Source organism: Tinamus guttatus, unplaced genomic scaffold (assembly GCF_059628265.1).
Source record: "Tinamus guttatus ecotype Peru unplaced genomic scaffold, ASM5962826v1 Tinamus_guttatus_pri_ptg000472l, whole genome shotgun sequence".
NCBI lineage: Eukaryota > Metazoa > Chordata > Aves > Tinamiformes > Tinamidae > Tinamus > Tinamus guttatus.
The window spans coordinates 7,121,360-7,229,445 of NW_028289006.1; the positions used below are offsets into that span (position 1 = coordinate 7,121,360).

The window sequence follows — 108,086 nt, forward strand, 5'->3', positions numbered from 1 at the left end:
CCACAACAGACAGAGTTTATCTCAACTGCAGAAACAAACTTGGGAAATAACTCCAAAATCCTCCAGAATAACACATTAGGAGCTCAGAAAGGCAAAAATTAAAGGGAGCAGCCCCAGTCTGTATCCCTTACTAAAAGGACATTTTAAGATCTATTCAAAGCTAAGAAAGAAAGAAAAAAAAATAGAACAACATGAACTAAGATTAGTATTAAGAATCACATAAAGCACCACAATTAAGTGTATTGTCACCTAGATGCATTAGGATAAGGAATATTTTCTCTAGCGGCAAAAGCAAAGGACTAAATATGGGACTCTTGATTCAGTATTCATCATTAATTTATCTTACTAATTAAGCATCTTGATTATTAATTAGACTTGTGTAGACCACTTACGGCCCTAAAAAGCCCACTCATCAGAGGAGATGAGGGCATTTATCATTATAAAATAAAATAAATAGCAAAGCCCACGTTCCTAGGAACTCCTAAGGCTTTGGTTTCTTGCTACGTTACTGAGTAACACACTGAATGTCACATTACTGAATAACCCAGCATTAATGCATGAAAGGCGACTGAAGTATGAGAAGAAAATAAGTAATGAAGATTTTTGGACCTACTCAAAATTAATGAGTGCTATTGGCAGTTTGAGCAAGTCCTAAGTGAAATCAACAATACTAAAAGGGGCAGGAGGTGACAGAAGGAAGCCAACAGTCCCTGAAATGATGTATCTATTCTAGTAACATCACCACTTGCCTTCTGCTATTATTGGCTGTTCATTGCCTCAACATGGTTTAGATGGTTTTTAACTTTTTGTAGCTGTCAATACGATACTTTTTCACAGGCATTAAGAAGAAAACAGGAATCTAGGTAATTTCAGGGCTAACCACTACTTCATTGTGCCACAGCCTATGTCCTCATCATGTAAGCTGGACTGAGTCGCATCTGCTCTTGGCCATGTTTTTTAAAGGTGAAGAAAAGAAGTAATGCCTAGAATACCCAGATTAGTGTATTACCCAAGTATATTTGTGACAGTGCTGCCAACCTCAAACATGTAAAATTTATGAAGCAGTTCTCTCTCCAAAAATCATGAAGCTTTATTTTTTTTAATTATACATTTGCATGCTTTTATCTCTCACTTTTTGAGTCTCCAGAGTAAAACAATGTCTTGTTTATAACTTTCTCTTTGAAATAAGAAGGCTAGATTTTTTTTTCTGTTCTAAGAAAAGTTAAAAACCCCAAACATTGGTTTTCAAGAATTAAAATGTTAAGAAAAAACATTCAATGTCACTTAGACCCAGGATGAAATTTTACACTTGCCTTTGCTTTTATAGTAAAAGCACTTAGTGTCTGATGCCTTCTCACATATTCTTTACTTTCATTAGCCCTGACGTACAGCTTGGAAAAGGATTAACTCTCTGTCCTCATGTTTCTCCTGTGGTATAGTCAGAAGGTGAAGACTAGCAATACCAGCTCAGTCAGCTAACTATAATGATTGATATTTCTGACCTCCAGTAGCCTACAGGACACTTCCCAGTTGTTCCTGCCTGAACTGCAGCAAGCCTCCTGGAAAAAAGAAAAAAAAATCTGTGTTAGATTTAAGCATTTCTGATGAAGAATCCACCTTGATAAATTACTTTTATATTTAATAACTTTTGTTGGGAAAAAAAAAAACTCGCTTAATTCATGACTGAACTTTTTCTACTTAAAAGGGAGACAATGTATCTTGTTATATATTTGTCTGCAGGACTGAAGAGTTCTTTGCTCTTACATTTCTCTTACTCCCAATATCTCTTCCTTTCACCCATTTTTAGTTTTCAGTAATCTACTCAAGTTCTGGACACATGAAATGAACACAATATTCCAGGTGAGGTTGCTTCCGTAAATGCAGAGGTGATAGAATGTTTTCAGAGGTAAGAGATACATTTGCTTTGTAGCTCCATTGTCACACTGGGAGCTCATTTTCAGTTCCATTTACACAAAGACTCCTAAGGAGATGAAAAAAGTCTCCAGAGTCATTGCAACATTTTTCCTAATTTCAGTGATCTTAAAGATAATATGATTCTATTACAAATTATCTTTTATTTAATTTGAACTTCAAGGAAAGGTTTGAGTAACAAAAATAAGACAACAATAGATGTCTTGTGAAAAAGGACACACACACAAAAAGCCTTTTAAATCGCAAGCATTATTTTGTCCAAACAGTAGTTTGCCTAAGCAACTAATATAATCAACCAGTTTGCATGTGAAATAGTAGCCCTGAACTTAAATTAGCAATGAAAACACATTTCAATGTTCTTTTGCAAGGAATTGCATAATGGTTTTATGTACTTTTAAGACAGAAGCCACAATAAATTGCCAGAAGTGTTTTAATGATAGGGCTATCACAGATGAGATTATATAGGGGACTAATAAGAGGAGTTAGTCCTTCTCTAAAAGAGAATATGGTTTGATCAGCAGGGAATATTTCAGTTTCAGTCTACCTATATATTTCAGAATGAATGTTTTTTCAGTTAAAACAACAGATTCAGTTACAGCTTTTTGAGGGGTGCTTTGAACACTAAGGTTATATTAAAGAACGAGAGAATTCACAATGTGTCAGTACAATCAGCATCCTGAGTCCAGTGCAATATCCTCATAGCTAAATTCAAGATAGACTAGGGACCTGAATTAACTCATTCTACCATAGATTCACTGAGCACTAAATGTCACTGTACCTTCCTCATTGGTGCAAACAGCCCATAAATACAGATGTCTGATCAGACACAATTTTCCTTAGATAAAAGAACTATAGGGACTGTATAAAATGACAAACCCAGACTTTTTTTCTGAGAAAGTGAATGTATACAGAATGCTTCTACACTTTAAAAATACTCCTTTGCCTGAGCGTTCTCAGTGCCTGAGTTACATGTTTCCTTTGCCAAAGACCTGTCAAAGGTCTTTGATTCAAGTGGTCACAGCTTCTACCAAAATGGTTCTTCATTAACTCTGGAATCCAGGAGCCATGAAGGAGGTGTACGAACCTCATTTACCATCTTCATTTCACCTTCAGGTTCTGCACAGTTCAGTCAGACTTCAGAGATTCTGGCATGTCAAAATTCTGGAGAGTGAAGAAGTGTTCATTATTATAAGTTAGATAACATTCTAAATGTTATTACACTAAACACTTCCAGTGATGTGTTTTGATCAGGAGACTGTTCTGTCACCTTTACTTCAATAACTGTTATGAATTATAGCACAGTTAAACACATTACTGCTCTCCTCAAATCATTGGGTAAATTATGTGCAGTACTGGAGCTTGTGTTTGTCCTTGGAAAATGCTAGTCTCCATCACCCTGTCATTTTAGAGTGCAAAAAGGCGTTTGTGATAGAACCAGGTCTTCTCTCATCTGGTTCAATTCATTTACTATGTTAAGAAAAACAATTATTATATATCTGCTTGTTTAGAAGGATCTGATATAAATGATATTCAAATCAGTTCTTCCCTTTGCCATAGGAGAGAGATTTTACTCTGAGCAAATGAAAATGAAGCAAAATTGAACGTCTGTGTATTTCTCCATTCCAAAATAGCACTTTTCACTGCATCTAGTTTTATCCCAAAATTACATGTACTCATGGGCCTAATTCTTCTGTTATGAAAATAGAATTCCAGGGCAACTCCAGTGGAAAAAAAAATTAAAAAAAGTTTCATGTCTGATAAAGAAAGCAGTAACTTTTTTTTGTCTCCATTATATGATCATTATTTTTAAAGTATGCTATTGTTTATTGATGCTATTTTACAATACAAGGAACCAGCCAGTAGGTTGAGGGAAGTGATCTTTCCCCTCTCCTCTGCACTGGTGAGACCTATATCTGGAGTGCTGGGTCTGCTTTCAGGTTTCGCTGTACAAGATAGAGAATGGAAATACTGGAGCAAGTCCCACAAAGGCCTGCTAGCATGACTAGGGGATTGGAGCATCTCTCACATTAGAAAAGGCCAAGAGAGCCTCTTCAGCTTGGAGAAGAGAGGACTCTGGAGGGATCTCATCAATGAATTCTGATAACTGAAGGAAGGCTGTTAAGAAGATGGACCAGACTATTTTCAGGGCTGCCCAACAATAATGCAAGAGGCAACAAGCACAAACTGAAACACAGGAAGCCCCACCTGAATTTAAGGAAGACCATTTCTACTGTTAGGGTGACCAGACACTGGAACAGGTTGCCCAGAGAGGTTGTAGAGTCTCCATCTTTACAGATATTCAATAACTGTCTGAACAGGGCCCTGGACAACACGCTGTAGGTGACCCTGATTGAGCAGCGAGGTTGACTAGGTGATTTCCCGAGATCCCTCTGAACCTCAACCAGTCTCAACAAGTTCATAAAATTAAAGGATCTGAGACCTGAACATCATCAAATACACCTGGAGTGAGGCAAAACATGGCATGTGACCACCTTCTCATTCCCCGGGGCCAAAAATATTAGACAAGGCAAAGCCATTTTGTAGGGTTGCAACATTTAGCTCTCATATTATATGGCTCCCAAGCATCAGCAAATGTCAGGAAGATTAATTCATCACATGTAAAGCTGTAAATTCATCACATGTAAATGCCAGGTAAAGCTCTCTGTGCATATATATGTAATAAATCCGGTCTTCACATACATGCAGTCATGTCATGTTTACAGTATTGAAAGGCTCCTGAAAATGTAAGATTAATCTGAAGAAATTCATATCGAGATTACAAGGAAAAGGTTTTAAGGCAGAGATATCCATCTTTCTGAAGTGATTAAAATAAACATTGATTGGATTAAATCAATATCCATCTACACCTCTGTAGTTTACAGCTACAGATGGAGGGTGACTTTGTTGACTTTCATTTTTGACCTTTTAATGTATGATCGTTCTCTCTTAACTCAGTCAGTAGTAACCTATCATAGATTATTTTTGTTATTCTGGATTCGTATTTTAAATACAAGTAGTCAGATTCCTTTTTGGCATAATTCCAATGAAATCAGCTATTAATTAGGCTTAAGAAATTTCTGCTCATGCGTATTAGGAAGGGTAGTAGACATTTCTGAACAGCTCAAGATTATAAAAGTTGCTGAAAAAAAAGTAATAATTTTAAATGAAACTGTAGTGATCATGCCTATAGTCTATACACAATGTTATTGATTTTAATAGAAAAAAAATAAACAAGGAAATGAAGATGAGAACAAGAGGAAGAGAATGATGGGTAAGAATGAGACAAGTATTCAAGCACTGTGTTTATACACAGGCCATATGGTGTGGCCATAAACACTGTGAGCTTACTTTACTAGCATTACGCAGTTTGTAACCTTCCTTCCAGAAAACTCCTGCCTGCCAAATGTTTTTCCTGTCTCTAATACTGCAGATTCCCCTGACATGAAGCCTGAATGCTTATATATACCAAAGTGAGATTCAGTAGACAGACTTTTCACAGCTACATCCAGCTTCTATTAGCAGGATCAGGAATAGCTAAACTGTATTAAAAATCTCTTCTGCTATGTTTTTTTGTTAAATATACAATCTATACATTTACAGAACTCTAATGTGCACTGCATACTATTATTTTTAGGAAAAAATGATAATATGAATACACAATAACATTGCCAGACCTGTTGTTTGTGGTGGAATACAATGGCAGGGACACATTAAGAATTTTGTATAGTAGTATAATACTTACAGGTTTGAAGACTTATACCCAGCTATGTTGCTAATTTGTTTTAATGGCTTCCTAAGACTCAGGGACTGCAGGTACATACTTTCATGAGCAAATTACATGTCATCTCACTGGCAATGCTGATAAATATATAGATAATGAAATATCAAATACTATTAATATAGCGAGGATTTGGCTTTAATTCCATCATGTATTATATCATTTTGTCATTAATCTATCTTTTACAACTTTTAGTAGTATGCATTTGATACTTTTCTTAAAATTAATATAATAATCTCAAAATGCCAATTTATCTTCTGACATGCTTGCATTTTTTTCCAAGAAGAGTTTTAAGAGCATTAAGACTTTTACAAATTTTTCCCTTTTAAATAACCACTCTCATAGAAGTCCACCTAACTCCATTTTAATCTACGAGTGCTATGCTGGTTTGCACTAGATAAGGGCCTATTGCAAAAATGCGCTTTTTAGACTGCCAGAGGTCTTATGCTCCATTTACTGTGCTCATCCCTATTGAGAATGAGAGGATAGTTCTAGAGGAGTGCCATATTATTGCTGTTCCTCTACAGAGAGGCTGAGTAGGTGTCTTCATCCCAGGCATGCCGTTGAAGACTTCATGACAACTGTGTAATAAGTCAGCAGCATTCTGTGCTAAAAAGCAAATTTAGAGGCTCTACCAAGGCTGTGGGCAGCCCAAATCTGCACAAATCAAACCCAGTACAGAAAGAAACTTCTGCTGAACAGGCTCAGTACATACATGTCCAGATCATTTCTATTCAGGCTTCTGAGAACAGCCAGCAAACATATTAGGGACTTCAACAGGAGTCAGAACAATCTGTGAATACTATTAGGATGTCCACAATAGCATCTGTACCGTTTTGTCCTGTCCCCTTCTTTCCATTCCATCTCTTTTCCTCCCCTGCTTTTTTTCTTTTTTTTTTTCCTCAATGAACAGCACATTGTCTGAAGGACTATTTTATCAACTGTTTCCAGGAAATTTTCTGAATTTTACATAACTTTTTACTGTTATAATACAAAAAGTAGAGACCTGAAGCCTGACTAATCCCTTCCTCCTCGCATCCTAAATGACTACACTGACTGAAAGGGAATTATTCAGGTCTATTTCCATTTCTACTTCTATTTCTATTTATTATATTATTTTTTAATTTTTAAGATTGTACTCCTTAATATAGAAATGTAAGTCTAAATTGCATTTCAAAAGCCAAATTTTTATTTCAAATAGCCCTTCATGTCCACTAGTGCAAAGGTATGCTTTATTTTCAAGTTATGATTTTTTTTTGTAAGTGGAAACAGCTGTATTATCCTTACTGCATGCTAAGCACACGCACATCAGGTTAGCCTAAAATGCTGGTATGATCTAAAGACATAGTAATTCCTCTGAGTAAAAATGCCCCATATTTACAATATTCAGGGGCAATTCTGCACAATTTCTGCTCCACAGTTACTGTAAGGCACCTTTCATCCTCTCTTCCTCAAAAAATGTAGAGCCAAATCCCATTTATCCTCCAATGAAATTACAGGAAGATATAAAGTTGTCCTCATTTCTAGCACAATGAACTTTACTCGTTATAATTTCAATAGTTCTTTCCCTTTTTTGACCACACTCAGCAGTTGTTCATTAAAACACTAATTGTTGTTTAAGTCTCTGCTGATCTGCACTACAGTTCCTGGGACTCAGTGCAGAAATAACTCACAAAACATCTGGACTTGGCAACAATATAAATCTATTTGTCCTAACAGATATTCTGACAACCTGTAACCATGCAACAGGATAAACTGCGTCAGTTTCTAACCACAAGTCCTCATATATATTTATAGGTTTTTTTTTAGAAGACAGGAAAGGTGTGGTCAAAACTGATCAAACAGCATTTTGCAGAAAAGAATTCACGCATCTGCAAAATTAATTCTTAGTCAATGTGTGTTTTCTCTATTTTTTTCAGCATCGGTTCTCAGTACTGAAGAAACCATTAAGACTCTTGCATTCTTAGTATCTTGATTTTTTTGCTTATCGACATCCTGTGTGGTCTAGTATTCATCTTGCTCCCTGCGCATATACACAAGAGTTCTCTTTCCCCTCTGTTGTCCTTGGAGAGGGCCATAGCTCATATAAGTTATGTCTGATATTCTAGATTACAGATCACAGAAAAATAATAAAAAAGTGATACTAGGCTGAATATGACTCATTGCATTTTGCATTGCATTGCATAGCCAAAGCTATACAGAATGGAACTACTTAAAACCATAATTCTCTCTTTCTGATGTTGTAGCAACTTTTATTTATTATGACAGTTTATTCCAGAAAAGAGGAATTTGCTGCCCAGGATAGATCAATTAGAAAGAGTTAATGCTAGACACATGTACCTGCTATAAAGATGTTTTTCGTAATCTCTTGACTCTAACAATTCTTTTTGATCACTATTTCCTCTCAAGTCTCAACAAAACTGAGAGAAATAGAGAGAATTGTTAAACAATGGGCTCAATAATCAAAACTCCCGTTGTCATTACAATACATAGCTTAGGAGGCATTTCTGAGAGCAGGGAAACATGAAAATAATTAATAAGACAGTAAATCCCCAGGACTATGACAGGAGAATATGTCCTGGCTACAACTTCTTAAAGATTCCTAGATTTATTTGTTTTTGCCAGAGTTATCTTTATTTTATTTGGCAATACAGAGCAATGTAAACCCAGCTTAATCAACCTGCTTTGTATGTATTGTTGAAGCATTCTGGTCAAACTGGCTTTCTTCGTTAATTTCCATATCACACTGTTGCGAAGGTGGCACAATTCAGCCTGCACACACAGAAAAATGCTTTAACTGATTTTTGTTTTGCTTGCATTCTACTCAGCTGAAAAGAAACTAAAGTTGCATTAATATTGAAACACTATTTTGAGATTGATTACTGCCCTGTCATTGCATGGGTATGAATGCTGCAGACTGACATTTCAGGAAAGCATGAGAGAAGAGAAGCTGAGCTGCTGAATCTGCATGTTACGCAGAGCCCAAGAGGCAGCAGCTCGCCTCAGAGCTATTCGACCTGAGAAAACAACGCGAGGTATCTCCCAGAAGTGTTAGACAAAATGGAAAAAAAAAGAAAAAAAAAAAAAGATATGCAAGTTTAACCAGCAAATAAACCAAGCACAAAAGGGTGAATAGACCAAACAAATATATTTGCCCAGTGTAGAAACCCCCCGGTTCTCACGCTGCCTTTCCCTTGCCCTCTCTCACCCCCCGAGAAGGGGAAGTCAGGGTAGTGTTCTTCAGAGCATTGACTGTATCGGTTACTTAGCCCAGTGGCAATAGTAACCAAACAATCAATTCCCTCCTTGTTTGGATACCTGGACTGTTATGCCTTTAGTTTGGGTTATTTCATTTGTTGCCCATTTTTCCTGACACGGAAGGTCTAGGCTTCATTAATACCGTCCTCTGCCTTTCACTTCATTTTCCCATTTTCCCATTTTTACTGACATTATTGGCATTCAAATGCCAGACTCCTTTTAGCAGTGACGAAAGGATTTGGTCCTGGTGATGGAACCTAAAACACAATCGCTACTGCAAAGACGTGGGGAACCTTTTGCTACCCTGGAGGACCTGTTCACCCTAGCATAAATTCAGTGCAGGAAAGGGCAGTAACAGCACAGCTTCACACAACGCAGTCACACCCCTTTACTTTGAACCTGAACTTGGCAGCAGCATGTGCTGTAAGAAGCCATTTTACAGCTCCTCATTACACCTTTGATTTTTATGTATGGGCATAAAAGATATAATGGAAAAAACTTACTCATGGAAAATTATGAAATAATTGCCTCATGCCATAGCCTGTCATTATTGTGATTAAAAAAAAATGAGCTGGAGATAGTAACTCACCTTTACTCTTTGTTGGAGACATTGATATTCCATATGTATTTCTTTCTTTGGAAAACATTATTTATGATTGCTTCTAAATCACTGCCAACCTCTGCCTGTTTACATCTGAATAGCTATACTGACTTCAAGGCTGTATTTCCAGCTTGCCTCCATGCAAGCTCAGATTCATTTTCCTTAAATTATGTTAATGCTTACACTGTTCTTTGCAACTAGATATAAGCAGATTATTGCATGGACTTTGCTTGCAAAATAAATATATTCACAATGACAATCTAGGCCATCAACTTTAATCCAACTAATTTCTGCGTGAAGTTCATAACTTCTACTTGAACTCTCTCTGTGAATATCAGTTTTTATTTTAAAAGTTGAATAGAGAATCCATTGTATTCTGCGATAAACTATCCCAATAGTTCATCATGCTTACTTTATATATATATATATATATATATCTCCAAGTTAGATCTCTCTATCTAAACACACTTAGGTTTCTGCCCTTTTGAGCTAGTTTATTTTACATGTGTTCTGAGGATCATCAGCAGCAGTATAAGATGAAAGAACAGAGAATCCAGTCCAGGAGAATATATATGACAGAGTGCCCTAGCAATGAGAGTGCCCTCTGCAAAGATGCGTGGTAGAAAGACTGTGCTTACTCAGAACGTTCCTGCATAGCTCGGCCTGTCTCAAATTCAACCAGTTTCCTTTTAGCAAATGCGTAATAACTGTCAAGACCTTTGATAGATAAGAGATATGGCAGAAATGTAGAATAGGTGTCCTTGATGCTGCAAATGGTACTTTGATAAGACAAAATCAGTGTAAGCAAGAACTGGAAGCAAGAAAAGCTCTGAACAGGTGGGGATTAGAAGATATAAGACAGAGTTACTCTATGCCTTCTAGCATACTGCTTTGGTATCATCTTACAGTACTCCATCCTCTCGCTCCTGTGTGTTAGTTAGGATGACTTAAACCTAGGCCAATGCAGCAAAGCACAAATGTTGCCATTGTATCACATCTACAGCCTCTTGAATCGCTGACTTTGCAGATATTCTGAACTTCCCATTCCCATGAACTTGCAGGGTACTTCCAGGGTACTGATATGAAGAAGGGAAAATGCTGATTTAATTTTCTCTCTTGTAGTTTTATTAGAAGAAACATGGGGAAGTAGGACATATTTAGCCCTGCCTCTTTCCCCTGTAGGTCAAATGAGATCTGCTTCTAGTCATCTTAGAAGTGACTGTTGGTTGTGCCACTGTGCAATGCCTGTTCTTCAATCCACAGTGCAGCAACAGCCAACAGCAGTCTTTATTTTACTTGCAGTGCTGTAATGACCACAAGGAAGGACCAAGAATTTGGAACGAAACACACGAGCAAAGCTTTTCTTATTTTCACAGTTAATTCATAATCTTACTTCTAAACAGCTTTTGGTTGTTTCTTCTTAGCATTCACTCTGTCTCTTCCTAAACTTTGAAAGAAATAGAGTTTAAAATAACTAATTTGTTTAAAATAGTAAAATCAAAACAAAAGGACTATACACAAGAGCATTATTTTTTTCATTTAAATCACTGGAAAACTGAGACAACATAAACAAACAGAAAAAAAGGTGGAATCAATTTCAAATGTTGATGTCCCTAAAGTTTACTATTCACATCCTACTTTCAAAATCACAGTTAACATAATCTATATGCAGATTATTTATTAGACTATGACTGATTCAATTGAAAGCATCCTCTAAGACAAATGGACTCAGAAATCTGGTATCACAAAAACTCTGGCTTCTAAGCATCATTTACAATACCTATATATACCCAAATTGTTCAAATACACACCAAAAAACATTTATCATACATCAGAAATGAAGTTGTTATGAACTTCTGACTTCAACCCTATGTGCAAAAAAACACCTTGTTTAAAACTGAGAGGAAGCTGCATGCAGTGTAAACAAAGATGATGTTTAAGTATCAATATTTAATGAAAATGTAAAACCTGCCAAGCCAAGTCTCAGATCAATGTATTTTCTTCCAGCTAAAAAGGGGTTGCTATTCAGGTGCTGAGTAGCAAGCCTCAGATCTCAATCTATCTTGTTCATTTTGGCTTCATGAACAGAGGGAAATAAGCACACTGAAATTCTCTTCCACTACCAGAGTAGGTAAAAGAGAGAGTAAAATCAGTACTGCCCAGTGACTTTAAATACAAATATTAGGAAATTAATGTTTATTAATTCTAAAGGAAAGAAAAGTACAGATAAGTTAGATATCTGAAGAGATGGGGATTCCAAAAAAAAAAAAAAAAAAAAGGAAAAAAAAGGCCAGTGAAGTGGAAAACTTCAAGTGACTCTTTCTGTCTTTACCCTCAGCTTTGACTGAGTGTTCTCTTTAATACTGCTTCCTATGTTTGGAAGCCTCCCACTCATTGTCAGCCAAGCATCTTTCTTTGCTTTCAAGCCCATATATAAAACCTACTACCTCACTGCAGCTTTACTAACCTATCCATTTTTTTTCATGCCTTCTCCTCCTGAACCCTTTTCATGTTCTATGTTGTGTGCAGCTGACCTCTGGAAGGTCCTCATGATAGGAACCAGATTTAGTTTCTTTTTTTACAAAGCATTTAAGAGTAAACTGATTATTGTGGCTTCAATCTTCTAAGGTGCTTGAGGGTTTCTTCTAGGAGCATTCTGCTATGCAGAGTATCTTCCTGAAATATCTACATCCATAATGGAAAAAGAGAAGGAAGTTGGTGAAAATTTTGGCAAGTACAACATTCATTCATCCAGACCAACTGGCCAGCTCTTCCCCACTCCCCCCACTCTGCTTAGATCCCTAGGATCGAGTATTCTGTTTTCCAGCAAGTCTATCCCAAGATGGACAGGCAAACTGCCAGCAGCTACCCTGTGGTCTTACCAAAGCATTTGCACAGGCTGTAAAAGGGATGCTATTTGCTCTTTCCACACTCTGGTCTGTCTTCTACAACCATGTAAGGGAGAGCAAGATTTTCCTCCTTCTCTTCTTCCTACCCATATGAAGTATTTTTACAAAACAACCTACAATATGTTGCCAGAAATCAATTACAGCTTTAGTAACCTACAAAGCATGCTTAGAACTTGTCTGTTTTCAATGAGCAAACTAAATCTAGTCAGACCACAAAAATACATAGAATAAAAGAATCAGTGACACAATGTTCAGTAGTTTAGGGATTTAGCAACAAATAAAATTTAGAAAGGAGAAAAAAGACAAAATCTACAGTACTTCGAACATGGCAGAGTAATAATCTAAAATGTCAGTGACAATTTCTGCAAAGATCAAATCTTCACGTTTTAGGAATGCCACCCTAAAATCTGGAAGTAAAATATCTGCCAAAATGAACGGAGTGTTTTCCCAAGAATCTCAGTTAATAACCAGGAATGAAGTCCAATCAAAAACTCTAAAGGCTACACTCTGATAATTCCATGTCAAAATATAGTTGTAAACATACCAAAACAGGATATTCAGAAAAGGTAAGACAAACCCAAAGCAAACAATGTAAAATGGACAGTCAAGGTGCCACCAAAATACCCTAGAGCCTTCATTAAGCTTTCTGTCCCTACAGTCCTATATTTAGCTATATTTTTATGTCATGTATGTCATGTAATACCAAACACTACAAAGTTTTCCAGCTATGCTTTACATCTTTTTTTTTTTATATATCTCTGAACTTTAGAAAGATGTTTGCACTTTGCAGTACATTGTTTATCAAAAAAATGTGTGTAATTTATAGTGGAAAGCACCATATGTAAACATTCACAAGATCAAATTCTGATTTAGGTCACAGAAACTAAAAATGGGACCCACTGAATACAATTAAAAGGTTATAATACATCTACAGTTTAATATTTTTAAAGTGCATTTTGACTCAACTTAAGTCCAAGGATGGATGACAGAATCTGGCTAGGTATCTAGCTTAAAAATTAAGAAGAAAAACTTATTTGTCCATTTTTTAACTAGAGAAGAAATTCTTATATCTGCAATTTTTGTTTTGTTGCCATTAAGAGAAGATTTGTGCATTGCATGCATATCACAGATAGCAATTCTTCTCAAATAGTCTCCTTCCTGGATCAAGATCACAAGTTTTTTCCGCAGCCCATTGCACGACACTTCCTGCATTCCTGCAGAATATCTTGAATTTCTTACCATTTTGTCAGTCTGTTATGCAGTGACTAAAATATTACTACATTTTCAGGCTGTAAAGGCAGCTTCTAAATGTGGCTTGTCCAGTGGCATTGGAGTGGACACCACCCTCTGGGAGCAGATTTCTGTGAAAAAAAAAAAAAAGATTTATAAATCCCTAGGCTATGGCAATACCTAAAATCTTACACAGAAGGCCTGTAGCCCAGACAGCCTCTAGCATTTTAAGTACCGTTGATTAGGCCTGTTCTAAATAGATAACACTGTTTAAAATGTTGGCAGCTTTGTTTACCCTAAGGCTCTGAATGCTGCCAGTACCTGAAGAGCTAACCAACTGTTGAGTGGCACAGGGACAACTTTCAATATTTTTCTATGTTGATGAGACTTAGATCTCTAAGTCTCACTCAAGCAACATCTGTTGTCAAAGGAGAAGGTTTAACAGAGCTTGCAGTCCTTTTCTTTAGATTAGTCTAAACCCTTTGTCAATTTTCTTTTGTTTTTAATGAAACAACTGAAAACTTATAAACAGCGCAGAAACAAATAACCTATCCCAAATTCGTTGGCTATATACTTAAATACTTCAAAGAGAGGAATTTCTCTCTTCTCTTGAAAAGAACAGAATCTAGTTTCGCTCCTGGTAAATACAGCATAAGGAAAGCCTCACATCCTTTGTGAAAAGAGCTGATGAGCCAAAGAACTGGAATAGCCTAAGCAGAAGGAGCCCTCCTTATCAGAGTCACAGTGTGTATCCAGGTATTCACTGAAGCCAATAAGATCCTGGATGTCACCTTACTTATGTGAACACTGTTTTCTCACAGTTACTTTTCTCTATCTTTCATCAAGAGAGGCTGCAAAAACCCAGCTCAATATCCTATAGTTTGATCTTCAGATTTTCACCAGGAAGATGCAGGCTGAAATCCCCTTAGACACATCACATAGACGGGTGACACTTAATCACCTAGCTTTTGTTAAAAGGCGGCTCTTCCAGCATGACAGTCTGAGTTTGGGGTAGGTTTTCCCTCAGGGTGCTCTCTGAGAACATGCACTGGGTTAGCTGAGTCTCCACAATCTGCAAGTCGGTGCCTCACACCTCAGAGACACTTCCAGCCCTTGGGAGCTGGTCAGTGCTGCTGAGCATCCTCACCCAACTCAACCCAACCCAATAAAAACCTGGTCTGTATGTTAAGACCTGTATATTACAACTAGTTTTAAAAATAGTTTGCTATGTCAGAAAAGACTGCTAATACACTAGAAGCATTTTCCATAAAGTGGATGGTTTACGCCCACTCATTTTGTCAGCCACAAAACTCTGCAGATTGGCAAAGAAGGCTTCATGCTCTCCTTACTTCACCTAGAAATTCCCTTTAAGCCAGGTTTCATCTTCTTTGTACGTCTGGACTGGCCACATTAAGGGATCTCAGCTACTGTGTTCATTCTACCTCAAAGTTATAAATAAGGAGCGTGTCCTGTCCCTCCAATCTGTTCTTTCAGTCAAACTTCTCAGAGAAGACATGTGTGAGGAGATTCAGTCACAGATTCGCATGTTAAGTCCTTCAAAATCTTAACAGAATTTAAGCACTACTTTTCAATATGAGGATTTCTCAAAATCCTGGCAGAATACAGACCAGAATCCTGCTATGACTGTTTTGGGTCCACTTCCAACTACCATCATAATTTTGGACATTCTCTATGACCATTTTAAACATACAGTTGCATTTACTTGAAAAGCGAAACACAGATAATCAAAGGTTATTTTTAAAGCAATAAATAAACATTAATAATAGGACTTCTGTTAAATAAATAACAGGACTTCTAAACTTGTTCATCTTGGAAGACCCCCAAGGTCTTGCAGCAATCAGCAAAAGGAAGGGAATATTTCATCTTCTTTCAAAATTCTCATGTAGATAATTTGCTCAATTAGACCGCCAAAAAATGGAAAAGTAAACGTATTTACCTTAGCTCCTCCCCTTTCAAAACTTCTGGTCTGTCTGTCAGACAAGCCCAAACAGATGATCACAAAACCATGCTGGAGCTTATCTTCTTATGATATATCGGTCTGTATGGTCCTACTTCAAAGAAGATAACTCTTCCACCAACAGCTAGGATATTTCAGTTAGCTGAACAGCTTTATATAGACAATTTAATCAATTTTTTTTTTGAAAAGTGAAAATCTGTTGGAAAACAAAGCATGGTCTTGCAGACATAAGAGCTGCAGTCCACAGACAACTCACTTGCACACGCACCTTATAACTTCAACCAGTATCCACCAGCTATTAGCTATCCAGACAGCTATCCAGACATCATATTTCTACTTGAAAAAATAAGTTCATTAAAAAAGGAAAAAAAAAGAAAAAGGCACATATGACTATTGTAGATAACAGAAAACTGAGCTACCAAAGGCAGTTTCATAAGCTCAGTGACAAAGTAACAAGCATATCCCATATGGCGATAGTTCTTGCAAAGGAGCACTGCTTATCCAATTTAACCATTCGAGTGTACCTTGCACACGAACTGCCAATCAGTTTTGCTTTCTTGTAAAATTGCAGGCAAGGCAAGAGAAGACAGAGCTTTCTTGCTATAGCAGAGAATATGGACATTGGAGCTGCTTGCTCTTTTCACATACAACTGATATTTGTATGCTAGGAAAGAGCATTGATGTTAGAATTTGGAAAGTGGAAGCAACCAGGCAGACAGTGTAGCCCCCTTGCTTTGTAATCTCTATATCCAGTTCAATAAGAATACATTCCTTCAGAAGATGTTTTAAAAAGCAGGCTGGGAAATGTAAAGGAATCCTGCTCAGGAATTAGGAACACAGGATGAAACGTATTATGCTCTAGATGGTGTATAAAATGTTTTTGCCTGCCACGCTATCAATAAAAAAAGTCCAATTCTGTAATTTCTGAAGTTATTTTTAGTGAATTGTGCTGAGAAATATTTTTCATTGTCACTGAACTATTGTTTCCATGGAAATTTCTCCACTGAACTCCTGTTTTGTTGCCCTTACACAGAAGGACAATTCTTTTAATATCTAGTTATGTGGTTACAGTGAATTCAGAAATCTCCCTGAAATTCCTAGTGGTTCTGTGAAAGGGAAAAATGAAGGGAGGAAGAGAAAGGGAAGGTGGGAGGAAGAAAGGGAGAAGGGTCACCCTTTGAGTACTTCTGATTAAGTTCCAAATCCCTTTTCCAATCTCCTTGAAAGAGCAAACTCGGGCTGCAGACAGTCCATCCTCTTTCAGAAATGCCACAAGTGCCATGAGAAAGCAATAGAGCCCTGTGAACCCTCGTAGGTGCCTTAAAGAGGTGTGCAGGCCCAGCAACAACGGTGAGGAGCAGAGGGAAGCTATTTCCATTTACTAAGGATCCATTTGCAGAGAGAGTTTCAGCATTTTGGAAGAGGTTTTGTAGGTCTTTACATCATTTTGAGAGAGGAAGAGAAATGACAGTTAAGAAAAGCACAGGTGTGACTGCATCATTTTTCTCTCTGAAAGCAATGCATAGGGAATAACCCAGCTGGAATTAAGAAGCAGGCAGAAAACACCCACACCTTACTTTGTTTGTCAAGTAAACAAAGAGACTGAGATATTAAACAGTCCTTTACATAAGGGCTAGTTATTATCCCTTCCTCTTTAATCTGGATTTCTTTGCAGACACTGAAAATGACCTAAGACTATGTTTTTTTCAAGTACCTTCTACGCCTTGAAGTGCTGAAGAGCAAAGAATGATGGTGCTGGCATAGTTCAACAGCCCCAGTAAGGAGCTAGATCAAAATGAAGTTAAGGGTTCAATTATCTCACTCCTTCCAAGAGGTGGGAGAGAAAAGCTTTTTATCTCTGACTGAATTATATGGGAAACATCCTAGAACTTGGTGTGTATCAGGATGAAAGAGGGGACAGCTGTGCATGTCCATGCCCTTATGGTCAAGCCTCATGCCCTGTAAATACTGAGCAGTCAGACAGCCTTTTGCACTTGAAATGCTGGGCTGAGAGGTGATGGCTTTGGCTGGAAATATTTTTAATTCCTGACAACACAGGGGTGTTAAACAGAGCAAAAAACTGTATCAGACTAGGGATATATTGGCTATGTCGTATACATTTCCATATCTCGCTAGCTGCAAGCGGTTAACATTTTGCATTTTAAAGTGCTTCCATGGTTCAGATATACTTTCTTTCTTTCTTTCTTTTTTTTAATGTGAGGCCACCCACCAGACAACACTTAATTTAAAAAGTGACCTAGAAGGGTTTCAATAAGACATATTAAAACCTTGGCAATTTAGTAAAAACACTGAAGAAGAATTGACTTTTCCAAATTAGCAAGGAAGTGAAACAATAAATGAAATGAACCAGAGACAATACATCACAAAACAAATAACTTGAGAAGTGCTATTTTAATTGGAAGTAGAACTTCGTAAGTAAATAGTAACTGTTCTATATTTAATATAAATAATGAAGTCTCATGAACGGGATTTTTTTTCCTCTGTCTTTCTTAAATATTTGATGAAAATCAAGGGGACCATTGTTTGTATGGAAATTATGAGGTGTGCTGATTAGTTAGGCATATAATAATGAGGTTATGAATTCCCAATATGCTGACAGAGAGTTGTATGTCAGAAAAAAAAAATGTTGCAGCGATGTAGTTACGAGTTGCCCCTTCAGCTTTTTCTTTATTTTTTCCTATGATAACTGAACATATGGAGATTAATTTAAGTGTGGGAGTGACAGTGTGTATGTCTAATTAATTGCCCTAGAAAATAAAAAATGTTTCTGCCTTACTCATAGAGGCCATTTGGCTGAAGCGCTGTCTTACAAAGTTGGATGAAATATGGAGTATGCTGAGCAAAAAATGAACAAAAGGTAGAAAAGCTTAATTAAGAACATGCATTAGCCATTATCCAGGATTTTAAGCCAGAGTAGGCAAGGTGAGCTTTTGTGTGTATGTTCATTGCCTGTCAGCTACAGAAGAACAAAGAATATCGATAGATACAGATAAAGAGTGAAGAATTTATAAATAAACCAACTGTTATGTTCAGACAGACATAGAGAAAAGTTTTCCTTCTGACCTTTAGCAGAGGAAGCTTTCAGTAGAGATAAGGCTCTAGCAGAACACGGTTTGTTCCTCTCACATTCCTAAAACACATACTGGACACATATTTCTAAGATTTAGAGCATTATGATTTAAGTCTGGCCTTACCACCAATTTCCCCATAGCATTAAAAAAAAAAAAATCTGCCAGATAATATTTAGGAGAGCCTTCCCTGCAAGCATTTCAACTTCATATTTCCTACAGTTCAGGAGATTTATTTTAAGAGATGCTGATCAATGCTATCATTATCATTTTATGTGAGTTCCCTCTTCTAAGGGAAATACTCTCAAAAATACTCAAGAATATTCACTTGAGAGAAGGGTGTTTTATGTACAAGGCAGTGCCAACAACAATAAAACAGGAGAGTTTCTCTGAAAAACACATTTTAAATATACAGAAGTCTTTCTGTGCCAGGTAGATTGTAAAGTGACTTCACAACTCAGTTGCCCCACCACTTCAGACTGTTACACAAGTGGTGCAGCACTGTGGATTTGATGTATTGACACTGCATTACAGAAAGGATTCTTGAAAAGCAGTGTGAGGTAACAGACCATACAATGTATTTTATAAGTTGGGTATGACAAAAAAAAGATAACCATACACATTGTTCAGGAAATTAACTTAAATTCCTCTTCTTTTAAATCTTTCATAGTTATCCTTCAGAGGCATTACCATCAGAGATTTACACTGGCTATGAAGGGCAATTTATTTCCTATTCAGGTCTTTAAAGGCAACACTATTTTTTTTTCCTTCTGATGTTCTTCTTTTCCAAAGGTCATCACACTACAAATCAAAATGTCTTGAAGCCTGTCGGACTGATATCAAACATCTAGGGTTCAGGAAAACACAGAAATGTGCTTAAAATAAAAGGATAAAAGAGTGATAAAGATGTAAATATTTTTACCTGAGAAATGACAGCAATTCAGTGGACAAAAAGAAAAGGATATAACATTTGTATGGGTAAAGCAAATTGTTTAACTGCAAGGTATTACTATCATTAAATAGGGAGTAGCAATTATATTATATCAAAGCATAAAGATGTATCCCTGTTATTATCTCGTAAAATTCAATGACTGAATAATATATGAAACTTGGAGTGTACTAAAGTAAAACTAATATCTGTTCATAGATTAAATTTTATCTTTAAAAATAGGAATTATAAGTTTTTGCTAAGAAAACTAGAATTTTAAAAAATAGAGCACAAACTCATATACTGTTGATCCATGTTTTCTTCATTTTTTCATCTATTTCTAAAAGTGAATAAATCCTATTGTTAGTAGAAATATTAACTATGGAGCAAAGCAAGCACCAGAGAAGACAAGAATAGCTTTCCCTAAGCTCTTCTTTAGACTATCAGAAGCTTGACCCTGTCATGCTTATTCTGGGCAAACAGTGCTTCATTTCTACACCTACTAAACTAGAAACAACCTGGCATTTAGTGAATGATACAAATCGTATGGATAATCCACTAGAAGAGTGTCCTCTTTTTCACTACAGTAAAAAGTTATCACATTTTCTTATCAATGAGTGTACACGAACATTATTTTAGCTTGACTTGTGAACCTCAATATGTCAATATGTTCAGTTTAAACAAATATCTACTTTAACTCTTTATTGTGTTTGTGTTTGGAAACACGACACTTCCCCTTCATCAGGAAAACTTGAATATATATTCTAAATGTATGTGGGGGTTTTGAGATAAATCATTATTAATTTATTGTATGGATAATATCATAGGAGCATTATAGAAGAACAAGACATTTAGTATATAGCAAAACACAGTAACTATGCTGAAATAGTTGTATTAATTAAGCAGATAATTCAGTCACCAGCTAAATATCTGTTATCTAGAGACACCAATGCAAAAGCAAGCCAAAAATAGAGAACAAATAAGCCTTTTCAGGAAGGAAGAAGAGTATTGTATAAGAAGTATACAGAAATCTCATGAGTCGGCACTTAAAAAACAAAACAAAACAAAAAATAACTCATGACCAAAGCCAAGAAGAAACAAACCATTTCATCAATGTTTATACAGACTATAGTGTAAAAATTAAATAACCAATTTAATCATAAAAAAACTCTAAAACATAATTTAAATAAATTTTGGTTTATTATACCCAATTGAATGAATTTATGCATTTCGTTGATGGTTCAAAATAGAGAAATTAAAGGGACTGGAATACAAATAGCATACATTTTATATGATAACTTATTTGTATGTATGTTTGTGCACAATTATTTTTTAGTTCCTGTAGACTGATGCAGTAACTCTAAAGACAGATCTATAAAAAAACAGGAGATGCTATATTGCACCTTTCCATATTTAAATAGCTTAGATACTATGTAACTCACAGGCCCATATTTAAGACCCATTCTCTATCTTTTCTTTACTTTGAAGTATTAACAAATGTATTTCTTCTTGGATAGGCCAATGTATACCCACTAGTAGCTAAGCAGGGGTGTGTGGGACCAGGACTTATTAACTCACTTTCTGTTTCCCTCCCTCCATCCTACTCCTTAAAAGAGTAGAACACTAAAGGAACTTAGTTCTTTTCCTCACAACAGGTAGAAGTGGGGAAGCCTAAGCAAGGAATAAAATGGACCTGTGCAGTGATTTCTGTTTGAAATATTTGCTGATCCTTTAACTCAGCTGAAAACAACATGCACTGTGATTCTTCAGATCAGATAGGTCTTTGATGTATTTCAGGAGTGCAATAGAGATTAAATATATTAAGTAAAAGACATTCCTTTATCTCACAGCAACGAAAAACAAGCGCATGTTTAAATTTCAAGGGAACAGAATGGAGTTCTGGCAAATGCTTTTTAATACTGAAAGTGGAAAACAATGAATATGCTGAGATGCATGTTGATACAATGCAAGCAATATATTTCCATTTCACGAGTTCTTTTAGGAAATATATGTCCTAACCCTCCAAAGGCATGCACGAGTTTAATTTAATCCAAGCTTGTGTTTCTATTTTGAGCTTGTGAAAGAGTAATAAAAAACCCATCCAATGTAGGTACCAGATATTCATTACATTCACTGCTTCCCCTCACACCATTTTATTTGCTTTTGTGGACTCAACATAAGGACAAAAATAAGAATACGTGAAACACAGAGGAGAAAATAGGAATATTATAGTAAGCTATTAAAAAACAAACAAACAAAACCCTGTGCCCTCAACACAAAATTTTGAAGGAAGGATAAAACTTATCTTGGTTCTTACCTACCTCAGTATTACCAGTATCTCACCAACGAACAACCCTGAATACCAAAAGTGCTGCAGGATGGGACAGATCAATATTGTAGCTCTATTTCCTGGAATTCTGTGTTTAAGGGAGGGTTTTTATCTTAGTTTTGCTTGTCTGCAAACCAAATGCTTCACGTAGTTTTCTGTCTAATTTAGAAAAAAGGAAAGGACAAAAAAAAACTTCTCTTTACAATGCTGCCTATTTTCTGGTTTCAGAGGGCTTAATCAACTCTTTCTGGTTTCATTTCTTACGGTTTTCCACTGGGCTTTTTAAATTTTTTTCCATGGATCCCAAATAAAACGATTGGATAGTGTTAACTTTTTTTTAATGGCTTCTTTTAATGGCTTTTACTAGTCCTAGAAAATTAAAGTTGATGGGGCTATGCATAAGGGAAGGAGCAGTAGTAAGGAAAGGACCATTTTATTTTGAAGAACAGGCTAGATTTTCTAATATCCACAGAATTTATAGACACTTTACTGTTAGCGCATTATTTCAAAAGTTTTATTATTTTGTGTAATACTGACTTGGAGTTTTAGCTGTACATATTTTTATTACAGTTTAATTTTAAAGCAAATTCTATTTTTAAGAAAGTATACCTATGCATTTTTTACACAAACTTACATTGTATTTTTGAAGGGGATTCTCAGGACACTTTTCTGAGAGCTAATATTTCACTGTACTTAGGCAGAGCATTTCAGAGCTAACTAGAACAATAAGGTCAGAGGCAAGAAAACATATAGTGATTAGAATGACCTGAGCTTAGTTTTCTGTGTCACTGACTCCTATATTCTTAAATTTTATAAATGTGAAAGTCTTTTCACATTTTCTTAAATTTTATAAGTATGAAAGTCTTTTCACTATCCACAAAACAGGCTATGGAAGTGCTGGCAGTTCCACATAGAACCACAAATCTTACTCTTAACTTAATGAGTTTAGTTTAAACGGAGTCAACCAGGACCACTAACTACAAAGCCAATGGAATTAAAGCCAAGAATCAGAACCCCTCATGTTCCAAATGTGACCCTTTCCTTACCTTCAACTGGAATCTGACATACCTCATTTGTGTTGCTATTTTTGATCATGTGGTTCAAGGACTATTCAGTTCAGTTTCTGTGATTTAATTACCAAAAGTTGTTAGTAGAAATTAGGGTGTGAATTAGAAAAACACTTGCACTAATTAAAAATCTCAAGCAGTGGACTGCTTTAAAAGTTGGTCCTCTTAAGACAGTGTTTTCTTATTTTTAGGTTCTTGGCATATAATGTCTGGTTCGGTGGCCACTTGAAATAAAGGCACGAAGATGAAGACGGTCCGGAAAAATATGTGGTCTGAAAGAGAAGTCCACCTCAATTATCTATTTTTAACTTACAAAGAGTGAGACATTTATATCTACACTACTCACCCTTGTTTCCCTTCATAATTAATGGAGAAAAACAGACAACTGCAGAATCATCCCAGACATTAATCTTAGGATGATATATTGCCTTCTGGAGGTGCCAGTTGCTCACTATTGACTATAAAAGGAGCCTGGAGTTACTAGCATAGATTTAGATGTGCTCATTTTAGATGCCTATATTAGGGCAAATCAATCTCACCCTACTGACAGGCCCATCGGGGTGCAGAGGAGGAAAACCACACACCAACAGCACAAACAGTGCAAGTTAATCATCTGATGCATTAGTTCCATGGGATGTTCCTGGGTTCTGTTTTGTTTGGCAAGAATTGTGGGAAAGGTGTTACTGAGGAAGAAAAAATAAGCTAAAGCTTTCGCAAAGTGAAGGACTGAGCGCATAAAAGGAGAAGAGGCAAAAGAAGTTATGCATAGGAACAAAGGAGGGTAGAAGAATGTGTGTGGTTCAGCCCTCTGCACGAGGATGGGAAAGTCCTATGAGAAGATCTCTAAAGGATCCAAAACCCCCTGCTTTGATCGTGCCTGAAACTGCAGTATCTGACTCAGTCCTCAACTAAGGCCCCTCTGCACATTTCTCTACGTACAGAAGAGAAGGACAAACCTCGAGGGTCCTAGTACCACCTGCCTTATGAAACAAAGGCTTCTCCTGTATTATCCTTAGTCCAGAGCAGGGGACAGAGAGAGGTGATTCCAGCTGAGCTTTATTTGAGTCTCCCCCACATGACGGCACACATATGCTGGGACAGGGCTTCTCAGATGGTTCAGACCACTGGATCATCACCAATCCTTAAAGATTTTACAGACCATTAAATATGCTGTAAAGGAAACCATGCGTTAGGAGTTTAGTAGCACATACTACTGAATTCAGTCCTGAATTCAGTCCTACAGATCAGCTCTGGCCCTTTTAGTCTATCCTGGTAGACTATTTGTAACCTTTCATAACAGCCTCCAGTTTGAAAGCCACTGCTAAGTCTTGAGGCCTTGAAATTGAAAGACTCTGTAAACTGTAACAACAAAACAGACATGGCTTTCTTATCACAAAGCTGCGAAAAAAATATTAAGATATTTAAGATTTAAATCTATATCTAAAGCTGAGTAGACCTATAAGTCCTTTACAAAGATTAATTTTGAGATGCTTTTAAATAATACACGATATTTTTAGAAACATAGCTGTTAGTAACTACTAAGCATGTGGAACTTTCACTGAAGTCAGTCAGAAACAAAGATTATAAAATTGTCAGTGTTTCAGCTGCTATTACTTACAAGATTTTTATATACCTTTTAATCCAGTTCTCTCCTCAACTAAATTGCCTTTACTGATACAAAACATGCAGCAGCCCTATTACTAGGAATGCCCACAACATGATATATTTAAACTCTGCTGGTTCAATACATGGCTGACATGTCATCTAATTGACAAGAGAGGACTTAGGCACAGGAAAATCCTATTGATCCCTCCCGCATAATAGGAATATAGTCAATGCCACAAGAAGTATTTTAATTTCCCTTATTTTTATTAGCTGATAACTGTATAGAAATATTCTAAAATATATTAAAAAGATTGCTCACACTAATCTGAGTATATATAGTTGTAGTATTACATGATAACAGAGACAATTCCCCAGTTGACACTTCCTTACTCTGACCATAATCCACACTTAAGTACTCTAAACATGCTTGAATTTATATATACACATATATAAGCACTTTATGAAATACCTTTTCTGTATTTTATACCACTCTATACAATGATTTAAGGTTTTAATACTATATATTGCATATCGACACATTTCCAAAGATAAACAAATTTAGATCTTGACACATCTAATCTTCAGATCTGTGATTCCTAATCAAGAAACAATTATTCCTGAATAAGGCTTGCACAGCTGAGCCCAGAGTTTCAAACTCTGTGTATGCATAATAGGTTGTTATTAATATTCAAAAATGGTACTTTAGGTATCTTTAATATCTTAAAAGCAGCCAAGATGATTAGGAACTGCATCTGATCAACAAAGACCAATAATTTATTCAAGTATGTTACTATTATTGTTTATGACTTGAATGATTAATTCTTGATTAAGGACGCAGGAATAAGGTAGTGCCTTTTTCTTCTGATACTTTTCCTTGAAGGAAATTCAGAATGGGAGCTATTAGCTCTAATGACTCTTAAATGTTTCAAAACCATCTTGAACAATTGCCAAGGGGCAGAAATGCTAATGTTTGCTGAAGGAATCCAAGGCTTAACTGAATTATCTATTTTCTTATCCAAAGGACTTTGAAGTAGCATGGATAAGAGAAAATTTATTGTCCTGCTCAAGACAATTAGCCAGCACTGACGAGAGAGGGGAGGGGGCTATATTTAGTCCTGCTAGTACTGATTTCTGTGAGTCAGTAGCATGATTCAGGCTGGTCAGTGATGTTGATGTTAGCCTCAGAGAGATTGCTTATTTGTATTTTTTTTATCTCTTGAAAGGGGAGGGGGGAAGGAAAAGTAAACAAAATATTTGTAATTTGATCACTGAGCAGCGTATCTCAAAATAAAATTTTACAAACCACATTTTCAGTCAGCACAAACTGGCACAGGCCCATGCAATCACTGAAATCAATACAGCTTCATGAATTAACATTAGCTGACTATATACTCCTAAAGGCAAGACCACCATCTTCTTCATAAAAGTACAGCATTACGAAGCCTCAAAAAGCAACACAATTGAAGTCATCCACAGTAGTGTAGTCCAAACTAACTAACCTTTTGCATTTCAGTACCAAATTCTACATACCATGAGCTCCCCAAAAGCACTATTGGACTTCGGAATGTATAGTAGATATTCCCATGTTTTAAATCTTGGGATGATAGCCGTGCTGCCTGGGCAATACGTATCTACACCAGAGACAGACGGGAATGTGTGACGGCTAACGGCAGTTCTTGGGAGATGGGTAACAGCAGTGTTATTTTTAACAACTCTTGCAGTGTGCTGGACCTAATTGTCTCCAGGACAGCCTTGCTTGGGACTATTGCCATCCTTTTGGAATTCAAGCAGTAAGTAACAAGGCTAAACATCCATGGGGGGCGAGGGAAGTAAAAGAGGAACGCTTCAAAAACAGGGAAGTGCCACACTGAAAAACTCACAGAAATGGGAGTAGCTGGGTGCTCACAGTATGTCATTTGGGGCAGCACACTGTTTGCAGAGTAACAGCACACATTCATTCACCAGACATTTCTCACTTTTTAAGAGGTAGCCATAGCACTACTGTCTCACTGCACTGGCGCTTGCTTTTATTTTATATATTTCTCCTGAAAAGCCTCCCAAACATGTTATTTCCTGCTCAGTGTAAAGTATGGTTATCCCACCCTGCTCTCTTTTTCTTGTCTCTCTCATGCCTAATCCAAGTCCTTTACAGGGTCAGCGTCTCTGTCAATTCCAGGATTTTATGCTTTGCTGTTTTTTCTTTGAATGTAGACTTTGCGCCGTTGTTCACTAAGTATCTTTGTACTCTTTTATCTGGACTGGCTGTAATAACACTGTGCAGTGGCAGTGCCTGAAAAGAATGTGAAAAGAAGAAAGAGTGAGCATATGAAGTCCAGTTTTGGTGTATTTTGACTCACGTGAAAAAAAAGTGATTTGTGTAACAACCATTCCTTTCTCTTGTTCTTTTATTTTACTTCTTTCTCATTTCTCACCCTCCTGACTGTGCATTATCACAGTGACAGAATATAAAACTAAAAGAAAGAATAGTTATAAAAAAAATCTTTTGTGACAGAAATGAAAGCGAGCACTAAACTTAAAATATTTTAGATTATCATATATATTCACTGATGTAAACATACTATGCACAAATCCTGAGTTCCTGAACAGTCAAGAGAAGAATTTTGAGCTGCTCAGTTTATGGATGTTTGTGGATAAGATTCTTTCCTAAGGGTGGGGTAAATTTGATTTCAGGATAAATTGGGTGAGTTTGCTTTGTTTCACAAGGGCGTTGTTAAACTGAATGTGTGGATGATAGAGCAATCCGGTTATCATGACACCTACAAGACAAAAAGAGAGGTCAATTGTTTTCAGAGACAGATTGTTTGGTCATTTAGTCAACATATTGACCAATCTGTTATGATACAGGATATTGCCACATAAGACACGGCCTTAATGGAAGGCATTGCAGCAAATTGCTGCAGAGCTCCAGCCAGGAGCACAGGAGGAGCAGGACTCTTGACTGGAATGGCCTGTGTGTGAGTGGGTGTGAAGCGCAGTACTGGACTGAGAAAGTTGACTGAAAGATATGTAGCTAGACTGGTAAAAGTTTTTCTAGGCAAAAATGGTAGAATATGTGGCCATTTGTTGCACCATGTTTGAATGCAAACATTCTCCTAATTTTTTACAATTTCGGCATGCTGTGCCGTTATATGAAGTCTAAAAAGGCCTTGATTACACCTATTGCTATATTGGCACCGTTTGAACAGGGATAGCGCTCACAGCATAGTCAGGAAAAACAGCTTCAAAATCTAACAAATTTTGATCCATGCACAAACTGGAAAAAAAAAAAAAGTGTTCTCTCTTTTCTCTTCTTGGGTCAAGCTCATCATGCAAGTTTGCCAAGAGGTTCCCAGCTTGAACAGAATGGTGAGGTGGTCACTCAGGTCTTGACCACTTTACTCACTGTTGACCACATTGCAATGATCCAAATGCTCAAACTCATGCTCTTTATACTAAAAGCCTGCCGGTAAATATATCAGATTCAGCCAAGCCACTTAAATTCTCTGTGACACATTTTCTGTCTCTGTAAAAAAATGTATGATACTTCTGTCATTACCATGTTGGTCACAGAATGAGCTAGAGCAATGTCATTGATTTGTCAAATCTGGCCTTTCCAAATTGCCTCCAAACCGCACTGAATTTTCCTGAAATAGTAATGTTTCCTCAAAAGTTAAATGAACTATCTCCACAAATATTCCTTTGTGTATTTTATTTTTGGTGGCTTTGTATGATCGATGACCTAAATTACATGGAATGTTTTCTGTTACTCAATTAGATGTCCTAACCTTTAGAAATAGGAGGAGTGCCTACATTCTCACAAAAATTGTGAAGAATATTTTAGCTAGAGGACTCATGTGAAAAACATTTTGAATTCACAGAATATTCTCTAGAGCTACAAGGAATTTTTCCTTCTTACTTTCACTCAATTCATGTCACATGTTTTTATGCTATCCTGGTAAATTAGCCAAAGAGGAATATTAAATGATAAGTATTTTGTGCCTTTCCATAAAAAGCACATCCACCTACCGAACTCTACTATACCAAACTCTACTATCTCAGAAGAATGTTTTGGTATGTACCCCTTTTACTCCTGCTTCATTCCTGCAAACAAAATAGAAACAAATTATCCCATTTCATAGATGAAGAACTGAAGTGCAGACTAACTACCTTCCCCCAAGACAGAATGAAGCAGGTACAGGCATGCACCCAGATTGCAATGCCTTGAACATATCATCTTAGCTTAACCAAAGCTAATTTTGTCTGCCTGAGAGCTAGGAGATATGACAGAACTGTGCAGGACATGTCTGCCAGTCTTACAGGGCTGGAAATGCAATTTTCAAGTGCCTAGGAAAGCCTACAGCCATCAGTGCAGATGAGGATGCTGAATTGCAGGTAGAATGTAAGAGAATTTCTTGTTTTATGCATATTCAGACAGCTTTATATTCCCCTTCTGGGAAGGAATGCAAAAAAGAATCTCAATAGTTTGCAGGATTTGTCTACCTCAGTATTTTGATTTTTCAGTTGACCTCCAGATATGCAGAGGTAACGTAATATTTTTAGCAACTTCCAAAACAGGGCAGGAGCCAATTACTGCTCACAGCCTCTTTTGATTGCTTTGGTTGAACAAAGAGAAAAGTGTAACAGGGATACAGGTAAGAAAGAGAGAGACAATGAAGCTCAAGCAAGCCACGATAATAATGTACTTAGGATGATTTATTTATTTGCCAGTCCTTGTGGGCTGTTTTGTGCTGACTTCATTCTGCTGCCTTAACTCCCTACTCTCAGTAACATCCCAGATCTGTAACAACAGTGACACACGAGCTTCTCTGTTTCATTTCTTTTACAGCACTGGCTCTAATAGCAGTGGGATTTGAGCACTGACTACGGAGAAAGAGGGTATTTATGGTGGGTTAAAGACCTTGACAGCCTGCAGCATTGCTGGCCATTCGTTCTAGCGAAATGGCCAAGGGGGGAGCCAACAGCATGTCAGGGAAAAACACTAAACAAAACAGAGAAAATATAGAATTGTATGTGTTTTACGTATGAAGGTTTTTCCTTGATGAGGGTGACCTACTGCACTGGGAAAAGCCTCGGAGGGTGTTTTTTTCTGAAGCCAATTTCATTCCCAGGCTTGTTATTAGCTTCCATTGCACCCTGACCGCTCGGTCGGGCGGTTATTTCTCCGTTGCTGGCCCTAGCAGCAGGCAGGCCTGGCACACACGGGTGCAGGACATGCACAGCTCCGCTACGCACCCCTCTCCTCCGCAGGAGCTGCTGGCGCTGCCGCAGTGCCAGGTCTGCCACGGCTAAACCTGAGCGGGTTCTCATTTTTATTATTAATAAGCTATGCATAAACGGGTAGGGGGGAAGGCATTGGGGTGTGTGTGTCCCGCCCTCCCCAAGCAACGCTGTCTCCACAGTCCCCCATGTGGGGCTGAAGGGCGGCGCATCGCCCACCCCTGAGGGTCGTGAGCGCCGACCCGCACCTACCCCGCCACGGGGGCGCCGGACGCTGCCGCCGCGCGCCCGCTCCGCGGCGGCGGGGCACAGCGCCCCAACGGCCGCCAACGGCCGCCGCCAACGGCCCCTGCGGCGGGGGCGGAGCGCGCGGGCGGGCGGGCCCTGCGGGGCGCTGCGGAGGCGGCGCCGCCGCCGCGCGGGTCCCGCCGCCTCCCGCCCGCCGCGCAGGGGCGGCCGCGCGCGGCGCCGGCAGCGACCCCCGGAGCCCGCCGGGCTCCGTCAAACGCGCCCGCCCCGCCCGCCGACGTCATGGAAACAAGCGCGTCACGCGCCCGCCCGCCACTGGCGGCGGGGGGCGGGCAGAGCCGAGGCCACGCCCCCTCCCCCCCGCCGCGCGACCGCGCCCCTCGGCGGCACCTCCCCCGCCCCCATTGAAGCGGCCGCGCGGCGGGACCCCCCCCGCTCCGCTCCGCTCCGCTCCCCGGCAGGGCCGTCACGTGGCCGGGGCGCCGCAGGCGGTGAGGGGGGCGCGGGCGGCGGCGGTTGCGGCGCGGCGCGAGGAGGGGGCGGCGCGGCGGGCAGCGCACAAGTGAGTGAGCGAGCGCGGCGGCGGCTCCGGCGGCGGCTCCTCGGGCTCGCTCCGCCCTGCGGCGCCCGTAGCGGTTACTCGGCGGCGCTGCCCGCCCGGGTAGGGGGCAGCGGCCGTGAGGCGGCGGCGCGAGCCGCGCTCCTGCCCGGTGAGGCGGCGGCGGGGGCGGGGCGGGCGGCGCGTCCCCCCACCCCCCCTTCCTCCTCCTGCTCCTCCTGCTCGGCTCTCCCCGCGCCGCGGCCCCCTCCCCAGCCCGCTCCCCGCTTCCCTCCCTCCCTCCCTGCGCGGGCAGCGCCGGGACCTTGCGGGCAGCGGCGGCGGCTCCCCGGGCGCCTCGTCCCGGCTGCCGAGGTAAGAGGCGGCCGCGGCGCCCCCAGGGCCGGGCAGGTGCCGCGCGGCGGGGCCGGTGGCGGGGGCGCCGCGGCGAGGTGAGCGCGGCGCGCACCTGCCCCGCGCCGTGACCTTGAGGGTAGCGGCGGGCGCCGGCGGGGGGCGGCTGTTGTTGTTTCGGTGCCGCTGCGGGCGGGGATGCTGCGGCCGCCGGCGCGCGTGGGAGGCGGGAGCCCGCGGGGCTGCGTGTCCCCCGGGCCCCCCTCCTCCCGCGCCCCGGGGCGGCGTCGCCCTCCGCCAAATGGTGCCTCTAACCTTTGGATGCGGCACCACGTGAGCGGGCCCGGGCACCGGCGGCCGCCGCGCAGCGCTCGGTGCCTCCGCGGCGGCGGCTGCCGCACGGAGCTGCCTCCCCGCTTCCTCCTGCTCCCGCAGCGCGGAGCGGGGCGCGCGGCTGCTGCTGCCGCCCCCGCCCGGGACTGCCGAACCGCTCGGGGATTGCGGCGAAAAAAACGGGGAAAACGACCAAAAAAAAAAAAAAAAAAAAAAAAAAGGAAATGCTACGTTTGCTCGCGTAGATCGGAGCGGTGGTGCGGGGTGCAGAGGAGGCTCTCGCGAAGCGGGGCTCGGCGGAGCCTGGTGAGTGATTAATCCGCGTAGCTGCAGGGGAGCCCGGAGCGGGGCCCGCCGCGAGCAGCGCCGCGGAGCTGCGAGCGCCCCGCGTTTGCTGCACCGCGTTTGTATTTCTTCCTGGCACGAGGATTGCGGAGAAAGAAGCACAGGAACAATATATATTGTTTTTTTTTCAATTTTTTTTCTTCTCCTTTTGCTTGCTGCTCTAACCTGTCCATCGCAGAAGCCTTAAATGCCTGTTCCATACGGAATCCCTAATTCCGTGGGGCTTCCTTCTTGTGTATTGCCTCAGAGTGGCTGGTAAGGCTCGTGCTCTGCCTCGCGCTGCTGCTCTGGCTGGCTGTGTGCGCTGCTGTGTGGCTTGGCCGTGGCCGAGCGCAGGGGCAGTCGGCCGGGTCGATATCCCAGTCATGCCCCCCCCCCCTCCTTAACGTGTCCTTGCTGGAAAGGGGATTCCCAAGCCAAATGTACCTGTAAATGCATCCTGCATCATGGGTATCTTACAGTCTTGGCTTATACGTGGAAAGGAGAAGGAATGTGGTGCATCTTTGGAAACTACAGCCTGGCTATAAGGTGCAGCATCTTTAATGTGTGCGTCGGCGCTACCAAATTTGAGTTGAAATCGCTTTTTTAGGTGATGAATATTTTTACTAGATGGCTTGCCAGCTCCTTGATTCCTCTTGCAATGTATTAATGCATGGCTGTAGCTATAGCTATGGTCTGTGAGATTCTCTTTCTGCTTGTTTGTCGGGGATTTTTTGAGGATTTGCTCCAAACATCACAATAGCAAATTCCAACAGGAGTAAACTTGTGTATCTTCAAGACATTGACTCTTCTGGCAGGAGCAGCTTCCAATGTACTTATGGCATAATGAATGGAAACTCTCTTAGTGTCAGTGGAAAAAGTGGTCACTGAATTTGGTCTGAAAAATACTGATACACTTTTTTTTTTTTTTTTTTTAAAAAAAAAAGGTGAAATTACTGGTCTGGAACAGTGTTGTTGGGTTGTTTGGGGTATTGCTGCTCCTTCTAGTCTTTGCAGTTGTTGAAAGCTTTCACCTAGACTGGGTTTTCTGGACTCAGAAGGAGGGATCCTATGTTATTTACAAACACTCTCAGGCTTTCCCAATAAATATTGCTGTCTCGGGGCTGAACTGCAGCATTACTTCATTCAAAAAAATGCTTATGATGCGGGTAATGAAAATTAGCTTTGACTTATACCATTTTAAAGTGAATCGTGGCTGCACTGTATGTGTGCACAAACACAGTGACTCACTTGCATGTTAAGTAGACACTTGTGTTTGGGAGCTTAAAGCAGGAAACAGCTAGTGTCTTTTTAGCATTCAGTGGTGCATTTTAATATTTTATGAAGTTGTATTACATCCAGTGATATAAGCAAAGGATCCCTATTCCTCTAATATTGAACCTGTTAGTGACTCTAGTAATTCAAATGCTCTTGTTGTTTAATGCTTAAAATTTCAATTACAAAACGATTCTTTCACTGGACCAGAGCATAGAGAACTTCTGTCAGCTATTAGAACTGAGAACCTCTAAGTCACATTGTGGAAGCCTAACAGGAAGCAGAGATAAATGTGTGATAGCTCACAGTCAGGAAGATCTAGCAGTTAGCTTGAAAAAAAATCTGAAAAAATGAGAAATATGAAAAACTGCACGTTATAAGATGGAGGTATTAACAACTAATAAATATAGATTGGATCTGCTAAAGACTCATCAAAATGTGCAGTGTTTTGGAAGACTTAAATTTGCCAGCATTGAAGATCCCAGGAAGCGCTGGGAGCTGTATGAGCCGACCAATTCAAAATGGACTCGGCGAAGCCGCCAGTAAGTGCCGTAGCGAGCAAGCCTCCCGTGCAAGTCTCCGTGAGGGTGGACAAGATGACCTAAAGTATCTTCTAACTCAAATTTCTTCCATTGAGGTAGACTAAATATTAATGGCACTTGAGCATTCTTTACCATTGAAATGTGACCTCAGTGATGTCTTTCAGTGTTGTGAACTGTTCATTTTAATATAAAACTTTTCTGCCCCTTTTAATGGGAAAATAACAGTAGTGCGACAAGGATGTATGTTTTACTTGGAATTGTAAGTCAGCTTTCAGCTACTAAAGATTAATCAAATGCAGAATAATGGTCAGCATTGATTAGCTCAGGGCACATAAATGTAAATGTCTTTTGACAAATAAGGGAGTGTACTTGAATATGGCAGGTTTTTAATATACCTTCCTCCAAAAAGATTAATGAAAATTGAATGATTCTTCAACTTGAGCTCTTCAGTATTCTTGTCTTGTCTTAAAATGAATAATATTAAAACCTGTTAAAAATGCTATTGTGGGAGAAGATGCTGATCTTTGTATTTTAATTAAAAATAGATAAAACCTTGGAGTTGCAGTACTGTATCTAAAAAGTTAAGATTAGCTGCTCCTACTAGCTGCTGTAATGGGGTGCAACGGTCTCGGTAGTTTTCTGAACTCAAACATGTTGAATTTGCTTCTGAAAGGATCACCTGTTTCTTTTTAAGTTAACTGGTTGAGAAGCAAGGAGAGGAGCAGATGTGAAATGATGTTTGAGGTTTTTGTTTGGTTTGGTTTCCTAAGGAGAGGAGCTCCTGCTATGATTTATGTAGAGGATTGGTATTTGCCATAGGTGTTAATAACTAATTCATGACTGAAAATGGCTTGTATTTGCACTTGGTCATTTTCACTCTTAGATGACTGTCACCATTTCTTTTTTCTTTTTTCCTTACTCTGCCTTCAAATATTGAGAAATATCATATTCACTAATTAGTGAAATGATAAATAATAATGAAGGAGCCGAGTTTATGGAAGCCAACCCAAGTATCTACATTCATATGTGTAGAGCAAAAATGGTCTCCGTATCTCTGAAACAGAGCAGGTGCATACAGGAGGTGGTAGCAATATTATTAACCAGTATGGATGGAGGATGGATTGGAGGAATTTCAGAGAGGTGCCAGGTACAATGAAGTTATCAGGCAAAACTCCTCCTGGAACAGCTATTCCTTTTCACACCAAATAGTCTCAATACAAATACGATGGAATGATCCAGCTTGTATCTTATAAACTGTATCTGAAAGCCTGATCACATACAAATAAAAACGAGTTTTCTAGTTTTCATGATAGGTTTCACTTGATACGAACAGTGAATTGGTATCTGCTTGCTCAAGCTGTTCGTATTTCTGTAAACATTACGAAAGTGATTTCTGCTGCCGTTTATAAATCTTATTCTAAATGACAGATGCCAGCAGGAGGTGTTATTAGCTTAATTTTGGTGAATTGCAAAGTAGGCATGAGGCTCTCTGTTGGTCCTTAGAAGCTCTGATGGGAGAAGAAATGTAAAGAAAATGTAGGAGGTGTGGGGTTTTTTTTTTCCCCCTCTTCTAAAGTTGAAAATCATTTTGAAAATCCAAATTCCTTGGTTCAGTAAAATAAGATTTGTCTTGTAGCATGTAATTGCATTGCCTTCAAGCCCTGTCTTTGGAGAATATGTAGGTATAAGAAGGTCAACCCTCTGGCTAGGGGTGATGGTGACCCATGCAGTTACAGAGTCTAATTTTGAAGATGGCAGGATGTTTTTGACAGGATTTGGTGCTGGCCACTAAGTTTGGCTCATTTTGCCACTGAAAATAACTGATGTCATGCACCAGTGGTGGTGACTTATTGCTGGCTGCTGTGAGGTACTGGCTTGGAGAGGGAGATGTGGCCAGGGAGGCCTTCATGGCCTTCCACATGTGGCTAACCATGAGACAGGAACAAGAGGGTCTCCTGTCTATGTATCTTAATTTTTCAATGTTGTTTAAAAGTGGGTTGCAGCCTTAATTCTCAGTACACTCAGAAAACATCACGTTCTTAAAACACACTTGTGTAGAGCCTATCACTTGTAATCTACCCTTGCTTGTGCCCTTATATTCAGTGGAAGATAAGGTGGCAGAAGGGAACACAACACTATTAGGTTCTGACCACTTGGTATACAGTGTCTGGTCTATGAAGAAGAGGCCTTAGATGTACCATACTCTGAATAGTTGACAGTGAAAACTGTATTTAAAGATGATGGTGAAAATTCCTCCTCTCAAGGCAAAAAAGTGACTCAGCCACTCTTAAGCAATTGTTTAACCTCTTTGATCTTACCCAGTGTAAGAGTCAGTGGTATATTCTCTTCCAGACTGTTTTATGTCTTCATTGAAAACCTAATTTTGATAGTCATTTTAAGGTTTTATTTGAAGCCAAGGTGATCTTAGTCATGATTCTGTGAAATACTTAAGTCACTGCGTGCCTTTTACCCTTGGGTGTTAAAGACATGCTCCTGCAGAGAGATCCCTTCACACTGGCTATGGGGGAAAGAGAGAAGAGGCTTTAGTTGTAGGTGATTTCCACCCCTTCCTCCCTGCCCCTAATAGAGTGCTATAGCACTACGCTTTTAGTTGATTGAAGAAATTTGCAGTGAGGAAATGAAATTTTGTAGCTACTGCAAACTCTTTTTGCAAGGGGGAAAAGATTTATGGAATATTCTATATTGATAGGTCAGTGACCCCTGTAAGTCTTTAAGTAAAGTCTGGAAAGTCTTTATTTTAATATAGCAGGTTTCTACAAAATGGAAATCTTGAGTGTTAAACAGAAGATTGACTAGTTGTTTCTCTTAACTTCTGAATAATTAAACAGTTGAGCATTTTACATTAATATTATGGCACACTTCTGTAATGGCTTTCCAAAGCTGGTGCGCTAGATCAGCACAATCCAGGAGCGTCAGGACAACTTTTGTACTTTACTCTGTCTGCTGGTTTGCCAGTGTGAGGGGAAAGTTTCGTGGGGTACCTGAGGTCGCCTCATAGTTGCTTTCGTTTCCACCCTGTTCTCAGCTGCTCGTACTCCTTCGCCTGTGAGATACTGTGCTTCTGAGTCACTAGAGCAGCAGATCATTTGCACAAGGCTGGTGCACTGAACACACTCTCCAAAGGATGAGATGAGAGGCAAGGCTTGTGCAAGGGGAACAGCATAAGTGCTCAGGTAGGTGCTGTGGGAATAGTCCTCCTTGTGCAGTTGTGGCATGAGGCTCTTCTCTAGAAAGTACTAACCTTTTTATAGATAAGTCCTTCTGACAGGAGATGAGAAGATGGTTCAAGTGCCAGCCTTGAACTAATGGCTTTCCAGAGGGGGGAAAAAAAGATTTGGATCTATCCTTTAATATTTTATCTAGTGCAAAGATCTTTAAGAGTATTACAACAGTTTGCTGTGTGCCTTGGTGGTTTCTGACACTGCAGTAGGGGAAATGGAAAAACTGCTTGTCATACTGTGTGTGCAGACTTGCTTTCTGATGCTTTGCTTAGGAGATAAGCAAAGGGGTAAGAGGAGATGGTAGCAGGAAGTGCATACAAAAGATGGCTGGTATGGTCAGTTCTTGAGTTATCAGGGTGCTATTTCTGAATTTCTGATTGCTGTTTAAACATAGCAGAGACAAAAGCAAAATATTAATATGCATGTTGAACAGGAACTTGTTGCTATCATTGAGTCACATTGCGCTTAGATTGTTTCACTTTGATCTGCTATTTTTTTCTTCACTTGAGAATGAACCTTGTGCAATACTCTATTTTTGTAGCATATTTCACAGCATGTTTCATACTTAAATTTGAGCAGAGTCTAGCAACCTTAGTCCAGTGAGGTATTGTAAAACATAAAGTGTTTTGAACTGTTTGGCAATATCTGTGCCATGCAGCTTTGGAGTATACCTGGTTGTTCAAGAAGCTGGAGAGTCTGACAGCCAGGGTAGGGGCTCTCTTGCTATTAACATTTGCTGTGATTCCACCTGTGTTTTTCTGCTTTATTAAGAGCACAAATCACCTGAGTTGCTGTTCACCTACTTCTTGAACTCTTAAACTGATGTAGTTAACAGCTGCACTCTTTCCTTTTTCTATAATAAGCTTATTAGCTGTAAATCATGTAGCTTATGCCAGTATTTACAGTTTGATGTCAATAATGTGTCTTGGTAATAGGTGGTTTCAGCGGTGCTGCCTGCAAATCCAGCTTTCTAGTCAGCTATGATTTCTAAACCAGTTGCAGCTGCTTGTCTGTAAGGCAGTTTCTGACAGACGTATGGCTGTGTTCTGGTTTCGCCAATCTTGCTGCTTCTAAAGTGGGTTGAAAATGGTTCAGCAATAAAGCCCTAAATTATTTGTCTAGGATGTGGGAGAAACTTGGTCTTGTGGATTTTTTGACTGTTTTTGTTAATGGGCGCACTCTATCCTTAAGTCTGAGACAGCTGGTCACAGTGCATGCCAGTTTACAGGAATCTGTATTTGAAAAAGCCTTTTGAAACAGTCTTAATACAACCATGCATTTCAGAAAATGAAATACCAGCATATTATCATAAGGATAATATCTGCTTGTGAGTGACCAATTCCCACATGGCCCTTTTTTGTTCTTGTGGAACTGGCCTTGCTAAATGCTTGACAGAACAGCCTTATAAAATTGCATAGAAAAGGCTGTCCTATTATGCCGAGTTTGACATTCTGAAACCGCAGTACTAACTTCAGCTACTTCAAAGCAAGTTTACCAAATGGAAAATACACTAGGTGAATGTTTGAAGGGACTACTAGAAGTTTTGTGAAAAGATTGTGGTGGCATTTTAATACGTAGGCTGGTCAGTCCAAAACTGAAATGCTGAACATCTACATGGACTTCAAGCTTCACATTCCTTTACTGCCAGATTTAAAGCTAAAAGAAATGGATATGGAGAAAAAGTGTTTTACTGATCTTGGGCAAAATGCTGTGACAGGGTAGCAAAGTGAGTAGTTTAAGATAGTGGTAATGGAAGAGGCTAGTTTGTAAGCATCTAGGTGCTACCAAAGCACCCTCCAGAGCAATATTGAGCTACCTGAGAAAAAACCTTCAGTAGTGACTTTAGTTTCTTAGCTGCTGCTGTTCAGAATAGTTGGGAGCAAGCTCTGATTTGCAATGACAAATGATCACAAGTTCAAACCAATGCATGAAATACCTTATTTTAAGAGCAGCAGTTGAGTTCATTGGCCTGTATCTTGAAAAATAGTGACATGTGGCTAGTTCTGGATTGTGGTAGTAGAGCTGCTAGGTAATCTGAATCCCTGGGCTGCAGGTGAAAATATCTGTGGAAGTTGAGGCTCTCTTGGCACTTGATTGTGCCCAGTGCTTTTCTAACTGTGGAGCAGTGGGGTGTCAAGGGAGTAGGCAGCCTCCTGCAACGAGAAGTGTGCAGTCTTGCACCCTGAGTACAAATTCCTTCTGTCATCGTACAGATCAGGGCTGGCAGCTTAGGGATGAGGTCTGTGGAAAAGGCCTCTGATTCCCTTGGCCAAGTCGAATGAGGGTTGGTGGAGAGCTCTTCTTCCCCATGAAGACTGAGCAGTGCTGGGTTGCATTAATAGAACACAGGCAGCAGGTGAAGGGAAGTGAGTATCCCCTTCAGTGCTCGGAAGGCTGCATCTGAAATAACTGTCCAGTTCTTGCTGCATACCCTCACCTTGTTACACATGCACAGTGCAAAAAAAAAAAAAAAAAAAAAAAAAACCTTGATGAAAGACAGAGTCTGGCAGAGGGTCATATCAATAAGAGACTTGGAGTCTGGTAGGTGAGGGGAGCCTGAGAGAGTTGCATTTAGGTAGAAGAGTAGAGAAAGGAGCCTTAGCAGTATTTAGTGCACAGAGCAGAGAAGGTGGAGCCAGACTTTCAGCAGTCAACAGCAGAAGAGGCAAAGATCACAAGCTGTAGCAAGGGAACTGCCATTGTGGTAAGGGGGATTTTCTTCAGGGGTAGTTAAGCTCTGGAACCAGGTTGCCCAGAGAGATGGACGAATCTCCATCATTGGGGACTTTCAGATTTTAACTGGTCAAGGCCCAGAACAGTTGCTTTAACTTTGAAGTTGACCTCCTCTGAGCAGCAGGTTGGACTAGCTGACCCTTTCAATCCAAATTAGTCTGTGATATCACATGAACTAGACAAATAGCAAAAACTGCAGCTAAGGTATATTGTCTAAGACAATTGTAAAATATTAAACTGGAATGTCATCAGCAGTTATGCAAAACCGCCCTCCCAAGTTATGTCCTAGCAGACGTTCAGAGCTTGATTACTGCCTTTCACCTAGGGGCTGCCTTTCCTTGGCTGGTTTGAGCTGATTAAGTGTGCAGCACAGGGCAGTCCCAGTCACCCGCTGACCTTCAGAAGGAGCCACATGTGTCGCTTGTCACCCCTTCTCAACTCTTCCCAACCTTGTGGTCAGATAAGCATTGGGGCTGCTATGCAACAGGGCACAGGACTGTAAGTTCTGGCAATAATGTAAGTTCAGATCATTCTAAACTAACTGTGAAAGCATGTTTTTATTCTTGCTTGTGCCTGCTCTTACATGGTAATATATCTACTTGAAATATTAATTCAGCTGAGCTCACTGTTAACTTTAGTAGTGCAGTCCTTGCCACTTAGATAACCAGTTTAAAAACTGAAGCTAATCACTTGAGGCCTCCTTCGTTACTGAAGAAATGTCAGCCCATGTAGGATGAGATTGGTGTGACTTATGGATCATGACCATGGTACCTTAACTGAATCTTAAGGTAAAAATTCCAATTTATCTGTTAAAGCACACTATTTTAAAAGAAAAGGAAAAAAACCTAAGTACTTCGCTTAAGTGGGTGTTATCATTTGGTTAGATTAATTTATCTGTAGAGGTAAAGAAGTAAACATTTGAACTATAAAATTAAAACATTGAATCGCGTCTCCGACTGGCAAAGGGAGAATGGGATGAAGTATGGAACTTCAGTAATGATTTCTGAAAAGTAAAACCTGTCTACCTACAAGCTTTCTATTACTAATTATTTGGGTACTAATTTTCATGGAGTAATAACACAAATCTGTAATTGTTCAGCCGTGTACCAAATGTAGGATCTTACATTCTTGTTTAAAACAGCAACAGCTCCATAGGTTTTCGAATTTTAAGGTATGAAATTCTGTAAACTTTGCTTTAGAAATTCTTCTAGAATTAAGTATTCAAAAGACACTAACGTTTCAAGGGATTTTTAAATGCATTTTTCCCCCTAGTTCAGTAAATGTATCATCATGCCTTTACTTCTTCATCAGAAGCTAGCCTGTTCCCTCACATATGAAGAAGGATGCAATATATTAAAATATAATGATTTTTTATTAATAAAACAGAGGTATGAGGTAAACTAAATTCGTCTGTCAGTGAGATAGCTCTTGTGTTTGCCCCAAGTCCTCCCTTTTTCCAGCTTGCAATAAAATTGATAAACCAAATCTGGGAGCTTAATGAGACTCCAGTTACAGAATACATTAGAGTATTGGTATCATAGTAATGGTTGAGTTAACAGTGTGGGTTCATAGCGTGTGCTTCACTTACTCCACCTGGCTAGGACTTCGCAGTCAGATTCACTAATGTCCTTCAGAAAAGAAAGGCACTTTCCCGGAGTGTGTTTCATGGGCGATTGACTCGAGTAAGTTCTGTACAGCCTGACTGTCCTTCTGAGCCGGCAATGGTGTTGGTGCATCTGTGCGGTGAGTCAGGGCAGAAAACTCATCTGACTGAAAATACTTTTTTTTTTTTTTTTTTTTCTTCTGGCTGGATCGGCTTCCTGTTTTGACTCCTTACAGATATGCACAACTGCTACAGTTGTCTTAAGAGATGCTATTGATTTGGGGAAGCACAGTAACTGGAATGCATCCCAATATTTGGATCTGACCCTTTTTGATGGAAGAGGCAGGACTTTTTTCGCTTCCCAGCTTCCATTAAGCTTGCAATGCAATCCGACTGGAGCCCTGGGAGCAAGAAGAGCAAGCCAGGGAAAAGTTAGAGAGCACAGGCCTGAGGAAGGACATGACATGAGCGTTTCACAGAAAAGGCAGTGGTGCTGCGATCTGGAGTTTGGAAAGCGAAGCTAAGAGGCAATGTCCCATGCTCAGGGACAAACGCAAGTCCACTGTGTGGTATTTACCTGTGAAATGGGAAGTACTTTGGCCTTTTCTGACTTGTTCAATGAATCTAGAGTGGGGGAAATGAGGATGCAAAGTGAACACTGATGCTTTCCTTCTTCCAACAGGAAAGCAAAGAAGCGGAAGCAAGTAAACGTTGTATTTCAGAGCTATAAATGCATGCTTCTTGTCTAGATAGTAACCAATCAAATGGCTAAGCCTTTATGGATCAAAAAAGATCCTCTTGCTTATTAAGTTCAAAAAAAAAAAAAAAAAAAAAAAAAAACCTCCCACCCTTTAAATGTATCTTTTTGTGGGGGTGGGGAGTGCTTTGCTTCTTTTGAGGAAGTTTTGACACTGCGCTTCTGGACACTGTGCCTTTAACAGAAAATGGCTTGTCACTTTTGCCTGAGCTTTTTATGTATGGACTTTTAAATAGTGGAATTTAGCAATAACTCATACAACCCATTAAATAATTTGATAAAAGCTTAAGATTAGCAAGAGCATTTTCTTATTTTAGCCTTTTAACAACAAGCTAGAAAATACTTTCTTTTAGAACTGTTGCATTGCAGTAACTTGTTAAAATTTTGCAGTGTATTCTGTAAACAAGCAAGGAATGTTTGCTTGCCAGACATTTTCCTCGGAAGGTATTTTGTCTAATTTTGGCAAAGAGCTGGGTATTTACCTCCTTGAGATGGCAAAAAGCTATCAATCTGTCTGCTTAAAGCCTGCTCTTCTGTCTAAGCTGTTTTCACGGCAGCCAATGTCAACACTGTTGGTCCTAATTGCCAGCTCCAAAGCAGACAGATCAATGGAAATCCCAAATAAAGCAGCCGAGCTCTTGCTTCAGAGGTTGTGTGAAACTGGGTTTCCTGCTAGGTACTGGTGCTTTGGTGCACTCCAGCAGAAGGGTTAGCTTTGCAGTATTTGCTTTCTGATCTGAAGTGATGCTGTTCATTCTGGCTCTACTTGTAGGTTTTCTGGGGCTGGACTGTTAGCTTCTTGACTTTCTGAAATGCAGATGAGCAGCTCTTTTTAAAAAATGAATTGGCAGAAGGCTTTAGCTTTTCTGAAATCAGGGACAGCAGACTTGTAGGAATGAAAACTGCTGGCTAACTTGAACTGCTGCTTCACTTGTCAAAAAAAATACCATGTAGCTATCAAGTTTATGGTACTCGTTAGTAGTGCTAGAGTTGATCCTGCTGTTATTGTCAGTATGCAGGACTGTGCAGTTTGGTGGTTGGTTGGGGGATTAGGAACAAAACACCAGCCTCTGCTCGTCATGCACATACGTGTGCAGGAGAGCCTCAGAAGTTCTTCAGCTTGGGTCTAAACTGTAACTGCGTTATGTTTGCAGACTCTGCTCTTTTAGTGCTTTCTTGCAAGGTATCTTTTCCACAGCTGGTAAGTTAAACGATGCCTGTACTCCCTCTGCTGGCTCTGCAAAAATAGCTGTCATGAGATAATGTACTTCCCTGTCACCTTTTGCAAATATAGCAATGTGGAATTCTGCCTTCAAGGCTTCAGGGATGGAAGGGGGTTTTCCTGGAAAATGGGTCAACAAATGGTTGCTGAAAGCTAATCAGGGGCCTCAGATGCTATCTGCTGCTCTAATGGTAAACACTGGTGTTGTATATACCTCTGTAATTGTAGTCTGCTCTGTCATTTGTGTGTCCCTGGTTGGATGGTGCTACCCAAACTGAGATACTAAATACTTGTACATCTAGTCATACATCTCAGAGCCCTATTTATAGGGGTCACACGCTATATGTACACAAACAGGGTATCTGGAAGCATCTCAGCAAGGAAGAGACAGCTTATGTCCTTCTGGGAAGTATTGTGCCCTGTACGGTTGTTTGTTTGTTCAAAGACTATTCCTTGTGAAGAGATTTTTTTAAAATATAAATTCTCATCTGGAATAGAAGAAGTTCAGGCCTTGAACAAAGTCTTACTGTGGGTGTTTTAGCCATAATCAAAATAGATACTTGTCGATTTTCAATATTATCTTCACACATGAGTGTCAGTCTTTTTTGATGTAATTATTATATTTTTCTATTAATTTTTACTTTCAGCAACTGACAAATGATCCTAACAGTTTCTTAGGACTGAGAAAATAGACTTTCCTGCTGGTGATTACTTGCTCTGAAGCTGGATAAGGGGGAATAACAAACCAAGCTTTCTTATTTAGCATTTTAATTCAAGATCTCTCTGAACAGGTTCAGAGAGCTCATGATGTGAAGAGATTGGCGCCCTGTTGTAAAATGTGAAATTATTTTTCTGGGTTTTCATGCCCACAGGCCCTTCCTGGAGAGCTCTCATTTTTTCTCTCTTTTTTTTTTTTTTTTTTTTTTTTTGGCTAGGTGTTTGGTTGTGTAATTTATGACTGTCAAAATATTTCAAAACTATGAGCACCCTGCAAATTTGATGTAAAGAACTCTATGCAATCAAGCACTCAGTGGTTCTTCCTGTTAAGAGATTTCTCTTTTCATATATCTTCAGATATAGGAAGATATTGTCAGATATTTTCAGTTTTAGGCACTTTATACCTAAAACTAACTCCTTGGGTGTATCAAAAGGAGCAGTTGCCTAAGCTTCCAGAGAGGTTAAAATAGCAGAGGAGTTAATCTCTTAATCACAGAGAAGTTAGAAATTGTTCTCTTCAGTGTGTGTGTTCACTCTACCAAATATCCCGTTCATCCAGTTTTTCCTATTAGGTGTACTGTGGTGGATTAAAGCCCTAAAGTTTACCCTATAACTCGGATATCCTTCATGTATGATCAGAATTCACCATATGAGTGAAGTGCTGAATCATTTTGGTTTTAATGTACAAAGCTGTAATTTAATAGCGTTCATGTTAATCAAGAAAACCAAAATGTCCTGACCTGCATATATAGGCCATAAATTTTAGCTTAATAATAAAGTTTGCCTTGGACCCTACTCCTCTGGCCAGGCAAGAGCAGCTGAGAATTCTCAGCATATAGGGAAATGGCTCTGTTTTCTTTCCATATTCTTTGCATACCTCTGTTCAGAAGTCAAAAAGGTATCTGATGCTTCTCATAGTATTTAAAAAGCAACAGTATACTTTGCTTTGGGTGTTCTGTGAGAAATTTTACTGAGGCAGTTGCTAAATACTTGGAAGCACTTGCTCAATTAAATGGCGCTGGTGACTTGTTTTAATAATGAAATTACTGAATAAAAAGGTAACATTTGAGTAAGTTTCTAATTTTGGAATTTTAAGGAAGAACTATGTTAAAAGCTGATCAATCTTAATTGTATGCATAGGCAAGGTATATCAAATAGATTCTAGTTTTGACACAGATGTATAACTAAAATTACGGTATGTTCATTTACATTCTGATTCTGTATGCTGAACGTATACTACTGTTTTGTTATATTGCCAAGTCCTTTTGCTTGGAGATTGCTCTAAACTGTTCAAATACTGAAAACTGAAAAAACAAGATTTCCCACCCTTCCCTCTCAGTCATGTGGTTTTGTTTAAAGTAGTAGTTCCCAGTAGGAACAGATGAACCTGCTACAGTCGGCCACCTGTAGCCATCGTCTGTAGCATCCTGAGAATAATCTTGCTGTTAGTAGTCTAGAAAAATACAATGTTTGATAGTAGCTGCTGTTATAAAGGTTACAGGTGCAAAATACAAACCTTATACATAAATGTTCAGAAGATGTAACAGAAACATTATAAACTATGTTGCTGTTCCTATAAACATGTTAAACATATGAAATATGTTCCTGATCTCAGTATAAATCATATTTTCAAAAAAAACTTTTCCCTTCTCCCAAAAAGTAATACTTCCAAATGTTGGAACTAAAGTCAAACTAAACAGGCTTATTCATATGGTTTTCTTGATGACTTCATGAAAAAGTTGCTGTCAGGGAGACTGAAATAATCAGCTGCTTGGAGAAAAATCGTAGAGGCTGAGAAGCAGCCACACTGTTTTCTGTCCGCTCCGCCAGGAATGGAGCGAGACAGACCTGTGTCCTGCAAGCAAAAGAATCCCTCGGAAGCGCCGAGAAGCCAGCGGTGCCCTGGAAGGAAGAACCGACCTAGGGGCCTTAATGGAGTCCCAAGAAGCAGTGAGGAGCTTCCAATATATTGTCCAAAACTGAGCTCTGGAGAGACAGAGACACCAGCTACATGGATTACCAGGAACTCCTTTTGTTTCATGATACTGCCACTCTGGATTCATGATACTGTTCTTCTCATTCCCTTTATTCCAAGGGGAAACGGTCATATCCCTGAGTTTCACTAACCTCAGAATAGAGGAAACTCTAGGCTTCTCTATTTTGCTTTACCCGTATGCTGCCTTGACTTAAGGAAAACTTGCAACACATCAGGGATAGATTAAAATGCAATTTAGCTTCATAATTTCTGGACTGGTCTCCGAGTTTCTGCTTGAAGTGCTTCGCATGAATGGAGGCTCCTGTCCTTCTCCATTCCTTTCTTTAGAGGTACTGTATGCAATTAAAAAGGAAAGAAAAAGGGAATATGTTCCACTGTAAAATAAATACTCATGGGAAGTAATTCAGATCTGGCTTAGTTGAGTTGGTGCTGATCTGTAGTCTACATGGGTAGATTAGACCTATGGCTGTTAGAGGAAGTTTCAGCTGAACTAATCACAACAGGCTCCCAAGTCAGATGCCTCTTGGTAAGAGGAATATTGCCCTTACTAAACTTGTCACTAGGAATCTTTGCTAGGGATTCACAGGCTGCCTTAATGTGAAACTAATACTTCACTATGGCAATGGTACTTATGCGCTTGGTGTACGAGTGCTTGCTGTTCTGTGGCATTTTTGACAGCCCTATGCTTCATCTGGACAAGTGAGCAAGGAAAACAGATTACCCAGTTGTCAGCACCACTTGACTGGTGGCGAAGAAGCTTTTCAAGGCAAAGTGGTCTTCCTAAATGGACACCCAGTTCATGTTCTCCCCTGGATTCTTGCTGCTTATGGTGGAAACACAACTAAAGGATTGTGTTAGTTTTAGTCACCATTGATGAGGATAAACAGTTTAGATATTGTTTTTTACAGGAAAATGGGGCAGGTATCTCTGTTACTGAGTAAATCTCTAAATATTATCATAGGAGGCTGCTCTGCTTACAGTCTCTTTCCAGTCACCTTTTTTCAAGCAAAATAGTTGAGCATGAAGTTGATTTCAGAAAAATTACTGCATATACAGATTTATACACTTGGAGACTTTAGAAATAAAGCTGAAATAAAGCTGAAATTGTTAGTAAATATAAGTTTTGTGCAATAGTTGCTAGATAGTCTATCAAAACTGAGAAGTGAACAAAGATGACTAAATCTGAGCTGTAGTTTGACAGTCCGAGTTGGTTGTTCAGCTCAAATGGTCTCTGGTCACATTGACAGTGTGTATCATATGACTTGTTTGTCCACATATTACTTTACTTGAAGTAACAGAGGAAGAAGTGACTTTTTCTGGAAGGAAGACTAATGGTATCTTAAAGGTAGCATCAACAAAACATTTCTGTGACAAAGGTGCTCTCAACTGTAGCTGAATATATTGGTTACTGGTTCTCATGAGAATGCTTTGTAGATGGTTATCTTGCTTTATCACTTAAAATTTGGCTTATCAGTACAGCTCTTATGCTAAAAAAAAGATTATTTATTTTTAGAAGCCATATTTAGGCTTTTCCAAGAAGAATCATTTGGGGGGTTCTGTTGTGATAACTTCAGCCAGAAGCCCTGACATTTACATCTTTTGTTTTTATTTTGTTCCTGTGAGTGAATGGTTTTTGAATGACTGCTGTCTACATCAGGTCTAAAACTAACCCAAACTAACACAATACAGAACTCTAATACCTGACTGGGATCACAATCAAGTGTGAGGGTGGTGGCATAGAAATCTATATGGTACTTTTTTAGGTCTCCAGATCCACCACAATAGAGCACAGAATGGGTAAGGCTGGGTAGAATCTATGGAGACAATGTAGTCCAGACCCCTGGCTCAAGCAGGATCACATAGTGTCTTGCACAAGATCATGGCCAGGTGGATTTTGATTGTCTCTGGAGAAGAAAACTATAACCTCTTTCTCACCCTCATAGTAAAAGTTTTTCCTCATTCAGATACACAACTAAAGCAGAGCAGTTCTGGTTGGTTGCTTGTGTGCTGTTGTTGGCTACTACTGAAAAGAGTCTGGACCCATCCTTTTGACTCTCTTCCTTAAGATATTTGTGTATACTGACAAGATTCTATCTCAGTCCTTCCTCCAGGCTAGAAAGACCAAGCTCCATCAGCCTCTCCTCATAAGGGAGATGCTTCAATCACCTAATCTTCATAGTCCTTTGCTGGACTCTCTTCACTAGCTCCGTGCCCCTCTTGTGCTGGTGAGCCCAGAACTGGACACAGCACTCCAGATGTGGCCTCACCAGGGCTCAGTGGGAGGGGCGGATCACCTCCCACGACCTGCTGGCAACATTATTCCTAATGCAGGCCAGGATCCCATTGGCCTTCTTGGCCACAAGGTCACATTGCTGGCTCATGGCCAACTTGTCCTCTCAAGACTCCAGGTCTTCCACAGAGCTACTTTCCAGCAGCCTGTACTGGTGCCTGGGGTTATTCATCCCTACATGCAGGACTCTGCACTTCCCTTTGTTTGAGCTGCACGAAGTTCCTCTCCACCCAACTTTCCAGCTTGTCCAGGGTCTGTGAAGGGCAGTACAGTGTTCTGGTGTATCAGCCGCTCCTTCCAGTTTTGTATCATGGGAAAATTGCTGGGGGTGCGCTCTGTCCCTTCATCCAAGTCGTAAGTTGAACAGGATTTGACACAGTATTGGGGACCCCTGGGGAATACCACTAGCTACAGGTGTCCATCTACACTCTGTGCTGCTGATCACAACCTTCTAAGCTGCCATTCAGCTAGTTCTCCATGCACCTCACTATTTACTCATCTATCCCATGCTTCCTGACCTTACCTATGAGGATGCTATGGAAGGCAGTGTTGAAAACCTTGCTGAAATCAAGGTAGATAACATCCACTGCTTTCCCCTCACATACCCTGCCAGTCTCCTGGCATCATAAAAGGCTCTCAGATTGGTTAGGCATAATTTCCCCTGAGTGAATCTATGGTGGCTACTCCTGATGACTTTATTTTCTTCCACGTGCTTAGAGACGGCATCCAGGATGAGATAAGAAGAACTGTCTGTTCTTAAAGATTATCTAAGTGGTGTCCCTGGTTTGGGGAGAGGAGAATAACAGTAGAGAAAGATTTTGAAAGGAAGACCTTGGACCTCTGAATGCCCTATTAGGGATGGAATTCAAAGCAAAACATTGCTTCTCTAAGTGACTGAGGTGCTCGGAAAGAAGATGACAAAGGAGTACATGAAGTTGTATTCCAAAGTGGTCAGTCTGCATGACTGTTGTGGGAGCAGCCATTCCCTTAATCTGCTGCTTCTTCATTAATCTTGATGCCTGGTAATGCAGGTAACTTGTCTGCTGCAAAGGGAGAAGCGGTAGGCGTAAGGCCGGCAGAAGATAAGGTTGTGATGTTACTAGTGTAGAGGGCAGTTATTTCAGAATCAAAATGGGTGAGAGTTTTAGGGCTAGATATTGCAGGACAGTTACCTGAGGATGGTGACAGGCTGCAGGTGTGCTGCTTGCCTTGCTTGCCCTGATGCAGTGCTATTGTGGGTGTCTCAGCTTAGCCTGTGCATCCTATTGCAGCACTTAATGGTGCTTACACACTGTGTATCTGTGGCTGAGGAATAAAATCTGCCGTGGGAAGCATTTACAGCCTCTGTGCCGAGTGGTGTGCCAGCAATTGCTGAGTTAACTACCAACAACCTCATGCTATGTGCAGATACTACTAGTTATATTGCAGCTAGACTTAATGGCATTAACAAGCGTGGAAAGGACAAAAAGCTTGCAGAACTGAGAAGGTTTCTTAAAAGGAGTGCCTGATGAGGTGTAATACTGCAGGCACCACAGAATCTTAGCCTTTAATAGGGAGTTGGACTCTAGACAGACTAAAACATGGTTATGGTGAAAGACTACATTTGAAAGTGGAAATCTCTCCAAAGGATAAGGCATAATTTAGCCTTACCAAATGACATAACATAACAGATGAATACTGCAAGGCTCACTTGCAGGTATTTCTTAAACTATGCCAAAAGGAAGAAGTCTGCTAGAATTGATTAGTAAGCTAGGTGCTTAAGATTCATCAAAATAACTAAAGAGTTTCTTGGTGTATTCTTAATAAAGGTGCTTCAGGGGAAAAAAAATCTTTTAGTTTCTTGCAAAGGCATAAAGTGGATTCTCAAGTTCAAATAATCAGACTTAACATTTAAAAATAAAATAAAAACACTCCAACAAATGAGTGGAAGCAGTTCTCATGAGTTCCTGATAATCCTGAAGAAGTTTTTTTGCGGCGCAGGAACCGAGCATGGCAAATGTAATGGTTGCTTGGAAGAGCTCTCTGAGAACAACTTGCTTTATGCTGTGCATACTGGCCATTTCTGTCAGGAAAGGATTAATACAGCACACAAGGGAAGCTGCTATGACTTTCAAGTCATAAATATTTCAAGAAGCAAGATTTTGAGAGCTGGACTATAAAGATAAACCGTGTTGCTGGATTTTTGTTTTAAAAATCTCAAGTTGAAGGCTTTTAAACAGGTGTGTTATGGGACAAGAGGAAAGCTTCTCAAGCTTGGGCCCCAAAAGGACAGAAATATTCTGCACAGCCTCATGTTTTGTTGAGATTCATGACCCTACATGTTGTTTTGGGTACAAACTGCTGCTTGCAGCAGGGAGCATGGTTTGGAAGACTATCTTCTGCTAGATACTTAGGGACTCTAGTGTCACTCACTCTTAAACTTGTTGGGCCAAATGGATGATTGGACACACACAACTGGCTACTCTTGTGTTTCTACTTTCTACTAATTAGCATATAGAATATTTCTTAATGATGTTTCTTTAAAACACAAAGCAAGTACTTTAATAGACAGACCTCACTGTCATACAAAAAGTATCTACAGAAGTAACTAGATTTAATCTCATCAGGCATAAGTATTCCTAGTGTTCTTAGGACTAATTTAAAATTTCACTTTGTTTCTTGGAAGCAGAAGGACTTGAGTAGAAAATTTCTGCCCTTAAAGTCAGAATCTTTAACTCTTTTTCAGCTTTTAACTCTAAAGAGCTTTTGGCAGTTCTTTAATAGCGCCAAGTGTGGTTACAATCAAAAGCATGCACCTTCACTTAATGGATATTGATGTAAAAAATCTTTATAGCAGAAGAGGGGGCTGAGATAAGTGTCTTTTTCTAGCCAGAAGTGTTACATGCAATTTAAGTTGAACATACTGTAACTTAAATGGGCATAGCATGCTCTAAAACTAGGATCTTTTCTGGTATTCAGAACCTTTGAAGTTGACTTGGAGCAATTATTTTCTTCCCTTTCCTTCTTGGGGGACAGCAAGTCATATTAGTGAAAATTTCTTTGTGCCTAAGCTAAAACCAAAAGAATTGCAAGGATATGCATGTTCATTGTTGTGGAAATTGAAAGATGCAAGTGAAAATACTTAATAGAGATTTTCTTAAGTGTTCTCAGATTAGAATTTATTGGAAGCAGGATTAAACAGGGCGCAAAAAAAAAATTAGAAGGTTTGTAAAAGAAGGTAAGAAACCTATCAGCAAAACATGCAATCTTCAAGGAACCACTTTTATGAGAAAGTCAGCTGTTCTTTGCTCTGATGTGTCATAAGTATTGTTAGAATTGATCTGCTGGACATATTTCTAACGGACATGCAGTAGGTTTTAAATGCAACTAGTAAATAAAGTCCAGAAATCCAGTTACAGCTCTGCTGGGTGAAACTTGGCACAACTTCCTTCTTACTCTTTCTTTTCTTGAAACCTGGCCCTCCGTAGCAACCTCGGGAACTCGGACATGCCTCGTTTAACACAGACGTGACAGGTTTAGTGGCTACAGTGCGTCTTGTAATTTGGGAACTCAAGCGAGCTCTAGTCAAATGATGGATTACTTTAGGAGCATGTAATAGCCTACCATAACTCATTCAACTTAATAGGGGTTAAAACTACAAAACAAAGTTTTGATAAGTACTGATGAGAAAGGTATGGTAATTTGTTCATGGACTTAATGTGAGTTACTTGGCACTGCAAGACTATACAAAGAACTGTACTGTTCTTTGTATCTAAACATCTAAAACTAGATAAACTGTGTTGCTGGATTTCCAGAGACTTTTTAAAAATCTCAAGTTGAAGGCTCTTAAACTGGTGTGTTATGTGGTGTGTCTAAACTCTTCTGTACAAAGAACATCTAGTTTTAGGGCTGTACCCTAAGTTACTAACACGACAGAGCAACAGAACGTATTTTAGCATAATTATCCTGAACAGATATTTTTAGGCTAAAATTTGCAAGACCAAGAGAACTTAATAAAATCCCCAACCATTTGTTTTTTAAGATGCAACGAATGTGCTTTAGGTGAACACTCGCCCTCCCCGTTTTACAACAGCAGTAAATCGAATTTTGTGGTATCCAAGGCTTGGCTTCAGTCATTAGCTGCCTTAGTCCAAATTTTGGCAGCTTCATTCATCTCAAGTTATTAGAGAAGCACGGCACACTTAGTAAATACATCATTGGCACCTGAAGATGTTAGAAGTAATGTGTAATGAGATAGTTCTGTCTGTAAGTTTACATTTCTTTCTGGGATTATAGTCTTAACTTGGAATTACTTAGTATTATAAATAGTCCAACAAAAAAGGCCACATTTGACCGTAAATTGTTCAATGCTGTTGCAGAATAAACAGTAGATGATATTAGTAAAAGAATATGCTGAGAAGGAAGCTTCAAGGCCTGTGGCAGAAACAGAAAAAACTTCTGAATATTGGTCAGAACTGTAGATTGTAGTAAACCTGTCAAGGCATTGCTCTATTAATGATTATTTAAAATGATTAACTTCTGTTTCAGGAAAACATTTAGTAAACACTTGACTCTTCTGTGTGTATTGGTAACTTGAAGGATTATCACTGGGAAAGAAGTATTGGCCTTGTAGACAATTCAGCCTTACAGTGTGAAGTATGAAGCTATAAAAGCCTAATATTTAAAATATTAATATTTTAAATTTAAAACATAATATTTTAAATGACAAGCTGCTGATTGCCTGAGGTTTATTCTCTAGGGCCCTCCAGTATGTCGTACAGTTTGCTCCTTGGAGAGTGTTCCTGTGTTTCTGTACAGCACTGCTTGTTTCATCAGTCTTTTCTGACCTCTGTTTAGTTCTCTCACATGAAAGTCAAAATATCTGAAATTCAGAAAGCTCATGGTTAGTTTAAGCTTTTGAGAAAGTAGCTTTTCTATTCTTTCAATTATCTCTTTAATTCAGCAGTTACTTCAGGCTGAGATTTTGCTTCCTGAGTGTGGAAATGCTACGGCTTGGAAAATGCGCAGGAATACGAGGCCTGCTCTGTTGATTGATGATATAAGCAGTGCTTGGTTATTTGCTGGGTCCCTGCAGAGACTGCAGAAGGAACTGTTTCATGAGATGGGAGTGTTCTTCATGTCTTGCATGACCTCTCATTAAGGCAAAGGAGAACCTCTCAGATGGCCACGCGTGGTAAATTGATCCAGAATTGTTTCTACTAATTGCCAAACAACTTGATGTTAAGACTTCTTCCCTACTCTAAGTGAAATAGGAAGAGAGTGGAAGTCCCGCTCAAGAACATCATTAATTTGTACTACTGCATGAACTTCAGGCTGCTTAATTTGTTAGCCATCATTTCAGTAGGGAATAGTTTGGGGTTTTAAAGTGAAAACACTGCAATTCATTAAAGTTGCTATTACAAAAGCAGCAGTCATGCTAAGTGTCTTCAGTCCTTTAGATAAGGATTGGTAAATGTAAACAGCAGTGTGTATACCAGCTGGAGAGTCTTGGAATAACAGCCATTTTTTATTTCAGTCACATCTGCCTCATAAAATATTAAAATTCACAATGAATTCAAATTTCTCTTTTAAAACTCAACAAAACTTGTGACCTTCTATTAGTTTACCTTTTAGAATCCAGAAACTCTAATTAAAAAAAAAAAAAAAAAGTCAATGCCACACTTCTGGGATACATTTAAGACTCATGATGATGAATCAAAAAGTATTTCTGTTTCTAAGCGTCTTCTATGATTAAACATTCCCCTCTTAGCTGTTCAGGCTACGTTCAACTGTTCACTCAGCGGCTCTTCATGAGCCAGGCGCTCTCAGAAGAGATTCAGCAACAACTGCTGAAATGATACAGCCCCACCGAGCTGTTCAGCTGGGCACCCTTTAACATGTAGGATAATGACCTCTCGTTCTCACAGAGAACTCTGCTCTCTGTGAACTTTCTATTTTGTTAGTGTTCATTTGTATCTGCTGTGAAATAGTAGATGAGATCTTGTGCTCTTCTACGCTGGTATGAGGGTCTGTCTCTAAAAAGTAAGATAAAACTTACTTTCCAGAGTGGGAGACTTCAGGAGACCTTTTTTTTTCATTAGGTTCAAGTGTATTTCTCAGTTAAAATTACTTTCCTTATCAAGCAGTAATGTTACAGGCAGCTTTGGTTCTTTCCCTAAGATACGTGCGCTGTGGGAGTGTTACCACACTTTGTCATGTGATGCTTTTTTCGGGCTGTCTTGAAGATATTATTTTAAAACGTGAAAATAAATGAGGATGGATTGAAAACTGAAACATACAGAAACAGCTCTTGCCACTGCAGCCTGTTTGTATGTAGATCTGTTTGATCTCCGTTGAACTAATTAGCTTAAACAAAGGCTTTCCTGAGATAATCACTTTGCGAGTCTTCTCCTATATAACAGCAACCAGCTTTAGCGTGTTGAAGGTCATATGCTTTGCAGAGAGGAGTACTAGTCAGTGCTTGAAATCTGAATACACACAGTTCAAGTGGATCTATAAGTTAAATTGAATTGCACAGTATTTGTAACTGTTGGAGCTTTGACTTTTGAAGGCTTGTGAGTTGGCTGGAGTGTCTTAAGATTTAATTTTTTTGAATATTAAAATACATTTTCTGTAGAGTGGTGTCCTCTGTGAAACAAGTATTAAATGCAAATTAGATATTTTGTAAGTAGGAAAGACTTGGGTAAGGGTTCTGTTGGTGTTCTTCATTCTGTTCACGTGTGCCATAGTAAACAGCCATTTGTGAACCTTCCTGCTTGCATTTGATTGTCAGTGTGCTGATGTGGTAAGCTCTTACTTCACGCTGCTCTGAAATGGTAGAACACATATCATAGCTTGCTTACAAATAAAATACTCTTAGTAAATGCTTCTACCTACAAGGAGTTATTTCAGAAGTCCTTTTGGAAGCATGTCTAGCTTTTACGGCTGTCTCATTCATAGCTATTTTTCAGGGAAAGGAGAAACATGACTTTTGTTGTAATCAACAACTATTTAGAGTGCTGTTACAAGAACACTTCAAGAAACATGTCTATAGCTTCTAGGTCAACACAATATGGTCTAGTGGCACTAAAATGAGTTTTAAGTCTGTAGTCTTTTCATGCTTTAGTATAATGTAAACTGCATGTAATGCAATGTAAGTTTCTGTTTTGAGTTTGCTATTTTTCTGAGCATGAAGGCTCATGAGATTTTGGGTTTTTTAACACTGGCAAACATCTAAATCTTGTTTCATGGATTACAATTTTGAATTACTATCTTCAGCTGGTAACAAAGCTCGCTTACTTAGCGATAAAAGTCAACTTGATTTGGGTAATGAGTCTAGGATGTAGTACTCTTCATCTGCCACCAAGATCAAATTACATCAGTTGTATCATTCAAACTATTGAAGTCAAAGCAGAGTCTTTCCAGAGATAATTGCACAAGTATCTGAATCTTCTGCCTAGTGGGATGTGTGCTGTATCCATTAGGTGTCTCAACAGTATGGGTTTTTATTCATGTGAATGTGACAGTTCATAGCTTTAAATAAAGTTACTGATAGTTTCAGTGATTTGTAAGGATAGGATTAGCTAGAAGTTGGTGTGCCTAATAAGACCTACTTCTCCGTCTTAATCATCTTAACCTCACTTGTTTTGAACTGGATACTTTGAATTAAACTTTTAAAAAACAGGACTTGAGTTTACTGACTGACTTCCAGTTAGAGTACCTGTTACCTGAATTTAAAATTTAGGATGTTAGTGGACTAGAAGTTAGGAATTAATTATTTTTAACTACTAAGCCATGTTAAGGAACAATTGTAAGTGCCACTATTTAAAATTAGTGAGTAATTAGATGCAAAGGGATTTAGAAAAGACTGGAGTGGCCACCACTGATAATGCTATAGAGTTCATGTTATTCAAATAACCTATCTCAAATTGCTGTTGAAAAACTGACTTCAGAAAGGAACACTGATCCAAACCTAAAATCTTGCCCTAGTTGAAGTGATAAATATAGTTACTGTAAGATCTTATGTGGCTTAAAAATATGCTTTCTTTTATGATGTTACATTTCACTGCTTTTAATTTCATTATACATTGTCACTTTCTTCTTACAGAAGTGGACTGTTGGAACTTGCTGCAACAGGAAACAAATGAATTTTGCAAGGTTTGACATTAGCTACAGTTAAGGATATTGCTTAAAGAAGTGTGGAGTGAAATTTCTCTCTAAGGAGCAGCAAAGAAACTAGTTTAACATTAGTCCCTCCTGTACCGTTGTGCTGACAGGCTTTTGTTGAAATGTCAGGTAAATATGGGCTGCTGGAGCAGATCCTTTCTGATCTGATTTGTTAAACATACAATTTCCATATAAAAAGTGTGCAGGATTTGGAGCAAAACTACTCATTACCCAATACTTGAAGTTTTTCCACTGTTCCTGTGAAGTTTTCAGGTGGATATCCATCCAGGGTAGCTTACAACACTTACAGCTGATTGGCAGAGCCACACTGCTTTTGTTGTATTGATGCAACATTGCTGAATTTGTGAACTGTAAGGAGGAGATACGTTTGTGAGTTACGACACCACTGCGGAACATTTGACACCTCTTTCATATAAAGCATTACTAATAGCTGGGCACTGGACTACTGAGTCACAGTATGAACCACTGATTAAGCAGTGTTATCCCACTCTTGTGGTAACTCGTACGTGAAAGTCATATCAAGTTTTGTCATGGCTTATCAGTAGGAAGTCTCAAAGCGTTTCAGCAACTAGAGCAGTACTTTTTACTAACTTCATGTCTATTCTTAGGTTTGGGTATATTTGGGCACTAGGAGTGCAGAGTTCCTGTTGGAGGCTTGGTTGAGCTTTCCTTAAGGCCAGTCAGCATTATTGGTAATTGAGGTAAGCTTGATGTGCTTAGTTGTGGGGCATTCTGCTTGGTCTATTCCCGCCTCATTGGCAGCTGCTGCGAAGTCTTCATAGCTCTACCAACTTAATTTGCCTGATCTGCTGCTGCTTATAGTGCCACAGCTCATGATCAGATGACAGCTGATAAATTCTCCTAGGTTACTGTGGTTTTGTGGCGTGTGGGGCTTTTTGTGTGTGTGTGTTTTTGTTTGTTTGTTTTCAATTACTGTGGAGAAAGTCATGGAGTTTTAAACTGATATTTTAGCTAGTTACTGTTTTGCTGTTCTGCATAAAACTTTCAACATCCCATATGACTATTGCTTTGTGTCTTGTATCTCACTAGAAAACAGGCACAAACAGTGCTCTTGACAGAGCAGAGGGTTGTACAGCTCAGGTGGGACAGTCCCTCCAGAGGCTTTCAACATTCTTCAGCACAAACTCAGGACTGTAGCTCTGTGCTTAAAACGATAGATAAATAATGACTTGCTTCCAAAAAGAGACCAGTTGAGGTCTGAGACTTTCCTGGAACAATCTTTAAAGTTGTGGTAGTTAGAGCTTGTACCTAGATCTCTTTGTAGACACAGTGATTTAGCCAAACAGCCCTGTGACCTGACAGGGTCAGATAGCTGATAGACTTTTCTTTGTTAGGCACTTGTTTCTCGATTAGATCCATGTAATCTTTGGAATATGTTTTTTTAACGCAGCCTGGTTTTCTCGGTTCTAGGGAAATGGTCATATGGCCCTGAAAGTTCTTGTTGATGTGGAAGTGGCCAACTTGTTGTTCTCTGAGACTGGCAGCTATGGGGAACATGTATGATTTTTTTGTGCTCGTTTTGTGCTCATCCTGCCATGTTATGTTGGTAAAGCTGATCTGCAGATCACTCTGGCATGACATGCACACAACAGATCTATGTCCAGACATGTGAAGTGTTTATTAACTGATAGATAGATGGGTGTGTTCATACAAGATGGCTGCTGAACGTAAATTAAATGTTAAGTGCCTGTTCAGGCTGAGAAAGCTGTGGGTAGATGCTAATCTCAGAGCTACAGAGCTCTTGCACTCAGGTGGAAGGCCCAATTCCTTCCTAAGGAAGGCGGTGTCATGCAATAAGTTTTGCTCTATTCAAAGAATAACGTGCGGGTGACGTGTGAGGCCTGACTTGTGATGAAACGGACTGCAGGGGGCACAACCCTGATGTTGGCTTGTGCAAGTGCGTGAAGGCTTCGGTCTGCATCAAGATACACGCTGCGTGCTACGGAAGAACTTGATGTGTGGGTTAGCCTAGTGTTGAAACTGTTATTTTTGGGGTTTACACAGTTTTGAGTTCTTGGGAATGCACAAAACCTTGCTTAGTTGGAAGTCTGAAATGAAGGTTTCCTGGTGCTTTGGTGATAAGTTAACCCTTGTGTCTTCTTCAGTGTATTCATACCCGACAAGACATCCATTGGTGCTGAATGCTCCAAACTCTGTTTCCCTTGGGATGGTTTGCTTCCTGATGCTCTTAAAGGTTTCCTGTTGCTGATGATCCATATGGATGTCCCAAGCAAAATTTAAGACTTGGAGGCAACAGCTGTTATAAGAAGTTAATGATTTAAGGAAGTACGATAATGTAGGGGCTTTTGAGACTACAAATATCAGTTTCATACCTTGTCACTCTGCCAGCCGAATGTGTACTGAAACTATTATAGGAAATACGAAGAGCTTATCTTAAGCAGAAATTTGTTCTGTATCTTCAATACAAAGCATAGGATTGACTTACAATATATTTCAGTGTAGTTGATGTGTAACTGAATGTGTATTTATTTATTTTCCTAGACTGTACATGCCATTTGGCTTGGGAACAGAACTCGCCATGGGACAACATCAAAGATACCTCTCCAGAAGGGGTCTTTTACTTGGGTGATGTGTCTGCTCTCCTGACTGTCTTCATACCCAAAGGATTTATTTTCCTTTTGGAAATATTTTAAGTTGAAATCTTATTCCTTACTGGAAACTTTCTACACTAAAGACCTGCACGCATCATGGGTGATATGGCAAACAACTCGGTTGCATATAGTGGTGTAAAAAATGCTGTAAAAGAAGCTAATCATGGAGATTTTGGAGTCACTCTTTCAGAGCTCCGTTCTCTTATGGAACTTCGAGCTACAGATGCACTGCATAAAATCCAAGAATGTTATGGAGATGTACATGGCATCTGTTCAAGATTGAAAACTTCCCCAAATGAAGGTAAGTCAATTTTCAGGCTGATGTTGAAGAAACTCTTATTTCCAAAAACTTTAGTCAAGCAAGCTAATTTTTTTCTGTTATAAGGTTTATAAAGTTATTTAAGTGATTTAATTATTATAATAAAATACTGCTTCCTACTCTTGTAAGGCAGAATGATAGTTCAATGCATAACGTATAAGCAAGGTTTTCCAGCTGGTCTAATTACATGTGCCATTTTGGAATAGTGGCAAAGTTACATTTCGGAAGAAACTTCTTTGATGGGGTGGGGGTTCAGATCTGAAGTAGCAATGCAACATGGCAGTGTTTAATTTAGTGTGAGAATATGAGTCTTGTGATGAGCTCATGTGACTTGCTGTTCATAATTCAGATAGTGCTATCATAGACTACAAAGTTTTAATAGTTTTTTGCAAGGCTTATTAATATAGCAGTTCTTATAATTGAAGATGTCTATTTTCTAACCTTTCTGTTTCAAATACAGCTTTAAGCACTAAGAGGTAATGTATGTCTTCAGTAAGAAGTAGACAAATTGGCCACACAAACTTCCAGCACTTTTCTTCAAAATCTGTTAATTTTACATTGTTCTGCTCCAGCTCAAAGCTATCACAAAATATATTTTTATATATAGAGAGATTTAACTCATGTCACGCTATCTAAACTATGGTTAGTGACTTGTACAAATACTTCTTGTATGTGGTTATGTAACATTAATATCTCAAGTTTAATAGTAAGTGAAGCTGTTGCCAGTAATTGTGAAGATCCAAAATCAAAATTTTGGCAAATTGTCTCAGTATTTAAGTGCTTATGTAGCTGTTACTAGTGCAACTTGATGTTGCTAGCAGTGAAGTACCTGTTGTCTTAATCCTGGAAAACTATGGCATTATATTCTTAAATGCTACAGAAAGGTTTGTCTCCTTGCATCAAGAACAGCCTACTAATGCCTTAAAATACTTTTGGGTGCATCTGCATTGAGGAGTTTTGTCTCAGGTTGCTTTTGAAGCCCTCATTTCCCATCTGATGTTCACCTCATGCAGTAATGTCATCATGTGGACTGGATTCCTCTTACTGAAAAGGAGGATTTCTCTAGGAGATCAGCTATTAAGTATAACATGTCAGTGCCTGGGACTAGACCAGAACTAATCTGAAGAAAACTTAAAACATAAATAATGCAAAATTTTGGCAATGGAAGAAATGTACTTTTCTACAAACAGGAACTGAGGTTAGGGTTAAATACTGTTTTTACAGCAGTCTACAAGGTGTCTGTTCAAGGTCTGCTCTTACTGAAAGGATATATGCCTTGATGCACTGGGCACAAAGTACCCAGGAACATGCAGAATTCACCTTGCTAAATTTTAGCAACCATGTTAGCAGACGAGACTCAGAGGGGTGTGAAGGTGCCTGAAACTAGAATAGCCAGATGACCTGTTCCTGCAGCAGGGCTCAAGCTGGAGCGATGGTTCTGCTGTACTGAAAATTGTGTGGTCAGAGCCTTTTCTTTGGAAAAGGATTTGACATTTACATGCGTTTAACTGATGATTACAGGACAGTGCAATGAGAAACTTGATAAAAGGGCATAATTTTGAAGTGTCAGAATAGCTCATAAATTTAACAGGCCCAGGAGTAAGACTTGATAATTGTTTCTAAAAGGTTAAGAAAGATGGGTTACTGAAAACAGGTCGTGCCTTCTACAAAGGTTAGGGTTTGTTCCTAAGTCATGACATGAATTTTTAGAAAGCAAACTCTTCCTTTATATGAAAAGTTGCTATGAATTCTTTTAGCGATATTATGGAGTGTAGAGTCTTCCTGGGAGTAATAGTAGGTCTCTTTATTGTCAAATTCTAGTTGTAAGAATATAAATGGAGAAATTTCCAATGGAGAAAATCTATGCAAGACTGTGAAAACAGCTCAGTATTATAAAAGTTATGGTTTGTTGAAACTTGTGTCTCAATCTGCACAGTTGTACTAGGCGGCTTCCTACTCGCAAGCGTTCTGTATGACACAATTTGCTGGCTTGTGTAACTGCTAGTGGCTTCACAGCACAAGTACAGCTCAGAAATACCATGCAGCGGGTGAGAACTCCTTGGGCCAGGCTTTGCCTCACAGCAGTTGACAGTGCAAGGTAACATGTATTCAGCCAAAAGGCAGATCGAATCTACCTGCCTCAAAGTAGAAAAGGGGAAATATCCTTTACAAGAACTACTAGAAAAGACATTCTAAGCAGACTTTACTGCTTAGTATTTAATACATTGCCATGTTCTTTATATGTATAAATGTATGCATATATAAATGTGTCCAAATGCAATTGTTCACAAATATCAAAATAGTAAAATCTGCCACCCCACTATATTCTTGAGAGAGATACCACCAAAACAGCAGTGTTTCTGCAGGTCTACATCATCTTGATTCTGTAGTAGTATCTATTTCTATATTTACAATAAATATTTTTTAGACAAAGCATCAACTGAATCACATAAATGTCATCATTACAGTAGATAATGAACAATACAATGTAGTAGTTAGACCTCAGGCCTGTCATGAACTGTGGAATTACCAGACACATGGTGGATGTAGCAAGCTCAGTAATTATGCACAATTGCTTACTGTAAATATTCAAAATTCAAATGCTTTTTTTCTTTGCTAGGCTTATTTATTAATATTTTAAGTGCTGTTGGTAACACTTTGAATTTCAATTTGTTAGAAGCTATTTTCCATTCATCAGAAGCCTTTGCTCTGTGCTTCTAATATGCTGCTTGCGGGTACCCTTTAAAGAAAGGAAGAAAATGGTATCACAGAAAGTATACAACTAGTGTTCTGAACTCTGCTGTTTTGAAAGGATTAGATAAATTACTTCTGATATAAAATCAGAATATATTGTGGCCTTTTGGGATGGTCAACCTGTCCTGAGCTTCTCTAGATCCTATAATACAACTTAATTCTGAAAGTCGTCTTGCTGTGTTCCTTCTTTGAGTTTGAGAGAATTCTCAAAGCTTAAACTTCAAGCAAGAAGTGTGTTGATTTAGCTAAACAGTGAAAATGCTCCTTTCTGTTAACCCTCTAGAGCTATGAATCTATGAATGCTAAAACCAATCTAACCTATATGCTATCAAATCTAACCTACATGGCTATGAGTATTTTTTGATATTGAAATAATCTAAGCACTTTGCTTTTCAGTTAAGCAATTATTTACCTTTTTTTTTTGTATTTAAAAGTGAGTCTCACATTTCAGTAGGCTTTGACAAGTGTCTTGTTGTATCATGTGGTGCTTTAAGGAAATGTCTGTCAGAAATGTGACCATTAATTCAGGACTCTTTCAGTATGAAAACCAGTTGCAGCAGTCATGACTCTTGTTAATCACCTAGTGTTTAAATTGGCATTGATCATAACTTTTGTGGGACAGAAGGGTCGAAGTAACTGGAACTCTGGTTGGCACATAACGAGAATTTGGCCACTTTACTTTTAGAAGTGCTGTCTGTTTAAATATGAAATAGTGTTAGAGAGCTGGGAACTGCTGAAAAAACAAACAGGAGGTACTTACAGCAGACGTTGCTTGAATGGTCTTGTACCAAATATGCTTCATATTCCTTTATCTTTAAGGGCTTAGTTAACTCTTGCAGTGTGAGGCCTTCTAGTGAAGGCCTGTGACCCTTATTGCCAGGCTTCCTTGGCCCCTGGAGCCGGGGCAGTGAGAGGATTCTTAAAGACATGCGCCAAGTAAGTAGGATTGGTACAAAGTTACAGTGACAAACCATAAGGGATCTGCTTCAAAGAGCGAAATGTGGGTTCTCTTTTTATATGAGAGAAGGTATGAAGAGACTGGAGCTTCAGAACAAGCCGCAGCTGCTGTCCAGGTGGAGGGATGCGGCAGCAGCGCTACATAGCTGCCTGTCACCACCCGGGGCCTGGATAGCTTCACCAGGCTCGTGATAAATGCTAGGTTAATTGTAAACTCCTAGGATGCTATTCTGAATACAGAATCCCTACAGTGGGTGCCACAGTTGGCTTCCCAGGCTGTGATCTGGCTGCTACTCAGTCTCTACAGTAATAGCTCTACTAATAATCTTGCCTTGCAAACCTGTTTGCTTTGTACTGAGCTACGCCTCTTGCTATGCCTGTTGCTGTGTCATACTAAGTGCAAGTAGGTGGACCTTCAGGCTTCACTTTGGCAAGGCGTGATTTATTAAATAGTTATTTGCTGCAGAGGAATTGATTAAGGGTGATACATGATTGTTTAATGTATAGCTTTTTGGTATTACATATGAATGTGAAATACATGCTTACGTATGGAGTAGCGCTTGATACTACTTTATGAATGGGAGATCTTAATCACTTCTAATGTGAAGGTGAAAGGCAAACAAGCATCACTAACTTTGTCTTCTTATTAAATAGGTTTAAGTGGAAATCCAGCAGATATAGAAAGGAGAGAAGCAGTGTTTGGGAAGAACTTTATACCTCCTAAAAAGCCAAAAACATTTCTTCAGTTAGTATGGGAAGCACTACAGGATGTTACACTAATTATATTAGAAATTGCAGCCATAGTATCCTTGGGCCTTTCTTTTTACCAGCCTCCAGGAGGGAACGAAGCATGTAAGTATATATTTTAAAAAGTAGCTCTCCACATATATCATGCTACTGATTATTCTTGGTCTAACACAACTACCCTGTAAATCTGATGAAGGCAGCAAGTCTGAAAAAGCAGTTTATTGTTCCTTATTGAGAGAATCTTACTGAAACTCTTACTTGCCTTAAAATGGCAACATGAGATTGCCCAGGTCATTATTCAGGCTGTTTCTGACCCCAAAAGAGGGGCCTAAAGTGCCTAGTGCCCACTATTTAGTGAAGTAAAAGCAGCAGAAGCAGTAGATTGTCTTAGATTCAGTCCTGTTTCAGTGCGAATGTTCTAGCTTTTTCTCAAAAATGTTTAGCCATTTATATTTTCTACTTTCTGTAGAGAATCAGTATATTGTAAATTTTCCTTTGTAAAACTGGTTAACTAGTTTTCTAGGGCAGCTTTTTTATGCCATTGATAACAAGATAATAAGTGCTGGGTAGCTCTCTGTATCAACCTCTCTTGTGGTCAGAGAAGCAGGGGTAAAAATTCTAGGTGATAAAAAACTCAAACCTCTAACTTACAGGTTCTCTAGCTTTGTGATTATTCCTGGAACTAAATCAAAGCTGTAAAGAAGTCTAGCTAGTAACATCATGTTCTCTTTGGCTAATGTTTTGTTTTATGAAGTAAATGTTTATGTTAACTTATATCTAAAATCTGTGTTCTACAGTATGCGGAACAGTGAACATTGGTGAAGAGGAGGAGGAAGGGGAAACAGGTTGGATTGAAGGAGCAGCAATCCTCCTATCTGTAGTTTGTGTGGTATTAGTAACAGCTTTCAATGACTGGAGTAAAGAGAAACAGTTTCGGGGATTGCAGAGCCGAATTGAACAAGAACAGAAATTTACAGTCATCAGAGGTGGCCAAGTCATTCAGATACCAGTCGCTGACATAATCGTTGGAGATATTGCACAAGTGAAATATGGTAAATATATTTTTAAGTTGAACAATTAAACTTTTTTTTTTTTCCTAGCAAGAAGCTGAAGTTAACCTCTCTAATAATCTGTTTTAGGTGATCTCTTACCAGCTGATGGTGTACTCATCCAAGGCAATGACCTCAAAATTGATGAAAGCTCACTGACTGGAGAATCCGACCATGTTAAGAAATCTTTGGACAGAGATCCTATGCTGCTTTCAGGTGTGTGACATTTGAAAATGCTGGAAGAAATTAACAGGTTTTTGGGGAACTGGTTGTTTGAAGTTTTGAGGTTAAAATCTGTCAGCCTAGACCTTATCTCTGGTGATTACTGGAAGTATCCAGAAATCATAGCACAACTATCACAAACTTCCGTCAACATGATCTGACCCTTAAAACTCACAAAAGTTCTTGCCTGTACAGTTACAGTTGCTTTTTTCTTTTTTTTTTCCTCAATTTTCCAGATAATTTTGGCAGTTAAATCGCTTGGAAAATGCAGTAATTTATGCACGGTCTTACAGGTTCTCACCTTCATATTAAAAAAGCTGTTTACTTTATACTCTGCAGTACAACTGTTGAAGTTTCAGTGGAAAACCTGATGCAATCTTTCAGGTACACATGTGATGGAAGGCTCTGGAAGAATGGTAGTTACTGCTGTAGGTGTGAACTCTCAGACTGGAATCATCTTTACCTTACTTGGGGCTGGAGGAGATGAAGAGGAGAAGGAGAAGGAAAAAGAGAAGAAAGACAAGAAAAGTAGGCATCATAGTCTTAAAGGGCTCGGAGGTGGGGTGTGAATATTACTGGATGTGAAAGTGTTTTAGTTATCAGGAGCCAGAAGACTGACCCAAAAAAGTTCTTAAAACCTCATGCTTTCTCTGTTTCATATATGAATGATCCAGTAATCTAACAGCGTATACTGCTGTTAATAACTGTTGTCATGTGGATTTCTAATTAAACTTCAGTTATTTTTTGACCAATCATAAGTTGAAAAGTTTATAACTCCTAACTAGCCATATAGCATGTAGATTATTATGCTGCTATCGTGTGCAACTTCTACAAGCATTCATGCTTCATAGCAAATACTTGCTTATGGCAAATAGTTTATTACCAATGATTAAGGCTAATCATTATCTAGTTCTGCTTTTAACAGATGAGAAATGTCCTGTATAGTGATTTCTTCTATGGCGAATGTGCCACTTGAAGGAGACCAGCTTGAATCATTGATAACATAGTGCTGAGTTTTTGTATAACTTAAATATAAATATCACCTATTTTGGTGAAAGACAGTCCTTTCCTGTCAACACTTTTCATCCAGAGTTGAAACTTTGAATGCTAAAAACCTAGTGATATGATAAAAACCTAGTGACCTTTTCCTCCCAATGTGTTTTGGGAGGCTGGAGTGGAGGGGAAGAGATTCTGCCACACAGAATTTTAGAGCCTTCTTATGAGGTGCAGAATGGGATATCTTTAATTTGAGAGGCTTGATCAGTAACCAGCATTACAAGGTCACTTTTCTAGGTCATAGCCTTTATCCTATCTGTGTAAGAATCAAAGCTTAGTAAAGTTAACTAGTAATGCTTTGGTGCTAGCTCTTACAAGGCATGGTCAGGACAGAACGTCGTCACAGCAGAATTCTTGTAGAAACTCTCGTGAGTTCTGCTGGGTGAGACCGAGCCTAGCAGAACTCCTGATAGAAAAACATACTCCTTTATCAGAGTAACAGAAACAGTAAAGCCATACAGAAATGTACTTAGGAATCACAGTGCTCTTCAGTTTTAGAAGGATGTTGATATGTGCGCTCTGTGCAGAACCTGGGATTGAACTGTGCTTCATGTTGGCTTAGTTCATAACCACTTAATTTTAGCTCTTCTTGAAACTTATTTCCCATTTATAGTTCAGAGTTTCAAGCTCTAGTGGTATAGTGAAGAGTAAAAGTTGAATCGCAACACTGCGCGATTTGTATAGAGTAGTGTATTATTTTCTTACAAGGAAGAAAAAGGAAGCAAGCAATATTCCAGCTGCTACAGGAGATGCAGGAAGGATCATAGATCTCTCACTGTATATTATTCTATAAAAAAACATCTTTATGGCAGATTATATTTTGGTGTGCTCTAGTGCCTCAATACTTGTCTCCTGGGATAGACAACTTCCTCTTTTGCTCAAATTGGAAGCCTGATAACCTGAATTTTACCAAGGAGAATCTTAAACTAAATTGGCTTCTCTGTGAATGTTAAGGAGATTAAAGTGGTTATTTTTAGTTGTCTGTATGTGCCTTAGTTCAGAGTGAAAGCATATGTAGGTACAGAGAGTTAAAAGTATCTCAAGTATAGAATTTGTTCTTGTAGGAAAGACAAAAGAACTGGAGGAGAACAAATATTAAGTTAAGAGATAACAATGACGTCTTAAACTGAGTGAGGTAACATCTTCAGAGAAGACAAACATGTTTTTCTCCTCAGCTATTCTGAGAATGCTGGGGGGAGTCTCTTAGTCTCTTATGTGTAGAGATTATGCAGAAGCCATAACTGATGTCATGACTTATCAGTGAGTAATGCATCAAAATTACATATGTCAGATAGTAGTGAGGCTGCAAATTGTGGGTTTTGTTCCTCAGTTTCCTGTTTTCATTTCAAGCTATTACAAGTAGTTACTGTAACCTTTTCTTTCTGTTGTTTTGAGAAGCGCTGACACGTTGTCTCTAGATGACGTAATGTCTAATACCTGTTAACCTGAGAATCCAAGCAAAAAATGGTAGTGACTGCCTACGTATATGATGCATAGTTCTTTCAATTATTATATATCACACTTTATTCATGAATCAATATTCATCATTTTAGTGTCCTTTATGATCTTTTGCAGAACTCCATTTCTGAACAGAGGTAGGAGCAATATTTCATCATGAACTTGAACTCTTCTGTTAGTGCTCTAATGTTGGTGTGTTGCCAACAGATTATCTTCATGCTTGCGTAAATAGGGTTAGCATAGATCCAGTAATCCAGGGCTGTGCCTCCATTAAGCTTTGGTGTGGATTTATAAATATTTTATACTACAGTAGCTTCTTCGGTGTTGTACAAAAGCATTGCTTCTGGAAAGGAGATCTTACAGTTAATTATAGTAGCAATCAGATATATTTGTCAAGAACTGGAAGAACGAAGAATGAGGCTTTAAGAGAGCAAATGCCTTTTCTAGAAAAAGTTTAGGCAAACCTTTTAAATGTTTTCCTTACAGGTAAACTGCCTCCCTCTGCTCAGTTCAGTTCTCACTGAACTATTTCAATGGGGCAGCAGTCTGGTCAGGCCAGGCCTTCTGCTCTGTTTCCACCTAGTCACTGCTGAATGTCTGTGCAAACTTAACTGTAATAATACAATATTGCAGGAAGTCTTGTAAAGGAAAACTGCAGTCCAAAGAACTGGTGTGAGCTTCTTGCTGCCCAATGTACTCAATAGTAGTGTTGACTTATATTTGAAGTCTCAGTCATGTCAGTCTTCTATCTCCAGTGTTTCAGATAAATATTATTAAATGCAGCTTTTATTATTATTATTTTATTTTTATTATTATTATTATCATAATCCTAAATATAGAAGTAGACTTTGCATGACTAATTTAAAATATAACTTGTTCCCCTTTCCCCTGTCTCACAGGTAAAAAGCAGGATGGAGCTGTTGAGAACCGTAATAAAGGTAAATGCAGTTTCTGTGCTTCCCTCTTAAAGTCCTAATTTTCAAATAGAGTATGCAATATATATATTCATATGAAAGATGCTTACTTAGTAATTAAGTCTGAAATGTTTGTACTAAAGGAACATGAGAGTCGCGAAGTGGATACTATGAAAATAAGTAAGCATGATTTTGATTCTATCTTGTTTAAATATTCAGATGTTAGGGCGTCACTGGATGGAAGTTACCAAAATATTGACGTTTAGTGGGAACTGGGATTATCAAGCTTTATATGTACCATTTATTAAAGGGATTTCAGAATGGCTAAACTTTACTTGCTCACTACTTCTAGCTAAAGCTCAGGATGGTGCAGCCATGGAAATGCAACCATTGAAGAGTGAAGATGGGGGAGATGGAGATGAGAAAGACAAGAAGAGATCAAATCTGCCAAAGAAGGAAAAATCTGTTCTCCAAGGCAAACTGACGAAGCTAGCAGTGCAGATTGGCAAAGCGGGTATGATTTGACACTACTCTTTGTTTGATGTCACACCTGAATAAAGTTGGAACATAAATAGCTCAGAGGGGGATTACTTCAGTAGCTAGCCTGAACCAGTTCGACCATTTCAAGTGTGAAATACTAATGTTTGCAATTTTGCTTCATGCACGACCTGTGCTCATGGCTTCTCAAACTGCATTATGTAAATTTTTTGTTTGCCCTTTTTTTTGTTCTTGATTTAAATAGACTCACAGTTTAGAATCTCAGCTGCTAGGACAGAACTTTTCAACTTCCTACCATTCATAACAGTTACCCAGTGTAATCTTTAGAAAGGCAATCACTTAATGATTCACCTAGAGAACTGTAAATTAACTTATGTGGAAAAAAAATAGTAGAGAGAGGTTCTCTCTGACATTTCCAGAGGCTTAAGAATTGTAACTTAAATATGCCCCACTAGTAAATAGCAGTTTTACTGCCTTTTTTTTTCCACTTATGTCATATTCTCTATCAGCCAACTTTACAGCTATCTGTCAAAACCTTTGATAACTGTCTCTCACTGAAGACGAACTAAGATGGCAACATAATCCAGTGCACAAGAATCACTGAGACTAAGTTCTAGGCTATATTGTCTACCATGTAGAGGTTTGATTCTGGTATTTCAGGCTTTTTCTTGCTGCATGTAGATTTGTTAAAAGATTGAGATTAGAAGGGACATCAGGAGGTCGTGTAGACCAGTCTGCATCCTGAAAAATGCCATGTTTACAACATGTTGTAACATAGTTGTGGAGCTGAGGAAAAAGAAAAAAATAATAGCTTTAGCTCTGTGATATGTTTAGTGTTTTGTGTTTAGTAACACATCTTCAGTGTTGTTGTTTTTCACGTTTCATAAGTAAGAACCTTTGCTGGGGTTTTTTTGTACCTTTTGACCCCTCTTAATTTCCTGCACACTCTTTATGTTAATCATCAACTTTATGCATGCATTTTTCTGTCCTGCTTCTTTGGCTTGTGCCTCACTGGAGTATTTTTCTGTGAAGAACTGACACCTCAGTGACTCCTGTTCCTCAATTTCCCGCCAAGCCTGTTTTCCTTCATTGCTTTTCCGTGGTGCCTTGCACGTGCCACCGAGCTTGCTAACAGTAGTTTCTCCAATTTACCTCTCCAGCCATTTCCATTTTATCGAACACCGTGTTTATCTTCTGTACTAAATATCCAATCCACCCTACTTATTGGGGTATGAATGGTTATCCGTTTTGAATAATGCACCAAAAACCAGTATCAAAACTGAAGACCTGATGAATTTGTTCAGTAATCATTCTGATCGATCAGTTTGCTTTAGATACTAATCTTTTCTGTTTACATTTGGATCTAAGCTTTTCAATTAAATGAAAACATTTTTGTTTTTACTTTCTTTGGTAAAGTCAGAACCGCTCTGCACTACCCGATGCTTCCTGACTTGCCTGTTCAAAATTGTAGCTGTAAACTAAGTTCCATAAAGGCAAAAATTTTTGCACTTGACTTATGCAGAATCTATATTGATGAATGTTTAAGATGACATTTGAAAATGGTTTATTCTCTTTTAATAAGGTTTACTGATGTCTGCAATCACAGTCATTATCCTTGTGCTGTATTTTGTGATCGATACCTTCTGGGTTCAGAAGCGACCATGGCTTGCTGAATGTACACCAATTTATATTCAGTACTTTGTGAAGTTTTTCATTATTGGAGTTACGGTCTTGGTGGTGGCAGTACCAGAAGGTCTTCCACTTGCAGTCACCATATCCCTGGCTTACTCTGTTAAGGTAAGTGCGTAGAGGGGGAACAGACTTTAAAAGTAGTTAGGTGAATTCATCGGCTCTAAACTCTCAGTCGAAAAGAGCATCAGAGGCAGCATGTTTCTAACACACCGAGGGAGGCTTGCTTTCCTTGCTTTACTTCCTTGTACAAAAAATGCGCCACAGTATTTTTCTTAATCTCAGAATTCACATTAACCTAAATACTGTAAACAGTGACAGCCTGTTGTCACCAACTAAAGATGATGGTTTTGCTGTTTGGATTAATCTTTTTCTTTAAAGGTGTAAGATGTATTTAGTCCTCCAATACAGTGTGATGATGTTAGCGTAGCATTTGCTTATACTAAATTGATGTATTAGAACTTATAAATAATACAAATTTCTCTTAACCTGACCTTTCACCTAATATTGTGCTAATATGCTAAACAAGCAATTACTGCAAATGTTTTTGGATTTTTACTCCATGAAGGCTGAGAACAGCTTCTTGTTCTATTTCTGAATTTTGCAGAACCTAGCACACTATTTATTATATAGCATGCTTTTTAAGCTCATGTTCTTTGTCCTCTGACACTTCTTCATGCTTTGGCACCCTGAAAGTGTTTTGAAATGCCATCTTATAGTCATGACAGTGTATGCTCTGTTCTAAAACTTCCCAATTTACAGTACTAACTTGTGGTAGCTTTCCTGTTGTAGTGTTTTAAATTACTCTCTTCAAGGTTAAAACGCTATCCAAGCACGTTAGATAAAGACTTTTAAACAATGTTAGGCTTGTGAAACTTGTGTAGTGTTCACTCTGTTAGCAGAAACACTAGGAATTCAGTTTGTATTTGATGTTAAGTTTGGCTGTAGCATATTTAAAATATGTATCGTATGATATACATTCTCCATAGACTCTGGTAAGTCTGTGGTATGGCCCATTTGGCTATTTCTTGTAAGAGGAAAAACAATGGACTTCAGGCAACAAATGGAACTTCTGCCATTCGAGTGAGTTCCAGCTCAGATTTACACTGTATCTGATAAACTCAATCTGTGCCTCTGCCCCACTTCTAAAGAATATCAAAAACTACTTCATCATAATAGTCTGAGTAATATTAATAGTTTCAATTTGATTGACATGTAGATGTGAGAGATTAAGATTGTTTCTGGGAAATTAGTTCAAAATGTAGCTTATTGTGACATGACAAATCTTAGAGAAATACTTAGAAAATAGGGTACAATTTCTTACACGGTGAGATGCTTAAAACCTAAAAGCTATGTGTATTCTGAGACTGCAGTCTAAAACTCAATATCCTAAATGAGAATTTCTGAAGCAGGAACTACAAGTCACAACTGTAGTTGACTCATTTTGACTCCTTTTGTCTTTTTAGAAAATGATGAAAGATAATAACTTGGTGAGACATCTGGATGCATGTGAAACAATGGGTAATGCAACAGCTATTTGCTCAGATAAAACTGGAACATTGACCATGAACAGAATGACAGTGGTCCAAGCCTACATCAATGAAAAACATTATAAAAAAATTCCAGAACCAGAAGCTATTCCAGAGAAAACTATGGCTTATCTTGTGACAGGAATTTCTGTTAACTGTGCTTATACTTCCAAAATTCTGGTAAGTGGATTTCCTCATTTTAAATAATTCTTCTAAATATGTTCCTCAAAGTATCCAAATTGTCTGTTGGTCATATGATAGTCAGTTGCTAACTTTAAGTGCAAGATTTTTTTGCATCTGCTGTAAATTGCTCAAAAGTTTATTTGGAACAAAACTTAAAATTGGCTTCTATAAAATTGTTTTCATCTGGTGATTCAGAAGATCTCAGGAAGCTGAATTTCTCATAAAAAGATAAATTCATTTCATAGTCGTGTCTAAATCTGTTTTATGGAGAGAGGATGCTTACTCAGAGAGCATCTTAGCTTGGTCTGGATGCTGCTTCAGTGTAGAACTGAGAGTGGCACAGTGTTGTCTGGACTGTAATGAGAAACTGCGAGTGCTGGTAGCAACTGTGGATTTTTATTTCAGGTAGTATTTCCATGCGTCTGTAGATTATACAGTTTTATACACATTTGCTCACAACTTATTGAGCCTTCAAAAATATTTTGGAATGAATAGGATAGAGACTGCATTATAAATAGGGGACTCCTTAATATTATGTATCAAGCTCCACACCAATCCCTATGGGTGATGTTTGACCAATACCTTAATTTCTCCTCTGCGTGCAGTGTATTTTCTGCAACTCAAAACATAGCTTCCTTGCTATTCCACGAGTATTCAGCACAGCCAAGTGTGTGGTTTGCAACATAGATGACTGTCTTAGAGTTAATGAAGTTGTGATCAAGATACTTGAAGAAGTGTTAGGCTGAATAAGTGCTTCTGCCCACCCCCCACAGACGGCAGTGTTACAGCTACAAAAGCTCAACTTTATTCAGAGAAATACTGAAACATATGTACTGCTAGAAAGTGCTTGTCCCACATTACTAAAACAAGCACTAGTTCTGGTATTGGCTTCTAAAGCCCTGGAAACTGGAAAGACTTAAGAGTCAAATAGGCTATGGCCTAGAAAACAGAACTTAAGAAGCTTAGACTTGCTTTATTCAATGGAAGGCTAACAGGTGATGTGGTCATGGTCTAAATCATCAGGAGAGAACTGTTACAGGAGGGAATGCCTTAATTTAGCAGAAACAAAGCCATTTAGTATGCTCAGTTTTCTCAGACTTATCCGCACTTTCGAATTGCAAAATTACCGAAGGTTCCATTACACTTGAGTGGTTCAGTTAGGTGTCTTGAGCAATGGAAAATGCCTTGCAGAAAGATCATTTGGGGATTTGATACAAACTTAATGGCAGATTTTAAGCCTGTGACAATGGATTGTAAGCCTAAACAGGTGCAGAAGTTGTTTTAAAAGCCAGCAGTATGACTTTGGCTCATGACTCATGGGAATTTACAGATTAATCATTGTGAAGAACTAAGCTTTGACTTCCACATTTTCTAGATGCTGTACCTTAGTGCTTGATAACTTTACCTCCTAGCCAACAAAGATTCTTGTTCTTTTTACAGCCTCCTGAAAAAGAAGGTGGCCTGCCACGTCATGTTGGAAATAAAACTGAATGTGCCTTGCTGGGGTTGCTCTTGGATTTAAAACGTGATTATCAGGATGTAAGAAATGAGATACCGGAAGAGGATTTGTACAAAGTATACACCTTCAACTCTGTTAGAAAATCTATGAGTACTGTGTTAAAAAACTCTGATGGCAGTTTCCGGATATTCAGTAAAGGTGCCTCTGAGATAGTTCTTAAAAAGTAAGAGCAACTACTGTCATACTGTGGCACTTTAACTTACTTAAATGTTGTAGTAGCTGAAGAGACACTGATTTAAAAAAAAAAAAAAAAAAAAAAAACCAACACTCTTCGATAATGATATAAAGTTTTGCCTTGTTCACACCAAATGCACCAGTCCTGCACCAGTCCCTATACCTTTTCCATAGCTGGAAGCTCCCTGGTTTCTCTCCCTCAATGGTGCCACTTTCTGCAGGAAAGTGAGCAAGTAGCATTTGAATTGTTTTCATTCAACACTCCCCCCCCCTCCGAAAATAAACCACACTTTTAAAAGTATAGCAGGTCATTACTTTAATCTCTAAACTGTTTTGATACAGGAGAGTATCTGTGAATTGTTCTACTTCAGCTCTAGGTGTGGTTGGTGAAAATGCTAACCCATCTCTGTCAGTTCTGAACAGCTGATATGATCAAACTCCAGGAAGGGTTTATATCTTTGAATAGCGACTCTGAACACAGATTGCTTTCAGCTTCAAAAGGCAGTACAAGTCAGTGCCAAGCTTCATAATTTTAATAAAGCATTGAACTTGACCAGCTGAGAAACTGGCAATTTTTTAATGTGAGAAAGTAAGTTGTTTCCTTATAAACCTGCCCATCTACAGAAGGTTTTCTAGAGATGTTAGAATTTAGGGGAGAGATCTTTCCCAGCAGTCCAGATATTTAGGTGCTAAGAAGGGTTTTGCAGTGGCACCTAACCAAGTGAAGAGAGAAATCATTACATACATGAATCTTGTTTTCTAGGTGGCTGTGCCCAGTCTCTTTTCAGACTATTCCTAGTCTGTGAGTAGCACTCATGTAATGTTCATCAGTTCAATATTCTTTTTGCTGCTACTGGCTGCCCAAAACACTGTCTAGGGAAGCACAGATATTCTTAAGATGAGATTTGGATGCTATTGGAGTAGTTGAAACCCTAAAACTACTTAAAACTATGTACCAACTGGGAAAAAACATCTTACCATCATTAGCCGTTTTCTTTACACAAAACCTATTCAGTGCATGAAATGAATCTCAGAGCTTGTAACGTGGTTTGCCAACTGGACTACTCATTCTTTGCCAGCGCTTATATGACTTCATTATTGAGCATTGAAAGCATATGCATTGCTAATAATGGTAAGCCTAAAATAAATGCTTTTTTTTTTTAATACAGAGGAGGTTTTTCTGTTATCTAAAAGTTTTGAGTCAAATATTTGAAGCAAGTTTCACTTAAGTCTTCATAAAGTTTACTGGCTTCCATTTATTCATCTTAGACTGCTTTGAATTCATCTTTGAATTCATAAATAGAGTCCTGTAATTGGAGTTAATACGGGATATCCTTAGTGGGTGCCAACTGACATTTGAACAGATGACCTAAATTGGGAAATTAGGATGGACTTCAAATTTCAGTCACAATAAAAATTACAAACTTTAAATTAAGGGCCTGCTTCATCTTCACTTCCTGGCTGAAGTGGAAACTTTTAATATGCTCTTGCGTCTGAGAATTGAAACCCTTCAACTAGATACTTAAACTTAATAGCAGTTGTCTAGCAGCCTATACTATATGGCTGAGTATCTTTCAGTGTCAACATAGTATTTTTGAAGTAAATGCTGTTCTTATGGAAGAATTTTTCTAAGGACACAGATGGACAAAACAAAATTCATTGTTCAAAATCCCTGGCAGCATCGTACTTATGGCAGCAATACTGATGCAGCACATCTGCTTTCTGTGAAAGGAGGGGTATTGGCAATAGGAAAAAATGTAGCATGTGCTGGAATGCTAGAGTAGAGCTTTGAATCTAGTTTATAAAACTACTTAAACTCAGATTAAGTGTTTTTCTTTTAGTGCTTTTTAAGAACTTTATGCCAACATATCCTCTGAGATTATAAAAGCTAGACCACCTCCTTCTTTTTTCCTTTGTGCAAACTTCACTACTTTAAGGAAAGCATTGGTTCATTGTATTGCCAGAGATTGTTGTCCATACTTATAGCTGTGTAAGCACTGCAGTTCATGCAGTAGGAAACATGCTGTACTTCTGAGACGTGTACAACAGTTAACAAAGTGGGATTATTTGGTTGAACTTGAAACTAAGTTGACTAACTCAACAAGCACAGATGTTAAAATCTGTTAACAGGCAATAGGGAAATGGATATTTCTGGGAGGTGAATAATACTTGTCTCCTAAATTTCACTGGGCATTTTTTTTCATTGTAGGATGATCCACCCACTCAGTTAATGTTCTACAGCTGGACTGTTTTGCAATTACAAAGTGATTAAGTGCATATGCAGAAGATTATCTTAGAACTGCTGCTACTGGCTTTTTTTTTTTTTTCTTTCTTTCTCTTTAGATATAGTCTAGTGAAAATGAAGTTCATGGAAAACTTAACTGGGTTTGACCAATATGCTGTTTTCCACAACAAATTTTCCACCACAAAAAAATCTGGTAACTACTTAAGCATTGTTCTTTTTTTTCAGGTGCTTCAAAATACTGAGTGCTAATGGAGAACCAAAGGCATTCAGGCCCAGGGACCGTGATGATATTGTAAAAACTGTAATAGAGCCTATGGCTTCAGAAGGACTCAGAACCATCTGTCTGGCATTCAGAGACTTCCCAGCAGGGGAACCTGAGCCAGAATGGGACAACGAAAATGATATTGTTACTGGTCTGACATGCATTGCTGTTGTCGGGATCGAGGATCCTGTGAGACCTGAGGTAGGGTTACTGACTAAGCTGCAGCGATGCTGTTAAACAGATGTTGATTCATGTTGGTCATGTAGAGAATGCAAGAAACTGAACTGCAGTTGTAAGTCTAAAGCATAGTTAATGAAAATCTAATTTCTTGAGGGGGAAGGGAGTTAATGGAGCTATAAAAGCAGATTAAAACTTCTTAACGTCACTTATGCCGGGTTACTGAAGCTCTGTACAAACTAATGACTTAAGACGCTTACTAAGCAGCATCCTGAGTAGTCGGAACAGCTTCTTTTTTTTACTGCTAGAAATACAAAGACCGTTGTTCAGGATAATATTAGCCATTTCACTTGCTGACAGCTTTTCACGAGGAGTGAAAGAGAAGAACAGTTGTCACCTAAAGGGAACGAGTTTTGGCTTGTAGTTGAGCTCTTGGAGGGCAGTATATCTTAAAAATAGTGAAAGCTTTTATGCTGTGTGTAGGTGGGACTCTAATCCTTGTTAGCATGACTTCACACTAAAAGTCAGAGGCTAAAAACTACATTCCTTTTTTCTCATCATCATAAATGAGAAACCAGAACTTCATGGTGTAAATGTAAAACACGTTGAGATATTGTAGTCTAATGTATGATGAAGATTCTTTCAAGTGTATAATATTTTCTAGTATTGCATTATTTGAAAAATTCTTCTTTTTTTTTAAGGGGAGGGTGGGGGAGAGGGAGTGGGAAGGAAAAACAGCAAACTTTTCAGAATACCAGATTGTGGGTTTTCAGGTGAAGGATTAAGGTAAACTACTTAACTCATATTTCAACATCTATGTTGATGTTTGTTTGGTTGATGTTTGTACTGTTTGTTATAGAATACCTAAAAAAAAGATTATCCTAGTTTGAGACAAAAGGGTTTCCTTTCATTGACATGTCTAGATTTATTCAGCTGATGTATAATCTGTAAGCCTAGAATATTTTTATTTCTTTATTTATTTTGCATATAGGTACCTGATGCAATAAAAAAATGCCAACGTGCCGGCATAACCGTTCGTATGGTCACTGGTGATAACATTAATACTGCTCGTGCTATTGCATTAAAATGTGGTATTCTGAATCCTGGTGAAGACTTTCTGTGTTTAGAAGGCAAAGACTTTAATAGGAGAATACGCAATGAAAAAGGAGAGGTAAGTATTTTGGCTACTGAATGTAGAAGGTTAGATATTTTGTTCAGGCTCCTAACTGCAAAATTTAACAATTGCTGTTTTTGCAGATAGAACAAGAACGAATAGATAAAATTTGGCCAAAGCTTCGTGTTCTTGCAAGATCATCTCCCACTGACAAACACACACTAGTAAAAGGTAAATATCCCCTTTCAGAAACGCTGAACACTAAAATGATGGTTTTGCTCTCTCAAAACTGACTATGAAGTACCCACTCTTACTTGAGGTTCTGCATAAGATTCTGCTCCTAGAAGATATCTATGATCATTAGCAGTGGGAAATGTTCATGAGGGAGTCGTCACTTGCCAAACAGTTTTTATTACTTAAGAAATGAAAACAACGTGAACTATCTGTTGTGATTGCTTCGTGACTCTGAAGAAGATGAAACTGTTTTTTTCTTTTTTTTTTTTTCTTAGTTTTAGTCTGTGCTGTGTTGTCAATAACCGTGTGCTGTGTTGAACTATAACCCTGAGATGTTATTGTACTTTAGGTATAATTGACAGCACGATCTTTGAACAGAGGCAAGTTGTAGCCGTGACTGGTGATGGTACCAATGATGGCCCAGCGCTGAAGAAGGCAGATGTTGGATTTGCTATGGTATGACTCTTCATAATCTTCAGTATTTTAACCCTTTCTTTGCTCAGCCACCTTATCAAATCACTTATGATAAAACTGCACAGTCCTACATTTTTAGTTGCCTAATACACAACTAAATTAATGTAATTGAGTCAACATTCCTCTCACTTTTCACTGCACTTTCCCTCGTCAGTCTTCCAATTTAATTGTGTCTTTATTTGGGGAAAAATGTTGGTGGTATTTGCCATTGAATAAAGCTTAACATCATTGATGCTCAAACAGCTGCAAATGAAAATCTTTTTATAGAAAGGTTTGTTGCAGAATGTAGCAACATTATACTAATACTGTGGACTTAAGATTTCAGAAATGAGATCTGCTCAACATATGGCAAAATGATTTTTTATTGTAAGTAGCATTTTGTGCTGACTTTCAGTAAGACTTGCATGGGATACAATTATATTTGTCCATCTTCCATTAGATGATGAGATGGGGAGCTTATCATTATCGAGACTACTGTTTCATGTTTAAAAGTTTTTCAGAGGCTGTACGAAGGAACATTCCCAGTACAGGTTTGAAATAAAACATTTTATGACAAGTCTAGGACTTTCATTTGCCTGTGTGGTTCCTTAGAGTATTTGGCTTCCTCAAAATTCTTAAGCAAGCTTTGAAACAGTAGCCTAACTTGGCTGTTAGACAGGGCCCATGGAAAATCAGTGGCTAGGGACTGAACTGCATATTCTAAGCTTACCTTGTGTTAGTCATCACTGTGTTAAGCATTAATTTATTACAATGTCCTGATCAGTGTAGAGCAATTATGGGAATCTTAATATCACTTTGTCCTTTCTGGCCTGACCTGAAGGAATGGCGTGACAAAACTTCAATTCCCTCCAGATAATAATTGTCTTTTTTTAATATGACCCTTTTATTTTGTTTTTATTTTTATTTATTTTATTTATTTTTTATGTTTTTGTTTTAAGAAATGCCTTTTCTTCATTCCGTATTTATTCCGCAGACAAGATCATCTTCTACTTCATACTTTTTCAGCTAGCATTTGGCGAACAGCTATAAAGAAAGGCCCTTAGAAAACCTGATCACTTTAGACATCTAGTTTGTAAACCAGACTGAGATGTTTTTACTCCAATCTGGTTTAAAGTGTCTATGAAAAGAAAAACTACCAATACTGGTTTCCCCTGATATGCAGATGCCTAGAACAAGTGATAGTAAGTGCCTGGCATACTTTTACTTGAAACGGATTGATATTATCAATTCAAGCAAACAGTTTTAAAGTGTTAATACTAGATGGAGGCATGTCTGAAGTATGTAGACTTTGTTTTTCTTCTCTTTTCATGCATTTAAGATAGAGTTTCTGAATTTCCTCCTGCTTTAAGTTTCCTCCTCAGCCTTAAGGTGAGCAGGTATGTAAGAGCTTGCCAGCAGGTCACTCTTTTACGACATTTTAGCAAGCATTTTTTAAGATAAAAGCAAAGATCACATTCTTCCTAGAGTGCATACAGATGTGCTGACTCAGATGCTTTTCTTGGCCTGAAAAAATGAGGGAAGGAAGAGCTTTCCTGCCACTTTCAGGGAGCTTTTTTCAAAAGCATGGCTTGCAAATTTGACAGCTACACATGAAATGTTCTGTGGGCTGTAATGAATACTTTTTTTTTTTTTTTTTTTTGCTTTTAAATAGCTGCTGTAGTTGTCACTGCAAGAGAACAATTATTTTCATTTTCGAGAACATAGGTGCTTCATGCAGGTGTCATCTATGTTTATCTGTGTAAGAAGCTCTTTAACTGCTTATCTAATTATCACTTAAAATAAATAGCATATAGTAGGTGGCTTAAAGACACCTTTTTAAGTCATACACATAACTGTGCAGGCAACTCATTTTCTTAGCAAAATAATCAAGAATAAAGATCATTGCATTTCTTACGAAGTTAAACATTTTGCTTCCACTATTTCAAAAAGCTATCCTAGAGAGGTATGAATTAGACACAGCCCAGAAGTTAAACTGTTTAGATGCCATAGGGAGGCTGTGGGTGTTTAAACCTCACCAGGGGTGTGCACAGCCTGTGTCTGATGTCACAGCTTCAGTGCAGAAATGGTTTGAAGATGGCTCTCCCATCTTGCTCGGCCGCTGGCAGCCGCGGAGGGGCTCGAGCGCGGACTGCGCGGGGGAGCGGCGCCACCTGCCGGCCGCTGCTTCGCACCGGCCCGGGAGCCTCTCCCGGGGGAGCTCACAGTCTCCTCGAGGTGTCGGCCTCCCTTCGGTACTGCTACGTTCTCTAAAGGATGTGCAACTTAATGTGACTTCCCAACGTTGATTCTTGGAGATTTAAAAACTGTTTTTAAAGGATGAACCCCAGAAATAGCCTCATGTAGAGCTAGGTTTTTATAGGGATTCTTAAAATGTTTTATAACCTATTTATAACTAGTATTTCCCTTCAGAATTCTGCTAACCCAGGTTTATTAACAAGCCAAGAGATCGTTACCACCTGAGCTGCCTCCTTTCCTCTAAATTTTGAACTTTGTGCTGTGGGCTTTTTAAACCATGCAATTGTGGTATATGTTGGTTCTTCAAATAAAACGAAGAGGAGGCTAGCTCAGGACATTTTTAAACTCTCCCCTCCTCCTGAACATTAACTGGATTTCAGTTTTGCTTTAATGATCTACTTGATGTCAAATGACATTCTTTAGCTTGTTTCTATCTCTTGATGAGTCTCATTGCCTAGAGATCTTCGAAATTTTAAAAACAGAGCAGACTCACCACACTGGCTGCAATTGTATTTGATTTATCAGCCTAGGTTTAAAATGTGCCACGTTAGCAGGGCACTATATATCCTTCTGTAGCAAGGAACGGTCAGGTAGCCAGCATAATAGCTTCTGTTATGTAAGTCATCAGTGCATCCTCTCAAATTTCATCCTGTGTTTCTTTCCTTTTCTACCAGGGTATTGCTGGAACAGATGTAGCTAAAGAAGCTTCGGATATTATCCTTACAGATGACAACTTCACAAGTATTGTTAAAGCAGTTATGTGGGGACGAAACGTATACGACAGTATCTCCAAATTTCTTCAGTTCCAGCTTACAGTCAATGTCGTAGCCGTTATTGTTGCTTTCACGGGCGCATGCATAACACAAGTACGTACCGGTGGTGGGGTCTTAGCTAGTAGAGGTTGCAAAAGCCTTCACTGGTTAACTCTTGAATTCAAGCGTTTAGTAAAATACTAGCCCAAAGAACATAATATTCTGCCAAATACATCCATGTCGTTTAAAAAATGCCTTTGTTAGCTGCAATTTATTCACTCGTGTTGGAGGGTTTATGTGTCTATCGTTATAGGATTCTCCACTTAAAGCTGTGCAGATGCTGTGGGTAAATCTCATAATGGACACATTAGCTTCTCTTGCCCTGGCGACAGAACCGCCCACTGAAGCCCTCTTGTTGCGGAAGCCTTATGGTAGAAACAAACCTCTGATTTCTCGTACAATGATGAAGAATATTTTGGGTCATGCATTCTACCAACTCGTAGTGGTCTTTACTCTCCTGTTTGCTGGTAAGAATAAGGCAGCTTTATAATATTATGACAATAGCTATGATAGAGATGTCTGTTCTGTCCATGTGTGTATAAAGTCTTATCGGTTGAGCTGCTAATAAATGTCTCCTATACACAGGTGAGAAAATTTTTGATATCGATAGTGGAAGAAATGCACCTCTCCATGCTCCTCCTTCAGAGCACTATACCATTGTATTTAATACCTTTGTGATGATGCAGCTTTTTAATGAAATTAATGCCCGAAAAATTCATGGTGAAAGAAATGTTTTTGAAGGCATCTTTAACAATGCAATCTTCTGTACAATTGTTCTGGGCACGTTTGTTGTGCAGGTAAGTAACTGAAGGGCTGGGGGGAGGCAGATGGGGGACTGTGCTTCGTGTGCTGCTGTGCTTGCTTACCCTCCAAATGCTAACCCACCTAGCACTGCGTGTGGCACTGCTGTAATGGGAAAAAGGCTTCAATGTCAAACACTAGAAATAGCTCAGAAGTGCTGCTTGATACGGCTTGCTGATCAGGCCTCTTTTGCACATCACTAGAACTGAGGTGTGGAAATACTTGTTTTACCTTTATAAATCTCCAGTCTCTGTTTGATCTCACCGTTGTAGTCTTAGCAGAGAGTGTAGTGAAGGTGCCTGCTCCTCTGTAGTCAGGACTGCTGTCCATAGCCTTTGCCTGTGCATCTGAACAAAGGCCAACTTTAAATGGAACTGTAGAAAACTCACATTGAATAACTTATCTCTATTAGTGAGAATAGAAACACAATTCAACTTTAGAAATTCAAGCTTAAGTATCGATTTTGTCTTTCAGAGATAAATGTTTTCTATATAGATGCTGCTGTGCCTTAGTGCTTGTTTTGATATGAATAACCCCTGGTAGCTGGGGACCATCTATTGTTGTAGATAAGAAGATTTGTAAGAGCTAGTTATTTAACTCAATATTTATTAACAAGATGCATTATTTGAAATTGATCAATTTAACATACTGATGTTTACAAATACCAAGTCAAATCTGCATCTAAGGACATGAGGTAGCTTTGCCTTCTGACTGGCCTTAATGTTTAGCATAATCATGCAACAAAATAACAATAAAAGTATATTGCATTTTTTTACAGAACTTTTCCCATTTTGACTTAAGAGTTATTCTAGGTTTAGGAAGATATAGCCCAATCTTAAGTCTCTTAAAATTTGGAATTCCATGAAGTTAACTATAAAGGTCTTAACAGTTCAAGTTCTTTGCTTCATGTAAAGTTAGTTCACCTTCTTATTCTCCCAATTTTAGTTTGCTTTAGACTACACTCTCAAAGTCACTATTACTTTTAGGGTTCCATATATAGCAGACTGTTAGTGTGCAACAAAACCAGTATGCAGAAATTGATCCTGATTGCAACTAGGTTCGTGTTGACTGAATGCCTTTCCAACTGCATAACTCTTTTGAGTTGCTTGAAATGACTTATTCTGATTTTAAAATAATACATTTTGGGGCTTTCCAGCTCATAGACATCCTACTTAATAATGGTCAGTGTTGTCTCATTTTACACTTGGCCTGCTACTTGAATTGCTGATTCTTCAGGGCACAGACTTCCATGCATATAACTCCTATGCAGTGGGATACCTTGCTCATTGAGGCCTGTTCAGCTTCTTGTAATAAATAGAAGCTTATTTGATTTACTATGAGATTTATTTTTCACCCTAAGTCTTGTCATGTAAGCAGTCATGAGCATGGCATGTACAGTCTTGCATTTAACACTGACAGAATGTTCTTGTTGGCTCTTTCAGAAATGTTTCTCTTGTGGAGCTAAGATTTGTTAACAGGAGAAGTTTATTACTTAACTGGGTTCTGAGATTGGCGTTTGTATGATGACTAATCATTGTAAATATGTAACATCAAATACATCTTGTGAGTGTCAGATGAATGAAAAGTGCAAGCATGAAGAATGGTGGCCAGCAGTTTTTTTCTGAACATAACATGTGAAGAGTAACTTTAATGATTCTTGAAATACTGAAAAGCAAGAGAATATTATTTAGTTTAAAAAGTATCTTGACCTGCTGAGGCAATAGATGGTAAGGTTCATAAGATGGAAAGCTATATAAATTTTAGTGGAATTCTGTCTATAGTGATGTTGAAGCATGAAGGAATTTTCTAGTGAAAGGTCATGGATTCATAAGTTATGTTATATGTTGACTATGATGCTCCTCTTCACAGATAATTATTGTGCAATTTGGTGGGAAGCCTTTTAGTTGCTCAGAACTCTCGATTGAACAGTGGCTGTGGTCCATTTTCCTGGGCATGGGAACACTACTCTGGGGCCAGGTAAACCAGGATTTTCAAAATGCCAATTTATACTTGCCTTGGTATGTTTGCATTTTCCCTGCAGTGTATTTTATCAGTCCTCAAAGCCTCTTCTTTCAGGTGGATCGTATGTGTATATGGAATTTATACATATATAAATACTGTTTAATCTAATTTAGTAAAATTTTTAGTTGGATATTCCTTATTCTGACTTTGTTGATTAGTTATGTTTTGTAACTGGATGCTGTGGTTGGCATACATTTAGTAACTTTTAACTAGAAGCAGCTGTAGTTACCTCTTAAATATGAAATTATATTTTTAGCCAAGTACTAGAATAACTTCTATATAAATACAGATGTGATTAAGATGCTAATATTTAAATATACTAGTATATTTCTTGAAGATTAGAATTGCTTATACTTGATGGGTTTTTTGAATTTTTATTTAAGCTTCCTTAAGCACTAGCAAAAAGTGCAGCAAAATTCTGCATTTTTTTTCTTCACTATCATAATTATGAAATAATTAGAAACTTCGTCAAACCATTAGACAATTGTAGTTTGATTTTTCATTATCATTGCATGCACCACAGTGCTCATAAGCTGCCACCTTATTTGTGCAAAACATTAGAGTTACTTAGTTTTTCATTATTTAATGGTATGTATATCTATACTTTTCATATATCATGGAGAGGTTTCCACTCTGACTTATTCTGTTCCTTTTCCTCTCTTCCATCTTGTGAAGAAGGTTTCAGTTTTCAACATGAAACTGTCAGAGTAACTTTTAGTTGCAAATACGCACATGCATGCATATTGGAACAGTGAGCATAAGCTTTTTAGGAGTAAGGTTCTCTGGAAAATAAATTATTTAAAGAAATCAAATAGAGTTATTCTGATGAGGCTTCTTAAAGGTAGCTCTGAAGAAGAATCGAGATGACTTAAAACACCTTTGACCCAAAGTGTCTTGCAAAACTGCGCTGATGTAGTTCATGCTGCTTCACCATCTGATTAAGGTGGAAGAGCTTTTTGTTTTCTGAGAATAGGATAAACTTGGTTGTCCTTTCTTGGGGTGCTGTTGCCATGGGAGCTTGGAGCATTCGCTGTAGCAATTCCAGCCTAAAGGGCAGTTTCTCTTGTTTTTGGACAGTTGGACAGTCCCTTTTCCTCTGCAGCTGCTGAAAGAGCCTTCTAGGTTTGTGAGGCACAAGGCAAGCAGCCTTGGAACCGAACCAAATCTGCTAGACGGCACACAGCAAAAAATGAATCTCCTTAACTACGTAGTTCACCAGGATAGCCCTGAAGGTGGAGATGAAAAAGGAAGCTGGAATGACCATATAGCTTGTTTAGTTTGGGCTAGATGAATGAATATCCAACAAGTAGCAAATCAGTGGTGTGGGATGATAGTTCTGGAAGCATCGCTCCTCTAGCAAAGGGATTGATACCTTCCAGGTGACAAAAGAATGTGCATCCATTTTGTGTTTCTGAATTAGCTGCAGCTACTTCTAACGAAATGCTGTAGTTCTCAATTAAGGGACAGGTCCCTTTTCAAACTGGTTCTGAAGGCTCTGTAGTAACTATCTAGTAGTGCTACTAGGCACAGTCTATAGTATTAATGACTCTTCTAGCTTTGACTCCTTCCTCGTGTAGTCAAGTAATCCCACAGTAGAATTTTTGTGTGCCTAGTAAGTATTATTTAGGTTTGTAATCAAAATTTAACTTCATACTACTGTTGAGATGGTAAGGAAATTCCCAGCTTTGCAGCTATTTGACTGAAGTGATTGCTCTGTGTTAATGCACTCATTTTTATCATTTGTCTTTAAACTTTACTAGTGATGAACAAGATATTTTGTTAAACCTAAAGTCTGGTATTCTATTTATTAAGTTAAAGAAAAAAATCCTGATTCCTATTTTTATTCACTATTAGTTGATTTCAACAATTCCAACCAGCCGTCTGAAATTCCTTAAAGAAGCTGGTCATGGAACACAAAAGGAAGAGATTCCCGAAGAAGAACTAGCAGAAGATGTAGAGGAGATTGATCATGCTGAGAGAGAACTACGTCGTGGTCAGATCTTGTGGTTTAGGGGCCTGAACAGGATACAAACTCAGGTATGGTCTTGGAAAAGGTAGGACACAGTGGCTGTTCTGAGGGAAATTTTTCCTCTCCGTCCCCAATCCCTTGACTAAGATGTCAGTACTAGATCGTGTGGCTGAGACTCTCAAAAAGGGGTATGGATGGATGTATATTCCCTCAGGGTTCTCTGTTTTTCTTCAGCTCTGAATGCAACTCTTGCCTGTGTATCTGCTCTATAAAAAGTGCCTTTTTTTTCTTTACTTTTGTGTGTTATAGATGGGATGGTCCTTTCTCTTGTTCTCTCTCTCTCTTGCTGAGCAAGCTGTCACAATCTCTGATTCCTTGCAGATGGATGTAGTGAATGCTTTCCAGAGTGGAAGTACCATTCAGGGGGCTCTAAGGCGGCAACCCTCCATCGCCAGCCAGCACCATGATGTAACAAATATTTCTACCCCTACACATGTAGTGTTTTCCTCTACTACTGCTTCTACTACTGTGGGGTGTGAGTGTGTGTTCCTAAAGTGCATGAAATTAACATTTCCTAATTCACATACCTAACGTTTCTCATTTTCTCCTTAGTATTTAAAAATCATCGTTCAGGCTTTTCATAAAGCTTTGACACAAAGTGGAGTCCTCAAGACTTTTTTTCTTAGAGGGCTGAGAACAGGTGGAACAGTTGCAACAAAAGACTTTCATATGAAAGCTGTGAGCCTGCGCATCCTGTGCCTTCATCCATTCATGTGCAGAGGGATTTTTAAGAGAAAAACAGGAAAACTGTTGTAAATTTTCGAGTATATGCCTCTTAGGATGACTTATGTTAAATAAGTTGAATACTCGATAATCATGACACTAGGCCAAGAAAATTAGGTATCGCGCACTACAGTACACAGGTGGTACTTCAGAAGGTAAAATAAGTAGGTGGAAAAAACAAATGATATTATAAAAAATGAATGTACCTAGGACATGGAGCACTAAACACATTTTCTTTGTAGCCCATAAAGAAGTTCTGAATCTCTGCCTTTGTTGAATTTCTTTTACTAAATAACACAGCTTTCTCAACATCAGGATTCAGGTGGCGAATCAAGGCTTCTTAAATGTGTACAGGCAGAAGAAACATAATCAGCTAATATAAAAAGAAAAAAAGGCTTAAGCATTAAGTGGCGAAACTCGCATCCAGATTTGAATGATATCTTTTTCCTCTCTAGGTTCTTCTGGCAGCAGTTCATAAGCCATCAGTGAGAATGAAGTTTTTGTCTCAACTTAATGCTATCCTCTTTATATTGTGCTCCAAGTGGCATTTCGGTTTCAGCCTTCATTTCTGTAGAGGATAGAGATTTAATTAACTCATGTATGTAGGCTTAAGTTCTGGGATCTGAAAATGTAGAACAAGTTATAGATATTAATGTCAGTATTCAATTATTGCTGAAATAATTTTCCATCCTAATTGCATTACATCCTATACATTACATGTTTAACCTCCTTCTCTAACTTCCTAGAGGCTGGTTAAATATTTTTTTCTAAAATAATTGTCCCTTGTGGGAAGACTGCTTGCTTTTTTTTTCCCCCCACCTCTCTCCAACCCCCTTTAAAACTTTCAGATTGCTGGATGGATGAAGATCCTTAATTTCAGGAGCTGTCTTAAAGAAAAGTCCTCTTCTGACAACTTAATTTTGGCTTGGCTAAAATAGGTGCTTGTACAAGCTCACACGTCTCTTGTTCTCCATTGGCTAAGAAGATATTTCCCTGTCTTGCAGTAGTGTTGAGCGGCTCAGCTCATGGATTTGCCTATCTCAGAAGCACTAAATGAAAAGTAGATTTAACAGTAAGGATGGGCAGGACTGTATCTCCTACTTAAAAATGCTGATGAGTAACCTGTATCCCTAAATATGCTCAAGAACGTTAATTAAGCATTCCACTTTGGCTTGATCTACAGATCAACTTTATGTCATGCTGACATTTGAACAAAATCTAAGGGGCACTGCAATGTGTCTTTGTTTCAAAAGACCAGTTTAGATAAAACACTGCAATAACAGGGCTTTATTTTTCCTCTCCCCATTAAGGAGCACTGCCTATTGCTAGGCCAGCCAGGAGACCAGCTTTTGATAACTAACATGTATTAAGGAGAAGCAGATGTATGATCTCATTGTGGCTCTCTTTCAGAGAGTTGTTCAGATGTTCCTGGGAAGTCAGGTTGCAACCCTGAAGCAGCCATCTGGCTAGGCGTTTTTGGAGTGCTTATTGCATTCCTTGCTATTCTGGTGCTAATATGAGGAAGGCCTGGTGACAGCATAAATTACAGATAATAAATTGTCTTGTTTGCTCTTCACTTATCCAATTTATTTAGTTACCTCTCTACCAAGTCTGATAGTCTTGAGAAGTTGGAAATAAAGCCTTTAAGACACCAACTTTTCCCTTTCAAGTGTAATTACAAATGCTGATAGTCTGATTTCTGCCTTCATGGCCGGACTCCTCCTGAGTCTTGTGTTCATGCAAGTGTTCTGTGTCACGATCCAAACCATTTGTTTAGGATGCAGTCTGCATATGAATCAAGGCTTTAATGTGGAGATGCCTGTATTCCTGTGATAATTCCAGCTGTCCAGTTCCGCCAAGTTTTTTCTCTGTTACCACTCGTGATAAAACCATCTGGAAGCAAGGGAAAACTAGTCTCATGAGCCAGTCATGCTCCGTTTTACCACATTACAGTAGGACAACCCTACTTATTTTAATGTCAGTGGGACCCAGCTATATATTTGTAGTATAAAAATATGGATTTGTGTCACTTCTGAGCACCCTGCTTTTGTTGGAAGTGCCCTCGAAGGGGTAGGGGAATTCCCGCTATTTTGGTTCGAAGTTGATATTCAAGAATGCCATCAGAATCTGAGGCATACGCAAGCACTGTACATTAGAACAAACTTGCTGGTGTGCTGCTTTGGGGGTATCCCCCATTTACAGTGAGGAAGATTGGTATATCTCAGCTTTTGAGGTTCTGCTTGACCTTCCAGCTTCATTTCTTCACTTGGAAGTCCATTTATACTTGCTTACAACGGAATTCAGTGCATCCTGTTTGGAAGTGCTGCTCATGGGGATACTTCTGTCAGCTTGAAATAAATTGCCTTGAATATGCTAAAAATCTCTTTAAATGACTTACTGCTTTTGTAACAGTAAGAAGTTTTCTATTTATTCTAGATTTTCTGCCCACTTCTGCTTATACCGCAGGAACTTTTAGATTCAAACTATACCTTCTTAGAGAATTCAGGTTACTTAAAAGTTGAGTTTTCTAGTGACGTTGAGAATTGAGTAGGATGGTACAAGAAGGGAAAGTGTATCCTAGTGAAAGTGTTAGACGGAGAGGGGTTATCGACTCCTGTCTAACGTTGCTTGCTCTGTGAAGGTTCTTGAATGAATCCTCAATACCTGTTGTTGGTCAGGGACTTGTGTGGGGCCTGGGGGGAGAAAGGGGGCAGTGAGCAGGTGGTTTCAAAACTCCAATTTGAAAAGCTTAAATCAATATCAACCTGGACAGGCATTGTTAGCAAAGTAAAGTTGTATTGCTTTTATTCTATCTAACCTCATTCCAAAACATTTAGTTAAAAATGTTGTAACTTTTTTTTTTTTTTGAGTGGAATAAATAAAAAAAAAAGGTAGTTAAACAATGAAAATATTTGAAATCTTCCAAGATAGGATATTTGTTCATTAACTCAATATAAATTAAAAATGTAGTTAAACTAAGCCTGACAATCTTTCATACTCTGCGCTGGTTCCTTCAACCTTGCAACTTGTCATGGCCATATATGAAGTGTATGGTACACTGTGCAATTTCCTGGTTCTGGTATTAAACTTGCAGGCCATTACTCAGCGGGAAGCTTTCTCTAGTATGGTAAATGGATATATACTCGAATATTTACAGCTGTTGTAGCAGGATCCTTTTTTTGCATGACACTTTGTCTAGTCATTGTGCCATTCGGCTTACACTTGCTTGGCTTTTTCATAGTCAGTTGACATCCTAATTCCTAGCATGAGATTTAGTAACCCTTTTATCTTCTAACTTATTTTCAGCCTTTTCCCCGCTCAGTATTAAAAAAAAAGAAATCACTTGTGAAAAAGTAGATTCCAAAAACGTTGGCCTCACTTTTGAAAAATGCTTAAGTCCACGCTAAATAACTGAATAATTTTAGTGCCATATCTGAATTTTTAGGCCCTTCAGCTTTTTGCAGTTCTCTCACACTTTTTATTCCTACTGTGTAGATTGGCAGTGCTCTACTGAAATGCTCTTCATTTTTACAGTTATTGCAAGTTCCACTGCATCACATACAATTCGATTCACTCATGTCTAGCTGTTTGTGGATTCAAACTCATAAGAACCATGTCATTACCAGTAAGCCTGCAGCATTGTAACGGTCCCCTTTTTTGTTGTTTCCAGATCCGAGTGGTGAATGCATTTCGTAGCTCCTTGTACGAGGGGTTAGAGAAACCTGAGACACGAAGTTCAATTCACAATTTTATGACGCATCCCGAGTTTAGAATAGAAGATTCCGAGCCTCATATTCCCCTTATTGACGATACCGATGCTGAAGATGATGCTCCAACGAAACGCAACTCTACTCCCCCACCCTCTCCCAATAAAAATAACAATGCGGTTGACAGTGGAATTCACCTTACAACAGACATGAACAAGTCTGCTACCTCTTCATCCCCAGGGAGCCCGCTACATAGTTTGGAAACATCACTCTGATTGTAAGCTGAATGTTAACACACTAGCTGCATTGTAAAGAAATTGAAACTGGGTCTCTTCACACATTATGATGGACAAGATGATACTCTTGTCTTGGACTTCAACAGAAGACACACTTGTACGAATGTAGATTTATTTTTTTAAAAAAAAGCTTTCTGCCAGACTGGAGGGTGCTTTTCTGGGGATGGGAGTAATAATGAACTCTGACAGATAAACAGTAACTCAGCATAAGTGACCTGTGGATCATCTGTTGTACTTAAGAATGGTCCTGAACAGTGTGTTAGCAGAGCTTTAGTTTATCTTGATCCTTTTGTGAGGGGAAGGCTGGGAAGGGCAAGGTGGCCCTGGATCATTGAATTGATACTTTAATTTCTGCTGTTGGCTGTTAATAATTTGGATTATTTATGTTTATAAATGATACAGATCTGTTTACAAGGTTTGTAGATACTTTTTTGTTCCTGTTCATAGATGGGAAGCTTCCTTATAAATGATGCAGAGAAAAAAAAAAAAAACAAAAAAAACACAAAAACAAAAACCACAAAAACAAACAAAAAAATAGTCCTTCAAATACTGCTGTATTTTCAGGAAAAGGGTGTTTCTATTGAAACTGTACTAAATTTTGCCTGCAATTTACCTTGTTAAATATTGTAGATAAATTGCTAATATTAATAGCCAAATAGATAACACTAATGCTTTGTAAAAACATGAGCAGTGGTGTTCTAATGAAGTTATGGCCTCTGTCCTAATTAGTTTCTTAAATACATTTACTACTTAATGGTTTTGAAACAACTGTTTAATTTTTAAAAAATTTTGAGAAACTTACTAAATAACTTTTGTTCAGAACTTAGTAGGATTGTTTAATGCAGGACATCAATATGTGATGGAACTTGCTTGAAATATTTGTTATCTCGGGCAAAATGGATTAAATCAAAATACATCAGAATCTTAGTCCTTTGTTTTTGTCTAAACATGTTAGTTTAGTGCTGTCTTGGTGAACTGTGAGTGGAACTGTGATTTTTTTTTCTAATCTATAGAATCCTTCATGCAGCATGAGGGCTGTTGGCATTTTGAAAGGTTGTTAGTGGATAGCATACATGTTCTCCTTTTTGTTTTTGAAACTTGTTTGTAAACATGAATAAATCTGCCCTTTTGTTAAAATAAAATTGCAGCAATGGTTTCTTACAGATTTTTTCTTTTTTTCTCAGCTCCTTCACTGGAAACACTGAAAAATGTTTTGTAATTGCTGGTTAACTTTAAATTGTAATTTCAAGATGGTAACAGCCCCATTAAAACAGTACTTTGGTAAACCAAATCATGGTAGCTGCCTCATGGAATGAATGTACGCTAGGCCATGCAGGAGTCTTTCCTGAGCCAAAAGGATGCTCCTCATGAGCCAATAGTTCTGGCTGCAATTCTGATTTTTTGCTGTGAGTAGTGCCTACTGAGTTTCCCTTACTTGAGTGGTAAGGGGCATATAAGTTGACTGAGGTGAGGCCAGTAAAGTATGTATGTGTATATACATATTTTTACATTCTTCAGATGATGAATATTTCTGTGTACCAAAAATGACCTGTTAGCAATTGACCGAAAAGCTACGGTCTGTCTCAACTGTAATGTTAAAACTGCTAAGGATGGGACAGTACTCGATCAGCGTTTCCCACTGTTCCCTAGATCTAGCAGAACAACAACAGCCTTGGGGATGAGGTGTGCTCTTCTCCGACTGTCTGTGTGTGCCTAACACAGTGAGAGAATCCTTTGGAGCATAGGGAGCACTATGGAGATTCCTTAATTGGTGCTTTGAAGGAGAGCAGGAATGAAGGGGTAGTGAGGGAGGGAGGAGGTAACACTGGAGCAAACTGGAAATGAGGAGGCTGGGAAGACAAGCTCAAGCAAGTCCTTGCTTTGTGGTGGGATAAACACATGCTTGGGGTTTGTCTGTTAGTGGGTCATGTTCAGCCTGTAGCAACTGTATCCCACTGTCAACCATTCCTGAATTCAGTCTTTTCTATTGCACCTAACTCAATGCACTGAATTCTAGAAAGGAGTTTTGCACTTGACACTTGTTATACTGTAAGTTTTCCCATTCTAGCATTTCCTTAATTCAGAATTCTTACCTAGAGTATATGTGTGCAGGTAGGGGGAAACCTTTCTTGTGGGCACTGTTTTCTCTCCCTCCCTGCTATAGAAGTTGCAGATAGGCTTTGGCTTAAAATGAGGAAGGGTTCATTACTTACAGGAAGTATGCCTCTACGTGAGAAAGTTTAATTCATCACAAACCTCATTTGGAGGTTTAATTTTTCCCTTTCTACTAGCTATGATCATGATTGCATTATATGTTTATTTTCTGGGGGGCAGGAATAAATTATACACATAGGCTTTTGTGGAGGCTGGGAGGAGGATGTAGGCTTTGTACATCCGTGATCCCTCTTGATCCTGCTAACAACAGTGTTCTCTTCTTACAGGAAGTGGAACCTAAATAAGGAACACTTGTTTAAAAGGAGATGTTTTCTTTGTGATCTCAAGAAATCATAACATGTTGCCTAGATTATGAAATGGTTATCACTCAGCTAATGAGGCCTTCATTGCCTTTCTGGTTGTAAGGTTGACTTGTCTTTCTTGTTGTAACTGAAATAAATAAATGTGCTGTTCATCTCAGTCTGTATGGGGACTGAAATTCTTGAATGTCAGTACAGTACTGATTGAAATGCATGCTAATTCTTTAAAATAGTTCTTGCTACAGTGACTGTAAGTTAATTTCCTTTCAAGGTGGAAAGGTGCATGGTATTATAATCATGCAATAGGAACTTTTAATATAAATTTTAATTATTTTTTTAACATAAATTAAGTTCTAGGCTGAATTCCATTTGAACTGTGGCTTATAACTCAATATCTTGGAAACAGGATGTCTAATGTTATGGTAATTTTATATAAGACAGCAAATCTTTGAACACCTAATCTTGGTTTCAGGGAAGGGGTGAAAAGTTGAAAGGACTCATTCTTTTCTGCATTGATCTTAACAGGAAGAGGAAAATGAAATCATGGAATAGTCTGAAGACAGTAATGGAAAGATGCATTAATGCCAAACCAAAGGGTAAATACAGGGGCTGTAGCAACTGTGAGCAGCCTTAAATTGATGAAATGACACTCGGGCCTTTTTTAGAATAATGGCATTTTATGTAGTGCATGTGTTAAAAGTAAGCAAACAAAAATCTAATATTCATGGAAGGATAACCCCTGTATGGCTACCTTTATCGGGAACCTGTTGCAGGAGCCTCCTAAATTCTGCTTCTGCTGGTAGTGCCGGCGTCTGCCGAGTCCCAGAGGGATCTAAGCCGTGTATGATTAGATTGCCACAACGTCCGTACTGCTCTCCTATGCAACTACTTGTTTCTAAAGAGCTCCTGCTTTTTCTACACCCCTTCCTCCGAGCAGTGCATGTCTTCTGATCTTACAGATATCAAGCTCTCACTGAAATTTCTAAACTTGGCTCAGCATGGCCAGCATGGAGGGTCCAGTTCTGATTTATCTATCTCCAGACCTGGCTGCCCTGCTTGTTCAGGTCAAAATACAGAGAATTACTGGGCCAGTGTCAAGAGCCTGAGAGCTGCTTGCACTTTTCTTCCCTCCTGGACTGTATACAGGACCATGTAATCACCATCTTCAAGCAACTGCAGCATCAAGATGGTTTACACAAAGTCTAACTCACAGATCTCCTACAGGTATTAACTGCCTTTTTTTCCACCCCCCCCAGCTTTGGCCAGAATGATTTGGTTAAAAAATTACAAGACAGGCTTAAAAGCCGTGGAAGAGGACGGCATGAAATAAGTAGCTACTGACGGTGACAAGCGTTGTTCTCTTGCAATTCATAAAGCCAGAGGTAGTGCTTACAACAGCAAGTCTAATAAAGCAAACTGGACATGACCCTGGTGCTTTCTTAGTGACTTGGCAGATTTAATAGATGATGTATAACACAGAAAGAGTGGTCTGTTCTGCCAAAATGTTAACTGCTGCAAGGAACCCGCTGCAGAGCAGGCAGAGGACACTTCTGTGTCCACATACAACTTTGTGGCCATGTCATAGCTTGTTATTCTTGTAGACCTAAAACTAGAAGTTATCCATAAGGATGTTTACCACTGCAGAAGATGGAAGCATTACTTCCAGCCATATCTGATCTTCTCTAAGGTTTAGTGAATTCCTTTTCAACTGATTAGTACTGTTGAGTGCACCTGATGAATCTAGTTACCTAAAAATCTGTTCATAAAAAAGGAGTGTTTTTTTTTATTTTTATTTTTTTTAAAAAAAGGAGGGTTGCCCTTGCCTTGCCCCTTCTGGAAGAAGCTAGGAATTCAAGCTTGGAAAAATGTTTAGCAAAGGGACTTCTGAAAAATAACAGCTTTGACTGATATAAATGTTAGTTTTGTAATACTGAAACATCTGACGTGTCAATTCTGGTGTAGTGACAAGTGCCAATCCAGCTGTGAAGCAACAGTTGCTCGCTGAAACCGAGTATGTTTTTTGTATCCCTTCAGTTGATTGCGAAGCAAGCCGTATCTAACAGTATTGTGAACATCTTCATCTGTCTGCTTTCCTAGGATGCCTCTCTTTCAGGGCATGAAGCTGAAATATGCTGAAAGACCGTAAGTATCATCATATGCAAAACGTGATGTAGATTTCCCTTTAGTAAAGGCATGGTCTTACTTTTGCTATATGACCATTGCTAAGGCACAGGGTGACTGCTGGCTTTTTCTGTTGGAAAGCTTTTGAAGTCCTCGTGACGGACATGTAGCAATGGCAGAGTTTTGGAAGACACCTCAAGAGGGTGATTCTTCCATTCAGGTCTAGAAGGGATGGGAGGCATTGGGAATGAGCAGGTCATTGTGCCAAAGTGAGTAAAATCATCTACCTGAATTCTGTCTTCTGGAAGAAAGTTCCTAGCACAACCTGTCACATCACTATAACTCTATCCATTGTTCAAAACATTTAAGTTATCTGCATACAGGAATCAAATTCCATTGTGTTTACTGTTTTTCCATACGCAAATAGTATTTAATAAGTACTAAATCAGTAATGTAAGTATTAAATATAAATACATCCTTTCCATTTTGAAATCAATTTATAAGCAAGAAGATCGTGACAGATTAGGAATAGTGGCGTGACTGCAAGTAAGTCAACAACTTGTAGTGCTACATTAAAAGAAAGTTTCTTTCAGACTGCATTTTTTCCCACTGGTTAGTTTAGTTATCATCTAATCTACTTTATGCATAGTTCTAAAAAAAAATAATAAAAAGTGGTTTTAGTGGAAAGACTTTGTCCCCTTTAGCATGAAAAAATAGACAGTTTTATAACTTAAAATCGAACTGCAACATGCAGCATTAAGTGGTTACAGATACTTCTGTGCCACTAAGACAGTGTGTAGTTCAGCTCCAAGTTATGACACCAGGTGCCTCGGTTCGCACTGTAGTCCTCAGAGCCAGGCGAGTGATTCAGCGGAGCTGCCCTTAGCGTCGGGTTTGAACTGAGCTGCTGTGGGGGCTTTAACAGCAGATTCTCCAGCAGTGGCATTTGGTTGCCTAAGCACAGGTCTCAGGACTCCTTTGAAGCACTCGGGAAGAGCTGCTATTCTAAAACCCTTCAGTTCTTCCCCGTGCCCGGTGCCATGTGGGCAGCTGCAGTGGCCCTGCTTGTTCAGTGCCACCCGCGTGGCTGCACAATCCGGAGCTGAATCTCACTTTAGCTAGAAGTTACAAACTCGGTGCGTTGCTGCCTAAGCCAATGGCAAGCTGTAAAACAGTGGTAAATGAGAGAGCTTGAGATACCATTAAGTAACTGTGGAGGTGCCTGATTCCTGTCAAGCACAAAGAAACAACACGAAGAGAAGCAAATAGTGTATGTTGATTAATCTCCCTTGTCAACCTGAAAGGTCTGCAACAACATCTCATTCTTTTTATCCTATTCCTCTAAATCAGGATGGAAAAAAACTCAGGGAGAGAAAAAAGAAAAGGGTGTTTGGAAGGAAAAGAAGTTCATAATGATAACATGGTATGAATTAACTAGGGGAAAAGATGAGGAGGAGGTATCCAGTTCTGAATTCGTATTGCAGATTAGCAAAAGAAAGATAACAAAAAGACTTGAAGAGAATAGCATAAAGTTTGCTGGGTAATTATTCTGTCTTTCAAGAAAAACTTATTTGAGCCTTTAGAGCTAGACAAAGCATTCCAGAGACCATTTTGTGTAGAGCTGTAAAGGCAGAGAAGTATACTTTGTTTTTCTTTGAGAATACAGAGGCCCTGTATTTTCACTGTAATGCTCCTCATCGTTCTCTACTAGATACTAGGTAGTTTGGCTAGCAAGTCAAAGTTTATTATCTTATTTTAAGAACATTAACAGCAAGCTTAAATAGAGTGTTTAAATAAAGTGTTTAAATTTCTGGAGTGTTACCCTCAGCCTTTGCTTAAGTCTGCATTTCAACAGTAATTTAATCTCTTAAAGAAAACTTATTTCATAATTATATTTGTTTGACTATTATTGCTTACTAATATTACTCATTTTAAAAAATGTGGCAAAGCTATTTCAGTTAAATTTTATTAAGCAAATTCAGAGTAACTGGCAAATCTAAGGACAAGAATGGAGATCCACAAATTTCGGACCTGGTAATGATTGTCAGTTTGGAAGATAAGTGTTCAGTAGTTTCTTTTCACTATCTTTGGCAGTCAGCAGAATAGAAAATGAAGCACTTAGACCTGCCATGATTTCAGAGGTTCAGAAATGGACTGGATAAAATCCATTTTTCCTTTTTCAACCCCTTCCTCTTCATCTCCCCAGAAAAGCTAAAACGCTTCCCCAAAGTGTAATTTGCCACAGCTGCTTAAACGTGCCTGACAGGTGAGAGTAGAGAGGACTTGAGACCCCCTTCTCAGTGTTGCCTAGCGAACAGGCAAGAGGCAATGGGCACAAAGCGAAACACAGGAAATCCCATTTAAACATCAGGAAAAGCTTTTGTACGGTGAAGGGGGTGAAACGCTGGAGCCTGGGGAAGTTGTGAACTGAATCCTTGGAGATATTCAAAACCTGACCCGATACGTTCTTGGGCAACTTGCTGGGGTTGACCCTGTTTGGAGTAGGGGTAACTGTCTAGATGGTCGCCAGATGTCCCTGTCAAAATCAGTCAGCCTGTGACTCTGTGAAATCCCTAAGCAGAGGAAGAGATGTGCGGCTCTCCAGGGCCATGAATGCTATTTGGACATGGAGATGGAATTCAACAAGCAAATTATCACTGATCAAGTGATCATTTTGAGCCAAATGATTAAATGAATTATTAAATTTGAGCCAAAACGAATAAAAAAGGAACTTCACTTGCCTTTCTGATGTCTTGAACTGACCTGACCAATGGGGTGCTGATAGCAGAGCCCTGATCTCTGTCATGGTAAGCGGTTCTGAAGGATGGTTGATGGTGGCAGAATGTGTGTTTGAAGAATTAATGTTCTTAAAAGGTTCCAGCGTTAGTTATGCTCTGTAAGGTCATGTTGGGCTTTTTAAATGTTGACACTCATACTGTTGTTTTTCTAATGGAAAAAGGCTGTCCTTGTAGTTTCAACAACTTTTCTGTTCAAAGCTTGTTCTTTTCGGACTACTTGTCCAAAGAGCTGTCCCATCAATTGCTCCAGATGACAGTACTGGAAGATTATACCATTATACCATTTTAAAAGTACTTCCAAAATGGTATCATTAAGGATAATCAACTATACTTTTCTTCATGATTTTCCACCTACAGTGCCATAACTATAGGCTTTAAGTTATCGCATGCAAGATGCTATTCTATTAACTAAGTATCCTAGAGGACTTACAGTAGAGGAATTCAGATGGCCAAGATTGTCTCTAGTGGCTTTGATCTTTTTGATTTTTTTTTTGTTTTGTAAAAGTAGTCATTGAAGAAAACTTGCAGTGCCTATTTCCCTGCAGAAGCATCTTTTAATGAAGTGGTTTGCTGGTCTTCTTAGTAGCAACTCTTCCTCCTCCCACCATTGTATTTTTTGAAATTGGAATAAAAATAATATTTATTTTTTGAAAAGGTAAGCTTGATCTTGAGCAAAACTTGAAGCTTGTCTGGGTGCAAATAATGTTATTTGAGTATTTCTACTGTTCTTAAAACTGTTCTCTACTTAGTCTGAACTTAGGTTAAAGACTAATTTTGAAGTCAGATATGGTCAGGAATTAAAGTTACTGATCATGAAGAGAAGTTCATTCTAGGATACTGCAAAGAGCCTGACACCATCATCTTTATGCCTTCCTTCCAGATAGATATATGTATTGATAAAATCCTCTCTATCCCACAACCTTAAGAGGGATGCTCCAGTTCCTTACGCATTGAATCATTACGGTTAGAAAAGATCTTCAAGATCATGGAGTCCAACTGTAAACCCTTCAACACCAACCCTGCTAAACCATGTCCCTGAGTGCCTCATCTACACGTTTCTTGAACACTGCCAGGGACTCCACCACTTCCCTGGGCAGCCTGTTCCAATGCTTGACCACTCTTTCCATGTAGAATTTTTTCCTAATATCTAACCTGAACCTCTCCTGGCACAACCTGAGGTCTTTTCCTCTTGTCCTATCAGTAGTTACTGTGGAGAAAAGATCAAACTCTGCCTCACCACAACCACCTTTCAGGTAGTTGTAGACAGCGATAGGGCCTCCTGGCCTCCCTGGGCCTCCTCTTCTCAGCCCCCTCAGCCGCTCCTCATAAGCTCTGTGCTCCAGCACATCAGAGCAGCCCCTTGCTGGACGTGCTCCAGTAGCTCCTCATCCCTCTGGTTTGGAGATGCCACACAAGCATTCCCAGTGCAGCCTCCCCAGGGCTGAGTAGAGGGGGCCTATGTCCTTTTTTGACCTGAAGGCAACACCCAGTGCAGCCCAGGCTGCTGTTAATCTTTGCTGCTGTGCGGGTGCCACGGTGGTTGACAGCCCTTGTTGAGAGTGCACTCTGTCCCTCAGCTGCTGATGACTAAGCTGAGCCAGAGTAGACCCTGTCCGAACCTCTGGGGGACACAGCCCTCCAGCCAGTCTGTGTCACTGAGCACGAGCCTCTGAGCTCTGCCTTTCAGCTAGTCTTCAGTCCACTGTGTGCTCAGCTATTCTAGAGTTCATCAACTTTTCTATGAGGATGTTATGGGAGGCAGTGTCAAACAACTTACTGAAGTCAAGTTTGTAGTATTGAGATTTTAACTGATCCAAATGAAGAACACTTATTAAAAATAATTCCAACAATAATAGAAGCTAAAAATTTAAATGAAATGGAGAAGCTGCCCTTTCTCCTGGTTATTTAGTTGAGGGAAATAAGTATCAGTTAAAATAAATGAAGTATCAGTGCCATTGTTAAATAGAAATACCCTCTTTTGCATCATTGCTGAAATACTTTGTCACAGTTGGAGAGTTGAGCGCGATCAGGTTTGATTTCTTTTTCTTTTCTGATTCTCAGATAATGGCATATAAAATTTTTAATTTGCAGATAGCGTAATGCTAGTGTAGGGAGCCTGATGCTATAAAGCTGACATTTAAGTCTTAAAACATGTAAAACATCTGTCACATCATCAAAATGTAAGATGTACAGCAAACTAACTGGCTGGCTGACCAAATGTTAATGCAATGTTAGATGATCCAAATAGAACTTTGGCATTCTAGTTATTGAAAGAAAAGAAAAAGAATATCTGCAAAACAAGTTGTCATAGCAATGTTGTTTATAAAAATCTTTTGCATCTAAAAAAGATTTTAAGTAAGTATGGATAGAAGATGTGAGAGAGAAGGTTTACAACACTAAATCTTTAATATGCTGTGTTCTGGCTCTGTACCTATCTGGATGCCATCTGACCTAATGGCGCAGAAATTCTTTAATTTTCTCCTGTACTGCCAGCTTATTGCTACGTATTTCATTTAAAAGACATTAGTGTTTCAATAAAGGATGAAGTAAATTCTCTAGCAAGAGGTGAAGAGATGCTGAAGTGCCTTTTTAAAGAGCTTGGTGGATGCAAAGCATACTCTAGAGACAACACTGCCTGAACACAATTATAATAGAGCACTAGCTCTAATGAACAACTTTTTATTTAAAAAAGGACTGCAAGCATTTCAAATTTGAATATCAAGATTGATACTAATCAATATGATCAGCAGTTTTTTAAGTGCTACAGGCTTTTGGATCATTGGATAAGGATCATGAGCTGATAACATTCCACTTGTGACTGTAATACTGTTTTGCATCAACCTCCTTCACTGCTAATCCTAAAGTTAGTCAGCAAAGGCAGCAGACCCCTCTGCTTCCCACAGACATGCTTCATTTCCAATATTTTCAAAAATAGAAACACATATTCCTTTATGCTCTCATAGCCTTAATTTCAAACACTGCTTAGTCAGTTAAACAGTTAAGCCATAGAAGGTATTTCTGAACTGAGTACAGCTGGGATATTGCCAAGTACAAGACAAATGCTTTTGTGGCCTCCTCGCCTTGCTTCGGCAGTGCAAAGCATGATGCTTGTACTACAACTAAAAAGGGGAGGGGGTTTCTGAGGAAACTATATTGAAAAATGCACTCCAACCCCAAAACCACACTAATACAACTGTATAGTACAAGAGTTTTACTTTTAGGGAGAATGAAGCTTTTCAGTAAAATGGTTAAGCCTTTTCCAAAAATGAAATCGGAGAGTGAAGTGCTGTTTTTCTTGTAACACGTGTCACTTTGCTGCTATTTTGCCACCTCCAAACTTCAGGAAGAATTAACTGTTGTCAAGGAGGCTCTCTTGGTGCCAGGAATCTCTTTTGCTATCTCACAGGAAAACATGGACAAGTTGCAACCCGTTAAATATCACTCAGATATTCAGCCTTCTCAGCTGTCCTACAAAATCTGTGGAAACTTCGACCTGTTCTGAGCAGGCTGCCCTGTCCGGGTGCAGGAGCGGACCTGCTTACAACAGATCCGTTCACCCTGCTGTGTTCTTAACCCACAAAACTGGTCTGAGTTACTTTCTCTGCTTGTCCTATCAGTTGTACCAGGTCAGCGGTTCCTACGGCAGCACGGGGAACCGCACTGGCACCAATTCTGGTTAAACATCTGCTGCCCAACTTAGCATTGCTACCATGGGAAATGCTTGTCAGGCACTAGGAGGTACCCAGGCTGTGCTCTGGGCAACAGAACTTGAGGAGAAAGGTTCTCCCCTCTGGATCACCTAATACTCCAGTAAGCTAGAGATGTGGAAAAAAAAAAAAAAAAAAAAAAAACAAGAAAAAACCCAACAACTGCAACAACACTGTGGGCAAAGGAAGTTGAGTGGGAGGTGAAAGGGGAGGGTAGGAAGAAAAGTGTGAGCACAAAGGAGGCTTTTTCAAAGCTTCAAGGAAAGCAAAAGAGAAAAGTGATGTTTGACATTTATACAGCCCATAAATGCTACACTTAAACAGGCTAGAACTGAGAGGAGCAAAAGGAAGGAAGATGCAACTTGAAAGGTAACTAGTATAACAGCCCTCCCTCTGTAGCCATATATTTGAGCATCTTGTTTTCTCCACTTTTTGCTCTCATTTTCAGAAGGGAACATCCCGGGATCTGTACTGTGAATCTGAATACTTAAATTTGACAACCAGAGTGGATGGTGGTATGATATCACAGAAATGATGACAGACTGTCAACAGTATAAAAGACTAGGATATCAATGTTCTAAGCAAACAACTGCGAAAAACTTTAGCCAGAACTTTGTATTTAAAATCCCTAAATTAAGTGTGGAAAGGCTAGAAATAAAACTGGTATATCACAGTAAATTGTCTCTATGTGCAAATATTTTGGTGCTTTTCATAAAGACTTAAGTTTCATGATCACCTGCAGTACTATAGAAGAAACCCTTCCTTGAAACAGAGGAGATGAATAGTGGCCATTTGTTGAAGGAAACTGTTGGGTTAAGCACATAGGATCCGTTTCTTACAGGAGCTGGAAAATCCACCCTGTTCTTTAGGTGCCAGCACAAGCTGTTTATATCACCAATAGGCTCTCATCTTCAAAACAAAGTCTAGTTCTCTTTAATCGGCATGGGAAAAAAAAAGCAAAGGTATCTGAAGGTTAAGACTTGATGCAAAACATTTGAGCAGCGCACAAAGCAAATTAGGTGCTTTGCTCTCTAATGGGCCACTTGTGATTACTTAGCATAAATGTAATGATTTGATGATTTGTCTACATCAAAGATATTGTGCTGTAAGGGGTAGCCTTATACTACACTAAAGGAAAACCACATGAAGAGCTCCTAGAGCTAAATCATTACTGTAGCAGGCAGCTGCAATTAGTTGCAATTTTGAACCTTCTGTTAAAATAAAAAGTGCCAGCTTTCGAACTGGCAGAAATCAGAGCCTATTCCTGTGCAGCTCCTGCCACTTTATCTGCAGACTTTTGCTTTCTTTCCCGGCGTGCTCAGGTCCTGCAGACAACTTTAAGGCGGGTGCTCCGAGGCGCTCAGCCCTGCTCGCCGCTGGGACCAGGCTCCGTAGCACTTGCATGCTAAATGCCACTGAAAAACACACCGGGCCTAGATAGGTATTATGTCTATGCACAGCAGCCCTATGAGTAGAAGTGTCCAATATGATAAAAAAAAATAACAATTTTATGATATGAGAGACCAATATGTGCAGCTGGAGACTGTCCCTGCTTTGAGGAGGATTTGCTCTACAACCTTGCCAGGAACTGAGGTAAGGCTCCCCAGTCCATACTTACCCAGATGCTGCTTGCGAAGCTGGGTGTGACATTTTTGTAGTCATCAGGAATGTCCCCAGATCACTATGATTACAGAAATGACAAAGTGCAGCCTTGAATAGCATCAGCCAGCTCCCTCAGTGTCCTTTTGATATATCCTGCCTGGTCCTGTGGACTTGCATGTATTCAATTGATTTAAGTGCTCTCTAACTGGAAGTTGGGGTAACGCTTCAAACTGTGCTAGTCAGCTCAGGGAACTGGGAGCGTGGAGCTCTTTTCATTTATAAATGAAAGCAGCCAAATGTACTAAATGAAGATATTCTACCAATTCCATTCTATGGCATCTGCTGAAACATGAAGAAATTTAGACTAAAATTGTTGTGCTGCACTAAATTCTTCCAGACTTGTTCTAAACTTCATAAACTTAGGCACGTAAAAGCTCCTGGTTTTAAGTATGTCTTGCCACAAACCTCAATAAAGGAACTTGATTCCAGCACATGCAATTTTAAAATATAAAATACCTTAAAAAATGGCATAAATAGCAAACAGTCATCCTTATCACACATCCATTTAGAAAGCAACTGCTTACTTATAGAAAAACTGGATGCAAGTACATAAACTATTTACCAACATCCCATGGCACTGTCAACAACACATTCATTACTAATACTGACTACTCATTAAAACATTAAAATAAATAAAAAGGGAGAGAGAAAAAGAAATCCTTTAAATTTAGAATTGCAAATGGGTGTAGAGCCAAGTAATAATGTTACTGCTACGAAACAGTAGCAGTATTTGAATCCCATTGAATCCCAGGAAGTGTCATTAGTCAGACAAATCCCACCACCAGAAAATAATCAGTGGTGACAAATGTTGTTACAGACTCAAAAAAATGCATATATATTATACAAACTGTTATACAGTTCTAATCTGGCATTGGAGATAACACTGATATAAGTTTACATGCAGCTCACTGCATGTTACAGTTACCAGATGAGACATTTTTACTGTGCTATTGTGCTAATTAGAGAGAAATACTTTGAAATTTAAATCTTGAAGTCATTAGAAAAATACATATCTTTTGCATAAAAGCAGCTAATTGAACAAAAAAATTGGATAACACCCACTTTTACACAAATTCTCATGATTTTAAGACAAGTTCTCTGTCAGAGTAACTGCCACTTCTAGTCTAGATCATTCTTTGGCTTACAGAAGCACTTCTAAATTATGTAGTTTTCCTATACATACTTCCCTTGATGCACTTTTGGGTCTCCATCCTTCAACACAAAACAAGGAAAAATCTCATCGATCCATCAGCTTCAAGCTCATCTGCCTACATTAAAAGCTATTTTTGGATTTCAGTATATCTTTACCATGCTTAAGCAACTCTCTATCACATATCCCTGCTTTCTCAGCATATTCCAAGAATCAATGACTTCTGTATTAAGTCATTTGAAGACCTTTGTCTCTAAATGTAAATGTGTTGCCAGTTTTCCTGAATCAGCAAAACCATAAAACCAACTCTTTAAGAAAGAAAAGCCTTTGACATATTAATCCAACTCATTCTACATAACTTTAAAACACAATTCTAATTACTACTAATTTCTACTTGGAAAACCACACACGATTTGTGTGTAATATCTAAACTGTCTGTTTCCTGAAAAAAAAGAATCCAAACAGTGTTTTGCAGAACACAACAGTACATAATTAATACAACTCAACAAGCTGAAAACCCCTTGTGTAAAAAGGATTAGTGTTTGAAATAATGTTACGTAGCTGAAAACAGAACAATGAAAAATATTATAGACATTTCAAAAATGGTAGACCAGTAGCAGTATAATGCATTTTAGAAGGGCTGCAGCTACTTCCATCTGAAAAAGTTTGGGCCAAAAACACACCTACTATTACCCAGACACCTTCTAATATCAGTTTATGTGCAGTCCTATGATGAGTTAATAGACTGAACAACAATGCATGGGCCTTAGCTATTTTATTTATATATTTTATGGTTGTATTTGTTGAGTGGTAGCACAAATGTGAAAAATCTTCCTGAACTGTCTCTATATTTATCATACACATGGTTCTGACACTCAAAACACGCAGTAAAACTTACTTCCTCCCACTCGTGGGTAACTTTACGAAATTTAGATTTCTTTTAGATGAAACTGATGTTATCCTTAAGCCCATGGAAGCAATACAATATAGATATTTTATACCAGATCAAGTGATACAAAAAGAATTAAACCAAGGTTTTTCAAGAAAAACATTTAAGGGCCACATCTGGAGTAGATGCCCATGGCAAAGGGGTCTACAACCTTTAAGTTAATCTATTGATGTGCAGGCTACAGTCTTCAACTCTACTGAGTGCAAGTGAATGAACAACGCAGCTCACCCAGGGAGCGTGTGTGTCACATCCCCCTGTAGTGCCCAAGTCACGTCACCACGCGCTTCACCCCATCCCAACAGCCCAAGGCTCAGGGGCCCCCTGCAATGTAAACATCCGCGCAGCTGGAACAGAGCTGCAGCCAATATAGCAACGTAAAATAAAATCTGTGTGCGTGTGTGTGTGTGTGTGTGAGTGAGTGTGTGAATGTGTGAATTTAAAGAAAGGCGTTTCAACTTCTACATTAAGGTTGTATTAAAGTTATGGAGTCAAGTTCCTACATTAGATGGGACAATTTCTGTTGCACTAGTATATTAAAACTGTCCCCTTGCGCACATGAGGTTACTTCAGTTATTCTGAAATACCATGGGATCAGTGTAATTTATGGCTGCTTTGCAACATGCTAAATTTGTCAATGTGTCCTTGGATTCTATACATAGTTAAAATATGCCCTTTCCTAGTAGGAGCATGCAATCTGCACTAACTTCAGGGCTTGTGGGTAAAGAAGTCTTATTCACAGCAAATTATTAAAAAATGAAATGTATAGAAGATAACCTTTTTTTGCATATATATGGCTGTAACTCAGTGCCTGTGAAAAATCTTCACAGCTGATGAAGTAGCAGCCCAGTTAAGCATAATGCTTGGAAAACATTCTGATGCACCATTTATTCTTGCCATCACAGCAGACAACAACTTGGCACAATAGATGACACTTGTACACTACAGAAGATTTTTTCTATACTTTAGAATGGCAACTCAGAATTGTGTTATTAGAAATCACATTTATTTTGAAATAATTCTTTTAAAAAAGAGGCATGCCAAAGAGAAAAAAAATCACCATGAAAACTGTAAAAGGTTACCCACCAGCTTTATACCTACAATCCTTATATGTAATTATGCAACTCTGCAGCAGGGGGTTATTTTGCTTGCTAGTGGAAGTCTTCAAAGTGCTCTCAGGTGAGGATGGGCATCAAGGAACATATTGTTTTTGTAAATCCTGTAATCAGCAAAACAACTTTCCAGTGCTTCACAGGGAGAAGGATGCCTCTCTCTTCCTCTCCACAGTCCAAGCCCTTCCTCTGCTCTGTGCCCATCGCATGGCACTTGGCAGGTTAGGAATTTTATCTGCAGCCGCCATTTCAGTTTATGGTCCTCACTCAGAATAAAGGGCAAAGAGCTGCATGAAAAAGAACAGCTGTGAAGGTAGCAAATAAAGATTGAGCATAGCTAGGAATTCTCATCTCATTTTCTAACTAGAATTTCATGTGCTTTCTGGGGGGCTACTTTGAAATCCAACAGGTTTTGAAGAATTTCTGGAACACACCTTCCACCATATGGTATACCTCACAGTATCAGACACATTATACATTTACTGCAGCTTAGAGGGCAATTCCTCTCATGGAAAAGAAATGGAAATACCAGAATAGCCTCGATGATTCAAAGCACAGTAATAATACTGCATCTCAGAGGAATCGCATCTAAAGCTAAACTGGCTACCTCCCTGCTGAAGTCATCAGACATCGCTAATAAACCCAGAATAAAGATGATGGTTGGAAGAATGGTTGAGAAATAGGTGGAAATCTTCAGCAGCGGTGAGGAGGTCAAGTGAATTTATGTTTTATTAGTCACTACTTCTGCAGCACAGAACAATGTGAGGCATTCAATGCTTCTCATTATCTTTTTTTTTTTTTTTTTTTTTTTACTTTGTGATAACTAAATCCTATGAACTAACGCAAAGCGAGCTCAGTGAGAGGGCAAAACAAAAATAAAACAACATCCCAAGAACAAAGCAAAACTTTACCTTTACTTAGGTGCAAGCTAAAGTCAACCTCTACTGTCCAATACTCATTTAACTTATTTTTACTTTCCAAAGCCATAAAGGTAAATCACC

The 108,086-nt window shown here is 38.9% G+C and overlaps 1 protein-coding gene across 5 annotated transcripts; it reads left to right on the forward strand.

The window, feature by feature from the left end:
• The first annotated feature begins 30,719 nt into the window (after positions 1–30,719).
• Positions 30,720–92,406, forward strand: ATP2B1 (ATPase plasma membrane Ca2+ transporting 1). Of its 5 annotated transcripts, none has more exons than XM_088532912.1 (22): positions 30,720–30,753; positions 58,807–59,217; positions 63,601–63,798; positions 64,491–64,745; positions 64,833–64,958; positions 65,349–65,492; positions 68,378–68,416; positions 68,745–68,906; positions 70,473–70,687; positions 72,046–72,288; positions 73,732–73,973; positions 76,455–76,692; positions 77,660–77,839; positions 77,926–78,013; positions 78,366–78,472; positions 81,400–81,591; positions 81,791–82,004; positions 82,123–82,334; positions 84,208–84,315; positions 86,215–86,397; positions 86,711–86,797; positions 90,783–92,406. In XM_088532912.1, the coding sequence occupies exons 2-22, from the start codon at positions 59,013–59,015 to the stop codon at positions 91,092–91,094; spliced, it is 3,750 nt and encodes a 1,249-aa protein (XP_088389038.1). In that variant the 5' UTR covers positions 30,720–30,753; positions 58,807–59,012; the 3' UTR covers positions 91,095–92,406. The 5 variants fall into 5 exon arrangements, with proteins under 5 accessions (XP_088389038.1, XP_088389037.1, XP_088389041.1 ...); XM_088532911.1 differs by lacking the exon at positions 30,720–30,753 and adding an exon at positions 30,820–30,901; XM_088532915.1 differs by lacking the exon at positions 30,720–30,753 and adding an exon at positions 30,820–30,901 and having other exon boundaries at positions 86,711–86,864; positions 90,783–91,018.
• Positions 92,407–108,086: the final 15,680 nt, after the last annotated feature.

Bases quoted from the DNA above. Each gene is read 5' to 3' on its own strand.
- ATP2B1 (XM_088532912.1), top strand. From the start codon at position 59,013: ATGGGTGATATGGCAAACAACTCGGTTGCATATAGTGGTGTAAAAAAT. The intron at 59,218-63,600 runs GTAAGTCAATTT...CTTATTAAATAG, and splicing joins GAAAACTTCCCCAAATGAAG to GTTTAAGTGGAAATCCAGCA. The intron at 65,493-68,377 runs GTAGGCATCATA...CCTGTCTCACAG, and splicing joins AGAGAAGAAAGACAAGAAAA to GTAAAAAGCAGGATGGAGCT.